Below are 115,685 nucleotides of genomic sequence, written 5' to 3'. Positions count from 1 at the left end.
CCATTCTGTCTATAACACACTTCTGACACACTGTAAAACAACTAGCTGAGTCAATCTAAGTCTGTCATGAAATTTTAGGTCATATTTCGCCCAAAATTCAAGGCTTTAAACTGACAAAGATAGTCCTAGTAAAAACAAATTGTTATTGAAATCTAGGCTAATAGCACTAGATAGGCATACAGAAAGGCTTTGTATGTGTGTGTGTGTGTGTATATATATATATATATATATATATATATATATATATATATATATATATGATATATATATATATATATAAAATAAATATTATATATACATATATATATATATATATATATATACACGCACACTCCAAAAATTAAATACTTGTAATTTGAATTAAAATACTCGTACTCAGACTACAATTAGGCACTTTTTTTATGTTGTATTCTTTATGAAGCCCAGTTTGAGAAACCTTGACATAATGTAATTTACTAATTACTAACTAAATAAATAGATGAATACACGGCCAAAAATAAAGAAAGAAATTAAGAAATTTGGCATAAGGAAAAATACGATTTTGAATAAGATTCAAAGGACTATTAATATTATTTTTCAATGAACATTAATCACTGTAATAAAAACTACTATTTAAATGCTATTTAAATATGTCTATCTAATCTATTTTTAAGAAACCTGTATAACATATTTATATCTATATCTAGACTGTTTTATTGAAACCTTTACCCCCAATATCTGAAGCGTGTAGATATTCCCTTACCAAGTTTGACTTGATGTGCATTTGAGGATTATTTTTTTATTATTATTATTTTATTTTTTTCTCTTTTTTCTCCATCAAGGATCTTTTTCCTTAATTTTTCAAATATGTCACATTCAGTGATGATTTGAATGTGCTAAGAGGAAGAAATCACCCACACTGAGTCCAGATCTGTACCTAATGGGCCTGCATGACTGGTCATCCTTTAAAGCTCAAGCAGTGCAGGAGTGTTCTGGGCTCCCACACAGAGAGACCCATCTGTTCAGTATCTGCTCAACACAAAACAAAACAAGCACAATCCCAACGAACCAGCAGCATCACTCTCATCTCACATTCACTTCCTTGATGCTCAGTCATACAAAAAATAAGAACTGGGAGGTGATGTAGGATCATTTTTGTATCTGTATGCAAATTAATGGAGGTGTGCATATATATATATATATATATATATATATATATAACATAAAAATTATGCACAGTGGGTCCAAGTATTTAGACACTTAAACATGTATTAATATCAACTTTAAAAGACAAAATAGCAAATCAAACCACATTTATTTCAATAGAAACAGTTCAACCCAAAACTGAAAATGTACTGAAAACAAATACAAGATGTAGATGAGTTTGTAGTGACGCTTTAGTATAGGGACGAATTCTCACTATTTACTATGCTTATTAGCACGCATTTTAATAGCATATTGGCTGTTTATTAGTACTTATAAAGCACATATTCTGCATGACCATATTCTACATCCCTAATCCTACCCAATACCTAAACTTAAAGGGATACTCCACCCTTTTGTCATTAATCACTTACCCCCATGTCGTTCCAAACCCGTAAAAGCTCCATTCGTCTTCGGAACACAATTTATTATATTTTGGATGAAAACCTGGAGGCCTGTGACTGTCCCATAGACTGCCAAGTAAATAACAGTGTCAAGATCCATAAAAGGTATTAGGGGTGTTGCGATATACCGGTATTGACGAAAACCGTGATATTCAAAGCAACAATTATCGATATCATGTTAATTTAGTATGTGATTATATACCGGTATTAGCGATAACCGCAATATTTAAAATGAACAGTTCTCTTATGATAACACCACATGTTAATACTCCAGTGCCAGTACCTGGTTGAGCTCCCAGGTGGCAGTATTGTGCCTTAACGCTGAGACCTGCCACACAAGAAGACGCAGCTCTGGCAGCTACTCCGAGGAGAGCAGTGTTCATCAAAGTTGCCATTATTTTACTAGTCATAGAATGGGAAACGTTATATTAACCTGTTAACAGGGGTTTTCTGTGTTCATATATTTAAGTAAAGGGTGATTATTTTAATAAGTACCGCGTTTTCTTTACTCGTCTAATTTTTGTATTTTCAATCATTACGGCCTGTGCATAGTAACACTTTATTTCTTTGTTCAAATCTATTAACAGTTACACGATTAAAAATGATCTTGAAAACTGAGTGACAACATTGCTACATTAAACTCTGTAAAATGTTAAGTTGGTCGCAGTGCCATGCACTTAATGTCTCATCTGCGGTCATTAGTTAACATATATAAATAACATAAATATTAATGAACAATATTTCCACAGCATTTATTAATCTTAGTTCATGTTAATTTCAGCATTTACTAATGCATTATTAAAATCACAACTTGTTTGTGTAAACATTAATGCACAGTGAACTAACATGAACAATGAATAACTATTTTTATTAACATTAACAAAGATTAATAAATTGTGTAATAAATGTATTGTTCATTGTTCATTCATGTTAGTTAATACATTAATGTTAACAAATGACATCTTATTGTGAAGTGTTACCATTAATATTTATTCATTATTCTGTTGAACTTGACAGGATTTTCTCTCGTTATTACATAGGAGCTTCAAAGAAGATGGAGAAAGGCAGAGTCTTGTGCTCTGTGTTTATCAGTATCCTTATGTTTGTTGGGTGAAAAAGAAAATCTCAATAAACAAAGTAAAACATAATTTGACTCCTCTGTCTCTCTACATATCACCGTATGCTCTTCTGTATCATCCGCGGCAAAAGGATGCGCTCTTTTCTTTCAAATCGAAGCTAAATACACGTAGAAACAGCGCATCCTTGTGGCGCGGATGATACAGAAGAGCATACGCAGGATACGCTGTTATGGAGAGACACAGAGGAGACTGTTGACAAAGGAGTTGTTGAATAAAGTCGTTTTTTTTTTTTTTTTTTTCTGACGACGACTTTGATACCTTTTTATGGACCTTGACACTGTTATTTACTTGGCAGTCTATGGGACAGTCACAGGCCTCCCGGTTTTCATCCAAAATATCTTAAATTGTGTTCCAAAGACAGAACAGAGCTTTTACGGGTTTGGAATGACATGGGCGTAAGTAATTTTCATTTTGGGGTGGAGTATCCCTTTAACTACCTTACTAACCATTAATAATCAGCAAATTAGGAGTTTGAGGCAAAAGTCGTAGGTAATGGTTTGTTAATAGCAAGAACTGAACCTTAAAATAAAGGGACTGAGACTGTTTCTTCTTCGGAATAGATTTAGAGAATTATGCTTTTTGTTTTTTTTTTTTACCATTTCTTCCAGCTAAAAAACAAGTCCTCTATCCATAATATTGCTTTCTCCAGTGAAAAGCTTGTCTCATCTAAATCAGGAGATACATATGCACAGATCAAGCACCATTTACAAGTGAAAAGTCCAAAACTGTTCTAAAAAATGGCGGTGGATTTTGATGTGAGAGGACAACAGAGGATGAAAATTTGCACTGAAGAAGCACTATTATGGCCATAAGTGATGGTTTTAAGTTAAAATGTTTTAATGATAGATTTGATTCTTACAAACATGCAGCTTTTCACTTCACAAGTCTTATAGATTACTTGTGGATTATTTTGATGTTTTAATCAGTTGTTTGAACACTCGGCACCCATTTTGACGGCACCCATTCACTGCAGAAGATCCAAAGGTGAGCAAGTGATGTAATGCTAAATAACTACTATTCTTTTAGGTCTTGGTTTAATATTTTGTCACTCATTCAGTGCCCATCATGTAACATATTTGACTGACATTATCTCGTTACTCAAACTATAGGAAGAAAAAAAAAAATCACAGATTTGGTATAAATTTTTATTAACAAAATAAGGCAAGAACAATTATCTGATACAAATATTCAACAACTTGGCGAAAGGTGCTTCACAGTAGTGCACTCTTGATATAAGACAACAGACAAATGTTCTGATTTAAGAGCGTCTGCATGGACATCCATGTCTCCTCCAGGTGTGCAGACACACTTTCCGCTTCCTCCATCAGTTCGGGCTGGTCTGCGATGAACCGAAGATGGAGCTGGAACAGCAACATGACATTGTTGAGAGTTAAAAATTCAAAAGACCTCCATCTTTTCACTCAAACACCACAAATTGTTCTGTTACTAGATGTTATTTAGATATAATTACATGACTGTATATAAAGTAAATACTTTTAGTAGTATTTACAGTGCAGAAAAAAAAGGAGACAGTCCTGAAAGGTGCTGAACTATAAACCATAAAGAGAAATGTGTTCATATATATTTGCTGCCATCTGCTGTTTAAAAACCAAACAAACCCAGTTTGTCCTATCCAGCAAAATTACAACTTTCATGAACAATTTATGGACCTAATCATATGTATGTTGTAGCCCTTTTATAAGTGTAAAAAAAAAAAAAAAAAAAAAATCCTATTATAACATTATGGCATTAATGTTATAATAGGAATTTTTTTTTTTATTATACTTCATATTGTATGAAAAAACCATACAAAAATTAAAGAACATATTTTAGATATTTTTAACAGCATGTTTATTATATAGAACAATAACATTTCCACTGACACTTAAGGTTAAGGATAGGTACGATTTTTAAATATTTTTGAAAGAAGTCTATTATGATCACCAAGACTTTGAATTTATTATTCCAGCCTTCAGTGTCACATGATCCTTCAGAAATCATTCTAATATGCTGATTTGGTGCTTCTGCTTAATTAATAATGGTTCTTCTTACTATTATTAATGTAAAAAAAATGTTTTTTTTTTTTTTTTTTTTCTTAATATTTGTGTGGAAAAATTTTTTCAGGATACTTTAATGAATCAATGAAATTGATTAAACAGGATTTTTTTTTAAATAAAATATTTTTGTAATATTATAAGTGCCTTTACTGTCACTTTTGATCAATTTAAAACATTTTTGCTGTATAAAACAATTAATTTAATTGGTAGTGTATCAGGATTTGCATAAAAATATTAAGCAGCAAAAACGGTTTTCAACATAAAAATAAGAAATGTTTTTTTAGAGCACAAAATCAGCATACATTACAATGATTTCTAAAGGATCATGTGACTGACATTTTTAAACATTAAAATAGAAGTAGTTATTTCTATTCACTGTTTCTGATTAAATAAATGCAGCCTTGCTTTCAACAATTTTTAAATTTTCACAATTTAAGCGCTTCATTATTTATTGTAAATTTTCATTTATTGTAGAACTTAATTATCAAATATGTTAAAATGTTTATCATAAATATTACATTAATCTTATAGGTAAATAAATATTTTCAAGGTCCAATAAAAAAAAAAAAAGCTGCATTTCACAGGATTTTTAGATCAAAGATGTTTGATGGTAAACAGGGGCTTCCCAGCACGTTGAGAAAGAAACAGAAATCAAGCAACTGCCAGTTTTGTCATGGCTGGTTAGGCCAGAAACTAGCAGCTCTGACAAAAAAGTCTTACAGCTTTGTAATGGAACTAAAAGTCAAAGCTATTGTACTAAGATGATATAAAATGGTAAGTGCAATTGCATGGAAATGTAAATAAATAAACATCAGCAGACTGCTCATATCGTACCTTTAGGAACAATGCTAGGTAGGCCTGAGCCAGGTCGAAATCTCTCTTGGACTGAAGAATGCTGCTGATCATCTTGAGGAAGCTCTGCATAACTCTGACCTCTCCGCCCATATCTGGTGACAGGGCCCGAAGTTCTGTTTCAATGGCAGAGGGGCCCAACTCTCTCAACAGCTTCACTGGCTCCTCATCTGTCATGATGATTAACACAGTGATCATTCACATCACAGCTATTGCAAATTCAATAGTACAGCATCAAGTATAAAGGGCTTACATGAGTTGTTGTCTAAAGCGTTTTCAAGTTGATGGTGGTGGGTGTAGTTGTTTGACTTATGTTCCCGAGTTGACAATTTTAGACTAAAAAGGTTTGAGTGTGTTTTAAAATGTCATATATACATACACTATAGAAACTATAGTCCTTGCTTAATATATTTACTTATTTATTTTTTAATGGTGGGTTAGGTAAAAAAAAATTTCCATTCAATATTTTAGGCAAATTTAATAACAAAATACTTTATTTAATATATTCATTATATATATATATATAGTTATATATATATATATATATACACACACACACACACACACACAATAATAAATTCCCAACAACAAATACTCGGCAGGGTCACTATCAAGAGCGTTTACCTGGTCTTCTGAGGGTGTGCTGGGTAGTGCAAACTGGGGCACCAGGCCTGGAATGGTGGGAATGAAGAAGGGTGCAGCTTTTGGCAATTTTGGGGGCTCTTTGGGTTTGTTCTTTTTCTGTAGGTGAAGATTTTTCACAGGGTTTATAATGTCCGTTTTTAAATACATATATCACAGTTAAGCATAGACCACATTTTTCCCTATTTTTACATGCACATACTTTGATGATGTCCAGATGCAGCAGGTTCTTCCAGCGTGAGTCAGGAAGAAGAGAGAGTGTGATCAGATGTTCATCCAGCTGTGCTGGTGATATGTACTCATGCATCTCAGAGCTGTCAGCATATAAAACTTCTTCCTCTTCTGTATCTGTTGACAAGCACACAATCAACGGGACTTAGTCTCAAGTGAAATGATTTTCAAATGATTCTCGATATGATAATGTGGTCACACCTTTGCTTGGGCAGGTGCCTGGCAGCATGATCACAGTCGGCTCATAGTCTGCAGGTAGAGGGCGCAATGACACCATACTGCACAGTGTGTTATTTGACCTAGAAAAGAACCAAAACTACAGCATGATTATGCATACATATCTTTTCAGAAAAATCAGTGCTCAAGCGTTCAACTTGACATTTAACTAACAAAAAAAAGCTATTATGTCTACTTCATAAAAATCAAAAGATATCATTTTTACAATTAAACATCGATCAGACAACAGAAGGCATGTAGTACACTGTCTTTTTTTTTTAGCAAAGCTAAATCATTTGATAATTTAGAGCCTTTAGAATCAAATATGATATAGTAGGATTTAGATAGTTTATATTGTAGAGGTTAACCCTATGTACAACACACATAGCGTGCATTAAATACCTACTTGGCCTACAATGACAAAGAGCACAGCGCACAAGGCGCAAACAAGGCCAGATTAGACTTTGCCAAAAACATCTAAAAAAAAAAATAAAAAAGCCAGACCACTTCTGGAAACATTCTTAGGACGGCTGAAATTATGATCAACCAGTACCAGAATGACAGGAAGAAAAAGTATGGAGAAGGCTTGGAACATAGTTATGTGTATAAAAATGGTTGTAATGGTTCAACCCCTTGAATTAAAGCTTCAAGTCTGCACTTCAATTTCATCTTGATTGTTTAATTTTATTTATTCTATTCTGGTGGCAAACAGAGCCAAAATTATTAAAATTATGTCAGTGTAGAAATATATATGGACCTAACTGTACATACATAAAAATAAGACATATATTCACATTTTGCAGATAGTGCTTTGTTTTCGTTTTCATAATTTTTCTAACTTGACAGCCCCTGGTCACTCCATGAAAAAGAGCAGCCTGAACATTTCTCAAAGCATCTGATTTTGTGTTGTATGGAGAAAAAAATCATGGTTTGAAAACAACATTAGCATGAGTAAATAAACTTAAACTTTTCCTAAAATAAGCCATTCATACATTCATCAGCAGATTAAAGTTGCAACCTCAAGAACTCAACCCACAATTATGATGAGTAAGACAGTTGTGCTAATGGGTTTCCAAAATGTTACTGTTCTAATCTTCATCTTAAGTGTGTGAAATAACTAATTGTAAAGTAAAAACAAGAGCTGACAGACACACGGTATCTGCAAGGAAATCTCTTACCATAAGTAAATACCTAGACCATCAACGTGCGAAGAGGCCAGGAAGTTCCCGGTAGGGGACATACTGAGACTGACGGCTGCTGCGTCTACCAGGAAACAGTCGACCAAACTATGAAAGACAACAAGAGAATGTGGAAGGGTATGAAAGTGTGAATGGAAATCATTCAGTCAATCACTTAGTTGGGCCAGAGGGGACTTTATCTTCTAGAGGAATCCCCGTTAGAAAAAAATTGGTTTTACTGGTTACTTTGAAAACGATTGGTGACTGAGTTAACAGAAAAGGTCATCACAAATATCTAACCAGTAAATAATATAGAAAGTGGAAAAGGTGTCACTGGACTGGGCTGGTCTTTCCCTCCTTCAAAAGGCTTTTGTGGGTTGCAGTAGAACAATGATATTCTAAGCATTACCTGTGACATACATGGCCATTTCAGGGCCATATTGTCCAAATAAAAAGAAAGAAAGAAAGAAAGAAAGAAAGAGAGAGAGAGAACAGAGAGAACAGAGAGAGAGAGAGAGAGAGAGAGAGAGAGAGAGAGAGAGAGAGAGAGAGAGAGAGAGAGAGAGAGAGACCTTTTACTAGAGCTTAGCACTTTAAGCAACAAGTTAACATGATAAAAAATCATCAGCTAAACACCCCTATTTATTAATTTTTAGAAGCATTCAATTGAAGATATTTAATCAATAAAATTCTTAAAAAAATTTAAACAGAATAAAATAAAACATTTGCTAACATAAATACTCCAAATGCATACTTTAGCTCCCCTCGCTCCACAACAAATCCTTTAAATTGAATGATATTCAGAGAACCGGAATAAAAAAAATAAAGGTATAAAACGAGCATAAATTATAGTGGCATTCATTGTAAACAACAGACTAAACAAATTTATGGAAAAAATTGAAACTGAAACAACTGACTGCACTATACAAATTAACATAGGCTCATGAACCTCTCTCATCCAGCACAAATTTACATTAGTAGCATTATATAATCTGCAAGTCACAGCATGTTTCAAATCATACAAAAACAGATGTATATTCTAGAAAATACTGTATACAATATTTATTATTTGTTTAAAGGGATATTTCACCCAATAAAAAAAATTCTGTAATTACTCCCCCTCATGTCGTTCCAAACCCATAAGACCTTTTTCATCTTCAGAACACAAATTAAGATATTTTTGATTAAATCCGAGAGCTCTCTGATCCTCCATAGACAGCAAGGTTACTACCACGATCAAGGTCCAGAAACGTAGCAAACACATCGTTAAAATAGTCCATGTGAAATCAGCGGTTCAACTGTAAATGTACAAAGCTACAATGATACTTTATGTGCACAAAGAAAACAAAAATAACGACTTTATTCAACAATTCTTCTCCTCTTTGCTTTAGGTTCATGTAAACCACACATGCGTGTTTTACGTAAGAAGGAGGAGAAGAATTGTTGAATAAAGTCATTATTATTGTGCACAAAAAGTATTCTCGTAGCTTTGTAAATTTACGGCTGAACCGTTGATGTCACATGGACTATTTTACTGATGTTCTTGCAACGTATCTGGACCTTGAACACGGTAATATCTTTACTGTCTATGGAGGGTCTGAGAGCTCTCGGATTTTGTAGAAGATGAACGAAAGTCTTACAGGTCTAGAACGGCATGAGGGTGAGTAACTAATGACAGAATTTTCATTTTTGGTTGAACTAACTCTTTAATATTGTTTAAAATATGTTTTTATTTTACCCTTTATTGCTTTATATTTATGTTTTGAAGCAATTTTTAGTTAAATTCTTAAGATGGGACAGATTTTTTTTACAGATTTAATTTATTATCAAGTTGTAATTATTTTAAGTACTTATAATTATGCAAAAAAAAAAAAAATTACCATTAATTAATAAGAAAAAATACAAATCAAGAATCATTTTAGAATCTGACTGAAATGTACTTAGACTCCCATCCTTACTAATGTCTTTGAATTCTCTTCACTTGGGTGTTTTTCCTTAGTAAATATTAATATATATGGAATACAGAATGCATCAGACACCAAAGTCATTTCATTCATTAATCGAAGGACCCAGTTGTGACATCCCAGTTGAACAGCCTTGGTTTATGCTCTAGCCTTTATACCTGCCAGATGGAAGATCCCATGTTCTGATGGCGCAGTCCATAGACGCTGTAATCAGCCAACGTCCATCTGGACTAAATGTCTGGACAAAAAGCATAAAGCTCATTTCATAAACACTCATTATACATTTACTTAATTTCCTCATGCAAAACACATTTGACTTTCTTTCTTACATGAAACATAATAAGGAAAAACATATTTTTGTCCACATTACAAAACACAATGGTAACCAGGACATGTCAAGCATTGTGTAGTAATGCACATTCCATAAACATTCCATGAGCATGAAAATTTTAATGAACATGCTTTTATGTTTCACAGACGTTAAGTCAAACCATTTGGGTGAGTAATTATAAAAACAATTTTAGGTCAAAGTATTCCTTCCATACACGCAGAGTTCATGAGAATTCATGGGAATTCTCAACTTAATCTTAAAGATGTCAAAAAAAAAAATGCATGAATTTCAGATGGAATTGGTAAACTTTGTCCCTTAAACTCACCATGTCATTGATCTGCCCACGATGTCCAGAGAATCTGCGGACAGCTCTCCTGGTCTCCATGTCCAGAATTTGAATGGTAAAATCATCCAGAGCGATGGCGAGCATCCCACTGTTTGGAGAGATCAAGCATAAATCGACATCATTCAAACACTGTCTGGAAAATGATTTTCTTTCTCATACACCCATTGTAGCCAGGTAGATCCTAAATGGTTTAAATTTCAATAAAAATCTAGTTAAAATGAACTAAAACTCAATAAAAATCTAGTTGAAAACAAGCACTGCATGTTTTGTCATTAAATGAACACTACAAAAGAAAAATACAGACATTTACAAACGAACAATTTACTAAATCCTTTTAAACTGCACTACAGAAGAGGTAAAAAAAAAATAAAAAATTCATTCAGCGAGAAGCTTACAAGTTTTAACAAGTTTTTGTTAATAACCATGAGGACAATGATATGCCTCAAATCAACATATTAATTTATGCTTAAGAGCTAAGCAAAAGCCCAAATCGCATAAACAATGTTCCTCCCTAAGCAACTTGCATTTTTAAAGCTTCATGCAAGTGATGTAGCAAAATTATTATTATTATTTTTTTTTTTACAAAAAACAAAATCTAAGTTTTCATTTAGCCAAAAACCATATGATGCGATAATTAAAGGGGTCATATGATGCTGCTAAAAAGAACATTATTTTGTGTACTTTGTGTAATGAAATGTGTTTATGCAGTTTAAGGCAAAAAAAAAAACACATTATTTTCCACATACTGTACATTATTGTTTCTCCTCTCTGCCCCGCCTTCTGAAACGTGTCAATTTTCACAAGGCTCATCACTCTGAAAAGCGAGGTGTGCTGTGATTGGCCAGCTATCCAGCACGTTGTGATTTGCCGAATGCCTCAAGCGTGTGACGGAAATGTTACGCCTCTTAACATATTGTGATGACTTGTCCGGCCGGAGCAATGAGACATAAACATAAAACCCATTATAAACGTGATATAAACATGATTTCTAGTCGTGTCTTCTTTTGGAAGGCAAAATGAGCAGAGGCGGGCGGCTTAAGAACGGAGCGGCAGGCGGATTCTACGAACGAGCGTGCCTTGGTCTTGCAGCAACCACATGTGACGACCCCGGGCTGGACACCGCTTCATCCACGGCGAAAGCGATTCGGCGATACACAGCGCGAAGTTGATGTATTTCCTCAGCGACCAGCACGGATCAGCCCCAGGCATGACGAAGCAGATATCGTCCTCTTTTGGAAGGCCAAACAAAGTAGTTTCGCTTTCAAAGTGAAACACACAGCGTCTATACGACATGGCGGCGCCAATAACAATACTACAACGAGAATAAAAGGTATGCCTTCTTTCTTTGTGTGAACATCTGGACGACGTTATGCAAATATTCCCACATACTGATGTAGAGATGTGGGGGCGTGTTAGAATGAGCCGTTTCGGGGGGCGTGGACAAGTGTTAACTTTGATAAAGAATATCTCTTTGGATTTGAAACTTTAGTCTTTGCAACTTCACAGATCTTCTTTATTCACCAAGAGCTTGTAACACTCCAAAGAGAAAGGAAAACTTGAAATCGCATCATATGACCCCTTTAAATATCCCTAAAAACCCTCCAAAACAGCTTCAGATGAAAGTGAGAATTCACTTTTGGTCACTAATTCACACTGCATTTAAAATGAAAATGTGGGCAAAAATGCATTCATGTCTCTAATACCTGTCCCTGTGAAGCAGAGATGATGCCGGGGCAGCTGGCAGGCTGTGTGTATGCAACAGCTCCTTGGATTTGAACCTCCATATTTTCAGAAGGCGGTCTGCTCCCACACTAATTGTCAACTGGTTCAGAGCATCCACAGAGACCCCGCGAACAGGCCCTGCATGTGCTGCACACACACAAAAAACGCCACTGAAATCAGACTTAGAATCGCATGCATTTCACCCCTGATTTTCAGTATATTAACTTACCCTTGTCCTTTCCATAATGCCCTCGATGAAAACCAGACTGCATGTTGTAAACATCAATGTGTCCCGAAGACAGTGCAATCACTGCAAAGTTCCCGCAGGATGTGATATCAACAGCCTGGACAACATATGACCAAACTGGATTTGAAATCATCTGTTATAAGGCTTAATGATCATGTGAACACATACATATTATCTATAAACTTACAGTTGCATGGACATTGAGGCTACGGTTCTTGTTGAAGCGTTCAGGTTCCAGCTTGTGGGCACCAATCGAACCTTTCTGGTAGTTCCATGTTGTAGTTACAAGGAAACCACGGTGGCATGCAATAATGCCATCCCAGTCACTCTGACGAGCAGTTTCTATACAAAAAATGAGATTAAATTTAGTCTTACGAGGTTTTTGTTTTCAGTATTAAGTATGAAGGTTTATTGAAATTTAAAGGTTTTGTTTTTCTTAAATTCATTTTTGGAACACAATCCAGATATTTTTTATGAAGTTCAATATTTTTAGGAAACCTAACTGTGCATACTTGAACTAATGAGGATTGTTCATGCACACACACGACTGCACTTCCGTTTATTACACTTGATGTGCTCTTTTATGTTTATATGTGAAAGGCCAAATTTAAAACCCTTCATATATCCTGAAACTTAGATTAAATTGCTTAATTCGTATGAATTAGTTTTACAATGTCTTTACGTGCTTTTTGAAGATTTTGATTGTTTGTTGTTTGAATGTTTGGTGGATGGACTGATTTGATGATATTATATAAAAAAATTTTGTATGCTTTTTGAAGAACAAAAGTTAGTTAAACAATTTTCACTCTTGGGTGAACCAATGATTTTATCTATCTATCTATCTATCTATCTATCTATCTATATATATATATATATATATATATATATATATATATACACACACACACACACACACACACACACACACACACACACACACACACACACACAATATTACATAAAAAAAAATAAAAAATAATCACACCTGAGGCAAAAGTTGTGATGGCTGGAAGTTTTGCTGTGTCATGAGTCACACCTTTCTTTTTAGCTCTTGTTTTGTTGAGAGTGCCTGTTGGTAAAAATGACCATTGAAGCCTTACACAACACAAACATTACACAAGGCAAAAAGAAATGACATTAATCTCCATAATGTGAAAATGCTCATAATTAAAAGTGAAGTGTGCAATGTTACACTATTAAAAAACTCTCTAATAATGTGAAAAGACAAGTAACTTTTAGTAGACCGTCTCAGTGAAGAGTGCTGTTTGTTTGAGTGACAGATATAGCAGCTCTGACAAACCTATGACGTGAGTTTGGGGGCGGAATTACCTGTATATACTTTAGCAAATAATTGACTGGGTAGATTAAGTGATGGAAACCTGGGGCCCCTTCTTCGTATGTCGCTAACTCAGTTAGCTGGATTTGATTGTTGATGATTTTGCATGATCTTGGATTGTTCGGTTCTTGAAGCTCATCCCAGAGTTGCTGTCATAGCAACAGGTCCGTAAACTTAAACCTGCTCTGGAGCAGCCTTATTTCATGTAAACAGGATTAGATCGCATCTTTTTATTCAGAATTGATACTTAAAATCTGTCCCAACCACTGCTACTTTATTACAAGAGTAACCTACTGATTCAGGGACAATAATATTAAATAATAATAATTAAAAAAATCAATTTAAAAATAATATAACAATGTTGTATTGTCTGTAGGCTAATAGACACAGCCAGGTTTACTTACTGAAAGATTTATTTGTAAAAATAATTACTTTATAATTGTATTGTAGTCTTACATAAATGCTATACAGATAATGTAGAATCGTGCAATAATTTAAGTGCTGACAGCTATTATGGGAGCGGCTTGATGGAGCGCAGCAGATGCAGATAACTTGACCCTTAAGAAACTTTAATTAATGCTGTCACGTAAGACGTAACAAATCTTTTTCAAAGAAAAAAATTAAATCAATTGCTAATTACTACATTGAAATAAAAATGTAATGACTGTGCAAAATTGAATATACTAAATAATTGTGAATCATGTAAAAAAATTTAAAACAGTGCACATTTCATTGATCTATTATAACATTTATGTAGTGTTGTTCACTTGGCCGTTTACTTATAAAGGTCCAGAAATTTGACACGTTTTTTTGCCAGGTGTGTTTTTTACTTATATGATGTCATCACATTGCGGTCTTGCCACCAGCCAATCACTGCATTGCTGATTGTGGTTTCGAGTATCGATACATAGATCCTTTTAAACCAACCAATGAACGTGCAATTATCTCAGATAGATAACTCAATCCAGCCATACTAATCATCAACAACAGGTGCGTTCGAAAAACCAAATTAGACAGATCATGATTAGCGCAATGATATCATCATGGATGTCCCATGTGTTCTCGGATGTAATAAGCAATGTACAAAGAATGGGCCCCAGGAGCTGAATGGGTTAAGGGAAAAATCATTTGGAGCATGGCAAGCATTGCTATTACTATAAATCTGAATTTACTCAAAAGTATTATACTGGAAAAAAATAAGTACTTAAAAAATAAGAACACCCTAGCAAAATATTAACCATCTAAATCCTACAGTAACATATTCAGGCCTCAAGATTATCAACATGATCAAAATTTTCCTGAAAAAACTTGTTGTATTACATGCATTATGTCATTTGATTGATAACTTATACTTTTTAACAAGGAAAAGGCATTTAGTATATTTTAAAAATGGTCAATTTGTGGTATATGTCTTTTGTGAAATTCTTAATGATTTTAATAAAGTAAACATAAGAAAAACTCTTATATTGTTAGTAATACTTCAAGATGAACACTTACTGGACTGAAGCAGCCTAAATGTGCTTGATTATAATTTTTTTTAAAGAAAAATTATGTTAAAATATGATAATATGATACATCAGGCTTGCGAGGAATGTTTATTTATCTCTCAATCATGACTGCATTGCATTATGTGTTTTGTTTTTCCTCCACAAGTCTGTGGTCCATATCATTCTATATCACACTATATGAGCCATAATGTAAAAAAAAAAAAGCCTGATTTATCAAATATGATACTCAACAAAACGTCTGCGGTTACTGTTGTAACCTTGGTACCCTTAGAACGGGTGCTATCACTATGGGGAATACCTTCCCTTCTAACCTTTCCTGAAGTCTTATTGGCTCATGCCAATCCAGTTGACTGGCCAATTGATGCGAAGCATGCATCGTATGCAAATACCGAAGAGCTTACGAGGCAGTATAAAACGCAATGTTCGCACCAATTGCATCAGAATCTGACATTGAACACTGCTTACTGCTCGGGCAGCGAGCACGGTGACGATCGCGGTGTCTCGTTCCTGCTCTCAGGGAACCAAGGTTACAACAGTAACCCGAGACGTTCCCTCTCGAGCTGTCTCAAGACACCGTGGTGCTACTGCTTTGGGAAAGGTATCCAATCCGCCGTGAGAGAGGCTATGAGCAGCTTGTACAAGTTACACACTCAGCAAAGTTAAAACACACTGATAGGTGGAGAGAAGCCAATGAGTGTCTAAAACCCAGGTATACTAAATTTGCAAAGCTGGTCAGTAATAACATAGGCTGCACTGAGGACAGGGCAGAAGCAACAACAACAGTATAGAGAGGGGGCTGCACAGAGATAACTGTGTAAAACAGTATCACACAACATGATGATGCTAACGAATCGAATTAGACATTGAATAACAGGAGCTGCACTGAGTACAGGGCAGACAACAAAAACAGTAGCATATAGGGATTTGCAGAGTAATTACTGTGCGAGGCAGCAAACACACATGAAAAGAGGTAGAGAACTGAATGTCCAGCTTGTAAAACCTGGCGAAGGTATTCTGAGAAGACCAGCCAGCTGCAAAGCATCATGAATAGACATACCTCTTGACCATGCCCAGTAGGAGGCGATAGCCCTTGTTGAGTGGGCCCTAATGTGCAAAGGGCCTTCCAAACCTTGGTATAAGCAACCGTGATAGTGTCCACAATCCAGTGGGAAAACCTCTGTTTTCCCTTCAGACAACCACCGTAGCACATGAAAAGCTGGTCAGATTGCCGAAAGCTGGCTGAACGTTCAATGTAAATCAAAGCATCCACATTGCACAAGGTTGATGACTCAGAAGACAGGGCAGACAGCAAAACAGTCTGCGCTCTGAAGGGGGTAGATAGCTATTTAGGCACGTAGCACGGTTTTGGCCAGAGAGTGATGCTGCAGTCACCGGGTCCGAAGCGAATACAATCGCTGTCCACAGAAAATGCATGTAAATCCCCTATGCACTTAGCTGAAGTGAGGGCAAGAAGAAGTGCAGTTTTGAGAGATAGCTCCTTCATAACAATGGATGCTAAAGGCGCAAATGGTGGCTGTGAAAGAGCTCTTAACACCACCTCTAGGTCCCAGGGCAGAACTGAAGGTGGATGCGGGGATCGCAATCTCCTCGCCTCCTTAAGAAATCTCACCACAAGCACGTGCCTACTGGTCGATTTCTCATCAACATCGAGTCATCCCCCTCCTCCCGGCCAAAGGACACAAACTCCGTGATATTGGAAAGAGGGCGGAAGCAGTCCCCGGGGAAGGAGACCGGTGAACGGGTCGACCGTTGGGGTTTGCGGGGCAGGAAGACGACACTCCCATCACCGGAAGGGGGAGGGCCCACCAGCAACACGTTGGCAGCAGTGGGCCTCACCCTGAATAGGCCGCGAGCCACATCACGGCTGGTGCGGAGCACACAGGCCGGCAGATCCGTGCAAAACCAGCAGTTGGACTCGGCCAGCGCCCGCCTCGGTGTAGGCAAGGCACAGGCAGGCGAAGCAGTGGTCGTGTTGATCTGGTGGCTCTATTAGTCCAGCACAGATCTTGCAGAATGTGGCCATGATGAATTCAGCAAGTAAAGAAGAAGATTCTGAAGCAATTGGCGCTAACATTGCCTTTAATACTGCCTCGTGAGCTCTTCAGTATTTGCATACGATGCACGGTTAGTGTCAATTGGCCAGTCAGCTGGACTGGGGTGAGCCAATAAGAATTCAGGAAAGGTCAGAAGGGAAGGTATTCCCCATAGCAGTAGCGCCGCGGTGTCTCAAGATAGCTCGAGAGGGAACACATATGCAGATTTAGGGAAAAAAACTGACCAAATTCTGACCATTACATCATATGTTAGGCAATACAGGATTAAAATCCATTTCAGACAATGTAAAAATGTCATTCTTTTTGAAACAATCATTAAAACAATGATTGATAAGAAGCATTACACACATCAGCTTTACATGCACTAACAAGAACATGTCAAGTAGTTAGTTATTACCGTGGCCCAAACTCTTGTTGAATCTTTCATGAACAGTTGAAAATGACTGCAAAGTACCATCTTGACCTATTATGAGAAGAAGACAAATTAGCATCATTATGCTTGAATACATTCATCTACAATGATTTCTCTTGTCTTCAATCCTTGATTTATGACAGTACCTGCGCTAAGAATGTTTAAGCTGCTCTGGTCGTTGTGCTTAATTTTTGTTGGTGGGGCGCTGTGACCAGTTCGGTGTCTTAGCAGACGTCCGTCCCCTCCGGCTACATCAAAAATCCACACCTGAATCACACAAGCCATTGTTTACTGCCATAATACACATTGGAATTCCATTTAGGGCTGGGAGATAAGTGATATCGTATCGAGATTTTGTAGATAATGATGAGAAGCACTTTTACTCGTATGGATTACTCTAACAGCCTATCACACAGCAGAGATAAACATGACAACAGTCAGTTAATGCATGGCACTAATAAGTCTGCATGTTCTGCATGTCTCTGACAATCCATCAAAATAAATGTTCCGTTTAACTTGAAGAAATTATGGCAGAAATATTCATATATTTTACAATCTGTTGTATAATAAAATGTAATTCTAAAAGCAATAATAATAATATTTTCAAGGAATATCTTACAACAAAGTTATAGTTTCATTTTTTTATATAGTTTTGTTGTGCAACATCTTATTTGGCAAAAAATAAAAGTGCACATAAAATAATTTTGTTATAAATTAACCGCTTTCTTTTTTTTATTTGAAAAGACTGATTGAATTGCTGAAGTTGTATTAATCTATTTTATTAGACACCATTTTTTATGATAAATGTGTACTGAATCATAAAACTCCAGAGCAAAAATAAAAATAACTAAATTTAGGGGGAAATAAAATAGATTTCATGGGTTCCTAAATTAAAACAAATCTTACTGTGTGGAGTTTAATAGTGAAAAAACTAATTATGTTTACATTCATTTTCAGGGTCTAACAAACATGGGGAAAGCATTTCCTTCCCAATTAATTGTAAATAAATATTGTGATAAATATCAATCTCTTATGATATGGAAAAAATATTGTGATAATATATGTGGCCATATCACTCCAACCTTAAATACATCTGAATAATTCACATCACGAAATACAAGCCTCAGCAAACAATATTTTGGCGTTTTGGATTGTCTGTTATTTTATTGGTATGGTGGGGTTCGTTTTGAAGAAATGTGAGGCCAGCAATGGCTGTTGTATGAGCATCCCGCATCTGACTGACTAGTTTCTTCTCCTCTAAATCCCACAGTCCTATGTGTCCGATAGGACTGCCAGATGCCATTATTGGATGTCCGTCTGTCCAAGGACAAGGACAAAGTAAGTGCAATAAAATGGGCCAAAAAATATATTACACACTTTGTGAAGCCTGGGTAATAACATTACCTGTCCTGAAGGATAAAGCTGTGACCGGACCCCAGTCCTGCTGGAACTTCATCAGCGTTTCATTACATCTGATATTATGAATGATGATCTGTCCAGATGCTAAACCCACACCCACAACATCTACAGCTGGAGTCTAAAGAGAATAATTTTGACAGAACACATTGCACACCCATTACCAATGATCTATTAAAGTAGTGACGGTTTATGGGTTATCCACTAACTGACTAGTTGGTTTAAATCTTAATATTTTCAGAAGCAATGCTGGAAAACAGATCAGGACATTCCTGTAAATAAGATGCAAGATGTTGGAAAGAATTTTACCAAATTTTATAAATACACAGAGCTTTCATTTGCTGAATATCTGTTATTACACTTTGAATAAGACAATAATGAATATGTGCATTTTTAAAAAATTGTACACAGGGTTATGAATAAAGCAGAACAAATAAAGAAAGAAATGAGACCAACCTGTTGAAGAACAGTAACAGCAGACGCCCATCCAGGAAATGTAAACAGGAGTTTGCTGGCGTAAGAAAAGCAGAATTCTGTGTCAATTTTTTATTATCAAATAACATTTACTGTACTGCATTACTCCATAATTAACACAAAAAGGTTAAATCTCAAAATGTCTATCAAGAAATGTCCAGGGCTTCATTTCCCAAAAGCATCGTAAGCTTAAGTACATCGTAGACCCATTGAAACCAATTGAGCTACGATCAACTTAGGCTTACGATGCTTTAGGGAAACGCAGCCCAGGTCATTTTTCACCCAATCAAAAGATAAAATATCAGTAATATTTCTCAACATCAATGATTGATATATTGGCTAAAAGAAAATATTATGTGATTTTCATGATGATTAAGATGATTAACATTCTCATTATTATCATGTGGAAAAATATAAATTGTGTCAAACTTACATTTACATTTATTTACATAAAAACAGTACAACATTACAATTTAAAATAAATGTTTTCTATTTTAATAAAATTTTAAAAGCCATTTTTAAAAATATAGAACTATTTATTTGGTTACACTTTATTTTAAGGTGTCTTTGTTACAGTGTAATTATAAATTTAAGTAAGGAGTAATGTTAATTAACTACATGTCCTTACTATATGGTTAGGGTTAGGTTTACTTGCATGTAATTATGTATAAATTATTGTTATAATAGTAAGTACATGTAACATCACGTATGTAAAAAAGGACACCTTAAAATAAAGTGTTACCTACTATTCTTGTAATCGTATTAATGGTATTAATGAAAACTATAATTGAGAATATTGAGATTAAAAAAGCAAAACAAACAAAAGAGAACAAACAAAAAAAGCTGAAAAGGTAGAGCAATTTTTAATTAAAAAATGGGAAGTGAACAAAAATGTTCAAAATGTAAATTTTTGAATGGAATGTAAGTTGGATGGCATGTTTTGGTGAGATTATGCCCTCAAATCTTCATACCGTTATTCAGTGATTTAACTGTATATACACAAACTTTCAATGTTATGGTAGTCGCAGTACATTCAGAATCCATTAGAAGTGCATACTTTGATTTGATGTTCCATAATTGAAGACTCCCTTGACTGCTTCCAAACAGGATTTTGTTCAGGTAGGTGCTCGGATGCATCAGAGCAGAGACTTCAAATGATGCTTTGTCATAGGAAATCTGCAGGTATGTGTCTGTAGTGAGATTTACAGAACATATTACATACACTGTGAAGATATCCTTGATTCTGCTGCAAGAAATAAACGTAAACCTAGCAAAAACAATAAAAAACCAACCCTCAGACTCCACATCCCAAATAATGACAACATTGTCCTTGTCAACAGAAATCAGATGATCTCCGAAAGGCAACAGTAAGTGCACATCACCTTGATGGCCTGTGTATGTGTGAACAACCTGGATAAAAGAGGCAAAAACATATATTATTACATCTGACTAATTCTTATTTAATCTAACTCTTTTTAGTGTTATGCATCTTTAAAAGTACAGTATCTAACTGTGGACACTTTACCTCTTTGTTTTTTGCAAAAGCAGAGATATGTTTTCCATATGCGGCATAGACAAGCATACGATCTGCTGCCATGGATGAAATGTCTTCGGGGAGGGCATTACCTGTATGAGTGGTTATTACAACTGTTTTAATCAAATGCATAAGGAAACTACAATTGTTTGATTGTGGATTTGCGGAAAGTGCACTGTTTCTGAATCCTACTTACTGACTGCAACAATTCCAAGTTTCTTTACCTGCCGGGAAAAAGAGGGATTCATTTTATACTGCACTCAAAGAATTAAGAATTACAGCTACTAAGCACATAATCAAATTTTTTAGGGTTCCTACAGATTTTTGTTTACCTTTATAAAAGCCAATTTTTTTAACTTATTAAATGTATGCATCACCTTTCAATAAATTCTAAAGGGCATTTACCAGTCAGATGAAATAATTTACACTGCAATAAATAATGTTATTAGATTAATGTTTTAAATACATTTATGAATATACAAATAAGAAATGTTTTCAACATTCTATACCACCAGTAGGTGGCGGTATGTCACTTAATGAGTGAGTCATTGAGTCATTCATTCAACCGCATCATTTAAAACGCTGAACCATTCAGTAACAAAACATTGGAACAGAACAAAACAGTAAATATTGTGCCTAAAATGTAAGTCACTTAATAACTATACTTAACTACTTGTTAATTGAACTAAAATCAACGTAACATTTGCATTTGTGCGAATATTCAGCAAAATAGTTCCATGGTATGTTACTGAACTATATCATATTATGAATAAACTACACATTTTGAATTTATACCTTGGTGTGTTTCTTCTGAGTTTCTTTATGTGTGCTGTTTTGTTTTAAAGTCTCTCACAAAGAGATAGACGGCGCGACCTTGATCCCAGAAATACACTATATAGGCCTGTCATGATAACAACTTTTTTGTTGTGCGATATATTGCCCCAGAAATAATTGCGATAAACAATATTATTGTCATTTTAAGACCATTTTATGCTACTGAATATGTAATCATTAAGGATGTGACGAGATCCCGACGGGTCTCACGAGAACGGGACGATATCCTTGCAAAACATTTTACAGTGTTTACATTAGAGCTGCACAATTAATCCTGGGTATTTGAATCTTAATTCAAACACCCACTCGATCTTATTCCCGAATGACAAGGATTCAGCTATATCTATTATGACTGTTTCACAAGTGTAAGTGGAGCGTGAGAAGCACGTTTTGTTGCTGTCCATGTTAATGAATAATTCATGCTGCTGCTGATCCAAAAAGGGCAACACAAACAAGTCTTTTCAACCACACATCATTATTTCTGTTTTACAGACATTTAGATAACAGAAAAACTGATATCAAAGTTTATAGTTTGGGTATAAACACTTATTCTCTCTACAGTTGTAATCCAAACGAAAGTATCTAAACGTGTATGTATTGTAACGCTTATCCGCTTCCGCTGACAAGGTGGCGACAACTGCCCGTTTAAAAAAAATATTTGTCATTGAATCGTTGAAAAAGATTCAAAAGATTCTAATTGAGAAACAGGTCTTTAAGAATCGAGACACTGACTCCATTTATTTTTTATTTTTTTCAAATTAATATATTTTTTAAAAAGACTTAAGCAATGAACATTTTGTCAGAACCACTAAATTATGTTTTGTTTAGTTTTCTAGTCTTTTTTTTCTTTAGAATAATGATCTCCAATTTATATATATAAAAAACATGATTCTCAGTTTATCCAGAATCGTGCAGCTCTAGTTTACATGTTGTTTATTGCTGCATATAATTCATTAAAATAGATTTTTTATTTCATAAAGTACAAGTTAATTTCAAAATGCACCTACATTTTTTGCATTTTGTGTTTTTCAGTTTGAATAAAAGACTATTTTTCCCTATATATTTCATCATTGAGGATTTCTTCAAAAAAGTCTAAAAATCTCGTCTCGTTCTCATGAACCCAGTCTCCTGTCTCGTCTTATCCCGTGGAATAAGTGTCTTGTCACACCCCTAGTAATCATAATATAAAAGCATAATGCAAGAAGGCCAACACACTTTCAAATGACTTTTAATTCTTAAGAATATTTAGATCATGGAAATTAAGTATCAAAATATTAGATACCTTAAAAAACTTGAATAAATAGTAAATAAACATTTTATTTTATGTAAAAATAATGGGCAATATATGCAAAAATGATTGAGGTCAAGTACATATATTGTGTGTTAAGTTTATATATCCATTATTACGACAGGCCTAACACTATCCATTATCAATCACTATTTATGCTGAATGTATTAAAATCAGAAGAATCATTATTTCGTTCGATGCTTCGCTGCTTATTTTTTGACACATAAGTTTTAATCAGGCTGTTTGTCCGGTCGGACAAGTAAAAAAACAAAAACATTTTAAACTAGCTAGAAATCTGGTGGTCAGCTAGCTGTAGCTTGACCTATAATTATTATTATTGAGAACATTATATACACAAAGACGATCGACCTGTATTCTGCTAACGTTACTGCGATTTTGTCTGATGACGCAGTAAGGAGGAAAAAAATCTTCAGTCTGTCCAATGATTGTAAACAGGTCCTTGAGACTGAAGATATTTTAACAGTAATGTGGCCAAAAATATTTAAGACCCATCAAATCTGGATTTAAGACATTTTAAAACTTTTTAAGGCCTTTTATTAGGAAAATGTTATTTAAGAAATTAATATTTTTTAAGGACCCACAGACACCCTGAATTTTAACACCTCATTAATTACTAACCCTCATGTCGTTCCAAACCTGTAAGACCTCCATTCATCCACGTAACACAAATTAAGATATAATAAAATCTGAGAGATCTTAAACCCTCCATAGACAGCAAGGTCACTACCACAATCAAGATCCAGAAACGTAGCAAGGTCATCAGTAAAACAGTCCATGTAACATCAGGGGTTCAACCGTAATTTTACAAAGCTACAAAAATATTTTTGTGAGCACAGAAAACAAAAATAACAACTTTATTCAACAATTCTCCTCCTCATCTCTTAAGATGCGGCACTGCCACTGTGCAGAGAGTATCGTGACGCATGCACTTACTTTGTGTTTTCTTTGAGCAAAGTATTCTCATAGCTTCGTAAAATTATGTTTGAACCCCTGATGTCACACTGACTATTTTACAAATGTTCTTGCTACATTTCTGGACCTTGATCGTGGTATTAACCTTGCTGTCTATGGGAGGGACAGAGAGCTCTCAGATTTAATCAAAAATATATTAATTTGTGTTCTGAAGATGAACCAAGGTCTTACAGATTTTAAATGACATGAGTGCGAGTAATTAATGACAGAATTTTATTTTTTGGGTGAACTATCCTTTTAATTACTGCACCCCCCTCCCATTTTATTTTAAGGGTCCTGCCTGTTACAGCGTAATTAAAGAGTAATATTTAATAACAACATGTACTTACTACAGGGTTGAGACTGGTTTAGCTGACTAATAATTTACTGTTACTATAGTATAATACACTATAGTAAGTTATTGTAATGCATAAAATTGCGCAAAATAAACTGTTAAAGTATGAAAGAAATTAATTTGTCACTCTGAAAACATATATAACCGGTTTAATTAGTGTTCTTTACTACCAAAAAGTACTATGGTACTTAGAAGAAACTTGGATTTGTGGCTACTGTGTGGTGGTACAGTGATGGTATCACAAGGCAATACTATGTTACCACCAAAAGTTTGTTGATAAGCATGGTACTTCCGGGTACTTCCAAGAAAATCACGTTAACGTTACAGGTCCAAGGTATTACCTTGTTTTTGGACGTGGTATCACTACTGTCGTATTATTGAACATTTACATTGTGGTACCATGGTATTCTTGGTCTCCAGACCATCACTGTACGATGGTACCGCCACAGAACTTTTTAAAAATGACACTTTGATATATACACAGATATTTACGTAACATATTTACAGTGTATTACATGGTACGTTCAAGACGTTCAATTGCACGTCCAAAAAAAAAAAAAAACCCACATGGTATGCTACTAACGTTTTCAAATGGTTCTCTCAAGTTCTTCTCCGTTCATTTATTCTGCACTTACATTATAGGTGTGGAAGCACTGTCCGACTGCAGTGAGCACATAGAACTCTCTGTGTTTCTTATGGAAGCGAAGCACGTGCGCCAGATGATTAGAGTAAAGTCCCAGCGCCCTGAATCCAGAGAAGATCGCGCTTCCTTTCTTTCCCCGAAGAAATTGTGCTAGATTATTTTCACCCGCGATCCCGCAGACTTATCTGTCTTTTTATTTAATTCTTGTAGATGTCTAATACCGTTTCCTCCACATTTCTGTATCACTAGCCGCTGTTGTCAGTGTTACACTAAACACGGTTCGTGTGGAAACTCTCTACAGTACCTTAGGTTCCTACAAACTTATACTTTTTTAGGTTGACAAACCATCTTATATGTGCTTTACCGAGGTTCATACTTACAGCATTAATCATCCCATTGTCAAGTGTTTTTTTCCCTTTTCTTTGTTGAAAGGAGCCGTTTTTTATTTAATTTAAATCAAACTAATTAATCTTGTCAAACTTTGTATTACAATGCACACAGAGTGAGTCTATTAATATAAAATGTAAAAATATGAAAAAAATAAACAGTGACACAGTGCATTTACCCAAAGACAAAATATTTTAAATATTTAATTGTTTAACAAATATTTGAATATAAAACATTCATGTTGAATATTTTATTGTTTGAATTTTTTTTGTAAAAGATTTATTTATGTTTGTGAGTGGCTTTTCTTATAAAGTCCTTAAGTCCTTTGAAATAAATCCACACCAGCATATCATGAAGGATTTCCTAGAGCATTTCGTTTTTTGTAGGGGAGGTTTATGGTTTATAGGTTTTTTTAATATGAAAATTGAATTGATTTAATTTATTTTCTTTTTAATTACTACATTGTATTGTAATAATTGTTGTTTTATATAAATGTGCATAAATTAAATGATTTTATTCTGAATGTTAATATTAGTAATTGTAATGCGACATTTGTTCTTACACTGCTTTCTCTTATCATCTGTTGTATTTCCTGCAACTCCCAACAGTTTCCAGTTAGAGTCCAGCTAAAGATGCATGTAACATCTCTTCTTGTATGCCTCTGGAAAACAAAAGGTAAATGCAATATAAGCAATATTATAATTTCTATTGTTTTTTTCCACAATATTTAAAAACTGGGAAATATATATATATATATATATATATATATACATATACATATATATATATATATATATATATATATATATATAATAATAATAATAATAATAATAATAATAATAATTATTTTTATTATATATATATATATATATATATATATACATATATATACATATATATATATATATACATACATATATATATATATATATACATACATATATATATATATATATATATATATATATTATATATATATATATATATATATACATATATATATATACATATATATATATATATATATATATATATATATATATACATATATATATATATATATGCGCAATATTACAATTTCTGTTCTCTCTTTCCATTTGTATTTATTTATTATTATGAAAAAAAAAGTGAACTGGTAAATAACTTACTATTTTCGCACAAGATTCATATTTCTGGCAGGAAAAAAGCATATTAGGTTTAAACAGGTCAATAAACAAGAATAAAAAATAAATAAATAAAAAAAAAAAAACATTAAAATTGTTTGCATTACAAATTAAAATGACCAGCATAACAACATACCTCCACCTGAGGTTTTATTAGGTAATGGGAATCATTTTGAATAGTCCGAAGGCATTCTATCTCTTGATTTGACCTGACTAAGTGTAATGTGAGAACTACAAGCAACAACTCTGTCGAAAAAAAAAAAAATGTCAAAGAGATGAGAAAAACAAAAATGACAACACAGAATAATGCAAGGGAAATAGATCTTACCATAAAGCTTTCTGCTGTCCATCTTCAAACATTATTGCAAATCACAAAAGACACCTCTTTTTATATCCCAAACTGACTAAGTTTTTCCTCAAGTAAGATTATGTGTGACAGATAAATGCTTACATGACTTATTTTACACGATGACTCAAATCACATCGCTTGTTTTCTCCCCACTCATTTTTGTAGCAATTCCACAGATGTGACAGAATCATGCAGAAACTAAGCAGTGCAAATCGAATTCTAAGAATTTCCACAAGAATAAATATTGCAATGCAAAATTTATCTGATGTATTTGATGTGGTTTTAAATCAGGTTTGATAAAGATCACTATTGCTGTCCCACAAAACGATCTTAAAATCAAAACATATCAGATTTTGAAATGTGTGTTAAATTGCAACTCAGTTGGGAAACTCCATGGCCCTAACCAGGCTTTGGAAATTATTGAGGTCTGGGGGGTGGGGGTGGGGGATTAATACAACTCATCATATACACACTAGAAACACTTTAAAAGAAACAGACATGTAGATTTTTGTCAAAGATGTTTTCTCCGTTTTGGAGGGATAATAATTTTTAAATCATACCCCATTTATTGCATCAAAATTTGTTAATACTTTACTATAGTCAGGTGTGGATAATTTTATCAGTTGTTTATTATTCATGCAACAATACATATATTCTTGCAAAATTTTATTTACCATTGTGTTATAGTTTTTATTATTGTGTATTGCTATTATGTTTTTTTTTAGATTTATTTGTGAAAATGTAACTACTATACTCAGGCGCGGATTAACGCATTGGCCAGACTTTTCTTTTAAATTTACTTTAGCGCAAACAACAAGACACTCTCATTGGCCCATGAAACATTAGAGGAGTGTTTGCGGAGCGTCTGAAAACATGTCTTGTATTGTAGAATGCACGCTCAGCACCACCGAAAGTTGTCTAGTCTAACAGCGCAAGTTAGACTACATAACGTATGGCTCTTAGTGCTTGGTATGTAGGCTATTATAGGTTGTGTAGTTGTATAGCTCTGTATCATGCTTGAGAAATTTGGTCTCCATTTGCACTTTGAATATTGAGAGTATAGCCTACTTTGATTATGGCTGCACTTAATACAACTAAGAACAAACTGTTTTTTTTTTCTTTATACAGATTTATTTCCATGTTCAATTTGTGAAAAGAAGTTCAGTTAGAAGGTCAAACGTTCTTGAAGCTCGTAACTCATTGTGGCAGGGAGAGATCAGGAGTTTGAGAGAGTTACCAAGAAAAAGAGAAATCCTAGTTAACTACACAACCTGGAACACACCGGGACATAGCAGTCCTAAGCAAAAGGGACACAGGTTCATGCCAAAGGCAGGGTGAGCAAAGAGAGAAACAGAAGACAAATCACTTTATTAACATACAATTTATAAGACACAGATACAACACGTCACACGTCTATGTCAGTAACTTACAACACAAGATAATAATTAAAGAGGGAGGTGGCCACTGGCCAGCAAAGACCCTCAGATTTCTACCACACACACACGATAAACCAAGTATTAAACAGCACTCCATGTGGACACGCAGTACAAGGTACCATGGCCAACCCCTCCCACCTAAATCCACACAACAATATAACAGACTTAAATGATTCCCAGACAAAGAGCAGAACAGAAGTGCAGTCAGTTACTTTGTTCATTAGGCTTCAGTTAAGATCATTGGAAACCCCTGGACATGCAGTCAAACCAGTTAAAAAAAAAAAAAATTATTTGTTAACTAAATTAAAAACTCCCCATACCTATCAAGGAAATAGTACAATGCTGCAATACACATTGTCACTCATCACACAAGATTACAGTTACTTGCAGGCCCATATCTTAAAACAAACAAGTTAATAAGCCTCTATTTAACAGGCAAAAGGGGACTTTTAAAACAGAAACCAACCTCAAAAAACTGGCCAACAACCAGCACATGACAGACAGAAGAATAACCCAGCAGCTACCAAAAACAATGCATCCCAAGAAGCCAAACACTTCCCCCTTTTATATGCACAACACGGCACTAATTTGCTCATGAAACTTACCCAACTGACCAATCATGATCAAGCACGAACACTGATAGGTTCACCTGTTTGGGTAATGCCAGCCAATCATACTGGGTCTATACCTCACTCTGCTACATCATGAACAGTTCTAAGGTCTGAAGAGACACATGAAATCATACAGGAGAGAAGCCAGTCAGCTGAGTTTGTGGCAAAACCTTTTACAGTGCTTGAGTTTTGTTGTCTTATATAAATCATACTCAGTAAGTAAAACTAAAATGGCATTTATTACCAGATGATTAGTTAAAACAATTAAAAATGCACCTGCAGACAATTTTTCCAGTCATGTATTCGTCACTGAGAATTTTTAAAAAATGTGTAAAAATCTCGCTTCGTCTCGTTCTCGTGAACCCAATCTCGTGTCTCGTCACTTGAGTTGTGTCAGCATAATGATAATCAAACAACAAAAAACGAGGAAAAAATCACTCCCTGCTCTTGACAGAACAGCATTCGTAACTTTTATGAGAATTTATATAGTGAAAATTGTGCTCTACCATTACATTCACATGCAACCAATAAATAAAACTACTACTAGAGCACAAAATTGTTTACAAGAGAACATATTTCTTCATTGATCTAATCACTTGATTCTGCTCTCAAAATGCACCAGATTTATGCATTTTAATTTAAAACAAACAAAATTTTCTTATGGGGGTCATATCCCTGGAACCCCTTAGAGGAACCAATTATCACCCACCACAGTCTGATGATAATCGCTCTCGGGCTCGGTTCAAAGCAACCGTGCCTAGTGTGAGTACAGTCATGGCTAAAATTTTTGGCAGTGACATAAATTTTGTGTTTTGCAAAGTTTGCTGCTTAAGCTGTTGTGGTGTTCATTCACATTGTTTCGAGATTGTGTAGAGTAATCATTTTAAATAATTGCTAATTGGCCAAAATTGATCCTTTTTTTGATCCTGACACAAAATGAACAGCTAACATTAATTGACTAATCATAGCACATGTGAAAGTGTGAATGAGTAGTCCGGTGAAATCACTGTCGTATTTAGATTGTAAGAGCAGACTGATTGTTATAAGGATGGAAGAAGACTGGTGACATTTTTTTTTCTGATGAAGCTCCCTTCCAACTGTTTGGGACATCTGGAAAATCGATTGTTCGGAGAAGAAAAGGTGAATGCTACCATGAGTCCTGTGACGTGCCAACAGTGAAGCATTCTGATAAAATCCATGTGTGGGGTTGCTTATCAACCAAGGGAGTGGGCTCTCTCATAATTCTGCCCAAAAACACTGCCATGAATAAAGGTGTCTCATTATCATTGTTTTTCAGTATACCATGGAAACATGTAGAAAAATAATCTACAAATACTGAAGCAGCAAACTTTGCTAAACACAAAATTTATATCACTGCCAAAACTTTTGGCCATGACTGTGTTAAATTAAGTGGAAAGTGTTAAATTAAGTGGAAAAGACAAGTATAAAAACGCTTATAATAGCTGGATCTGCGCCCGCGCCCTCATTCATAGCTCTCTTAGGATTCATTCACTCCACCAGCATCTTACAGCGATCATTGTCATACCACGGACGCTAAACATTCTTGCAAACTGTCCAAACTGAATTATGCATGTCATGCAGACATTCATATGAAGAATTTAACAGCAAATTAGACATTCAGAGAACAAATTTAATTTTTGAACATGAACAATTTACCGGTGGCCTTAGGCATGTGCACACACAGACATCAAAGGGAGCTTGAGCACCTGCCCTTTTTCTTCCTCAAGAGAACGTGCCCTTTTTTCTATTTTTTTATAAATGAATGTATGTATATATGTATTATTATAGTCCAGTTTTAAGTGCATAGTCTGCAATATTTAGCCTTTTATGTTTTTTTTATTTTTTTTAACACGTAACATGCTACGGGAATGCATGACAAAGGAAGTTTATAATAATAAAGATTTTAGATATTTATTTTATGATAATAACACTAATAAATTACAACTTAATCATTTACTCACCCAGGAACCAGATTAGATCTACACATGCATTTTTGTGTACATAATGGCTTACAATTCAAAGAACTGAATTTTTAATCTCTTATATCATGTTAAGCCTGACAAATAGAAACATTTTTCACTGTTTGAAACACTGGCACAAGTTTCACTAAGGTGCAAATAATAATTTAACGACAATTTCTTTAAGAACTTGGCACAATGTAGCCTAATAAACATCACATTCACACACTACATTATGAAACTTAGTGGCCATTGATGAAATGGAGAAAACAGTACAGGAATAAAATTACAAAGGCCATGTTTTGGCGCTGATGGCTAGTTGGGGGTCACCATAATAATAATTGAAATCCAGTGCTAATGTGAAAGCATATTGACCATTTTGCATAAATGTGTCATGCAATCAACAAGACAACCAGTGCGCTTTATGAAACAAGTAGACTGACAAATCACAGGAAGAGGTAAAGAGAACCTCAAATGTCTGCAATAATCAATTCATATTAGGACACATTTTTGGAATGTATTAATATTAGGAAAAAGGATTTTATTGAATTAGGAGGAGATGTGTGTTTTCTGAATCATTTTATTTAAGTGTTTCGCAGCAGCGTTGAGTAGATCATCTTGGTGAACTGCAGAACTGCGGCGTGAAGTGAGTACTGCACCACGATGGAGCCGAAGCCCTTGTAGAAGCCCATGGTGCCCTCCTCACGCCGAATAGCATTAATACAGTCTCTCATTCCTTCATATTGAGTGTTAATGGGCAAAACTTCGAAACCCAGGTCAGTGTTGTCGATGATAGTGCGTGTTCCCTGGATATGCAGCCTGTGCAACACCGTTTCCAAAGGAAACAGCAGCACATCTGCGCACAGGCTGGCAGCAAAGCTGGCCATGAGCTCAGGGAAGTATGCATCCAGCATAGACTGGACCGCGTCCGTTTGCGAGTCAGGGGACGAGTGCTTTGGTGAGCCGGTGTTCCGTCGCCGCAGCAGGTAAAGAACCAGCCGCTGCACGCTGGAACTGATAACATAGTGTAGGAGGCCGTGGAGGACGGTGGGGAACAGCAGGTTCCAGAGTGGAAGGAGACGCTTGCTGTGGGGCACTCCCATTCCTATTACACGCCCAATACCCTCTTTCACACAGTCCAGGATGCCAGGGTTGTCTCGGATTATTTCACTCTGGTGAGAGAACATGAAGACAAAGCAGAAAAGTTGGGCTAGGCGATATAACAACAACAATAAAAAAACATCTCAGTATTTTACAGTCATGGCCAAAAGTTTTGGCAGTGACATAAATTTTGTGTTTTGCAAAGTTTGCTGTTCATTTACATTGTTTCTAGATTATTGTGTAGAGTGATCAGATGCATTTTAAATAATTGCTTAAAGCTTCATTGACCAAAAAATGAACTTTTCACAAAAAAGTGTCCCTGTTTTTTGATCCTGACACAAAATGACCAGTATACATTAATTGACCAATCATATCAGCAGCACATGTGAAAGTGTGAATGAGTACTAGTCAGGTTAATCACTATCATACTAATTAGATTGTAAGAGCAGACTGATTGCTATAAAAGGAGAGAAGCAGCACTTCCAATCATTGTGTTCTTGTTAGCAATGGTTACCTCCAAAGGAACATGTGCAGCCATCATCGCTTTGCATCAAAATTGCCTCACATGCAAGGAAATTGCTATGAAGAATATTGCACCTGAAAGAACCATTTACTGGATCATCAAGAACTTCAAGTAAAGAGGTTTGACTGCAGTGAAGAAGTCTTCAGGACATCCCAGAGTGTCCAGCAAGCACCAGGACCGTCTCCTCCTGAGGAGTCAGCTGGAATCGTGTCTCCACCAGAGCAGAGCTTGCTCAGGAATGTCAGCAGGTTGGTGTGAGAGCATCTGCACGCACAGTGAGGACAAGACTTTTGGACAATGGCCTGGTGTCAAGAAGGGCAACAAAGAAGCCACTTCTTTCCAAGAAGAACGTCAAGGACAGACTGAAATTCTGCAGGAAGTACAAGGATTAGACAGCAGAAGACTGGTGCAAAGTTATTTTCTTTGATGAAGCCCGCTTCCGACTGTTTGGGACATCTGGAAAATCAATTGTTTGGAGAAGAAAAGGTGAACACTACCATGAGTCCTGGGACGTGCCAACAGTGAAGCATCCTGAGACCATCCATGTGTGGGGGTGCTTTTCAACCAAAGGAGTGTACTCTCTCATAATTCTGCCCAAAAACACTACCATGAATAAAGAATGGTATCAAAACGTCCTGCAAGAGTGACTTCTTCAAACGATCCATGAGCAATTTGGTGATGATCTCTGCATTTTCCAGCATGATGGAGCACCATGTCACAAAGCAAGAGTGATAAAGAAGTGGCTCGAAGATCATTACATTGCAATTTTGGATCTGTGGCCATGCAACTCCCCGGATCTCAATAATGAAATGTGTTTATGAGGTTTAATGTTAAAAAAACATTATTTTCCACATACTGTACATTATTGTTTCTCCTCTATGCCCCACCTTCTGAAAATGTCGATTTTTACAAGGCTCATCTCTCTAAAAATGAGGTGTGCTGTGATTGGCCAGCTGTCCAGTGCGTTGTGGTTGGCCGAATGCCTCAAGCGTGTGACGGAAATGTTACGCCTCTTAACATATTGTGATGCCTTGTCCGGCCGGAGTGAGCGGAGGCTGGAGGCCTAGAGTGAGCCGCGGTCTAGAGTGAGCCACGGTTGGCTTGAGTGAGCAGAGGCAGACGGCTTGAGAACGGAGCGGCAGGCGGATTCTACGAAGGAGCGTACCCTTTACTTACGGCAACCACATGTGACAACCCCAGGCTGGACTCCACTTCATCCACGGTGAAAGCCAATTTGGCGATCCACAGTGCAAAGTTGATGTATTTCCTCAGCAACCAGCACGGATCAGCTACAGGCATGACGAAGCGGATATCTTTCTCTTTTGGAAGGCCAAACAAATAGTTTCGCTTTCACAGTGAAACACACAGCGTGTATACGACATGGCAGCGGCGGCAAAAACAGTACTACAACGAGAATAAAAGGTACGCCTTCTTTCTTTGCGTGAACATATGGGCGGTGTTATGCAAATCTTCCCACATGGTGACGAGATGTGGGGGCGTGTTAGAATGAGCCGTTTCAGGGGAGTGTGGACGAGTCTCAACTTTTATAAAGAATATCTCTTTGGATTTGAGGCTTTAGTATTTGCAACTTTACAGATCTTCTTTATTCACCATGAACTTGTAACACTCCAAAGAGAAAGGAAAATTTGAAATCACATCATATGACCCCTTTAAAACTTATGATAAGCGTATCATTAAAAACATAAAAACATAAAAAGTTGAATCTAAGAAAACGAAACACAGTTTTAAGTAAATTATTAATTATGTAACTATTTACACTTCTGTTCAAATGGTTTAGGGTCAGTAGGATTTTTATTTTTAAAAGAAACAAATATTAAGCAAGAATGCATTATATTTTTTTATATCAAAATTATGTATTTCTATTTCAAATAAACACTTTTTTTCTGCTGTACTCTCTGTATTAATTCAACTTTCTATTAAACAATATTGAAAAAATGTCACTGTTTCTACAAAAATATTAAGCAGCACAAGGATCATGTGACATTGAAAACTGGAGTAAAGGCTTCTGATAATTCAGCTCTGCCATAACAGGAATACATTACATTATTATTAGGTTGTAATAATATTTCACAACATTTCTGTATTTACTGTATTTAACAAATAAATGCATTCTTTGTTTTTAAAAAATCTTATTGACCCCATACTTTGGAATGGTGTTGATTTTACTAAATTATCTACACAATCCAATGATTGCCGGCCCTAAAATCATGCTTGTCTTGTACAAATATATCACAAGATCTCCTTGACTAAAAATACATCAGTATTTATAGACAACTACCAAAATTAACTTGATTTTAAATTTTACAGTCTCCTCTTCTTATACTTTCATATAAATGGTTTGTAATGTTCACAATAGTACAATTCCTACAGCAAATCCCAAACAGCTAAAGTCAAAACGAAGGCAAAATCAATATCATTATCAGACTTTCCAACTGCAAGCAAATGTAAGTCCTCAGATTTTCCAATAATCATCAAATGTAAAGCTACAAATTGGAGAGTTAGTTTTTAAAGCTACAAATTGGAGAGTTCGTTACCCAAAACTGAATTGTTCATTTACCACAAGATCTAATCAAACTGCATTTCCTAAAGCATTGAGTCTAATCATCGTGCCTGACTAAGATGTTGTGTCATAGTAAAGTCTTTATTCATTGTTGGAAAAATATTTGGAATGTTTAATTTTTTAAATGTATTATTTAAATGGTTATTAATTGCTAAAAATCATGTTTATAATCAAATTGTTTTCCAGTAAAATATTTAAACATCCTTAAAACAAGACATATAACTGTGAGAAGCAAAACTGCAAAACATATTTCCACAGAATATATCTTGAATATAAGTGTATTTTGTCTTGTTCTACTAGCAGATATTTTCACTTGTTTTAAGCATAAAATTCACTGAATGTATTCTTTTATTCCTCATTTTTATTTCTGTACACAAAGGCCAAGAATGTGAAAAAGATTCTGTAATGTTTAAGGGGGAAAAAACACAATACAAGCCAAAACTATTGTTTAAAAAAAAAAAAAAAAAAGGAGTATAAAAATCCCTTACAAAGGCAGTGTATATGATGATTGGTGTTTTTTTGGGAATTGCGAAAAAATATGTGAAAGTGGGAGTGTATAAAATTATTTCACAAGATCACACGACTGCACAAAAAGAGATAAGGAGAAGATAGATAATTTAAATGTCAAGCCTATGGAATTCCCTCTCCGTATTCTTTGTGGGACTTTGCTGTATTAACAACGACCTGTATATTAAGCTTAGTCAGAAGCTTATTCAAACAGATCCCAGATATGGAAGAGCAAGGTAAAATTATGACTCATAAAAGAATCAAGAGATAAACAACTTGCAGCTTATAGCATTTTCTAAACATTACCAAAAATTTAAGTCAATTTATGGTACTTCTCTACAAGAAAAACACTGTTAACTAAATTAGGCAAATGTCTTAACTTACCCTTTGAGTACTAAGTGTCCCACAACTTGTTTAGGGTTCCACTTGTGTGATAACTCCCTGTGAATATTCATGACAATGTTAGACAGACATAATTTACTTCAATAATGGCAAATAATGCAAACTGCATGCTGCCATCATTTATTAAAATTATAGATATAAATATAGAAGTAATTCCTCCTCTGTGTATTATAAGGCTGTAAATCAAAGTGATTCATCTTCAAAGAAGGCCTTTTTAAAGAACACTTATCGAAGATTGCTTACATTACATTTTTTTTTTTTTACCTTGGTAAAGGTGTACATTCGCTAATGATGCCCTCTGTTCCCAGCGTGACCCCCTGTACCACAAAAGTGCTGCCCATTCCTTTCCATAAAGCCTTTGGACCCTGTTTGTGTGTGTGTGTGTGTGTGTGTGTGTGTGTGTGAGAGAGAGAGAGAGAGAGAGCGAGAGAGGGAGAGAGGAAGAGAGAGAGATGCTTTAATGGACAAGTGACAAGCAAATATCAAATACAGTACATGTATTAAACTAATTATGTTTTTGAACTAGGGTGGATTAGGGTGATTTGAATGGGACTTTGATTCTATATTCAATATATTTTAGTCAATCAGATCACAAGTGGTCAGGTGAGACATGTCCATTTACATCTGGGTAACATGAATTTCAATAGCATCTCCAACGATCTGTGAACAAATTTTGAGAAGAGGGTCCGCATACAGTCTCAAAATCAATAATACATCTCTGATTTTATTTGTATTTTTTTCACTTAATTATACAGGTTAGGGCACACATTCAAATAACTGCATGTTTGAAAAAGTGAAAAAACTCAACTCAAGTTAACTCATAATTATGTTACATAATATTCTTAGTCCTTCCTTCCTGTGATAGGGAGGCCCAAAGAGAAGCCACAAGATTTCTTGAATTAATTGTTAGATACAGTCAACCAGAAAGCCAATATTATTCAGAATGATGTTATGCATAAAACAAAACTTTTAATTATATACAAGTCCAATTTTTATTTTGAAATGTCCATGTTGTATTACATCCAGCTGTTCAAAAAACATGATAGCTAAAATATGCACTCTTACAACCATCTTTAACATATTACAATATAAACACCAAAACCAAAGTAAACACATAGTCAATTTATCAACAGTAGATCAGCGAATCTGTAGAATGTACAAAAGCACTGCATTTTGATTTTGAATGTACAGTGTTTACGTTAAATCAAATTATAGTTTTTTAAAGTTTAATAATTACATTAGGCTGTATCAAGATACCTGTTCTTAACTGTTCTAACTTGATCATCTTTGGAACAAGTTAAACTAACCATTTAAACTGAAATGGACAAGTGTAGAGGTCCTAGCACTGACCCTTAAGGTACCCCATGGCCCTGCATTTGAACTGTTTTTTTAAAAGATGTAACTTCTGAGCAGCAGCAAAGCAAAAATGTCTGACATGTAATACCTGAGTTTTGGTGACATTGTACATCACGCTGATAGCAGTCAGTGGGGACAAGTGATAACACCTGGCATGGTAATTCACCTGAAACACACAGTTAATTTTAAATTATCCATCATTTTTCAACACTATGCAATGCAAAAGTAGTATGTTTCAGCAGCACATAAGTATTTATGATATGCAGTGGTGTAAAAAATTGTTGGCCCCCTTCCTGATTTCTTATTTTTTTGCATGTTTGTCACACTTTAATGTTTCAGACCATCAAACACATGTAAATTATTAGTAAAAGATAACACAAGTGAACACAACATGCAGTTTTTAAATGAAGGTTTTTATTATTAAGGGAAAACGAAATCCAAAACTACATGGACCTCTGTGAAAAAGTGTTTGCCCCCTAAACCTAATAACTGGTTGGGCCACCCTTAGCAGCAACAACTGCAATCAAGCGTTTGCGATAACTGGCAATGAGTCTGTTACAGTGCTGTGGAGGAATTTTGGTCCACTCATCTATGCAGAATTGTTGTAATTCAGCCACATTGGAGGGTAGGGGTGCACCGATCAAGATCGGCCGATCGTTAATGCGCATCTCGTCACTAAAGCCGGTTATCTTATCAGCGGTTAATTCCATCAGGTGCGTGATTTCACATAGAGCAGCTGATACTACACAGAGCCGTTGTTAACTGACAAGCTGCGCAAATAAATGCTGTTAATGAACGTGGATTTGCGCAGCTTGTCAGTTAAAAACGGCTCCGTGTAGTAACAGCTGCTCTATGTGAAATCACGCACCTGATGGAATTAACCGCTGATTAGATAACCTGCTTTACTGATGAGATGCACATTAACAATCGGCCGATCTTGATCGGTGCACCCCTACTGGAGGGTTTTCGAGCATGAACCTTTTTAAGGTCATGCCACAGCATCTCAATAGGATTCAGGTCAGGACTTTGACTAGGCGACTCCAAAGTCTTCATTTAGTTTTTCTTCAGCCATTCAGAGGTGGACTTGCTAGTGTGTTTTGGATCATTGTCCTGCTGCAGAACCCAAGTTCGCTTCAGCTTGAGGTCACGAACAGATGGCCGGACATTCTCCTTCACGATTTTTTGGTAAACAGCAGAATTTATGGTTCCATTTATCACAGCAAGTCTTCCAGGTCCTGAAGCAGCAAAACAGCCCCAGACCATCACACTTCCACCACCATATTTTACTGTTGGTATGATGTTCTTTTTCTGAAATGCGGTGTTAGTTTTTTGCCCGACGTAATGGGACACAAACCTTCCAAAAAGTTTAACTTATCTCGTCAGTCCACAGAGTATTTTCCCAAAAGTCTTGGGGATCATCAAGATGTTTTCTGGCAAAACTGAGACGAGCCTTTGTTCTTTTTGCTCCGTAGCGGTTTTAGTCTTGGAATTTCTGCCCAGTCTCTTTCTTATGGTGGAGATATGAACACTGACCTTAACTGAGGCAAGTGAGGCCTGCTGTTCTTTGGATGTTGTTGTGGGGTCTTTTGTGACCTCTTGGATGAGTAGTTGCTGTGCTTTTGGGGTAATTTTGGTCAGCCGGCCACTCCTGGAAAGGTTCTCCACTGTTCCATGTTTTTGCCATTTGTGAATAATAGCTCTCACTGTGGTTTGCTGGAGTCCTAAAGCTTTAGAAATGGCTTTATAACCTTTTCCAGACTGATAGATCTCAATTACTTTCTTTCTCATTTGTTTCTGAATTACTTTGGATCTCAGCATGATGTCTAGCTTTTGAGGATCTTTTAGTCTACTTCACTTTGTCAGGCAGGTCCTATTTAAGAGATTTCTTGATTGTGAACAGGTGTGTCAGTAATCAGACCTGGGTGTGGCTAGAGAAATTGAACTCAGGTGTGATAAACCACAGTTTTAACGGGGGGCAAACACTTCTTCGCACAGGGCCATGTAGTTTTGGATTTTGTTTTCCCTTAATAATAAAAACATTCATTTAAAAAATGCATGTTGTGTTTACTTGTGTTATCTTTGACTAATATTTAAATTTGTTTGATGATCTGAAACATTAAAGTGTGACAAACATGCAAAAAAAATAAGAAATTAGGAAGGGGGGCAACACTTTTTCACACCACTGTAAGCATCTAAAAGTTTATGACAGACATGGAGCTTGTAGGATTTATGTACTCAGTGGTGTTCTACCTACCTGACACTGACGTCGAAACACAATGCAGGGATGTGCCAGGACATTTTCTGTGAAGAGGCTAATTCAAACCATACAAAAATGATTGAGTTTACCAACATTATTTTGCACTTTAATACAATTGTACTTTCAATAGAACTTTACTTTAAGCAGTAATTACTGGGGTTTTATTACCTTGCGAGACCTATCCCAAACCCAGCAAATCTGTTCAGCTGTTCTGAAAGACAGAATCAAGGGGAGTCATTTGTTGTGGTGTTGTGTATGTAAGTTTTATTTTGAGGTTGGCTGTATTTTTTTTGTATTTACTTTCAGTTTTGAATATAGAAATATTTAATAACTGAAATGATATGTTAAAATAAAACTTAAACCGCCAGCAGGTGGCGGCAAGTCACTGATTTTATCATTGAATCATTCATTCCATTGATTCGTTTGAGTGGCTGATTCATTCAGGAATGAAGCAAGTGACAGTCCCTGCATCCCAATGTGCACACTATCCACCCTATCTGTCCTAAACAGTATTGAAAATTACTTATATCACATAGAATTTAGGATGGATAGTATACACATTGGGACGCAGGCAGTCTTTATGAATGGGTATTCATGAATCACTGACTCACTAGATTAGTTTAAAAACGCACTTTTATTAATTTATGAAACACCACTGTCTTTGAATTTAGATGCACAGCAGCTCAGCTATGACTTTGTTTGAAACTATTTTCATTGATGAAATGGAGCAAAATCAGGCAGTAGTGTTATAGCCAGACAACGTCACTTAATATTAACTTCTTGTTTACTGACCTGTTGTATTAAATTAACATCACATTTGCACACTCCCATAATAATTATTAAAAGCTGTCACTCTCCTTAGTTTATCGTGATCTGTGGGAGCACAGAAAATGTTCTATAAGAGAGCGTGCGAGTGAGTTCGCTTTCACTTTAAATAAGCAAGACTCAAGCACGTGCAAATGATACATTCCATTATCTGGCATCGCGTTATGAGCGTGGAATTTACCTGCGGGAATGAGTATGTGTATATATATTAGAGCCCAACCGATATATCGGCCGGCCGATATTATCGGCCGATATGAGCTAATTGCATTTAAATCGGCATCGGCGTTTATAACGGCCGATGAAACATGAGAAACAGAGTCTCATGCTTCACTCATGTTATGAGTGTTGCATAGTTTGCCCACCAGAGGGAGCTCTGCAACTCCCCAGTTGACAGCGCCAGAAATCCACTACAGAAGAAAGCTATCAGCCGAGCCACGGAGATGTACTCTTTTGACGGTGAGTCTGGCGTTCGTCATGTGAAATGATTGTAGATTTAGTTCATACACTGTATATAAAAACAGTGTGGTAGTTCTAGCTAACGGTCCTATCGTTATCACTACTAAATATTCTGTAACATCACTTACAGCTGCTAATGCATTGCTATATTAGATTAGCCACAAAGCTAATACCATGTTTATCAGTGGAAGAGCGCGAACGTTAATAAGAGGTCAAACTATAACGTTAGCGTTTAACTTATTTTAAATATATCTGCAGTGTTTCCCACATAATGACCGCGTAACTGTGGCAGGGGGGCGCGTGTAGTCAATGACTAGAAGTTATGTACAGCGTGCCTCGAAAAAACAACTGTTACGTTATTCTAACGCTAACATAGCTTCCTGTTTAGCAGGCCCCTTAAATGCTTGCTATTAACTTGTTTGAAGGTGGTTCTTCTAAAAATTGACAGCGGTGTGTTCATGACACTAACGTTAACCATTCAACTTCGAATTGATTCTGTAATCTTCCGGTAACAGTAGGCTAACTTTACGTTCGCCGGCGCATGACGATGTTTTGATTCAGACTGCACAAAGAGAAGAGGAGAAGATATACGGGTCCGTTGTGAATGTGTCTGTGAGAGCAAATATAGTGTAGTTACAGTAACTACAGTAGGTGCGTCAGAAATGATTAAACCAGAGGGGACATGTAAATAAATGTGAGCTGAACAAGCGCTTTTTTTCTTCTTTTTTACAGATTGTTTCAAAGCAGCTTTACAGACATAACAGGAAAATGTTGTAATAATATAGTTAAATATAAGTAGGTAATAGGTAATACCTATTGCTTGACAAATAAAAAAAAAAAAAATATATATATATACTGTATATATTTATATATATATATATATATATATATATATATATATATATATATTTCTCTATATTTCTAATTTTTGCCTATGTAGGAGATCCCTGTTTATTATTATTATAATTCTAATGATGACATGAGTAATGATACATGGTGATATTATTAATACACATGCTTATTCTTTCTCTGTCTCTCTTTCTGCCCTACAGATGGCTGAAAAAGGTGAACGCTGTAGCAGCAAAGTGTGGGACTACTTCTGCAAAGATTCCTCTAATGCAGTGTTCTTTTGATCATTAAAAAATATATACTTTTGATGTGCAATTGTTTAGTCATTGAGACTGTAATCTAAGGCTTTTTTTAAACATAATCCCTTCTGGAAAATGGTTTATACAGCCCACATACATAGAACAGGCAGATATTTTGCTATTGAATGTTGTGTAAGTGCAGTTTATAGGAAATGGGTCTAATATCCAGTTTATTTTCAAAATCAAAATATCGGCTTATAAATCGGCTATTTTCGAGTTAATATCGGCATCGGCCCCCAAAAATCCATATCGGTCGGGCTCTTATATATATATATATATATATATGGGAGCGGGGGAGTGCCGCCACAAATAGTAAGGTTGTCGGTCACGTGACACGCGAGAGTAAAGAGGTGTTCGACTGGACTTGAAGATCGATCGGTATATGACAAAGAACGGTGAGACCACTATGACCACTAGATGGCCACAGCTTTAACCGTTTTAAAAAGCTTCGAGTAATGAACCTTTTTCTGATACAATTGTGTTGAAAGCTTCACTGGTTCAGAACGCTTCACTTCGCCATCATTATACCCAGGGGCGTGTCTACGTGGTGGCCAGGGGTGGCACCGGCCCCCCCTGAAATTTGGCTGGCCACCCCAGGTGCCAGCCTTCTTTAGTTATTTATTTTATTAATAGCCTACTTATTTTAGTTAGGTGCTTAACTTATAAATATGCATTTATTCAATTGTTTTATTAAGTGCATTTGTATTTAGTTGTTTTGTATATAGTTTTGCAATAAAAGCGTATTAACCAGGTTCCAGAAATAATCACTGAGGGTGCTTCTAAAATTAGTGAGGGTGCTCTAGTCTTAATGCCCATTTTCACATCCCGTCTATTGCTTTGGTCATCATTGTGTCAATCACTGCTATTTCGAGAGTGAATCCCACATAAATATGCAGATGTCATTCACGAAACTTTGCAACGTGTGTGTGGCTGAAAAACAAAGTTCTACATTTTAAATGGATTATAGAATAGAAAGATTGCAAAAGTGCTCTTTACCACTAAAAAAGCTGTCACTCTTTGTTTAGTGAGTGTATACACGATGTATTTTAACATACATCGTGCCGCAAACCATAACCCCCTTCCCATTTGACCAATGACATTCGAGGCTCCATACGTCACGATGAAACACCTGAAGCGAGGTGACTGATTTGAATCTTTGGCGCTGCTTCGTTCATTATGTGGAGACGCAAAATTCTTGGTGTTCCCTTTCTGCTTCATAGTAACACGTTCAAGTGTGGACAGTGATTCTCAGAATGAAGACACAGCTGCTATGAGTGTTGCTTTTGTGTTGAAACTGGAATCAACAAGATGTGTGAATAATTTGAAAGTGGCTGCTATAACTGCAGCTGACCACTAGATGTCACTGGTAGGGTCTGTCTTTGAGGCTTTGAAGCTTTATTGGTACAATTAGGAAAAAGCCTCAAAAGCTTCACAAGGCTTCATCTGCCCATCTCTAGTGAAGTGCCAAACTAAACAATAATACCAATATCAGGTATGATAAATATAAAATACCAACCGTTATACTGTACATAAAGTCGTTGGTAATGCCTTGGTGTTTTAGTTGGATGTCATGCTACTTGTCTTTAAAATCTGACAAATTTCCATGGAAAACATGTTGTTATAGTTCATGATTCCAATAAATCGACCACATTTTACTCCCAAAATTTACAAACGTTTTACGAACCAGTTCAACTGAATCGCTAAAATGATTCACAAGAGAGATTCTTTATTCGATTATTTTATAGAATATCATCATCAGCAGAAGAAGGGCAAAGGAGCGTTTGTGACAACACACTCTTTTAGCTCATATTTACTGTAAGCAAGACTGTAGGGGCGGGTCATGTCCAATATAAAGCTCGTGACAGGAAATATCAGCGTGACATACTGCTGCTTGTGGTTATTCGTGTAATGCTCCCTTCATTATTAACATCTCAATTCATGCATACTTATCATAAACTGTACTCATTGTTACCGGACGGTGGAGCCGCTGATTGGGCTTCTTCTGCTGTTTCAGGTGGGGCAGGTGCCGTCTCGAATTGGGGTGTGCGATCGCCAAAATGCAGGTTTCTGCTGCCAGGTATATCTGGAGGCGTGGTGACCCAGTGCTGAAGGTCAGATCCGGATGAATTATTGAATGACCTGCCCGAATAGCCCCCGCTGAATGACGGATCCTCTCTGCCCCTGTAACCCAAACCATCGAAGCTGTCAGGCCGACGAGAAGTCATGCTGGGAATCGCTTGGGAAACTACACTGAAATGACAAATTATCTCAGTCTGACTTCCTACGATTTATGACCTACGTGATGTGATACGATTTCATTGAAAACTTCAACAATCGAAAAATGCGAGAATTAATTTCTCAGACCGAGGCTGCTAGCAAGGAGGATAGTGCTTTAGCAAAACAACCCAGCACCGCCTGAGTGACTTTTGTCGGGTGACAGTTTACTTCCGGTTTGAATGAGGCCTTATGGGTTATGTAGTTTATTACATTTACGAACGAATAGCAAACAGTGCAACTTCCTGAATTCACAGGAAACAGTTTACTTTGGGGCCTATATGTGACCCTGGACCACAAAACCAGTCTTAAGTATCACGGATATATTTGTAGCAAAAGCCAAAAATACATTGTATGGGCCAAAATTACCGATTTTTCTTTTATACCAAAAATCATTAGGATTTTAAGTAAAGCTTATGTTCCATGATGATATTTTGTAAATTTCCCACCGTAAATATATCAAAACTTAAATTTTGATTAGTAATATGCATGGCTAAGAACTTCATTTTGACAACTTTGATTTTGTCAATAATAATATTATTTATTTATTTATTTATTTATTTGCACCCTCAGATTCCAGATATTCAAATAATTGTATCTCAGCCAAATATTGTCCTATCCTAACATACCATACATCAATGGAAAGCTTACTCCACCTTTCAGATGTCGTATAAATCTCAGTTTAAAAAAATTCACCCTTATTACTGGTTTTGTGGTCCAGGATCACACATCGTGTTCACCATGTGTTCTACCATGGTGATGTAAAAGATAAGCCAGAAAAAGTGTATTTTGTATAAAATGACATTCGATATAACAATATACAACGTCTAGGATAAAGATAAATATATAATATCAATATTATTTACAGTACAGTAACAGATAAATACAAATTATAACCTATTTAATAACTAAGAATTACAAAATCCTACAAGTGCTACTGCTACCCTGATAGTACAATGCATTTATGGCCTCTGAGTATGATAAAATAATATAAAGTAATGACCGAATGACAATTACGAGCCTCTAAATTTATTTATGTATTTCTTTGTTTACTGAAATAAATAAACTTCGGACCAAGAGGACATTGTTTTGTAAACTATAGTTAAGAACAAAATGCACAATGTATTTCTTAAAACTCTATAGAAACACCATAATCCATGCAGAAGCAAAGGGAGGTGAGGGCGCCCTCCTCTGTTGATGAATGTGTTTACACCGGTTTGAGATGCACTGCAGCAGAAGCAGCATCCGCTCAGGAGCCGCGGGGCCTGCGGTAAGATAACGCCTTTACATATCAAAACACAATATCTCAATAATGACACGTCAATGTACGGTAATTCAAATGCCGTAGTTAAAACGATGTTGAGTATGTATGTTGATTATTTAGTTTGTTAGGTTATTTTTTAAGTATTAAAAAGTTGTTTACTTGCAGTAGCGTCTGCTGGATAGCTTGCAAGCTACACGATGTTGAGTTTTATGTTTAAAAACAATACCTTTCATTATTATTTATTGTCACTTTGGTGTAATCATTAAGTATCCTGTAGTTACAATTGTAAACATCCGTGTGGTCTTTAAGTGTGTTTGCTGTGACATTGAGGCTGATCTGGGCTAAAGGGGACATTATTATTATTACTACGTGCGGCTGGCAGGTTGTTGATCTGATTTTGTGCTTCATATGACCTTTCATGTCTCCGATTACAAATCTGTCAGCCATCAAGACTGGATCATAATATTGAGTTCAATAGAAATCAGTGTAACTTAAATAAGTACTCACCTCACAACGTAGGGATCATATGATTACATTCTATACCTTTAATATGAGTCAAAAGCACTCATTCATTTATGCCTTTATCCTGTACACACTCAAAGCAAAAGTTTATATGAGATTTACATCGTACGTGTGTACTTGAAGTGAGTTAAGTCCTTTTTTACTAAAATATTTTGTTGATGGCAGTCTTCAGCTTACTACTTCAATGAAATCATGTGAATGACATATTTTCAAGACTAAATAGTAACACAAAATATGATATGTTGGGTGTCATCACTGTTGCATGTTTGTAATTTAACAAATCAAGAGTGTCTCAGTTGTCCCTAACTGTATTTCAGTAATACTGTATCCTTGTGTCTTCGTATCTGAGTAAACATCTATGAACGATGTCTCTGTATTTCCACTAGATATTATTGGTTGCGGGGAATCAGCGAGTCTCCAGATGTAGTCGAAGGAGCATCACCACGTCTCCCCCACTGGTCCACACCCCCCTCCACTGCATGGCTTCGCTTGCTGGTGTCTCACACTGTCTCCATAGCCCCAGTCCTGCACACCCTCATGCTGGGCTCTCAGGCCTCTCACAGACTGAGCAATGACTGCCTGGATTGTTCTGCCTGTCAGCCTGTCCGCTTTCTCCATCACAGGGATATGGATTGTGTAAGTGTTAATGTTAAAAGGATAGTTCAAGCCAGACGTTTTACATTAAATTGAACATAGCCAGTCTCTACTGTTTTTCTTTTACTACAGTATATACAGTCAAGTCATGTACTTTTTAACAAATAACCATAAAATATTTTGTTCACTAGTTACGCCATGGCAGTTATGAACCACCATGTTTGTCCTGTTGAGAACTGGTAAGTTAACCCTATAAAGCCTACTGCATCATATTTGATACACAAATTTCTAGCCTTTAACTTATCAATATAATTGAAACTTGGCTGAGAAATGTGTTGTACACAATCCACTTCATGTCTTCTGTCATCTGATATTTTGTACCATTTTTTAGCAAGTAAATAGCATTTTAAAGTAATTCTAAATATATTCCCTTTTCAGGTAAGGGGACACATGTCTGTTTGCTCTAAAATCTTTACTGATTATTAAATAAAGTACTTAAGAGTAACTTTTACATTGTTAGTAGTATTTCAAGATTAACATTTATTTGACTGAAGCATCTAAGGTTTACTTAATTATCCATATGTTTATTTTTAGAAGAATCATTTTAAAATGTGCATATTAAATATGATACATTAGGGTGTTGAGGATTTGTACACCTCTCAGTCATCAACTGTTTTGCATTGCATTATAAGTTTTACCCTCACAGTAAAAACAACAGGGCTTTGATCATAAAAAATAAGTAGTTAAATATCATTGATTTTACTAAGACATATTATTGGAATTTATTGGGTGACAACTGATATTTAAGTGCATTTTATGTTATGTTTTTTATTTGCAAGCTATCAGAATTTACTTTTTGGCCAGATAAATATCAGCACCTGCACCAAAAAAAAACACTATTATTTTACAAGTCATTCTTTACAGAGTTAAATCCCAAATCCAAAAACCTACATGCTGTTAAGACTGTTCTTTCATGCTTGATTCTTTGTAATGTAGGTCATACAATTTGACATGTACAGAGGAAACGGCTAAGAGGGGATTCCCAAAAACCTGCTGTACTCTTCAAGATATCCCCCTCATCAGGTGAGACTTACTTTGAATTTATCTGGAATATCACAAAATGACCACATTTTGAAGATGTCTCCTTTTAGTATTACTGTTTTGCACCTTCTTGTGAAAAGGTTGCCCAATATCTGATTTTCTGATCTTTTTACAGTAAATGTGGTTGCTATCCACCAGAGAGCTGTCTCTTCAGTTTGATTGGCAATGTTGGGGCTTTTATGGGTAAGAATTACAGTTTAAAATTGAATAAATAACCAAATAAGTTTATATTCAAAATGAACTCCACAAAGAAGTTGTGTGATTTATGTCAATATTAAAATACTTCTTTGTGCGTGTGTGTGTGATGTATTCCTGCAGTGGTTATGGTGTGCATGCTGCGTTATGCTCAAGTGATTGAACACAGCCATCATTGCTGGACCAACACAAGTGCTTTGGTGTCCGGCTGCATTAATGCCCTGGGTTTGGTCATGGTTGGCAACTTTCAGGTGAGAAGGCGAGAATGGACTTTTGTCTTCAGCCCATTATGTAAATCTAAACTAACTTCTATTCCTCTCTCCCCCTCACCCATTTTTTTAGGTCGATCATGCCAAGACGCTTCATTATGTGGGAGCGGGTGTAGCTTTCCCTGCCGGCTTGCTGTTTGTGTGTCTGCAGTGCGTCCTGACGTACCGTATAGCAGAGACAGCGCTGGACTACTGGATGGCTCATGTGCGCGTGGCTCTCTCAGCCGGAGCTCTGGTTTCGCTTTTCCTCAGTATCCTTACTATGAGTGTTACTACACTTTATGTTTGACCTGAAGGAAGACATTGGAAATCAGTCATGATATGATACATGAAAATCAAATTTAGATGGACACATTTGAACATGGCGTGGAAATCTTAAAAACACTTACGCACAGCATTGATTGACTTTTTGCTTTTCAGCAACAGTAGATGATAAAAGATGCAATGTCCAGTAAATAAGCTTAATTACTAGGGTTTTCACAGTACATATATTTCAGTAGTCTGTACCAATGCCAGTGAAATTTCACGAGTCGCAGTACCAGTTTTAATACTACTGTACAGCAAAACTAATGTGAAATTACGCACATTGTATTCTTTAATGTTAATGTAAACAAATCCAATTAAAATAATGGCGTGTGGCCTTTAATTACAGTGTTTTATTTAATTATTCAAGAGATTTTAAAGTGTATATTTTAGTCTATATAAATGGAATAAAATGAACTAAATATGAATTATAAGCAGCAAGTCAAATGACAGTAAATAAACAGTGCTAGAAGTATTTTAGTGTTAGAAGTAATTTTCAAACAGTCCATAAACAATAAAGAAACAAAATAAAACCAATACAACAAAGAAAACATTAAACAGCGTTTGAAGGTTTTTTTATTATTTATTTCAGCAAAACAGTCCACAATTAACAACATATAAACAAAATAAAACCAATACAACAAAGAAAACATTAAACAACGTTTGAAGTTTTTTTTATTATTATTTATTTTAGCAAAACAGTCCACAATTAACAACATATAAACAAAATAAAAACAATACAACAAAGAAAATAAAAAAATTGACAGTGCTTGAAGTTTTTTTTTTTTTTTTAAGTAAAAAGTCTACAAAAAAGAAACAAATAGAACCATTTAAAACAAGAGAACAAAGAAAAGCATTGATTGGCAAGTTTCAAGTATCTAATAGCAGTAGACATTGAGTAAAGTGAGAGAAACGTAAACAGAATACAGAAGTTGCTAAATGTAAAAAAAAAAAAAAAAAAAAAACACAAAAATTATTGGTAACCCACACTCAGAATTTGTGCTCTACATTTATGTCATTCAAGTGCACCTACACAGCAGTGAGTAGTGAACACACACATTCAGTTGTGGGTAATGATGAAGGTGGAAGGAAGTGCTGGTCATTCACTCCCCCGACCTACATTTTCTGCCGGTACTGAGACTCAAACCTGCAACCTTCGGGTTACAAGTCTGACTCTTTAACCACAGCCACAACTGTCCCAATACTACATTAACAGTGCAAATAGATCAATTAATACACTAGATTAATACACTAGATAAATTACAGCAAAAAAGAAAACATTTATAGTACATCACAGTTAACAAAGATCACGGTAAACAATGTTATTCATGCTTAAAGGGATAGTTCACCCAAAAATGAAAATTTGATGTTTATCTGCTTACCCCCAGGGCATCCAAGATGTAGGTGACTTTATTTCTTCAGTAGAACACAATTATGATTTTTAGCTTCAGGCGTTGCAGTCTCTCAGCAGTACAGTGCTTGGCAATGGTCACAGAATCTGTGAGAGAGAAAAAAACATGTACAGAAAAATCCAAATGAAACCCTGCAGCTCGTGACGATACATTGATGTGTAAAGTCACAAAACGATTGGTCAATGCAAGAAACTGAACCGTATTTATATAGTTTTTTACCTCTGATTCATGCAATGTCCTAACTGTTAGAACTCTTGTGAATGCGCTTCACAGCAGCCTGCATCATCTTCTTCTTGTGGCTTTATGGCGGATCGCAGACTTATAAGGGCATTAACGCCACCTATCTCTCGAGTGGACCATTGACACTACTGATTGATATTGTAGATAGAGTGTTAATGGTCTATTTGAGAGATAGGTGGCGGTAATGCACTTATAAAGCCACAAGAAGAAGATGATGCAGGCTGCTGTGATGCGCGTTCACAAGAGTTCTAACAGTTCGGACATTGCGTGAAACAGAGGTAAAACAAAAACGATATAAATACTGTTCAGTTTCTTGCACAGACCGATCGTTTTGTGTCTTTACACATCAATGTATCATCACGAGCCGCAGGGTTTGATTTGGATTTTTCTGTGCATGTTTTTTTTTTCTCTCATAGAAACAAAGTCACCTTTGGATGCATCTTTGATGCCCTGGACAGATAAATGGTAAACAGATAAACATCAAATTTTCATTTTTGGGTGAACTATCGCTTTAAGTTCATTGTGCCAATTCCTTAACATCCTGTTCAGGTGGTATCTTCTTTGTCCATGAAAGTTATGTATTGCAGCATGCCGCAGCCATCTGTGAATGGGTCTTCACTGTCTTGGTCCTGGTGTACTACGGCACCTTCACCTATGAGTTTGGCACTGTCAACAGTGATACCATGATGGCGGCCTTAATGAAGCGCAGTCAACATCATCATCCAGGGTCAGCGGTCATCATGGGGGGTATTGGGAAGGGTGTTGCAATGGGATGCGGTGCCCGCAGTCTAAAGTCACCTGGAGGCAGCAGCACTTCCACACACCTCAACTGTACACCAGAAAGCATCGCCATGCTTTAGGGATTAACTGCTACGATATTCTCTCAGACCTCAGTGCATAGACTCTTCATCTGGCTCACGGATTTGTGAAAAACTGGTACAAGGAATACAGAATTACTTGTGAGGTTACAGTAAGTTTACAGACTTGCTGATTATAATCTAACAGTATTGACCAGTCAGTCATAACTAAGGTATTTTGCGTGATATTTTGCATTCAGGTGTAAGATAAGTCAAAATACAGCCCCAATAACCAGCACAGACAAGTCCTTCACATGATTCATGGGGCCTCTGACAGAAATGTTTTAATTTTACTATGTTAAAACTGCAATAACCCATCTCTAAAGGCACATTCGCACTGACAGAGAGTAAATTGTTTAGTGGATTGTTGGTTGCTAGAAGGATTTCTACATCAGGAGTGCTGCAGGGATGATGTATTATGTAGGCCTGGAAACTCAGAGTTAGCATTTAAACTTCCGGTTTCATCATCCCAAATCAGTGGGTTTTTGGTTAAATGCCTGAAATAAGATACGTGGTGAACACAAGCTCAAGATATTTAATGTTTTATGTTAGAACATAAAATACATCTGTAATATCCCCTTGTGGTGATTTTTTTAAAAAAGGGATAGGTCACACAAAAATGAAAATTCTGTCATTAATTACTCCCCCTCATGTCGTTCCAAACCCGCAAGACCTTCACTCATCTTCGGAACACACATGAAGACATTTTTAATGAAATCTGAGAGCTCTCTGACCCACGTTCTGGTCAATGCGTAAACAATGGTGATGCCAGGGTGATGCAGAGGAGACAAATAAAGTGGTTATTTTTTGTTTTCTTTGCACACAAAAAGTAATGTGGTAGCTTCGTAAAATTACGGTTGAACCACTGATGTCAAATGCATTATTTTAACAATGTCCTTACTATGTTTCTGGGCCTTGATTGTGGTAGTAACCTTGCTGTCTATGGGAGGGTCAGAAAACTCTCGGGATGCATCAAAAATATCTTAATTTGTGGTCTTACAGGTTTGGAACAACATGAGGCTGAGTATTAATGACAGAATTTTCATTTTTCAAGTTACTTGTTTTGAAAAAGGTTGCTAAAAAGTCGCTAAATGGGACTAAAAAGGTTGTCAGGAATGTTAAGCGTCATCCCGCCAAACAGGAAAACTCATCTGCTCACTAGTCCGCTTTTACAGCTTCATTGTGTTTATAATCATTCTCTTGAAAATTATTCTTACTCAAACTTTCAGGGATTTTTTTTTTTTAAATAAAACTGAAATTGATTTTTCTTCTGATTGCAGTAGGCTTAGAAAAGCCACTGAAAAAATCCTATTGGGTTTTTGTTGAGGAAACCAGGGTGGTGATTATTTTGTTGGTTTTTTATGAAGGTAATTAGTGTGTTCATTTCTCTATTTGTAGTCGGTGCATTGTATTTCCACTCAGTTACATATAGTTATAAAACAACAAATGTGATTTGTTGCAACACTCTGTCACTCATGTTTCCCTAAATCACCAACTCCCATTGAAAATCAGTGACTTTGCTCACTTTGTCAGTGTGAATCTCTTACAGAACTGCTAGCAATACCAAGACACTCGTCTAGTCAAGAAGATAATTGGCTAACCCATCCAACCTTTCGTAACCCGTTTAATCTGTAGAAACTGTGATTACACAACATGTCAAGAGCCATTACTGTAGCAATGAGGATGTTATGTCAGCTGCACCAGCCATTGCTGCCAATAGTTGGGTTGCAGTGAGGCTGAGGTTTAGTCACTTTATTTTAGTCAGATAGCGATACTTTTTATTCATACCTGAGTTGCAGCTGGTCCATATTTATGTATTCATTCCAGGTGCTCACAGCTTAGTTTGATCTGTGGCACTGTATTGGCATGACATCAGGTGCTGTGGACCTTCTGTCCTATAGCTTTACATACAATATGGTTGTATTAAATAAGATTCAAGAGCATCTCTGTGCAACCTTTTGAACATTGTGGTGCTTTGCCAAGTTTTTTCGTCACTTTTGTCAAAAACTGCCTGTATCAATCAGTTGCATCCCAGGTACCTTGCGAACAAACTCCTAATATTTTAGGATCACGAAACAAGATTTTTTGTCAGTTATTCTGTTTTGTTTTAAGCACATTCGTTTTTTTATTTATTTTTCACAGTTATAAATATAAGGTGATATTAATATGACTTTTTTTAAAGGAGATTAATCTTGCTCTTGATCCCTGTTGTAGAAACAGTTTTTTTTTCTTTGCTCGTATTGCATGAGCAGTGACAAGTGGGAAAAAATTAGTTCATATCTTTTGTGTTTACTTGCAAAAATTCTTGCTTTTCCCAAAGAAACTATAATATGAGAAGGGAAGGAAAATTATATTTCAAATCTTTTGCAAAACAAAGTATCTCTCAGGGGAACACAAAAGTTTTGCAAGTGAATATAATGTTCACACAAAAAAATTGCATTTGCTTGGAAAACATTTGCGTTGTCTCTTTTGTGTTTTCACTCGAGAAACTGGTGATGGTGAAAAAAAACTATTTTCTATGCTTTTGCAAAAAATGCAAAGTTTTGTGAGCGAACACAAAAACATTGAAATATATATATACAGGTCCTTCTCAAAAAATTAGCATATTGTGAAAAAGTTCATTATTTTCCATAATGTAATGATAAAAATTAAACTTTCATATATTTTAGATTCATTGCACACCAACTGAAATATTTCAGGTCTATTATTGTTTTAATACTGATGATTTTTTGGCATACAGCTCATGAAAACCCAAAATTCCTATCTCAAAAATTAGCATAATTTCATCCGACCAATAAAAGAAAAAGTGTTTTTAATACAAAAAAAAGTCAACCTTCAAATAATTATTTTCAGTTATGCACTCAATACTTGGTCGGGAATCCTTTTGCAGAAATGACTGCTTCAGTGCGGGCGTGGCATGGAGGCAATCAGCCTGTGGCACTGCTGAGGTGTTATGGAGGCCCAGGATGCTTCGATAGCGGCCTTAAGCTCATCCAGAGTGTTGGGTCTTGCGTCTCTCAACTTTCTCTTCACAATATCCCACAGATTCTCTATGGGGTTCAGGTCAGGAGAGTTGGCAGGCCAATTGAGCACAGTAATACCATGGTCAGTAAACCATTTACCAGTGGGTTTTGGCACTGCTGAGCAGGTGCCAGGTCGTGCTGAAAATCAAAATCTTCATCTCCATAAAGCTTTTCAGCAGATGGAAGCATGAAGTGCTCCAAAATCTCCTGATAGCTAGCTGCATTGACCCTGCCCTTGATAAAAACACAGTGGACCAACACCAGCAGCTGACATGGCACCCCAGAACATCACTGACTGTGGGTACTTGACACTGGACTTCAGGCATTTTGGCATTTCCTTCTCCCCAGTCTTCCTCCAGACTCTGGCACCTTGATTTCCGAATGACATGCAAAATTTGCTTTCATCCGAAAAAAGTACTTTGGACCAGTGAGCAACAGTCCAGTGCTGCTTCTCTGTAGCCCAGGTCAGGCGCTTCTGCCGCTGTTTCTGGTTCAAAAGCACACGCCTGTGCACGGTGGCTCTGGATGTTTCTACTCCAGACTCAGTCCACTGCTTCCGCAGGTCCCCCAAGGTCTGGAATCGGTCCTTCTCCACAATCTTCCTCAGGGTCCGGTCACCTCTTCACGTTGTGCAGCGTTTTTTGCCACACTTTTTCCTTCCCACAGACTTCCCACTGAGGTGCCTTGATACAGCACTCTGGGAACTGTATTTCCCAGGATTTCGTTCAGAAATTTCTTTCTGTGTCTTACCCTCTCGCTTGAGGGTGTCAGTGATGGCCTTCTGGACAGCAGTCAGGTCGGCTGTCTTACCCATGATTGCGGTTTTGAGTAATGAACCAGGCTGGGAGTTTTTAAAAGCCTCAGGAATCTTTTGCAGGTGTTTAGAGTTAATTAGTTGATTCAGATCATTAGGTTAATAGCTCGTTTAGAGAACCTTTTCATGATATGCTAATTTTTTGAGATAGGAATTTTAGGTTGTCATGAGCTGTATGCCAAAATCATCAGTATTAAAACAATAAAAGACCTGAAATATTTCAGTTGGTGTGCAATGAATCTAAAATATATGAAAGTTTAATTTTTATCATTACATTATGGAAAATAATGAACTTTTTCACAATATGCTAATTTTTTGAGAAGGACCTGTATATATATATATATATATATATTGGTTTAATTCTTTTGAGAGCAAGTGTAAAGTGTTACAGGGGAAACACAGTAATTTTGCAAGTGAATGCAAAAGATTTGTGAGCAAACACAAAATTTCTCAGGGGATCACAAAACTCGAGTGAGAATGCATTACATTCCCACAAAAAAAGTGTGTGTTCACCCAAGAAACTGCATTTAAGGGCTTTTACAAGCAAACTGTTTTTTGTTGTTTGTTTTGTTTTTTGGTGAGAATGCAAAAGTGTTTAGAAATTTTGCATGCAAAAACACTGAAATTACATTTTTCCTTGTATTTTTTACATCTCAGGTGTTGCATAGAAACCCTGCTCAAGTCCTGGACATGAGAAATATATCTGCACAATTCACAGAAAATGCTTTTTGCAGGCAACCATGTATGTATATATATATATATATGCATTTGACGTGAAAGATTAGACCAGCAAACAATTGGTAGTCAAACTAAATGACATTTTTCACTTTTTAGGTGGATTTGGAGACAGTTTTGTGTTTATTTTTCCAACATGCTTAGTTTCTGTCACTTCAGTATTAATTCAGTATTAAGAGAAAATCAGAGGTCTTATCAGTTTATTTTTTAGTGCATTATATAAAATATTTACTGTTTGTAAATGATATGCATTGTTACGCAGAGCTGCTTGTAAATGAATCCATAATATTGCATAGAGTATGAGTACTGCGATGAGACTAGGGTCTAGTCAATAATATCGAAGTGAAGAATGCTTCCTAATCATCCTCGCACCATTGTTATAACCTCAGTTCCTACACGTCATTTTGTAATATATAGAATACTCGAAAGAAATTTTCAGAATATATTAGAATTGATGTAGTGCACTAAAGGGGAAATTTGAGTATTTTTTATTTAGTGGACCCCAAATGTGAAATCCTCTATAATAAGCTGTATTTTGATTACACAGTATTTTAGTTTTTAGATTTTGCTCACTTGGAAGCAATTTTATATTGAGAATTATTATAGAAACCACTGAGAGTTGGTTATGTGTTGTATCTGTTTGTTTATAATTTATTCTTTGTAATGTCAGACAATGAAACCATGCAATATCCAACTTCTGCAAACAAGCATACCTCTATGAAAATCCTACTGTGGTGAGATGTTCAGAGTTTCCTAAAGGAGCTGCTAAGACGTATGTTACTCTAGATATTTATGTTGTTTGTGTTTTGTGTGAAAGGCCAAAATCAAACATCTGTAGATCTGTCCTTATTTATGATGTATCTTGGTGATATGTATGATATGTTATATGTTGATTTTTGTTATTCATATAATAGTGAGAGAATATTTGTAGATGTTTTAGAATAAGGCCCTGATCACCTTTTAAGCTAATTTAGTTACTTTTTGTTACTTGGAAAATTCATTAAGTGATATCTGTCAAAAGGGAAAGAATTTCTAAAAACAGTTTTGTTCAGTAGACAGATTTTCTGATAAACTTGTGAAATGGAAACTGAAATCCATTTATCGACTTCTTACAGTTCATACTGCAACTTTCTGTTGAATTATGAGCCATTCTGCACGTTTCATTATCTTTCACAAGGGTTTTGTTTTGTGAAATAAAATGTACCTTAAATTGAGAGACACTGTTCATTGAGAAGGTTGTTTGTTGCCGGTATCAAACTGTTTACAGCAGTTTTGTCATGTTTAATATAGAATTTAAGTGACAAAATTAAATTTCACACACCATGAAAGTCGTTTTCTGCAATACCTCCTTGAGTCATTCAGCTATTTAGGGTTTTAAATGTCAGGGTTGTGTATGTTTGATAGTATATGATCCTATAAACCAGGATATGGATGTGCACTATGGTCAGTTTTGTGTAAAATGGAATTTTTCTCCAGTTTGTGCGTGCCATACACAGCAATATAAACCCATTATATGAAATATCAAACAAATAATAAAAAAAGTAATATGAATCTAATGCCAGGTTTAATATTAAGCTCTAAACTATTCAATTACGGACAATGATTGTGAAATATAAATGTATTGTTGCTTTTGCCACATTACACAGATGCTGCACTTGATAGCAGGGCAAGGAAGGAACATCAACACTAAGAAAAAAAGCTGTATTTTTTCAAAAGGCACACTTTTGTACCTTTAGGTACCAAAATGGACCATTTAGATACGAAAGTGTACCTTTTTGTGCTTTTGTAACTTTTTTTTCTGAGAGTGAATGGAGAGTAGACTGCAATAAATAAATTGTTGCTGAAATTAAACAATGAATAAATCGAGGGGTATAAGAACCAGAATGGCGTAAGTGACATTTTGGGAGAAATGGAGATTTATATACATCAAATGAAAGCTCTTGATGAGCTCTTTCTACTGCCAAAAGAACACAAGTGAATTCTTAATAATTTTGGAGTTATTCTTTAGAAACCGAAAGACTTAACACTGAACGTACTAAGCCAGTTGGTGCCAAAAGGGCATAACTGCACTTACGCCCTTTTGACACTGAGAAATGTAGTGGATAGCACTTGAGTAAAAATGGCTGACACCACATGTAAGCCGGGTAGGTCAACCATGAGAAGAAAACTTTTTTTTTTTTTTTTACTGCTGAAGATGAATTATTAATCTTATTTTGTGACAAAGATGAGGGACGCATGATGAGGGAGAAAATGAGTGCATGAAAAAGATGCATGATGAGGGAGAAAATGAAATATCCAGAACTCATTGTCAGTGAAGTGTTGCTCACTTGCTGGTAACAAACAACTTTCATTGATTCTGATGGTATGTCCCTAGTGAAAAATAAATATACTAAAATGTATATGAAACACATTTGTTTCAGGCTAAGTATACTACAAATACATTTACATATTTATGTACTTAAAAAAATACCCTGCAAATACTAAACTGGTATACTTAAAGTCTGCTGAATTGGAACAATTTGAAATTTTGTGCTTAATGCACTTTAATTGTGCTGAAGTAGTGTTGAAGTCCAAATGAACATATACTATAGTATATTTGTGCTAAAGTGGAACTATTGCAAGTATACTTGAGTTACATTTTAAATTTCGCATTTAAAGACTTATGTTATGCAAAGATCATACGATCATCATAAATAGTGAAATTAAAACACATTTTAGGCTTAATATTAAAAAAATGTGCATAGTGTACAAGTAGTAGTCCAAATAAAGTTTAATTATAATTTTTTTATCGGTAAGTCTTGAGCAATGTGTCAGTAAATATATGAATAGAGTTGAACTATACTTGGTATGAAATAAATGTATTTTAAATATATTTATATATATATATATATATATATATATATATATATATATATATATGTATATATATATATATATATATATATATATATATATATATATATATATATATATATAATTATTTTTTACATATGGGTGCTATCATATTGGCACTCAGTTACTGCTTAGCCACAAGAAAAAGAATGCAGAGAAGGGATAGAGACATCGACAAAGGATATGACTGGGGAAAGGATACAAGAAATGCAGTGAATAAAACGTTAAGTATAGCGGTTTAGTGATATGTAAATAATATGTGAAAGTATTTGTAGTATAGCATGAACTAAATGTATTTTAAAGAAATTTGTGTATATTTATTTTTCACTAGAGAACGCATCTGTAAAGGCTTTTCAATCAAGGCTTTTCATTTGACCGAATCGTTAAGTGCCTGAGATTACTATTTCTGTAAAATTAATCAAAATCAATTAACTAATTTTCTTTACAGATTTTGAAACACAAACTTAAAATACGTTTACAGAGGAAATGGTGCCCTCTGCTGTTTGTTCTTGCTCTGTGCATGTGCTGTTTTCACAAAAAAAAAAAAAAAAAAAAAAAAAAACAGAAAAGAAAAAAAAATATGCAAATGAAAAGACATTTCAATAAAAACATTCAATAATATTTCAAACACCGTTTGGGATTTTACATCATTATGATGCCACTGAAACCTTTACTCATTTAATACAGCTCTCAAGTCTAAACTATGTTTTACATTTTATCCAACCATCCATTTTCCTTTATCCTCTGCAGGGTCACGGTGGGCTGCAGCCAGTCCACCGCGGGTCTCACACACAGACACACACCAAAATTACTATGGACAATTTTCACAGTGTCCTATTCACATGATGCTGCATGTCTTGGGGGAAACCAGAGCACCCAGTGGAAACCCTAGCAGACACATGGAGAACATGCAAACTACAATATCACAAACTACCCATTTTCATGTCAGTTGTCATCTTTATAAAAAAATTAAGTGCGGATGTAAAAAGAAAGTGTACTTTGTAGAGTGAAAAAGGGGCAGCTATCGATACTTCACTCATACTGCGTCTGTTTAAGACGCTTTGGGGAAAACTCATTTTTCTCCACTGACTGAAGCCTTTAAATAACGCAGTGTAACTGCACGGCCATTGGTTCGTGCAGTGAATAAAAATTTAACCAATGGCTCGGCAGTGGAGTGGATCAGAATGGGCGGGGTCATCTGGCTATATAAGCGGCACATCGCCATAGGATCCTCAGATTATTCTTCTTCAGCGACGACTACTGATCTTCGCTCTATGAGACTACAAAGCCATCGCCATGATCAAGCCTTGAATCGGATCGAGAGACCCCTTCCTGCTTGGCCATTCTTGCTGCTTCATGCGACCCTGCAGCAGCGATGGTCTCCGGTTCCCTGCTGCTATCCAGCGATATAAAAGGGCAAATTTCAAAAGAGCAAATTTTCTGCGTTAGTTCAAATGCCACGCCATTACTATCACTCCCCTGCACGCCGCTGATGGTCACGGCGAGTGTGTTTCATGCTTGGGTGCTGCCCACGCTGAAGCAGCACTCATTGAGGCGGAATATCCTCATTGCGAGGATATGAGTCTCACCTCTCTGTGCTCGTGGAAAGCTTTCTTTTCAGAGAGCGACTCCGCCCCTTGCGCCCTCCCGCTTTCTTCCTCCCAGGATCCTGTGTGGAAAAAGCAGCGGGGCAGAGGAACTTAGCAGTCGGTGACGAGTGAGCCCACGCCGGCTGAGCCCCCATGTGCCATTACTCTCTCCACTTAGAGAGGTTTCCCCAGTCCACTTCTCTCTCCCAGACCAGCGTCCCTCTGTGGCTGCGAGCGATCTGGACTCATTTGGAGGAAGTGAGTGTGACACCATGGATGACAGCATGATGTTGTAGGCTTCAGATGCGGAGGAATGTTATCTATGGCTTAACTTTATGGAGATCAAGGACGCGGCTAAGGACCCCTTCCTCGACTACCCGGTTTCCCCTACTGGCCTGTTTGGACCTGCACTTGACGGTTTCGCTGAACGTTTTACTGCTGCACAGAAGTCGTCCCAGGCAATGCGACACTTCCTGCCAAAACACTCCAGCTCAAAGGCTGCTTCTAGTCACTCCCCAAAAATGTGCTGACTCAGCATCCTGCAAAGCCCGCCGGTTGCTTCCACGGCTCCTAAGCCCGAACCTTGCCAGTGCTCCCACTCGGCCAGACTCTACCAATTTTTTACCTAAACGCCAGGGCCCCCGACCCAAGATAGTGTTGGACCCTATGCCTCAGGCGTCATCCTGATCGCGTCCACACAACAAACTGCTGTTATAGCGGGAAAAATAAAACACAAACCCCTGCGTTTCAGCGGCATGGTCTCCACCTTGGTTCGGAGTGAAGATTGAAGTGTCAAGTGATTATGGGTGATGGTTTTTGTGTCGTTTTGAGGTGTGGAGTTCCCCCAGCCAAGATCGAGTCAGGCTTCTACAGCTGTTACTTCCTCATCCCCAAGAAGGATGGCAGCCTAAGGCCCATCCTTGATCTCAGGCACCTGAATCGTGCCCTCATGAGACGGCCATTCAGGATGATTACATTGAAACAGATCCTCTCACAAGTATGCCCAGGGGACTGGTTCTTTTCGCTGGACCTGAAAGACGCTTACTTTCACATCCACTTAGAATGCCTGGGACTCAGGGTAAATTTTATCAAGAGCGCGCTGTTCCCCGGCCAATGGATATCGTTCCTGGGAACAGTTTTAGACTTAGCCCAAATGAGGGAGATAGCCATGCTAGAATGTGCGCTGGCCATTCAGCAGCTCATGGACTCATTCAGAGTTGGAGCCTCTCGCCCTCTCAAGGTGTTTCAGAGGATGCTGGTCCTCATGGCCTATGTGTCTCCGGTACCACAGTTGGGCCTGCTCCACATGCAGCCCCTTTAGTACTGGCTGAAACCACGAGTTCCTTCCAGCGCCTGGCGTCTCGGATGCCTTTGCATCAAGGTAGACCGGGCTTGTGTAACAGCCCTGGCCCCTTGGAAAGATCATCAGTGGATGGAACAGGGTGTGCCCCTGGGAATGGTCTGCTCGACAGACACCTCCAACATGGGTTGGGGAGCGCTGTGCGATGGCAAACCAGCTTTCGGCCACTGGTTGAAAGAGGAAGGCCGGCTTCACATCAGCTGCCTGGAAATGCTGCCAGACCTAAGGGGACACGGCGTCTTGGTCTCTTTGGACAGCATGACGGTAGTGTCCTATTTAAATCGCCAGGGTGGTCTCTCCTCGAAGCGCCTCTTCACACTAGTGGAGCGCCTCTTGGAATGGGCTCAACTTGCGCTTGCTGAGAGCATTGGAGGAGTGGATGCTCCACCCTCAAATGGTTCAGAAAATCTGGGAGATCTTCGGCAGGGCAGAGGTCGACCTCTTGCCTCAGAAGACAACTCTCATTGCCCAACTTACTTTTCGAAGGACAGGGACGCATCGGCCCATGACTGGCCCAACCTCCTCCTTTATACTTTCCCCCCGATCGATCTGACTCCACAGAATCAGAATCAGAAAGAGCTTTATTGCCAAGTATGCTTGCGCATTCAAGGAATTTGTTTTGGACATAAGCTTCCAGTACACAGAGACAACAACAACACAGACAAAAACAGCAACAACAACAACAAAAATACATATGTAAATATAAATAGACAAATATTAAAAAATAAATAAAAAAATAAATAAATTGTATGAACAGTTGTGCTATAGATGATAGAATGGAACAGAATAGAGTGAGATGCAGGGATGTACTAGAATGGAGGAGGTAACAAATAAATATAAGGTTATTGCACATTTTTATTGCATAAAGTGGGGAACATTTAACTGTTTATGAGGTAGATTGCCTGGGGGAATATATATATATATATATACACACACATACATATTTTTATACATAGTACAGGTCACAATATTAATAGACAAAGCACAATATTGAGGAAGATTTATGCAAATGTGCAGACGTGCAAAGTATGCAAGTTGGATTTCAGGTGTTTGTGGTTCAGGTATTTATAGTAGGGGTGTTTATGTGTGAGTGTAGTTGTCAGGTCAGTTCACATGGAGTTGAGGAGTCTGATGTCTCGAGGGAAGAAACTGTCCCGCAGTCTGACTGTGAGGGCCCGAATGCTTCTGTACCTTCTTCCGGATGGCAGGAGGGTGAAGAGCTGGTGTGAGGGGTGTGTGGGGTCGCTAGTAATCGTGATGGCTTTGTGAATGCAGCATGTGGTGTAAATGTCTGTGATAGAGGGGAGAGAGACTCCAATGATCTTATCAGCTGTCCTCACGATCTGCTGCAGGGTCTTGAGATCTGTGATGGTACAAATCCCAAACCAGGTAGTGATGCAGGTGCTCAGAATGCTCTCTACAGTCCCGCTGTAAAATGTGGTGAGGATGGGGGTGGGAGATGTGCTTTCTTCAGTCTGCATAAAAAGTAAAGACGCTGCTGAGCTTTCTTTGCTATGGAGCTGGTGTTGAGAGACCAGGTGAGGTTCTCTGTCAGATGAACACCAAGAAATTTGGTGCTCTTTACGATCTCCACAGAGGAGCCATCGATGTTCAGCAGAGAGTGGTTGGTATGTGATCTAAAGTCAACAACCAGCTCTTTAATTTTGTCCACGTTCAGGGACAGTTTGTTAACTTTACACCAGTCCACTAGCCGATTTACCTCCTCTTTGTACGCTGATTCATCACCTTTGCTTATAAGACCCACCATGGTCATGTCATCAGCAAACTTGATGATGTGGTTCAAGCTGTGCATTGCTGCACAGTCGTGGGTCAGCAATATGAACAGCAATGGACTAAGCACGCAGCCTAAGGGAGCTCCAGTACTCAGTGTGGTGGTGGAGAAGCTGTTTCCGATCCGGACTGTCTGAGGTCTCTCTGACAGGAAGTCCAGGATCCAGTTACAGAGGGAGTGGTTCAGTCCCAGTAGGCTCAGCTTTTCAATCAGGGTCTGAGGAATGACTGTATTAAATGCTGAGCTGAAGTCTATGAACAACATTCTGATATGTGTGTCTTTTTTATCCAGGTGAGTGAGAGCTAGATGTAGGGAGGTTGTGATGGCATCATCTGTTGAGCGTTTTGGGAGGTATGCAAACTGTAGTGGATCCAGTGTGGGGGGGAAGAAGGTTCTTGATGTGCTTCATGACAAGCCTTATAAAGCACTTCATGATGATGGGTGTGAGTGCAATGGGTCGGTAGTCGTTGAGGCTGGACATTGTGGACTTCATCAGCACAGGGGCTTTTCGTGGGTTAACTCTGCTCAGAGTCTTACTCACATCATCTCTGGAGAAACACAGTATCTGATCGTCGAGAGGGGGATGAACTTCCTCGCAATGGTATCATTCTGTGCCTCGAAATGTGTGTAGAAGTCATTCAGTGCATCTGGGAGGGAGGAATCACTGTTACAGGTAGGTGGTGTTGGCCTGTAGTTGGTGATGGTTTGGATTCCTTGCCACATACGCCGAGTGTCGTTGCTGTCCCTGAACTGGTTGTGGATTCTCTGGGAGTGTGCACGCTTTGCTTCTCTGATTGCCAGAGACAGTTTGGCCCTTGCTTCTCTTAGTGCTGCCTTATCACCTGTTCTGAAGGCAGAGTCATGGGACTTCAGCAGTGCACACACATTCGCAGTCATCCATGGCTTCTGGATGGAGTGTGTGGTGATTGTCTTGGAGTCTGTGATGTCATCAATGCATTTCCTGATGTAGCTGGTCACCGATGCCGTATATTCGGCATCAGTGATGATGAAGTTGCTAGTTGTTGCAGCCTCTCTGAATATGTGCCAGTCAGTCTGCTCAAAGCAGTCCTGGAGAGCAGAAATGGCTCCTGTCGGCCAGGTTCTAATCTGCTTCAGAACTGATCTGTATGCTGGAATCAGCATAACAGTGATATGGTCTGAGTAGCCGAGGTGGGGGCGGGGCTCCGAGCAGTACGCGCCGGGAATATTTGTGTAAACAAGATCCAGCGTGTTTGTCCCTCTTGTTGCAAAGTCCAGATACTGATGGAATTTAGGAAGTACTGTTTTGAGATTTGCATGATTGAAATCTCCCGCAACAATAAACAGTCCATCAGGGTGTGTGTTTTGTAGTTCACTGATAGCCCCATACAATTCACAGAGTGCCTCGTTATCTTTAGCATTAGCGCTAAGAGGAATGTACACTCCAACAACAAACACTATGGTGAATTCCCATGGTAAATAAAAAGGTCTGCATTTAACAGCCACAAACTCCACTAGCGATGAGCAGTATCTAGAGACCAGTACAGAGTTTGTGCACCATTTTGTGTTGATGCAAACACACAATCTGCTGCAGCGAGCCTTACCACACGGTCTTTGTCTCTGTCGGCACAAAACACAGCGAACCCATCTAGTTGAATGGCAGTGTCCGTAATTCTGTTACTGAGCCACGTCTCTGTGAAAACAAGGATGCAACAGTTTCTGAACTCCCTCCGTGTAGCTAGTTGAACTTGAATGTAGTCCAATTTATTGTCCAGGGAGCAGACATTGGAGAGCATTTCTAGGCTAATGTTTTTAGCCCAGCACAGACACCCACTCTCTTCCCACGCTTATGCTTCCTCTCATACTGCTTTCGTTGTCCCCTTCCCCGGTTCCTGGCATCAGGTGACGTCGGGGATTGGGAGCCTGGTCTCCGTAGTAAGCCAAGAGCTAGTAGGTCGTCTCGCAGTGTAGTTTCAGGATTATTTCTGTATTTGAGTAGGGCCTGTTGATGATATATATGAACATTGGTTGTACCGCTGTCCATAGAACGGTCTAAAAACACAGAAATAGCCCCTTTTGGATCTAGAGCGGCTGCTGTCGTGCCGCCATCTTAGTCATCATATTAGTGTAGGGGGGTTTCTCTAAAGTCCACTATCATCTCCACTGTTTTAGCCAGCTGCTCAACCTCTTGTCTGTAAGCAGACTCGTCGCCATCCTGGATGAGACCGATGACTGTAGTGTCGTCTGCAAACTTCAGGAGCTTGACAGAGGGGTCTTTAGAGGTGCAGTCGTTGGTGTACAGTGAGAAGAGCACTGGGGAGAGAATGCATCCCTGAGGGGCACCAGTGTTGGTGGAGCGGCTGTTTGACACACAAGCCGTTGCCTACCTGTCAGAAAGCTGGTGATCCAGTGACAGATAGAGCTAGGGACAGAGAGCTGGGTTAGTTTGATCTGGAGGAATGTTAGAATGATGGTGTTGAAAGCAAAACTAAAGTCCACAAACAGGATCCTTACATAAGTTCCTGTTTTGTCCAGATGTTGCAGGATGAAGTGCAGTCCCATGTTGACTGCATCATCCACAGACCTGTTTGCTCGGTAAGCAAACTGCAGGGGGTCCAGTAAGGGTCCAGTGATGTCTTTCAGATAAGCCAGAACCAGTTTTTCAAACGACTTCATGACGACAGACATTAGAGCAACAGGTCTGTAGTTGTTAAGTCCTGTTATCTTGGGTTTCTTTGGAATGGGAATGATGGAGGAGTGTTTGAAGCAGGAAGGGACTTCACACAACTCCAGAAATCTGTTGAAGATCTGTGAAAAGATGTGGGCCAGCTGGTCAGCACAGGTTTTCAGACAGGCTGGTGTAACACCATCTGGGCCTGATGTCTTTCTTCTTTTGTTCTTCCTGAAGACCTGGCGCATATTGTCCTCACTGATTTGAGGAACAGGAGGGGGGATTGCAGGAGGTGTTAATAGTTGTGTAAAGACATGGTCAGAACGGATGGGGGGGTCAAATCTACAATAAATTCAGGTCTTCAGCAAGTTGTTGATTCGCCTCAATGCAGGGGGATGGTGTCTTGTGGTTTGTGATGGCTTTCAGACCTTTCCACACTGAAGCTGAGTCATGGGAAGTGAACTGATCTTCCAACTTTTTAGCGTAGGTTGTTTTATGGGATGTGATCTGATTTTTCAGTTTTTTAGTGTCCTGATTGTACAAGACTCGGTCCCCATTTCTGTAGGCATCCTCTTTGGCCTTATGAAGATGTTTCAATTTTGCTGTAAACCATGGCTTATCATTTTTGAATGTTAAATAAGTCCTAGTAGGAATGCATATATCCTCACAGAAACTAATATAGGATGTTACAGTCTCTGTGAGTTCATCCAGATCGGTGGTAGCAGCTTCAAATCACTCTAATCAGTGAAGTCGAAACAGTCTTTTAAAGCCAACTCTGTTTCATTGGTCCATCTCATTACAGTCTTTGCTACAGGTTTAGCAGATTTAAGTTTTTGCCTGTAGTTTGGTATAAGATGAACCAGGCAGTGATCAGACAGTCCCAAAGCTGCCCATGGAACAGAGTGATATGCATCTTTTATTGCTGTGTAACAGTGATCTAGTATATTACTATCTCTGGTGGGACATGTAGCATGCTTAAATTAAAGTCCCCGAGAATGATTAAAACAGAGTCCGGGTGTGATCTGATCATTGAGTTTTTGAAAAGCCAGACTCACGTGCACTTGCGGAGGAATGTAAAAACTCACAAGAATGAACGAGTGAAAATCCCGCAGTGAATAGAATGGCTTACAGTTAATGAAGAGCGCTTCTAGTTCAGGACAGCACATCTTCTTTAACATAGTTACATCTGTACACCACCTTTCATTGATGTAAAAGCATGTCCCGCCGCCGCTCTATTTCTCTGTTGATTCTGAGTCGCAATCTGCTCTAAACAGCTGAAAGCCGGACAGATAGAGTGCGCTGTCAGGAATGGCGTCTGTGTCAAGTGGGGCGGGGCCGAGAGCCATGGGAATGGAGCGAGGCCGGTGGACTGATTGGGACATGAGCGACACCTGCTCCACTCACCGGTCTCGAGTCCCACCCCACTCGTCACAGCATCATTCAGCCAGGTTTCTGTGAAACACAGAGCAGCAGAGTGTGAGAAATCCTTATTTGTCCGGGAGAGCAGAAGAAATTCATCCGTTTTGTTGGGTAGAGAGCGGAGATTTGCCAGATGGACGCTAGGCAACAGCGTTAAAAATATGCACTTCCTGAGCTCGACGAGCGAGCCATCTCGCTTCCCCTGCCTGCGTGTCCTGAAGTGTGAGATTCAGACCCTTTACCAACTACAACAATCAGCCAAACATCTGAATAATCGAAAACCGGTAGGAGACTTTGTGGTGTGTTCTGCTGAATGTTCAGCAGTTCATCCCTGTTGAAACTGATTGAGTATGAAAAACAAAAACCAGGAAAAACTAACAAAAACCCTAAAACAACTGGAGCGCGAAGCACCATGGCTGCCATGTTGCGGGTGATCAGGCGAAGTGATCAGGCGAGGTGATCAGGAGAATCAGGGATCAGAGATGCAAGGTTCAGTTGGTGGCCCTGCTCTGGAAGGAACCAGCACTGGTTTGCAGAGCTGTGTCGGCTGCTCTCGGCAGCCCCCTGACCCATTCCCCTGAGACGGGACCTCCTCTCTCAGGCGAACGGAACAATATGGCACCCTCAGCCTGAGCTGTGGGCTTTGCACCTTTGGTCTCTTGATGGGAGCTTGCGAACCTCCCCAAGAACGTGCTAAACACAATCTCTCAGGCTAGAGCACTGTCTACAAGATGCCTCTACGCCTCAGCCTGGTGTACAGCCTGTGGTGCAGACCCAATCTCATGCGACATATCTCTGATATTATCCTTCCTGCAAGAGTTATTGGATAATGGCCGTTCCCCTTCCACGCTCAAGGTCTATGTAGCAGCCATAGCAGCCTCTCATGCTCCTATAGCTGGCCATTCGGTGGGTAGGAACAACTTGGTTGTTAATTTTCTGAAGGGATCTAGAAGGCTCAACCCGCCTCGCCCCATCACTGTCCCTACATGGGATCTGCCCATGGTGTTGAGGGCTCTAAAGAGCCCTATTTGAGCCGCTACAGTCCATTGACCTTTGTCCCTTGACGCTTAAGACTGCTCTGCTACTGGCATTAGCATCGGTAAAGTGCATGGGAGATTTGCAGGTACTATCAGTGAGCCCCACCTGCCTCAAATTTGGGCCCAACGTCTCTAAGGTCATCCTGAAACCAAGGCATGGTTATGTTCCTAAAACGCTCTCTTCACCATTTAGAGCACAGGTAATAACTCTATCAGCACTTCCTCCAAGAGTTGTGCTTGGCGTTTGCCTCCATGTACGCTCTTGGCCCTCAGTGAGTTCCGCGGCTGTACTGTACTATTTCGGGACGATTATACAAGGCTGGGCTGACCTCTCTGAGTTTAGCCCTACTGCCTTTTGAGGGGCTTCCCTGCAAAATACTTGGTCCCTCTGGGCCCCTTGGGTGCTTAAGGCAAGTTCAAGTATTATTAGTTCCTCTAGCATAGCACAGCGGATTTTGCTGGTTCCCCAAAGCGGCTTAAACGTACACAGTGCGAGTGAATTCTTGATAGGGAATATACTTGGTTACTAACGTAACCTCGGTTCCCTGAGATACGGAACAATATACGGAACGATATGTGCCGTTTATATAGCCAGAAGACCCCACCCATTTCTGTCGGGCTTTACCGTCAGTTACACTGAGTTATTGAAAGGCTTCAGTCATTGGAGAAAAAGGAGTTTTCCCCAAAGCGTCTTAAACAGACACAGTACTCGTTCCATATCTCAGGGAACTGAGGTTACGTTAGTAACTGAGTACGTTGTATTCTGTTACAATGACAGTAACACTCATTATAACAGATATACTGTAGCTTTAGGCACAGTCATTATAGTGCCTGTTTAATATTGCAGAAAAAAAAACACTGAAAAAGCTCTGCTTTGAATACAAAAAGGTGTTCTGGATGAGCAGCCCTTATTATTGTTCTTTTTTTTTATTGTTGAGAAAGTTTGTTAAAGTAGAGCTGTGTGTTTGAATTTGTTGTTTTTGTAAAGACAAATTGAATTTCAAGGAAGGACAATTCTGGACAATGTGAGTATTTTATTTAATTTTTTTGTATTGTTATTTTGGGAAATTTTTTTTATGTTTTTTTTATTGAATTTTTTGAATATGTGTTTTGACCACTTATATTAGTTTTTTTTTGATTATTTTTCATAAATATATAGGCTAATGTCATGAAAGTAAAATACACTCTAAGAAAAATTTATTTTCCGTACTGCTCTTTCACAGGTATTTCCCATATGCTGAAATGTGTTGTGTGTTAGTGTTGAAGCAAACGTCAGTAAACTTTAGGGAAAATGCATTTTCTGATATTATCCGTTTTCTACATTTTTTTTTTCTCCTTACAGTCTCCTAAAGAAATTCAGATAAATAATGAGAATAATATTCACATTCCTTCCTTAGGAAGTCAAGTAAAGTCTCCTTTATTTGTGTACTGCTTTTTACAATACATATTGTGTCAAATTAGCTTTACAGTGATTTACAGGAAAAATAGCAGAATCGGTTATGGAAACTCAATTATGGAGACATTCTGCAGTAAAGCAGCTCAAAAACAAAACAGTGCCATTGTTCATATCAAGTCAGTTTAGTCTTGGTTCAGTGTTATAACAGTGTGAATTAAATCAAATTTTGAGGCAAATACAGTTCAACTATAAGCAGTTCTGTTACTCAGCTTTAGCCAGTTCAGAATTGATCAGTTGAGTTCAGTCTGATGTTGAAAGATGTGATTTAGCTCTAGAGCAGCTCCACAGAAGACAATAGTTCAGTTTGATTCAATTCAAGTAAAGCGTCTTATGAAGCAACTAGACTGGGGTTGGGCTGCCTTTATCCCTTTTACCATCAGTTTGTTTAGGTATTTGAATGTGAACTGATTTGTCAACACTTTGCTGTTAAAAAAACTCAAGAGAACATGAAGCACTAAAGCTGATTCAATGATAACAGCAGATTATAATAGATATTTGCATTTATTTTTAAGTAATTTACATAGAATTTTTGAGCAAAACACAATGACAGCTTGAGGTGGTTTGTTTCCAACATACAAAATCTGTTTGTGAACAAGAAAGTGCTTTTTTATATAAAATCTTTAGCCTCAAACAAAAGGCATGTGTTTAAGATGACTACTAACCACATCAAAAACAAAAATTGCATTTGTGCTCCTTTTGTCACTTCGTAGAATAAAAGGAGATTGTGCACTTGACCTCAGAAAATGCCCTTGCTTTTAATCACATCTCAGTGTGTTTACATACCAAACTATCAGCACAGTTTTCATGGGGAATGTGTTTTTCTTGATAGCCTTTCCTGCCAAGTCATGTTTATATGACAAAGCGAAACTAATGAGCTTTAGTGAACACAACAGCAGATGTACAGTAACATTAAGTTAAGCATGCATTCCTAAAGGGAATCAAAGTTCACATAAAAAAATAATAAATCAATAATAATTAATAATAACTCACTCTCAAGCCATTCCAAACCTGACTTTCTTTGTTCTGTGGATCACAAAAGAAGATAGAAAAATTGTCAGTTGGGTCCAGTGTTGTTTTGGACCCCATTGGACTTTCACTGAATGGACAAAGATATTTATCATATAACATAAAAAAATCATACAGGTTTGGAACAACATGAGGGTGAGTAAACAATGCACATTTTCCTTTTTTGGCTGAACTATACTTTTAATTATGCTGGAAAATGTCATATTAGATCAGATGACACTTTATAACATAAAACAATCAATATCAGAAACTGTTTAAAATGAAAATACTTTTTAATAAAGAAAATAACAGTGCTGGTCAAACTGATTTATCCTTCTAGTTTGCTGCAGCTATTGCTATGGCATTTCTGTGACATTATGAATGTGCACAATGTGTTTTGTGTTGTGCGCTGAGTGACTGTGCCCATCTGTAGTGACAAGCATGGCAACCACAACAGCAAATATAAGAGCAGCTGAAATCAATACAGTGGCTACAAGTCCTTTATTAGCCCGCAGGTACTCCATCTTCTGGTTCACAGCAGATTCCTTACATTTTTTCCTCTGAAATTGAAATGAAAATGAAACATATTAAGATTATGAATCAGCTCTTTTAACACAAAGTTGAAAAGTGTATCAGTTTCTCCTTCCACAGTAAGGCTTTGTTGATCATTGCAATTAATAGAATACTGTGAGTAATAATGTTTATATGATCAATTGACATGACAAATGAGCAAATAACATGACTGTGTAATTATTGAACAATGTCAGGTTTATGTTGTTGAGGATTGCTTTGTTTAGCATTTTTTATATGTCTTGTTTTTTCTGAGTAAACTTAAACAAAAAGACATCCATATGAAATAATGACTATTAAATGATTTAATTAACTCTAGAAATTACAAGAATCATGTTATACATTATGGAATCACGGTACTTACGGTGCACTGAGGCTTTGCAGGTTTTTGACTGACATCTTTGAGTTCTTCTGCTTTATTTTCATTTTCCAGCATAGCAACTTTCACCTCCTCTATCTCACTCTTAGAATTCTGAATATTATCCTACAACAGAGTTATCGACAATTTAGGGGGACATGTTTCCTTAGTGTATACAACATGCTGCATATAAGTACTTTGCTTCTCTGATGCTTTAAATACATAAAAACCTATATATATATGACAAAATAAAATGGCATAATACAAAATAACTAGTTACAGGATTAATAGAGGCGTACAGGATAGATTTGGATTAGCAAAATAACCACTATATTAACTATATTAACATCATATTAACTAAAAACGTGATGAGCTAACATCTGACAACCATAAAGCATTGCTATAATTTTCATTAATAAAAATTATTATTATTATTATTTATTTTTTTGTTGTATAGTGTGCTTGTGCAGTCATTGTTTAAAAATAAATGACATCTGGTTTATTATTTTGCATCAAATGCAATGACATTCATATATTTTAAGTAAGGCTAAAATGTCATTTCAGGGCCACTGCTTATCTACAAATGGTATTTATATTTTGCTGTCTTAAGGTGCGACTGGTCTAATAATGCACTCAGTAATCTGTACTGTCAGCTGATAACTGTATGACTTTATTTCACTGATAAGATAGTGTTTGGCCTACATATGAACAAAAGTGAAAGCACATTGTCATTTCAAATAAAGTGCATAAGATTACCAAACAGTTTGGCCATAATACATTGCATAACATCACATAATGGTATTTCAAAATATTGCTCAGCTTACTAGAAACTGTATGCAAATGTCACTGAATGCATGCATAAACTCACCATACTGCAGCAGTATCGCGTTGGAGCTTGTATTTGTGCTTGATTCTGGCAATGAGGAAAGAGTGAATGAAAACAAAGGTGAAGTGAGAGCAAAGTCCGTAAATGGCACCTTAAGTTGGTATGCAGCTCCTCCTTCTCACTCCACTTTAACAGCGATTCCTCCTTTATTTGTTTTAGTGTTTCCACTTCTACTAATTACTGGGTGATTCATTGAAACAGACCATAAATAACATGCTCATTCTCAGAAAACAGTGACATACTATTTATCTATTAATCATTTCATTTGAAAGGGTTCCTGTTAGAATTTTTTTTTTTTTTTTAAGAAATCATATGTTCTCACCTCAGGCCAAGTTGTCACAATAAATACTTTCCCTTGTGACAAGTAATCCTAGTGTTCCCTACTTTTTAATAAACAATGTTTCTTTTTCAAACCTGCTGTGTGCCATGATTATTGTAACATCATATTCAAATTATTCTGAGGTTGAAAATCAGTGGAAATAATAATGGTCTTGACTTGAAAATATCATTGCACCTTAACATATTATACACAATGAATGTTTGTAGCCTATGTACTAAGAAAAAAAATATCACAGTGATTTTTCCTTCATAGCCAAAATATCTAGGCCATCAGTACATAAGTATAAGCATAACAAAACAGGCTACTGAAAAGACCGAGTGAGAGAAACTTACCTGTTTATACAATGTGGTCAAAGAGACTTGGATAAAATGGAAAATGTCACAGCATAGTTGAACAGAAAGCGAGGAACAAAAACACATTTTTTTTTTTTTTTCTGTGATATTTTTTCTCTCACAGAATGAGGCAATAATAATAGTCTATGTCATGGTGTCTTGGAGTGGCATTTTCTTCATACAGTACATAAGCTTATATAAAAACAAAATTAAATAAAAAAAAAAAAAAAATTTAAAGTAGGAGTCGAGTATTGGCCCCCTTGGTAAATATGATAAAAAGGCTGTGAAAATTCATCTGCATTGTTAATCCTTTTGGTCTTTTGTTTAAAAAATTCACAAAAATTCACAAAAATGTATCCTTTCACAATTATTGGCCCCCTATAAATTCTTATGAGTAAAATATCTCTGAAATATATTCCCATTCATATTCACAATTTTGAGCACTCCGGCATGATTATAAACATGAAATCATCCAGCTCTGGCTTCCTGTTTCACAGAAATATAAAGAGGAGGGAAAACAAAAGCCCAAATTCCCTTAATCATCCATCATAATGAGAAAAACCAAAGAATATATTTCTGACGTGCAGCAAAACATAATTGAGCTTCACAAATTGGTGAAGTGGCTTTAAGAAAAGAGCTAGAGCAGTGAAAATGCCCATTTCCACCATCAGGGCAATAATTAAGAATTTCCAACCAACAGAAAATGTTACAAAACTGCCTGGAAGAGGATGTGTGTCTATATCTTCCTAATGTGTGGTGAGAAGGAGAGTTTGAGTAGCTAAAGACTCTCCAAGGGTCACAGCTGGAGAATTGTAGAAAATGGTTGAGTCTCTGGTTCAGAAAACCTTTAAAAAAAATTGTCAAACACAACCTACATCAACACATGTTGTTTGGGAGGGTTACAAGAACAATTGTCCTAGCTCATTCAAAAACAAACTAAAGCATATTCAGTTATCAGCCATGACTGGAACTTTAAATGGGAATGGCTTCTATGATCAGATGAAACTAAAAATGAGCTTTATAGCAGCAAACACTCAAGATGGGTTTCGTGAACACAGAGAAAAAAATTACCCCATATGTACAATGAAATATACTGCTGTATTTTTGATGTTGTGGGCCTATATTTCTGCTGGAGGTCCTGGACATCTTGTTTAGATACATGCCATCATGGATTCTATCAAATACCAACAGATAAAAAATCAGTAAGTGACTGACTCTGTTAGAAATCTTATAGTGAGCCATGTTTGGATCTTCCAACCGTACAATAACCCAAACACAAACCTCAAAAACAACACAGAAATGGGTCACTGAGCTCAAAACCAAGCTTCTGCTATAGCCATTCCAGTCCTCTGACCTGAACCTGAATGATATTTCCCCTTATTTTAAATTCTTATTATCCAATGAAAGGATACATTTGTGTGAATTTTTTTAAATAAAAGACCAAAAGGATTAACAATGCAGATGAATTTTCACAGCCTTTTTTTGATCATATTTACCAATGGGGCCAATATTTTTGGCCTCGACTGTACCTCCTAAATAGCTTCAATCAATACAACCCTGTATTTTCACACACAAAAACAAAACAAAACAAAACAAAAAGTCCTGTTAAAGGGGACATTGAATGCTGCATGCACTTTTACAAGTTGTTTGAACTGAAATTTGTGTTGGCAGTGTGTACACAACCACCCCATAATGATAAAAAATTAGGGCTGGGTATCGATTCAGATGTCCCGATTCAATCTGATTTGATTCGCAAGCTCTCAATTTGATTCTTGGTTCAATTCTAGATTTTTTGATTACATTCAGTGAATATAGTTTTAATACAAATGCTATTGATATTTCTAAAAAATGAACAGTAAACATCAGTTTACAAATGGTGAATTAATAAAAAGAAATTAAGAGCCACAGGCCTGTATTTAAAACCTGTTCTTTTTATGTATACGGCCCCTTTTTAAACAATAATAGGGCCTAATAAACATTCTTCTCATTTTTTTTCTGGTAATCAGATGAAGGCATAAAACATTAATTTAATTTATCCTAATCAAATGAAAATTAAACCCTTTTATTTTTTGGCAAACAAAGTGCTGCACACTATTTACTGTTAAAATTAAAAACCAAATAAATGTGATTATTCATTTAAAAATAAATATTTATTCATATTTATCAGTAGTAGTAGCATTGTTGTTACAATAGCCGCGTTTCCACTGTCGGGCTTAAAGCGGGCGTGCTAGTGCGTGCCAGGGCCAGTCGCGTTTCCACTGTCACTTCTGGGGCTTGATCGTGCCTTGTCGGGGCTTCCTCGGGGCCAACGGCCAGGGTTTTTTGGCCCGACGAAAACCTTGGGCCAAAGCGGGCCAGCTGGGGCTAGAGGGGTGGTTATAAACAAAGGCAGAGTTTCTTCGCGTATGGAGAGCGTCAGCGCCGCTCATTTCAGAAAGATAACAGCTATAACATCAACATTAAAAACTTAAAAAAAAATAAATAAGCTGAGCTCAAAACTCACTTTCAGTCAGCAGCGAGTGTTTGAAATAACGCGATCCGATGTGGATTATAATCATCATAAAAGTCAGAAATATTTATAAGCGATGTAAAAGACTAAGCACGCTAAACATTAACGTTACCATAATAAACATGGTAAATGCAACCACTCGGAGAAATCAGACGTCAGCTTCTTATTCTCGATCACAATTGTGTATTTATTTAGTAACATATTTTATCTGTCATAAGTCTCGTCTCGAGAGTTTAGCTCCGCATAACATGTCATCAAAATATAATTATGATTTTTGTTCGGGAGCTTTTATAAAAATAGAGTTATTATCATTCATTCTAAATGTGACGTAGGCTACTGTGGCTACAGACTCGACTGAATAAGCAGGCTATTTTCATAAGCGTTAAAAATAAATAAAATAGAAATACATTTATTTCTGTGTGATTAATTTTGAGTCCTGATAAATTGATTCATTATGATCAATGTATCACTTATTCTATAGTAGGCTAAAACATCGATCTTTTTGAATTTGAATATTTAACAAAGCATGCAAACAAAAGGCCGCTGTTAGCGTGTTCGTTTTGTGATCGCGCATGTTCCAGTGACTTATTTCTTAGTTTTCTGATAACTTCTCTTTGCTAGTGAAACGAAGGGGTTGCATGACGTTGTTTCTGAGAGGGCGGGTTTTAGTGACGCGCAGCGGAGCTTCTGGCCCGACGGTGGAAACGCTGCGCTATTCTGGCCTCGTGCTACTGGCCCGAGGCTATTAGCCCCGCCCGGCCTGCTTTAAGCCCTGGCTCGCACTGGCCCGACAGTGGAAATGCGGCTAATGAGTCTTAAGACTGCTAAATAATATTTCTGATAAAGTTTCTTCACGTTAAAGGGATATTCCACCCAAAAATTAAAATTTTGTTATTAATCACTTACCCCCATGTCGTTTCAAACCCGTAAAAGCTTTGTTCGTCTTCGGAACACAATTTAAGAGATTTTGGATGAAAACCAGGAGGCTTGTGACTGTCCCATAGACTGCAAAGTAAATTACACCGTCAAGGTCCAGAAAAGTATGAAAAGCATCGTCATAATAGTCCACCTGCCATCAGTGGTTCAACAGTTACGTTATGAAGTGAAGAGAATACTTTTTGTACGCAAATAAACCAAAAATAAAAAATTTATTCAATATTGTTTGCGTTTGAAAAAAATCAGTGCGCATTTCACACATATTTAAAAATCTGTTTGAACGGGTTGGTGTCATTGGCTGCTGAAAACTTGGGTCAAGCCATTTCTATGAGTTTAAGGGGGTGTGCCATTCATAGACTAGGATACTACCAGTTAACATGCTATAGATCAGCTTATTCAGCCTTTTTATTTTCTCCTTTTTTTGTATAGCCTATTGAAATAATATATTTAAATTGCAGTTTTATGAAAAATTTGATATTATATTAGAAATAAAATTGCCTAATTTTTCTACATGCATGCCTTTTTTTAGTAAATAAACATATTAGTGGACATTATAGTTTTAACAGTGATCAAACTTAAGTTAGCATCAAAGCTTTAACATTTGTGTGGGGAAATCAGTTACAGTGGAGGTAAGCCATCAATTCAGACCATTGTAATTAAGACAGACCAATTGTAATTGTAATTAAGACAGAGCATTGTAATTAATATCTGTCTTTGGAAAACAATGTGAGCGTTTCTTGTGCTTACATTTAAAGCTATCGCCAGCAGGCGGAGCTTATTAAATTAATTATTAAATTAATTAAACATTAACGTTACCATAATAAACATGGTAAATGCAACCACTCGGAGAAATCAGACGTCAGCTTCTTATTCTCGATCACAATTGTGTATTTATTTAGTAACATATTTTATCTGTCATAAGTCTCGTCTCGAGAGTTTAGCTCCGCATAGCATGTCATCAAAATATAATTATGATTTTTGTTCGGGAGCTTATTATTTAATTAATTATTAAATTAATTTAAAGACATAAAGTATTTAAATATGGTGTATAAGAATTAATATAAGTATTTAAGACTTTAAGGTCAGGTATAAGAACTTGATTTGGCTTTCCTGACAGCAGAAGTATTCTATTGTACTGAAGTCCTAGGCCATCCTGAAAATTGGTATTAAAGCAATTTATCCGTGAAATGATATGATTTGTTAAAGCACTTCATAACATTTAAGTAACCAGTGCAAATCAGGCTTTGATGATGCCACAAAGCAGCTCATGAACTTTCTCTGTCAAACTTTGATCTTAAAGCTATATGAACTCTTGGCAGCAGATCGAGATACATTATAATTCAAAGTTGTAAGTATGCCATAGCCTTTATTGAGTCATTTTGGGGGAAGTCACCTGCATGTTCTATGTTACACTACTGTATACAGTGACCCAGCTAAGGTCATAGTTCATTGGCTAAGTGCTTGTTTTTGAGATATTCTTGCTATACAATATTGAACAAATTAAGGTGTTTACTGTTTAACTTAAAGGGATAGTTCACCCAAAAATGAAAATTTGATGTTTATCTGCTTACCCCCAGGACATCCAAGATGTAGGTGACTTTGTTTCTTCAGTAGAACACAAACCAAGATTTTTAACTCAAACCGTTGCAGTCAGTCTTATAATGTAAGTGGATGGGAATCATGGCTAAAACATACAATAAAACAAACAAAAAATTAGGGCCATTGACACTCATAACTGAGAGTGTAGATAGTGTCAATGGTCCATTTGAGAGATAATGGCGGTAATGCACTTATAAGTCTGCGATCTGCCATAAAGCAAGAAGAAGAAGAAGACGTGTCACTCGTCTGTTGCTGAAAACACACTCAGGAGAGTTCTAACAGTTCGGACATTGTAAAAAACATCAATGTATCGCCATGAGCCGCAGGGTTTAATTTGGTTTTATGTTTTTTTTTTTTTTTCGTTTTATTGTACGTTTTAGCCGTGATTCCCATCTACTTACATTATAAGACTGATAGACTGCAACAGTTTAAGTTTAAGATCTTGGTTTGTGTTCTACTGAAGAAACAAAGTCACCTACATCTTGGATGTTACCCTCATGTTGTTCCAAATTTTCTTGGTTTCTTTCTTGTGTGGAACATAAAAGACAATATTTTTAAGAATGTTAGTAACCAAACAGTTGTTGGTCACCATTGACTTCCATAGTATATATAAAAAAATACTATGGAAGTCAATGGGGACCAGCAACTATTTGGTTACTAACATTCTTCAAAATATCATCTTTTGTGTTCATCAGAAGAAAGAAGCTCATACATGTTTGAAACAATGTGAGGGTGAGTAAATGATGGCAGAATTGAAACATTTGGGTGAACTATCCCTTTCTGTAATTTGGTCCCTGTGAAGCATCTGGGAGGCATGCTTGCTGTAGCGATAAATTAAATCTAAAAAACAAGGTTAAGATTGTTTATCAAAAACAGATATTCTTTACAGTTGCACTATGCACTATGACTTAGTGCTGCAGTATGCCTTGTGCTGCTCATTCCAGACATGTTGATCATTTTATTTGGTACTCCTGAATCCTGACATTCCATTTGCACTACTGCATTGCTCACCTGCAGTGTGTAGCCTACCACTACTGCATATGTGTCAGTTAAAGATATTTACTTTTCTTATTTTGCTCTAAAGCTGCCATTAGAGATTTTAAACATTTGTGGTTAAAATAGTTATAAGCCAAGAATAGCTGCAGAAACTTTTTTTTTTTTGCATAAATTAACTTTATACATAAACTTCAAAGTTAGTTATAAGCATTAAAACATGTACAGCACTTTGCATGCACTGTCTAGTAATCAAAACAGGTGAGAAGGTATTGTTGAATGATTTTTATTTTCTTTTCTTTTTTTATGTAGAAAAATAGCAAATATAACAAGAATGGAAACGTAGCAAAATGCAAGTTGCATTGCATTGATCAAGAACCACGTGTACCCTTTTCCCCAATCAAATGAAAGTCTTAAATACTTATACACATTCTAAAATGCCATATTTAAATACTTTAAGTTTTTAAATTCATTTAAATGGATAATATCACCTGCATGTTTGTCTGATGAGTGCATAATAAGCGCTGCCTGCTGGCGATAGCTGTAAATGTAAGCACAAGAAAAGCTCACATTGTTTTCCAAAGACAAATGTTCGGTGTGTTCCAAACAGGATATATCGACCTCCGAAGGGCACTTCGGAGTGAAAACAATCAGTTACAGTGGAGGTAGGCAAAAAAAGGTTATACAGTTAAAATATAATTTTAGACCAGTTCCAACACACCTGATCCAGCTAATCAAGCTCTTCAGGACAGTGGCCCTCCAGGAACTGAGTTTGACACCCCTGCCCTATAAAGTCATAAGAACTACACATACATTGCAATCATTCACAGTCTAAAATAATATGAGGCTGGTTTTGTGAATAGAAAGTCTGTTGTTCTGTAGTTCTGTTGTACATGTGAGCTTTCAGAGACATTTAGAATATAAATGAATATGTTAACACACTGACCTACTGTACACTTAATCATGCAGATGATTTGTATGAATGTATGATCAAAAGCTTGGATGTCAACTGGCCTGGCTCAGTCAGAGTCTGTGTTCTGTCAGTGCTTGAGGGAGGTAAAGTAAGTGGGGAACTAAAAAAGAAAAATGCACATAAATTGTCTCATTTGAGTAAACTGCTGGTTAGATTTGAAACCCTCCACCCCCTCAACAAGGCCAACACTGAGTTGTTGCAGGGGTTTGAATTATATTTTCTCTTGATCTGCTGCTAATAACACTGAGTTGTTGCAGGGGTTTGGTTAATACCTTTAAGGTCAAAGCTGACAGAGAAAGTTCATGAGCTGCTTCATTGCATCAACAAAGCCTGATTGCATTGGTTTGGTTTTGTCAACTCAAAACTTTTCCTGTAACCCTGAATTTGTTCAGCTACCTTCATGGAATAGGTCCTTGAGTAGTTTGCAGTACAATAAGTCTTCTGTCCAAGCCTTTTAGTACTTTCATTAAGCCAATCAAATCTGTCACATGGCTAAACCAGCATATAAACTGTCACAAAAGCAGCCATACAATTAATTCTAGCTTTTAAAAAGTTTACAGTGGGCTTTTCTGTAAGAATCCACATTACTTGCAGATACTGCATAAACTATGTGTGTGGTTCTAAAAAAAACAAAACAAACAACAACAACAAAAAACAGAGCTACTTAGTATTGTTATGTTTATATGTTTACTTAAATGTTATGGAGTGCTTCAACAAATTACCTCATCATTTCACAGACAAAATTTCAGGGTGGCCTAGGACTTTATTATAGTAGAATACTTCTGCTGTCAGGAAAGCCAAATCAAGTTCTTATACCTGTCCTGACCTGAGTAAAAGCTTTCATCGTAATCCTGGAAGTCTTGAATACCAGTCTTAAATTTAATAATTTAAATAATTTAAGTCTTTAAATTCATTTAAATGGATAACATCACCTGTGTACCTAATTACTGTTTGTCAGATGAGTGCATAATCTCTGAGCAAAAAGAGGTATCAGTAAGCACCATCTGCTGGCAATAGCTGTAAATGTAAGCACAATAAAAGCTCACGTTGTTTTCAAAGACAGATATTTGTTACAATGGTCTGTATCTTAAACCTGCATTGATTGCTTATCTCCACTGTAACTGATTTCCCCACACAAATGTTAATGATGATTTATTTAGTTTGATCACTGTTAGATATAGTGTGTACTCTTTTTTTTTTTTTTCAAAAAGGGGTGTGAGTGTAGAAAAACAGTGAATATCTACTAATGAGCAGATGACCTGAATCAGGTGTGTTTGATTAAGGAGACATGCAAAATGTGCAATGATGGGGGTCCTCCAGGAATGTGGTTGAGAACCACTGGCCTAGTCAATGAATGGTACACCCTTCAAACTGATTTTTAACTCATATTTCAAGCGTATTTTACCCGCTGATTTTTCACACACAAACAACATGTATTTAACATGTGAAATACGTGTTAAATACACGTTAAATAGGCGTTAAATACACATGAAAATTTTTTAAGTGTTGTTGACGTGTTTTTTGACCCTTTTGGCCTATGGAAGGCCCAGAGGGTCTAAAACATGTGAATTTTAACGTGTAAACAACACGTTAAATACGCGTATTTCAAGCGTAAACAACACGTATTTAACGCATTAAATACGTGTCGTTTACGCGTGAAAAATCAGTCCGTTAAATACGTGTATTTAACATGTTAAATACGCGTGAAGTACCTGTTAAATACGCGTGAAGTATGCGTTAAAAATCAGTTTGAAAGGGTCAGTGTCATTGGCTGCTGAGGACTTGGGTCAAAGTACTTCTGTGAGCTTAGGGGGTGTACCATTCATAGACTAGGATACCACCATGCTATAGATCAGCTTATTCAGCCTAATTATTTTGTCCTTTTTTGTCTTTTTTGTATAGCCTATAGAAATAATATATTTTAAATTGCAGTTTTATGAAAAATTTGATATTATATTAGAAATAAATTTGCCTTGTTTTTCTCCACGTACACTTTTTTTTTTTTTAGTAAATAAACTTATTAGTGGACATTATAGTTTTAACAGTGATCAAACTTAAGTTAGCATCAAAACTTTTACATTTATGTGGGTAAATCAGTTTCAGTGAAGGGAAGCAATCAATGCGGGTTTAGGACAGGCCATTGTAATCAATATATGTCTTTGGAAAACAACGTGAGCTTTTCTTGTGCTTACATTTACAGCTATCACCAGCAGACGGCGCTTATTATGCATTATTTAAGACTTTCAGGTCAGGTATAAGAACTTGATTTGGCTTTCCTGAAGCAGAAGTTTTCTACCACTTCCACCATTTAAGATCCTCCTATTTACTTTTCTTTTCTTTTCTTTTTTTTATTTTGTATTTTTTTTTTTTTTTTTTTTTTGTTTAGTAGAAAGTATATATATTGATTTTTTTTTTATGAATAATTTTTTTTATATTGATTATAGGTTTGATTCTTTTTTGCACATTAGTAAACAAACCAGCGTGACCATAGCAACCCGGGATTAGCAGAGATTTATTAATTAATACTTTATTTTGAATTAAGAAATTATTATATTATTTATTATACAAAATATTTCATTATTAAAATATTATATTTACCATAGGCCTTGGCTACTGGACTGTATTACATGCCATTGTCAGCATTGATTCAAATTAAGTTTATCATGAATAAATGTTACATAAAGTGCATAATATAAAATAGGCCTACAAGAAAACATTTTTATCCATCCTACAGTCTTGTAAGTCCATTAACTGATCGTCATTTTCCTGTCATATTTGTATATTATTATTATTATATTATCCACTTATTATTGGTTATATATTTATATTCGTTTATATTAATCTTTTCTTTTCATTTCGATCTCTTTACTTAATGTTCTGAATACTTTTGTAAATAATAGCGTACTTTAAAGGCTTGACATCAAGCTTTGATTATGCTGACTGGAATTTTTGCTGGAATGCAGTTTAAATTTAATATATTTCATTTTATTTCGGCTAATTAATAGACCAGAATTATAGGCTACTATAGTGTTTCGTTAAAGAAATAATCATTCATGTAGTTTCATTTGTAAATGAAAACACAACAGCTCATTTATCATCACACATGGGCATAAATACAGTCATATAGTCAAAACTTTATTGCCATAATTGTTAGATAAATGATAAATGAGCTGTTGTGTTTTCATTTACAAATGAATCTATGTGAATAATTAATTCCTTAACGAAACAATATAGTATTTATCAAAAATTGTATAGTATTATCCCGTGTTTTTTCCCTTCTCCCAGAACAGCTTATAATAGGCTACTGTTTTAGCTATTAAAATAATTCAGTTTGGAGCATTTATTGTTCGTTAAAAATACGTTTTTGTTTTTTAAAGTCACGACTCAGATAACACTAGTTTATTGGTAAATAATTAAAATATCTCCTTAATATTTCCCCCTGACACATTCATGGTTATTACTATTGCTGGGGCTCTGCGGCAAGCTTGATCCTATTGCGTGCATTCGAGCCACTCTTGACAGTCGCAGTACCACGGTCTTGTGTTGTTTCCACCAGCGGTGCAATTTTTTTCATCACTAATTGATGGATGTCTAAAATATAAAAATAAGAAAAAGTTTAAAACAGGCCCGAGGCCCGGACCACGTCTGAACTATGATGTGAAAATATGCCCGAAGCCCGGCCCTACAGGTGTAAAAAAGTTGGGCCGGCCTGAAATGCAGGATTAACTATTACTTACTATTAGAAATGTAGTTAATATCTTTAACTGACACCTATGTAGTAGTGGTGGGCTACTACTATGTGTCATATGTGTACTATATATATTAGTGCAAATGGAATGTCAGGATTCAGGAGTACCAGATAAAATGATCAACATATCTGGAATGAGCATGTGGTATACTGCAGCACTAACACAGTCATAGTGCAATATTATCTGAGGCTGTGGAGTGCATGGAAGGTGCACTGTTAGTTCAATTCAACAATGTTAATATAATAGTTACTGTGGCTACTATCTGCAAGGACATCATCAATTTATAGTTTCTATGGTTGTACTACAAAAAATGGTTATACAGTTCAAATAAAATTTTTGATAATTTTAGAGATTTGTGGGCTTTCCCTTATACTTGCATGAAATACTTGCATTCTTTTAGGTGCCTTTACTGTACAGCAAATGGAATGTATAGTGTTGCAGTTTATTTATTTATTTTCAGTACATACTTGTGTTCGGTTCACAGACATACATTCACAGTTTCATACATTTATCTTGTCCATCAAAGAAGAATTTAATAACATAGCTAAGAAAGATGACAAGTGACACTGCATTGACTCCCCTTTTAAATTGCTAATTTAACAGTTTACACTTTTTTTATATAAGCAGGTTTCACTTAGAAAACTACTAATCCGGTCAACAATAAGTTTAAGCATTCCCTATAGCACAAGTTCACAGCACATTTCCTACAGGGCCACTGTCCTGCAGAGTTTCAATCCAACCAGCTCCAACACACTTGATCCAGCTAATCAACTCCAGCTAATCCTCCTCTTCACTCTGCTGACCCACGACTGCACACTGTCACACAACTCCAACCTCTTCATTAAGTTTGCGGATGACACGACTGTGGTGGGTCTCATTAGCAACAGAGATGAGACAAACTACAGGAGCGAGGTGAGCCGCCTGGCCAGATGGTGCAGTGACAACAAGCTCTCTCTGAACATGGAGAAGACAAAGGAGATTGTTGTTGACTTCAGGAGAGCGCACACTCAGCATGTTCCTCTGACCATCAATGGTGCGACTGTGGAGAGAGTGAGCAGCACCAAGTTCCTGGGTTGTGCACATCACAGAGGACCTCTCCTGGACCGACAACACTGCAGCACTGGCCAAGAAATCACAGCAGCATCTCTACTTCCTCCGCAAACTGAGGAGAGCCAGAGCCCCACCCCCCATCACGTACACCTTCTACAGAGGCACCATCGAGAGCATTCTGACTAGCTGCATCACTGTGTGGTATGGCGCCTGCAACGCATCCTGCCGGAAGACTCTGCAACGCATAGTGAGAGCAGCTGAGAAGATCATTGGTGTCTCTCTCCCTCCCTCCAGGACATTTATGGAACCCGTCTCACTCGCAAAGCCCTCTGCATTGCAGGTGATCCCACTCACCCGTCACACAGCTTCTTCAGTCTGCTGCCATCAGGGAGGAGACTGTGGAGTCTCCAGGCCAGGACCAGCAGACTGAAGGACAGCTTCATCCATCAGGCTGTCAGGAAGCTGAACTCGCTCCCGAACTTGCCCCCCCCCCCATACGATGACATGCACCAGTCACTTTGTGCAGCATTGGTCTGCTCACTACCTCATTCACCATGGAACTGACGTCATTCTACCACCTCATCAGTCAGTTTAAATAAAATAACTGCCCTTTCTCACTTTAATCAGACTTAATAAGCTTTTTTTTTTATGCACTAAAAATCTTTTTATCTGCACTGTTTGTTCACTGGTTTGCACTCTATCTGCCATGTGCCTTGCGCTGCTTTTATTTAACCTTATTTTTTTTTTCTTTTCCTATTATGTCTTTTTTTACATTCCCTTATTGTATAGTTTTATCTTATATTTTATATTTGATCTAGATTTTTAGGCTCTACTGTTAGTGTAATCTGTATGCACCGGGGGTCTGAGAGTAACGCAATTTCGATTCTCTGTATGTATGTACTGTACATGTGGAAGAATTGACAATAAAGCAGACTTGACTTGAAAAAAAAAAACTCTTCAGGACAGTGGCCCTCCAGGAACTGAGTTTGACACCCCTGCCCTATAGAGTCACAAGAACAATAGACTGCACATTCTGCAATCATTCACAGCTCTTAAACAACATGAGGCTGTTTTTGTGAATAGAAAGTCTATTCTGCCCTACAAAGCAAAAAGGCAGTAACTGCATTTTTGGTCAAAAATTAGTTATTGTAATTTTCACGACATTCAAGGCATCCTTTGTTATGTGACAAAACATCTTATAAAAATATAAAGTAACATAACAGCAACATGTCCAATAATCTACCTACAACTACTTAGGCTGGATGACAGGATAACTTTTAAGTCATTTTTCTCAGTTCTGCACTCTGCGTAGTTACTACCTTTTTGCTTTGTAGGGCAGTATTGTACTGTAGGTCTATTGTACATTTGAGCTTTCAATGACATTAGTTCTGATTTAAAATAGTAATGAATATGTTAACACATTGACCTACACTCTTAAAAATAAAGGTGCTTCACGATGCCATAGAAGAACCCTTTTGTCTAAATGGTTACATAAAGTAGCTTTAACATCGGAAGAACCATTCTGTTTCACAAAAGATTCTTTGTGGTGAAAGAAGGTTCTTCGGATTACAAAAATGTAAGAAAGAGATGGTTCTTTAAAGAACCTTTGACTGAATGGTTCTTTGTGGAACCAAAAATGGTTCTTCTATGGCATCGCTTCAAGAACCTTCTGAAGCACCTTTATTTTTAAGAGTGTACTGTACATTTCATCGTGCAGATGATTTGTATAAATGTATGATCACAAGATTTGATATCAACTGGTCTGGCTCAGTCAGAGTCTGTGTTCTGTCAGTGCTTGAGGAAGGTAAAGTAAATGGGGAACTGAAAAAAGAGCTTTTAATAGCACAGTCTCCATTTGAGAAAACTGCTGGTTAGGTTTGAAACCCACCACAGGGTGTTGCGGTAAGAGACTTGGTGAAAAGATGTTGGAAATTTGGGATTAACCTGTTTATCTGTCACCACAACAACTCAGTTATTAGTTATTAACACAGATTAAATATAATCCTTAGTTGTGGGGGTATTTAGTGTGTAGTTTTCTATAGAAACCGAAAATACAGAGTAAATATAAACACACAATAATAACATGAAATTCTAAACAGATATACACATGATGAATATAAAATATAAAACTGAACAGATAAACAGAAGAAAACAAATTTGCTATATCATATACATTAAGTTAAACAGTAAACAGCTTAATTTATTCTATATGGTAGCCTATCAAGAATATCTCAACACCAGCACTTAGCTTATGAACTATGCCCTTAGCAGGGTGACTGTATACAGTAGGGTAACAGAGTATGCTGGTGACTTCCCCCCAAATGAATCAAAAAAGGCTATGACTTATACTTACAACTTTGAATCATAATGTATCTCGTTCTGCTGCCAATAACACAGAGTTGTTGCATGGGTTTGGTTCGTTTTAGCTTTAAAGATCAAAGTTGACAGAGAAAGTTCATGATCTGCTTCACGGCATCAACAAAGCATTGGTTTGGTAAGTGTACATTAGGCATCTCATTAACAATCCAGATTACTTGCAGATACAATCTATTTGTTTGTGGTTCTGAAAAAAAAGAGCTACTTAGTATATTTATGTTTAAATGTTTACTTAAATGTTATGAAGTGCTTTAACAAATCACATCATTTCACTGATAAATTGCTTTAAATTGCTTCCCTTCACTGTAACTGATTAACCCACATTAATGTAAAAGCTTTGATGCTAAGTTTGATCACTGTTAAAACTATAATGTCCACTAATAAGTTTATTTACTAAAAAAAAGTGTATGTGGAGAAAAACAAGGCAATTTTATTTCTAATATAATATCAAATTTTTCATAAAACTGCAATTTAAATATATTATTTCTATAGGCTATACAAAAAAGACAAAAAGGACAAAATAATAAGGCTGAAAAGCTGATCTATAGCATGTTAAATGGTGGTATCCTACTCTATGAATGGTACACCCCCTAAGCTCACAGAATTAGTTTGACCAGCAGCCAATGACACTGACCCATTCAAACTGATTTTTAGCGCGTACTTCACGCGTATTTAACACGTACTTCACGCGTATTTAACGCGCTGATTTTTCACGCATAAACGACACGTATTTAACGCGTTAAATACGTGTTGTTTACGCGTGAAACACGCGTATTTAACGTGTTTGTTTACCGCGGTTAAATTCGCGTGTGTTTTCTCGAGAATATTACAATTCATAGCCCCAGCTGGACTACAGTAACTTAAATGAGCTGGTTAATCGAGTGGTGCATGATCAATTTGCAACAAAACGCGCCTGCAAGCAACTTGCTTCTCTTTAATATGTGTTCTAAATGAGATTTACATTAACATTAGTTCACCACAACGTCACTACAAGAAAATGCACATTCTAGAATTTATAATAATGTAAAACAAACAAGGTTAAAAGCTTTGTAACATCCACGTGTAATGTATTCGGTGGTGGTTACCACACTGGCTTGGTGGTGCCTGGATTTGACATTATATCAGAAGTGCATCCATAAAAATATATGGCAACACCATGGTACTACAAAAGCATTTCAGTATTTTCAGTGGTGTTTCCTCATCCCGCCGTTTCCCCTTACAACAAAAAAATATTGATGTTGTTGTACCATGGTCTGATCATGATATCAGATTGTATTTCTTTGGTGTTTTAATATATATTACAATACAGAACAATCACCATATTCACATGTCATGTGTTTATCTGCTACTCCATTATAGTTAAAAATGTGATAAAATGGTAAAAACATGGGGGTGTTACTGTTGTACCTCTTGGTGTTTATTTGGCAATGATTTTTCAGCTGAAATAGATTAGGTTTAGCATGAATTCATAATTTTTTTATATATATTTGTTATGTCTTAGACTCCATTCCATCGTCTGGCTTTGCAAATGCAAGACATATTAGGGGATGGAGGAATTCTCAAAGAGGTCGTCCATGCAGGGGAAGGTCCACCCGTACCCAAGCATGCTTCTGTATCAAGTAAATGACTCAATTTAATAGTTTTGTTGAGTTTTAGCTCTGTCTTATGATAGTCAAATATTGCATAAATAAATTATTCTTAGAACACACAAACACTCGTCTTATATGCTACCCATGACTTTGTTTATGTGATCAAAATGATAAATAAAGTAAAGTAGTATTGTTTTGTTTTGTTTTTTTTTTTTGATTTTATATGTTTTTTTTTTTTTTTTTATTTTTTTTTTTATTTTTTTTGTTTGATGATAAAGTGTAACACGATCCTTCAAAAATCAATCTAATGTGTGTATTTGGTGCTTATGAAAAAAAATCTTATTATAAATTCTGAAAACAGTTGTGGTGTTTAATATTTTTTTGAAAACTGATCCTTTTTTTTTAAGATTCTTTGATGAAGAGAAAGTTCCAAAGAATTAATTTAAATATACATATTTTGTAATATTATACATTTCGTAACTGTCACTTTTGATATATAAAATAATAATAATAAAAAACTTTTGATAAACAACTTTTGTTTTTGTATCTACTTTTGTCATACATTCTTTTTGGTTTATTAGCTTTTCATAAGCTCATTTCATCCACAGTTCATTTCTCTGGTTTCCTTGAGTACTCTGACACACCTTTTGAGACAACCAGCCACCTTAAATTTCCACGAATGATGAAGCTTGGTAGAGGTGGGATGGAAACTGAATTCTTCCATTAGAGTGATAATCAAGATTCTCCTGTATAATCTCTTCTTTGTCCTCTACCGAGACACTCTAACCTCTTTCCCCATAGATGTTACTTTGTATGGCCTAGAGCTCGGCCTTCTTACAATGAAGAAAGGTGAGTTCTCCCGTTTTCTCTTCAAGCCCAAATACGCCTATGGGGACCTTGGGTGCCCCCCGCACATACCTCCATTAGCCACGGTCCTCTATGAGGTGCAAGTCCTCGACTTCCTGGACTCTGCACAAGTGGATGAATTCTTGGATTTGAGTATGGTAAGATTGAATGCATTTAGCTTGCTTGTTTTGTTTGTTTGTGGAGTCTGAGATTGTCATTTCTACATTGTTCCTCAGGATGAGCAGAACAGTGTTTCTCTGTCCACATTTCTGAATGTTCTGGACACACAGCGGAGTTTTGGCAACCTCTGCTTCAATAAGAAGCGCTATGAAGATGCTCGAGAGAGATACAAGCAGGTTCTGTGCTTTTAACTGTCTTATTAGTTTCTCACATATGAGAGTATGTAAATGGATAGAAGGAAAATGTGTCTTGAAACCTAGTAATAGACTGTGATGTAACATTCGTGTAACACAACCCTTGGTCCATGGTGCAGGCCATGACACTTTTGCAAAATCGTGAGCTGGTGGATGATGAAGAGAAGCAGCGTCTTGAGGAAATGAAATTGCCTTTCCTGCTCAACCTCTCACTCACGTACCTCAAACTGGAGAAACCCCAGAAGGCCCTTTGCTACGGTCAGAAAGTGTTGGACATCAGCCCTCAGAACACTAAAGCGTCAGAAATCTATTGAATTTTGCCAGAAGATCATTTGCTTTTTTATCGAAAGAAGAACTGTGCAGTTATATTCTGGGATTCTCCCACTCACAAGTCTGTTGGGTCAGATTGCTTTCTTATCACAGCTCCAGAGTTCATTTTCAGTTGAACTGGATCTCAAACCGATTATTTTGGTGCTACTCTGAGTGCGATTGCTATGTTCATATATGGCGAAACTAATCAAACTATGGGAGAAAACGTGCCAGGATCCAAAAGAAACACTCCAAAGGAACCAGTTGTGAAAATGAGTAATTGCATACATAAGAACTCAATATACTGTTTTCTTTCCATTTTAATGAAAATAAAATTATAGCTTAATCACTGGCCTACAGCAATCCATTTTACAATCGATTAGACAGAGTGTGGTCACATCAGCAAAATTTGATGGGCAAAGGTCTATTGTCAATAGTGAAACGATGTATCATGCACTGCTTGCACAGTAGTCACTTTCAAAGTAAGCAGCTTTCTGTTGGAAAGCGTGACGATTTCAGATGACCAATCCGAAATTGAGTGAAATCTGAGTTGGGAGCTCACCCACACACAAAATTCCAGATTGCACAGATTCCTATTGGAATGACTGTCCAATCCAGTCATAAAAACGGAATTTACAGTTTAACACAGAATGTCATTGAATTTGTAAAATTTTGAATGAATTAATCAAAAGTAGGTCATTACACTTGAATCAAATTGCGATATGGACTAGTATCTGTAAATATTAAGCCGGAAAAGTCGATTCCGCTGTGCTCTGATTAGCTGATTTTGAGCACATGGTCATGCCTTTTGTTAATGGCATCTTGTTCATTTTTTACTGCATGTTCAGATGGAGCCAGATTGGACTTGCTAAAACAAAGGTAGTACAACAAGTTTGAATTGCTGTGCTAGTGGGAAAATTCTTTATGATTGAAAAACTCCTTACGATTGAATTTACTTCTGATTCCTGGAGCAAGAGTTCTATTTTATTGCATTACTTTTGCTTTTGTACTTATGTAATTATTTTCTTTAGAATCCTGAAGAAACTTCCAAATAGGTTTTTATTTGTGTGTTTTTTTTTACCATTGTAGCGGAAGAACGCTGATCTGATATTAAGAGTTTTACTTTTTTCTTTTAATTTCTTTCTTTATTTTTATTGAGGCCTGTTTGGAGATGAATGACTATGAGAAAGCACAAGATTACCTTACACTCGCTCAGGCGAAAAAGCCATTTGACCCTGACATCAACACCTTGCTGAAAAAGCTTGCTTTGTAAGTTTTCCTATTCTGATAGTTTTAAGTTTTCCTACTTATGTTAATGTGAAAGCTAAACAAATCTACTGATCTTTTACAGCTGCTACAAGGACTATTTGGACAAAGAGAGAGAGATGTGCTCCAAGATGTTCTCAGGTTTTAAGTGAACGGAAAAGTGAAGATTGCTGTGGCCATGGTGGTTGTCTTTACCATTTTTCAAATCCCCCAGATTGACCACAAGTGGGCAGTATAAACCCAACAAAATTGTAATTTTGGTTTGAGTGGCCCAACATTGCCTCAAATGTTGTCATACTTTTAATTGCTTATAGTTCACTTTTATTTTGCATTATTATGTTACTGTAAGATAAGCTTTATTATAGCAGACAGTCAAGATTTTGCAGTGTTGTGTTCAGTACTTTATATGGAGCATCAGGATGTCTCCCAAGCGTGTGGCTGGAGTTTCAGAAGTTATATAGACTTGTTAATTTATTGAATTTTTCTCATACACTTTTTTTTGGTATGCCATACAATGCACGTCTTGATTTTACTTATTTTGTGTGTTAAATTTCGAAGTTAACATCAAAACAATAAGTTGTTTTGCCTTACTCAGAGTTTTGAATTTTCTTTAGATTTATGTGGAAATTAATAATACTGTATAAGATTAAAAATACACATATATTTAGTTTACTCTTACAAAAAAGTAAAAAAAAATGTTAATATATACTGTATGTATAAAGTTTACTCTTATACGAATCTTGTCATCTTGTGTTGTCTTGGTACATTTTACTGCCTAGTCTTTCCTCCCTGTGCTAACACAGAAATACCAGTTTTTAATGGCTAGTATTTTGTATTTGTGCTTTTAAAGATATATTAAAAATTTCATTTCATTTTCACAAAATATTAAACCATGTTGTGTCTGCCAAAAATTCTAAACAAGTTTTCTCAGAACTATTGTTTTTGATGTATGAAGTTAGTTCTTCTCAAGTTCACACATGTGTCCAGCAGAGTAACCACAGGTGTAGCTCATCACATTTATTATGTTAAAGAAATTTACAAAAAAAATGGCATTCCACATTTGCTCTAGCTTGCTTGCCATCCTGGGTTTTACTAAATGTAGCATTGTTTATTGTAAGTTACTTTGAATAAAAGCATCTGCTAAATGTAAACGTAAACCACAAAATGTCACAATATGTTGGGGCCAGTTAACAAGAAGTTAGCAACATAGCTTTCAATGTTTGTGAAGGTTTGTGTTGGAACTTTCCATGTGGATTAACCGAGCTTACCTCAGTATGGAGTTGTAAGGATGCCCTCTTTCAAGAGAGCCAGGCTTTTGACCACACTGACCTGCAATATTTAAGAAAACTCCCACAAAGATTTGTAAAGTGACGTTCTGCTACTATTATATGTAACTGTTATGAATAGTCTTTTCTGTGGCTGAATGAGCAGTGTGCAAACACAGTTAATCTTTAAACAAACAACAGGTCTGTAAATCCTTGGACTACAGATAAATTGCTCAGTTTGGTTTCTGCGTCCTTGGTAACTTTAGTCCAGTGCAGTTTTAGTCTATCCTTTCTTGTTTTTGTTTCTTTTGAGTGTTGCTCTGCTGACATTTACCAGATGTGAAGATGTAATTCTGTGTGTATGAAGTGAAGTTTATTATTCTTGACCCAGACCTGTCCAGGTTCTTTGGGTTTTCTCCTGGACTAGGCTCTTGGTGACTGGCACGAAGTTAATTTCTCAAAACCATAGGTCTTTAAAACTGCTGTTTTTCCAAAGCAACATGTACAATATTTTCTAGATTTCTAGCATCCTTTCAATGTTTTTTGGGGAAGGTTCACCCAGGAATTCTGTTATCATTTAATCACTATTATGTTGTTCCAAACATTAAGAGTATAATACGGGGTCTAAAGAGGGGGTGGCAATGTCAGAACTGTGTGATTCAGTCCTGGTGCCTATATAACAGCTGCTTCTTTCAGAATGCATCCTGCCATGATCTCAAGTCACTGGAGACGAGTGTTATGAGGATTCTAAAGGGGGTGAAACAAGTCTTCTGAAGAGACACAATTGCTTTATATGATGAATAGATTTAATTTAGACTTATATTCACATACAAACTTAATCAACGCACATACATAGAGCACATCAAATGTAAGAAACAGAAGCTTCATTAGTTCTTGCATATAAAACAAGCATTTTTGAATAAAACAAAAGATTTGTGATCGTGTCTCTTCAGAAGACTTTGGTTAAACATAAAAAAGTCAGAATTGTGTGTTTGACTCAATTCTAAGAAAGAAAAAAATTCTGCAAACTTGCAATTACTAGAAAAAAAAAAAGTCAGAATTGTGAGAGAAAAAAGTTGCAATTACATTTTTTTTTTTTAGTGGCAGACACTGGCTTCAATATTAATATTTGATTTATATGAATTGCTTTGATTTTATGAACTTTTATGAACGTTTTGGGTTTTGAAGATGAAAGTTAATTTACTTCATACTTCAATACACTCACATCATTCCAAACTAATGTTGTTGTACATTGTTTTTTTTTTTGTCTTGTTACTGTTGATTGGTCACAGCACACTAAGTGAACAAAACTTAAATGTGAGAGTTGTAAGCAGACAGGAATATTTTCAGTTTTGGTCTTTTTCTCAAACAAAGTTGTTATATTACTTAAAATAAGTAATCAAGTTTGAAATAGTTTTCAATAGCTGTTTTTTTTTTTTTTTTTTTTTTTTTTTTTTTTTGTTAAAGCGAAATAAGAGGAGTGAACAGAGGCAGAGAGGTCTTCTCTGCGCGTTGTTCAGTTGGCACTAATGAAGTTGTTATAGGCACTGCACCCAGTACATGGCAGCAGGCTGCTGATGGGCTCTTTATATAGTGCCACAAAGTCTGTCATCTAAGGTTACTCATAATAACCCCACACATGCTCAACATCTCAAATAATACAATACAGATAAGTTTTAACGAAACAATGTAGGTGATCTTGAAATATTTGATTTGAATATTGAAATATTGAAATTATATTAATTAATAATAATATCTTAATAACAATAACTGATTAATTTGAATGCTTGAGTCATCCTGTGGCCCTGCTGGAAGTGTGCTGAGGCCTCCTATTGCCCCCCTGGCCTACTGGTGGTTGAGAACTGATTTTTTAGGGGGGGTGTGAGTGTTTTATATAGTTTTAGCAGACAACCAAACAGCTTTGAAACCATATAGCCTCATGTCAAAAACCCATGGAACATTCTGAATGCATAAGACCGTTCAGATAAAAAACATTCAGAGCACCCTACCAAGCACATTGCATAAAAGTGCGTCACATGGATTTTTTTTTAAATTTTTGGATTTCGACTGTGAAAATTCACTAAACAGTGGTAAATGTGACACTGGCAACTACTCACAGAACTTTTTGTGCACAAGTACTCAATTTTTCTTTCCAACTTCAATGTTGTGTCATTTATATATGACAGAATTCTCTATTTATGACAGGATTCTAAAAATTCAAAAGAAAGAATATCATTATAATAGCAAACAATATTGAGCAAAGCAGATGAGATGGAATTTCTGGTGGCTGGCATGGAGGCGACATGCCTGGCACAGCATGGCCTCATCCTGTCATCACAGGGACATCTATTAGCATATGACTCTGTCTCATTCAACCGTCCTGCTTCTGCTTTAGCTTGTCAGCCATGCCAGGCATCTTCATTAGAGAGGCCTGCTGCTCTGTCTGCTGATTACCAGCTGACCTCGAGTCCCATCTCTGTTCCTGCTCTCCAATGATCAGCCGCTGGAATTCAAGTTATGGCCATGCTCTGTCCATAGGGATGACCTGGTATCTCACACCACTGAAAGGGGAAGTCGCATGGAAGCATGAGATGCAGGGTACCACGAGTCCCTATGTTTTTTCCTTTAAAGGCAAGTGTGTAATTTCTGCAACGATAGCTAGAAAGAGAAATTATTTTTTTTTTTCTGTTTTTTAAAGAGAATTTGAGTGGTGCTTTTTGATGCAAAATTTGTCACCACAAAGTTAAGGCCCAGTCACACCAAGGATGCTATAATGGTAACTATGACTATAAAGTTTTAAAAACAGTTCTAATTCTATGAAAATACATCCAAAATCATTTTGTACAACCCATTTTTTTTTGTGCCTGATAGTAACTACAGATTTAGTAAAGGTGCACATGTAACACTATTAATGTTTTTTAGACGAGCAAATGCCTGTGTGGTTTGGCCTGTATAAGAAAAAACAAAACAGAGTTTTAAAACACAGACAGTTATGTGTGTATCAAAAGAATCCTATTGCTAATTATTTTAAACTCGTGAAACATAATTTGTTCTCTTTATGATATACTGCATGGTATTGAATGATTTGACACTTAGTGTCTTACATCTGTATAGTCCATTTCTATAGAGAGGCAATATATATCGTAAAAAGACAAAAAATTTATTTTGATTAGAAGTTTTTGGTATTTTATTATTTTGTACAATGTTTTTTGTCCTTTTTGCTTTATTATTTGTTGATTTATATTGTGGAATACAGTGTTGTCATGGTTTGATTGGTTATCAGAGATTTTGTGTCTTCATATATGTGGTAATTGCTATCTTGTTTGTTGCTCAGGTGTATGTATTTTAATATTTTGTAGTTTTTTGTTATTGTTGTTGTTGTTGTTTGCCTGACAAAGGCCGAAAAGGGCCAATTGTTGTTTTTCCATTACTACTACTACTACTATAAAGTTTGACTGTATTGTGGCAGTGTGCTTTCCTTTTGTTCTTTTTTAATAGGTAACTGCACACCACATCTAGCAGCAATGACACAATGGATTGATATTATTGAAAACACTTTCAGAACAATTTTTGTTGAGAAACTGAGAAAACATTGAGAGCTAATCAGAATCAACTTGACTTTAAAGAACTTCAGCATTTATACCAGCAGATTATATTAAACAGTGCACACTTATAATATACAAAACATCTTTGTGCATGCAATATAGTTATTGTTATAGCTATTGAGCCTGGTGGGAACAGGCCTTTAAGACCTGCTGTGTGGGGTGTTGCAAGGGTTTTAATTATTACTTACATAAAATTACTTTCATAAAATTACCCACCCTCAAGTCTTTATGATATTCCAGTCTCTAAATTTGGTTTGGGTCCCTCTTTTAATATAAATCGCTGGAAATTTTTTATCCATTTTATCACGTGCCTGGCATAAATTGTAAATCTGATCACTTAGAAAACTATTTGCATACTTTGCATACCTCAACGGGCTGTGTGATTTGATGTACTGTATCATTCATGCCTGTACCGAAATGGAACAAGTTCCGCACACAGTTTAATATGCAAAGTTAGGGGGTTATTTGGTGTTCTGTATTATTTATGTGAGTAGGTAAATGGTTGTTGTTTGTAGCGAGAATTGATGGTCCCACCCCAAACTCACACACTGGCAGACAATATTCAGTCTAAGCACATCTATATTAGACTATTATTGCTGGAAACATTTACTATGGTGGGAAAGAGCGTCCAAAGAACTCTAGTAAAGTATTTACATTCACACTTGTAACATAACAAACTGCTGATGAAAACTCATGCTGGTGGGTGGTGTTTATGAAAGTTTTTGCTTGTGGGTTTGTGTGTTGTTGTTCTGCTGAGGTGTAGTGTTGTGTGTGAGTGAGGGGGGTGGGGTAGCTCTGAAGGGTGAAAGTAGAGCTCACAGCTGTGAGCAACTGTTCTGCTCTTTATTTTTACACACTGACTCTGGAGCCCAGCCGGTCCATTACAGCTGGGACATTTCTCCAGGGAACAAGGACAACACAAAGGCATCCCAAATCAGTCTGTGCTCTGTTTTGCTGTGGTAATTCTGAAATTTCTGGGGTGTTTAATTACTGTTTATTGTGTTTTGAATTGATACTTCGTTTTTTTTTTTTTAGCTTTTGATGCATGGTATATTATTGTAAACTTGATACCTTTACAACCTGTTTCCATTGAACATGAATATAGTTAGTACCAGTAACCAGTGTTATTATTGTTAACGAAAACAAACTACTAAAAACATTTCTGTTCATTAAAAAAAATAAACGAAATTGTTATTGAAATGTTGTTCAATAACATAATATTAATGAATATATATATATATATATATATATATATATATATCTATATATATATATATATATATATATATATATATATATATATATATATATATATATAAACCTCTTAGGCATACTTTCATTAAATATTTTCAGTTAGTTGCCAGGTAATTTTCACTTTTAGTTTTAATTTAGTTTAAGTTGAAATACTAAATTGCTTAAACTAAAATGTAAAATAACAAAACAAAAAACAATACATTTTAACAAGACATATTAAAAAACAGCAATAGCAATAATAACAACAAACCAAATTATTAAAACTTCCCAATAATAATAATAATAATGATAATAATGTAAATAATAGCTATATAAGAATATTAATAGATATTATTAAATTGTATTATTTATACTAAAATAACACTGGCAGTAAGTAACATTAGGCTGTGTTGGGAATTTGAAAAAAAAGGAAAGAAAAAAAACATAAAGATAAAGTTAAAAATAACAAAAATGTACCTAAAAGAAAAATACAAATTGAAAATAAAATGGAAATATCAACTAAATAATAATAATAATGAAAAAAAAAACTGATTGTAGCATTATAAATAAAAGTAGGACATGAGCTCTCTGGATACTGATTGTTGGATAATAAAATAGTTTAAAAATAGTTTAATGGTTAGAATGTTTTAATGATTTTATTGAGTTGATGCATTTACTGTTGAAACAGGAAGTGTGGGTGGGACATATCGAAGGAAATTTATTCATTTCGAAATCAATAAATCTCTATCTTTGCAATCAATTGCAAGGTGCAGGGCATGAGAAAATGTGTGAGGGAATGTGTGGGAAGAAAGTGGCAGTCAGTGTTAATGATTCATTCCCTCATTTTAGTCAAATCATTACTGCGAGTGAATTAATTAAACATGACCATGAATTAATACATGTGGAAACAAATTCTTCCGTTGTGGCAACAATATTTTTTTGCATGTCACATGCTTCGCTCCATAAACAACTGATGGTTGGGTAAAGGATAAGTGCAATGAAAGACATACTAAAGCACAATATTTTTTAATTATCATTATTATAATTTTTGATGTCTGGGTGAGGGGTTTGAAAGGAGAAAGGAAAGTTTGGGTATGATTTTTTTGTTTTATTTGTTTGGATTCAGGATTGGTCCATTATAACCATTAGTTCTTGTGTTCTAAGAGCTGATTTTTTGGTTTCTGCTCCAAGGCTGTGATATCTGTGATTTTAATGCTGTAACAGTGGGCAGCTTTTCTTTTTTCCCAGCGTCCTGCAACTTCACACGCCGTCTCGCTCCAGCTATCAAAAAGGGGATAATCAAAAAGCAAATATTGATGTCTGCAAGGAATGCATTCCTGTTTCCACAATCAGCTTTGCAAATAAACGTCTCTGGGTCAGTTACAGGGATCCATTAAGGAAAGTAAATACATGGATGAAACTGTGTTTTTGTGGCTGCATAGTTCAGATTAAACCTACTTTCAGTTACAGTACATCTGGTTCAGGCAAAGTTTGAGACAAACAGCTTCTGTATGTAGAGGGGATGTAGAGATCCATTCGGATTCAGATTTGACTTGAGGCACGGAAACCCACAGTAGAGTTTTCCAGAGGCGCTGGAGTTTGGTTGAGTTAAAGGGTTTTGCAGAGATTGTGACTTATAAAAGTCAAGAACTCTCAACTGAATTCATACCACAGAAAGTACAATTCCCAGACTCTTAAGAAAATTATTATTAATAATGGTAGTAGGCTTTTATTACCATTATTAGTATTGGAATTAAAGTGATAGCATTGGTATTAAAGTGGAATTTATAATAAATACAATTAGTTACAATTAGTTAAATGAGTGGTTTAGAGGTCTACGTAGGGCCTAAGTACATCTTTATATGTAATCTATGTTGTCTTTGAAATGTTCAAAATATACTGCAGAATGTACTAACAAGCATTTATATTAACTAATATTTCATGTAACTTCTGTTGAAGTTATATGTTAAATGTGCTGTATGTAAGTTTTTGACTGTACTAAAGCATAAAAACACCATAATATGTTTGCAGATATTTAAGAAACATGATAAGTTAACATACTTGTTTATCTGAAAAACAATGCTACAGTCACTTATTCTCCTTTGAAAATGTGCGTTTGGGGCTGGAATGTCTGTCTCTGTTTTGGTTTGTGAAACCCACCCACTGCCAGTTTACCCAATTGTATTTCGGCACCCCGGGTTGACAATTGGCGGAAAACACAGTGTATTTCATTTTATTCATCTTCAAGTGTGCTTGTTCCTGTTGTTGTCGTCAATCTGGCAACCTGCGTGTGCGACAAGTCTGAAGAGGAGGGGCCGGGTGAAAATAACCCCATCCAATATTTTAAATTTGGACTGCAATACCAAGTTCAACCACTCGGTGTCAATCCTACATACAGCACCTTTAACATATGTCATGTATTAAAATATGTGTAATTACACATTTGTAATGATGACATTACATTTTAATACATACATTAATTTCATTAATATGATTGTAAAGATAGTACAGACTCATGGAGGTAAGTGAACCACAGCAGTTTATTGACTACACTGAAAAAAACATGTGTAATGCAGATTTGGTTAAAATTCAATGAAGAAGAAACTTCTAACTCGAGTCCTTGTAAGTGCAGATGGTGACTGGAGAGGATAACAGAAGTAGTGGAGGCCATACAGGGAACACAGGTAAGTATTAGACAAGGATATTCACAAAGAAGAAGATTGTTGGAGAGTCATAGGAGAAGACGCTGGAGATCCTTTCGTAGGAGAAGAGACTAGAGATAACAGGAGATCACTGGAGAATTGAATGAAAAGACTAGGATTCGGGCAAATGAGCCTGCATTCCAAATGAGCCCAGACACTGAATGAAAGGTGAGTGTGATCTCTATAGTGGAGTGAACTGGTGCACTGATGAGTGACAGGCAGTTGCAGTGGAGCCTGGCATGCACATGACAATGAAAAGCGGGCATTGCACTCAAAAATGGATGAACATGAGCTTGCAGGAGCGAGGCTTAGCAGGCTAAATGATTGGAGAAATCCTCCATTTGTCAAAAAGAAGTCAGTTGTTTTCATATTTTGACATATTTTGAGATGTCAGAGAGAGAGAAAGAGACAGAGAGAAATGAAACATATACATGTTGTGTGAACTGTTTACAAGATGACATGCATTGTCTATGACATGCATTTAGAAAACAAATAGGGTGAATTTTCCATCCATGCTGACTTTACATTTCATACTAGGCTTTAAAAGATTGAAATACACCACACAAGTCCCACAAACTTCTTTTGGGACATTGAAAGTCTTGTTCACCATCCACTTACATTATATGTAAAAGAGCAGCTTGGATATTCTGTCAAATAACTTGGAAGAAAAGATTAAACGAGGGGGAGTAAATGATGACAAAATTTTTATTGTTGGATAAACTATTCCTTTAATGTTATTATTATAATTAGTCGGTCCTCTTGGGCAAAACTCTAAGGCATTGCAGCATGCCTCTTATTTTCCAAGCCTCAAAAGGTATCTTTAATCCCTGCCTAGCAAGCAAGAAATTATTCACTTTGAATGGCATATGACCCTCTGGGTGACTTAATCCTATTTTTGTCAATGTACGCTTACATATGGTGGCTTGTCACACAATACCAGAGGGTCATGTCTTACTCTCAGTTGTCAGGCGGTGAGAGAGAGTGTGTTTGTATGTCTGGCAATGTGTTGTCAAAGAGAGGATTAAAACACTGTGTAGGCCGCCTGCCAAGTAAAGATCCTGTTTCCTTTGTGCCTTTATATGCAACAATGGCGGAAAGCTTTGGTCAAGCTCTTGTGACTTCTGTTTTGTGTAGCTGTCTGCTTTGTTGTCATTTTTCACAACATTTATGTGAGATCTACAACTGCAATAAAATTACAGCATTTTGAAAGCGTCTCGGCTATGTATATAACCTTCATTCCCTAAAGGAGGCAACAGAGACATTACATGGATACATGACGTTATGGGGTGTCACTTGGGAGCCCAATCACCTCTGAGAAGTATGAAAAATGGCCAATGAGAATTGGCAAGTTGAATTTGAATAGCAATCCATTCCCCAAACATACAGGTATTTAAGATGGCAGCATGCATCCAATCATTTATATTTGTGCTTGAGGAGCCAAGAATGGGTCCCAGCCAGTCAGCGGTAGTTCAAGGTTGTGGCACGAGGGACATAATTTCTCTGTTCCCTCCTCTAGTCATGCACCACACATCAAGTCATGCCCCCTCCCCCCCTCCCTGGAACCCATTCCAGTTTGCATATCGGTCCCTTCAAAGAAGAAAGAAAGCCCTAGGCTCTGCCACAGAACAGGGCTGCGTTTCCCAAAAGTTTTACTTTGTATCATACGTCAGAATGCTGTTCATAGACTTCAGTTCAGCATTCAACACAATCCCTCAACAGCTCATTCACAAACTGGTCGAGCTGGGGCTCAACACTTCGCTGTGCAACTGGCTGTTGGACTTTCATGACTGGAAGACCTCAGGCAGTACGTGTCGGCAGCAACACATCCAGCACCCATCACACTGAACACTGGGGCCCCCCAAGGATGTGTGTCCTGAGCCCCCTCCTCTTCACTCTGCTGACCCACGACTGCACACCGTCACACAACTCCAACCTCTTCATTAAGTTTGCGGATGACACGACTGTGGTGGGTCTCATTAGCAACAGAGATGAGACAAACTACAGGAGCGAGGTGAGCCGCCTGGCCGGGTGGTGCAGTGACAACAATCTCTCTCTGAACGTGGAGAAGAACGAGGAGATTGTTGTGGACTTCAGGAGAGCGCACACTCAGCATGTTCCTCTGACCATTAAACGGTGCTGCGACTGTGGAGAGAGTGAGCAGCACCAAGTTCCTGGGGTGTGGCACATCACAGAGGACCTCTCCTGGACCGACAACACTTGCAGCAGCACTGGCCAAGAAATCACAGCAGCGTCTCTACTTCCTCCGCAAACTGAGGAGAGCCAGAGCCCCACCCCCCATCATGTACACCTTCTACAGAGGCACCATCGAGAGCATTCTGACCAGCTGCATCACTGTGTGGTATGGCGCCTGCAACGCGTCCTGCCGGAAGACTCTGCAACGCATAGTGAGAGCAGCTGAGAAGATCATTGGTGTCTCTCTCCCCTCCCTCCAGGACATTTATGGAACCCGTCTCACTCGAAAAGCCCTCTGCATTGCAGGTGATCCCCCACTCACCCGTCACACAGCTTCTTCAGTCTGCTGCCATCAGGGAGGAGACTGCGAGGTCTCCAGGCCAGGACCAGCAGACTGAAGGACAGCTTCATCCATCAGGCTGTCAGGAAGCTGAACTCGCTCCCGACCTTCCCCCCCCGTCCCTCTTCTGCCTCAGGCACCACTGAACTATGAACCCCCCCCTCCCTCTAACATACGAATGTCATGCAACAGTCACTTGTGCAGCAGTGGTCTGCTACACTACCTCCCATTCCCCATGGATCTGACATCATTCTACATCCTCTCAGTCAGTTTAATAAAATAACTGCTCTGAGCCCTTTGTCCACTTTGTCACTTTTAATCAGACTGAATAAGCTATTTTTTTATGCACTATACGTAAAATCTTTTTATCTGCACGTGTTTTGTTCCTGGTTTTGCACTCTATCTGCCATGTGCCTTGCGCTGCTTTTTATTTAACCTTATTTTTATTTTTTTTTTTTCTATTATGTCTTTTTTACGTTCCCTTATTGTATAGTTTTTTATCTTATATTTTATATTTGATCTAGATTTTTAGGCTCTACTGTTAGTTTTATCTGTATGCACCGGGGGTCTGAGAGTAACGCAATTTCGATTCTCTGTATGTATGTACTGTACATGTGGAAGAATTGACAATAAAGCAGACTTGACTTGACTTGACTTGACTCTAGGGAAAGAGGGTTACATACGTACATTCCCTTTCAGTCAGTCACGTTCAATGTTACGTCAACACTGACATTATTGGGTCCCTATGGAAAGCAGGTTCCCGAGAAAGGGGAAACCAACTGTGTAAAAATTAATTACCCAAGCTAAAGTTCCATGCGCTTCCACATAAACGAGTGACAAAGCAATGCAAGGGCTGGGCCTGCCTCCTCCAAGGGCAGTGCTTGCAAGTTTACCACCTGATCCTGAAAAGAAGTGGTGGGAATTTTGGGCACATATCCCGATCGGGGTCTCAGGATTACGAGAGAATCAGCTATCCCGAACTCAAGACACGTTTTGTTGACCAAAAATTCCTGCAGGTCCCCCACCCTCTTGATGGAAGTGAGCGCAGTCAGGAGTGCTGTCTTAAGGTACAGGATATTAAGCTGACTCAAAGGGCTCAAAGGGAGCTCTCTGTAGTTCAGCAAGGACCACAGAGAGATCCCAAGAGGGGATATGGTGATGAGGGACAGCCTCCGCTCCAACATCTCTTGCAGGAGGAAATCACGACACCAATCAAGCGTTGTTTCAGAAATTGTTTCAGTGGGACCACTGTTGTCCCCCCGAATGAATTCAGGCAGGCCAGCACTGACTGGGCATGATCGTTCATAACTCGTCCATCATATTGGCTGAGTCCAATGGCCCGGAGGGGAGGACGTTGTACTCATGCGCTCAACCCTTGAAAGCAAACCGAACAAATGGTTGATGTCGAGGCAAAATCAAGACATGAAAGTATGCGTCCATCAGGTCTATTGCTGCAAACCAATCATGGGCTTGAATGCATGAAAGAATACATTTCTGCATCAGCATCTTGAATTGGAGCTTGTGCAAGGTCCTATTCAAGACACACAGATCGAAACGGTGGGTTATGACTGATTTTATGTGTATGGGCTGTAAAACCCAGACTTCATCTTGACTGGAGAACCAGGCTCCATTGCATCCTTCACCAGGAGGACTGCAGTTTCTGCACACAGGACAGGGGCTGATCCTGGGGGGACAGCTGGCGAATTGAACCATATAACTGAGTTGAATCTTCCAAATAAGCCAGCAAGACAGGTTGGGAAGCATTAGACAGGCTCCCAATCTCTGAACAAGTGACACCATAGGGATGACACTTAACACACCAGCAGTGGGGCAGCAAGGGGAAATGAGGCTGTGGAACTCAGGAAGTGATGCCAGCCTTGGAAATGGGAGTGTCAAGAAAATGAACTTTGTCAGCATCCTGCATCTCAACCAGGTTCAGCCAGAGATGGTGTTCCTGGACTACCATTGTAGACATCACCTGACCAAGGGCCCACACAGTGACCTTTGTTACTCTGAGAGCAAAGTCGTCACTGTACGTAGTTCCTGTACCACCCCCAAGTCAGAACAACCCTTGCGCTGTTTTTTAGTGCCTTGGCCTGATGTACCTGCAGGATGTCCATGGCATGCAGGGCAGAGGTGGCCTGGACCGCAGCACTGTAAACCTTGGAAGCTGGAGCTGAGCTTTACAGATTACAGGCTTTGGATGCAGATGTGGACGATTCCTCCAAGTGGTGGCGTTTTGCGGGGAAAGATGCACCTATACAGCTAGGTTGTTTTCAGAGTTTCACTCTGAAAGAGTACCGAATCTTTGGATCAAACACAGGTGAAGAAGAAGCAGAAACAAGCAACAGCCAACATGTTCTCACTCCCAACTCTTCACATATTGACGCTTGGTCAGGACCAAGCCAGGACCATTTGGTGTCACTTTTTGATGCAGAGGGTAACCCTTTAGCATAATTTTTCATTGTGCAGGGTCCTCCGTTGCTTTAAATAAGAAACCCTTGGTGTCAATATGCCTATGCGAAAGGCACATGGAATTTTATTGTCATGATTAAGTTATATGATTTGATTATATGGTGTGATTTTTAATGTAAACAGTTACAACAGTTTTATTTACAATACACTATTTACACATTTATGAGCACATAACCCACCATTTGTCTACCTATTTGTCAGTAAAACACAGGATATAACAGGCAGATACAACTACAGTTACAATTTGTTTAAAAAGTATTAATATTCCAAGTCTTCTGAGGTAAAGCGATTGATTTGTGAGCAGAATAGATGCGATCGCTGTCTCTGTCCGCTGTAAAGCTCATCCTGTGTGCTGCAGTCTATGCGCAAATTTAAAAAATGCCGCTAGAAGTAGCTTTACATTAACCTTGATTGTGAAATGCTATTGGCGCTTGTGTGTCTCGTGACCAATTGTGTCATGCTACAGGACAGGAGTATCTATTTTAATGAGATGTGAGCGTGTTAATGGAGCAGGATCATTTTCAGCAATTAAAACCTTATGTTTTACTCTCTTCTTTGCATAAAGACAACATATGGCTTCAGAAGACTTGGAATGCAGCACGACTTGTTTATATTGCATTTATACTGCTTGTTTAAGGCCCGGGTATACACTTTCCGCGTTCCATTCCATCTCGCGCACAGCCGCGTCCGCACAGATTTCAAAGTATACTCAACCATGGATGAGTGTGGAACGACGAGCTCGACACAATGCGCAGTACCACCTACTTGACTTGCGCTTTGTCTGAACATTCACCTCACGCATGCGCTGTTGTACGCGCAATGTCCACACGGTCCACACGGATATTTGCCTGTTACGTGTTTTAAATTGTTCAGAAGTGGGTAGGTTTAGGGTAGGGGTGGGGTTAGGTGCTCCAATGAAAGTATAAATTTATATACAATTATTTATATTTTGACAAATGCATGCAACCATTAAATTAAGACAAACAACTGAAAACAATGGAGGACACCTGCATGTCGAAAAGTGACACTAAAGGGGTACTTCGAGCTTCAAAAAGTGACGCCAAGGGGTCCTGAAAAAGCGTCAATATGTAGCGAGTTGGGAGTGAGAATGTGTTGCAACAGCATATGAAAGCAGATGCTTATATATAAAATAAAGTGATCATCAAACATTAAACAGCATACAAAAAAAAAATTACATTACCAAGTGAAATGATGACCGAAGTGGTATAAGACTGTGCAAGCTTGAGGGGTGTTGATGGAAGTCAACTATTCCATCTGTTTTGATCATCATTTTGAATCCAATCCAGACATAGTTATTGACAAAAAAAAAAAAAAATTAAAAAGTTTTTTGTTCAAATTTTTTTTTTGTTTTGTTGTGTTTTTTTTCATGAAGCTTACCCACATTCAAGAGTTTATAAAAAAGAATGCATGAAGCTAAAATAAAATGTTGTTGTTGTTTGTTTGTTTGTTTGTTTAAAAGCAGCTGGTGGCAAAAGAGTTAATACTTAAAATACTTAAAACACAATTTTCTATTGTGTTGGCTGATACCACGCAATATTTATGTTAGTGTTTGGTAGAGTGATTATGTTAGTTTCCGGTCCCATGGTTTTTTTTATGAATGTAGTAGCGATATTTCTGAAGCAATGGTGTGCAAACTTGTTCCTAGAGAGTACTGTCCTGAGTTTAGAGCTAACCCTAATTAAACACACCTGGTCCAGCTAATCAAGGTCTTTAAGCTCACTATAAACTTTCAGGCAGATGCGTTGAAACTAAACTTTGCAGGACATTGGCCCTCTAGTAACAGATTTGAATATCCCTGTTCTGGAGTAATGGTGGTCAGCAAGGCAGTGTAATCTCCCTCAATAAAGCTTCTGTGATATCATTATTATGAGACACAAAGATCTCAATCTCACCATGAAATTGAATGAATTTTTCAGCTGGTAAAGAATTCTAAAATGTTGAGCACTTCCAAGATATTTCCTCTTGTCCAGTGCTTAGAAGTCTCCAGACAGCAGATGACACAAGTATTTTTATACACTGATTCCAAGAAGATCAACCCAACACTGCTGGTTATAACTTACAGTATTAGTCTGGGGACACTCACTATGAACACTCACTGTCCTACACATTCTGCTTCTTATGACATATGCATAAATGAAAACAATACAACGTCTTTTCTCTCTCGCATGAACACTGGCTACCAAGTCTTGAACACAAAATTTGTGAAGCTAGAGTTGTACAATTTTGGGATAGGGTTAGTAATTTCCCTTGATATTGTAATTTTGATTATTAAAGATTATTCATATAATTTATATTAAAATACTTTTTTTGTCTTGGGAAGTTGCATGTCATTTTTGTCAGTAATAGCCTATTACTTTGGTCAAAAATAGCTAAGGTAAACTGCTGCGTCCATAATTTTTGCTCACAGGCTCAAAATATTGCTGTGGTTATCACTCAATGTCAATAATTATCATTCTTTCTGTGACTAATCACTCACATAACAATATTTTTACAGGAACTGTGCAATGTTTATGTGGCCATTGGTTCACTTAACAATATATGAAAAGCAAAAAGTTTTATTTAAAATGCCACAAGTGAATATAAATGTGATATGTATCATAAGTGAAATAAATATAATACTTTTCAAGATTAAAGGGATACTCCATCCCAAAATGAAAATTTTGTCATTATTCACTTACCCCCATGTTGTTCCAAACCCGTAAAAGCTTTGTTCGTCTTCGGAACACAATTTAAGATATTTTGGATGAAAACCGGTAGGCTTGAGACCATCCCATAGACTGCCAAATAAATAACAGTGTCAAGGTCCAGGAAAGTATGAAAAGCATCGTCAGAATAGTCCATCTGCCATCAGTGATTCAACCGTAATGTTTAAGAGGCTGCTGGTATTTTTTTTGTACAAGAATAATTTTTGTAATTGAGAATTTATTAAAAATTTCGTCTTTTTTGTGTATTTCCTAATAATGGTGGTGGTTTGTTGACAAATCTGAACAGTACGCAGGTGGCGTACGCTCTTCTGTATCAGCCGTGCCACAAGGATATGTTTTTTACTTGTATTTAGATGTCGAGGATATTTGTTTTTCTCCTTTACTCCTTTATATCTGCTAATCTATAGATTTATCATTTTAATATCAAAATGTTTTCTGTAGTTTTTTATGTAGTTTTGTTTTAATTGATTGTTTTGATGAAATGATTGTTTAATGTGGGTATTTTATGTGTTTGATGTTATTGTTGGTTATTATAAATGTTGTTTATTTTTAATGTTTGTTTACTTTCTTCTAGTATTATATAATGCCTGAGGGAGTACTGCACATCCAGACAGGGCGATATGAAACATCTGAATGCATGTAGAAATCTGGTGAACCATTTTTCACATGCATTAATTCAGTGGTTTTCTCCCCGAGCACAGGTCCCTGAGCTCAGCCAGCTGGCCAGAGAGATTCCTGAGAATACCCATGAGTCTACTGGAATGTGCCGCTGAGGTCGAGTTGTGTCTGTTCTGGCTTACTCAGCACACTGCCATTCCATCAGAACTCTGTGTGTGTCTTTAAAAATCTCTTATATCCCCTTGTAAGCGCTTGTTTTTTCCAGCCAAAATAAAACAATCAAGCTCGTTTTATTCACATATTGGGTTTCAGTTTTTAAAATGACTGCAGAAAATGTGTCCTCACCCTGTAAATAGGATTAGCAAAGCGAACTGAAGACCTAAAACATTAGCCCACAGGGGTTTTTTGAGCACCTCATCTTGAATAGTGTCAACCAACCAGCTAACCTCCAATTTTCTACTCAATGTTCTACAATCAAGTTTATTTTCTCAAGTTTATTCTGTAAATTTTTTTCTATAACAATCAAGTTTAAGTGATGATTTGACATAAAGTCAGTTTAAGTGATTTATTAGTGCTTTAAAAGTCCCCTTCCTGTTATAACTTTAATTTTATCATCTACAGTATAGTCCTTCTAAATATAAACACTGGTACATTTGGCACATAACATTTTCAGTAAAAAAAATGGCCCCAGTCCTTCATACAACATATGATGGATTAGGTACATCTTAGAGCTACTGTACATTGAAAATATCGTAAAAGGTGTCTGGATGGAGTACAACACCTGGTGGATCTGTCTACATGCTTGCTTTTTTGGCTGAATATTTACTGCAGCCCTTTCTGCTACAATACAAGTTCTATGTCTGTCATCATAGGATACAGTTTTATGGTGTGGCAACATGTCCCAATACTGCTTTACTTCATATTTATTACAACTATGTATTTTACCAGTGAATGTGGTATGTACTTTTCATGCCCACTGGAAATATACAAATTAGGGTGAAGCCACATTGTCGCCCATTCCTGCCAAGAACTTCCACTTAGACAGACACAGGCTGTCTTAAAAAAAAAAAAAAAAACTGACCAGATCATTTTTATGTAATGAAAAAAAAGGTTGAGTAAATCTGAAATCATTGCCATTGCATGCAGTGTTATACAACATGCAAGTGGTAACTTATTTAGTGGTGCAGAAATATCCGAGTCTAAGGACAGAATTGTCTTCCATCAAGAAAAAGTCTTCCCATCAGAGCTATAGCCTTGATATGTTGCGAGGTATTGCTTAAGCTTAAATCTTTGCTCAAGGTCCTTTCCTGGTCTTGTTCCCCTTCTCTTATCCTGATTATTTATCCAATAAAGGCAAAAATATAACTTAATAAGAAAAAAACATAAACTGCAACATGCAGCAAGCTGCAAACTTTTCCTGGTGGAATTATATCTGTTTACCCCATCTTCCAGAAGCTGCACAGTGACCAGCCAATCAGATTGGAAATAACAGATTTCATTGTGTATTGTAGGTGTGTGTGAGTCTAAAGGGCATTACACACTGAATACAGAATGTGGACAACATCCATCCATTCTCCAAATCGCTTGTTTTGTAGAGTCGTTTTTTTAAAAAGGATTTAGGTGTCTTTTCCAACATTTCAGTTGGAAGGCAGGGAAACACCCGGTTTGTATGGCTAGTCCATTACATGACTAACATGCATATTCACATCTATGGTCAATTTACTGTTGATAGTTCACCTCTTGCACATCTCTGGATTGTGGGGGAAACATCCAAAGTCCATTCATGCAAGCTTATAAATGATATGAACAAGGGACCTTCAATGCTTCCCACTGAGCCACCATGGGGCAACGAGCATTTCTGGAACTTCTCACTGTACAACCCCCTTAGGAGTACTTCTCCAGTTGTACAAAAGAACATGACCATTGCCTACTTTTCCAATGACTTAAAACTCAAAATTGGCCCCATTTGGACTTTAGTCAGTGGTAGACGAAGTATACAAACCCTTGCCAAACTCTGCAGGAAAGTGGACCTTGAGGGCCAGAGTTGAGAACCTCTGTATTAAGTCCTTTTTTTTTTACTTTACTAAAGTAAAAGTACAATACTAGAAAAAGAGCCCTTGCCCTTTTAATCAGCAATGCCATTTTACTTCTGTGTAGGTGCCCCCAGAATGCCCCCGCAATTTCTACCAAGGGGGATACCAACTGCCCTATGTTAACATTTTAATACTATGTTTCATACATTTTGTTTCAAGCATTTCCTATACTGGGTTAAAACAGTTTACCCTTTTACAGCAGATTTAGTTCACAAACAACTAACAGTTATGACATAAATATGATTTTCATTTATTATAATCAATCCTAAAGTTCAGAATTAATAACTTACTTTTCATGCCATCATTCCCATGCACTCTCAAGCTTCAAGGATATCCCACTCTTGTCTCATTTTGATTTACACTTGTGAATTCACTGAACTATTAACTGGAGACTTTCTCTGACTGGATCATTTGAATGAGTGAATTGTTGACTAGAGAACAGTGGCAATACCGTCCAATTTATGAATGAATCATTCAGTTTGGTTTGCGAACCGATTTAACAGGTTCATTGAAAAGAAAAAAGCTCGTTCATGAATCGGACACCGCTATCAGGCCTCAGAGCAGGTAACGATTTCTCCAGTTCAAAATATGAGGAACACTTCATTAAGAAATAAAGTGGAATTAAAAGTATGAAATTATGTTTTGGAATTTAGTGAAGTAAGTTTCAAAATAAAAATACTCTGATAAAGTTTACAGAAAAGTATTTAAATACTTGATTACTGTCCACCACTGACTTTAGTTCCAGGTTCTCAGCAAGACCAAGAGTAGTGACAAACTGCTAGTAGACTGTAGGTTTTTGTCTGTCTTGACATAAAGTCTGCAGTAAAGTGTACCAAAACGTCTTCTACTGTTACTGCACAAAAAGAACATCCACAAAAACGAGTCATTCCAGAACAGAATAGTTTTCCTGCTAAAACAAACAAATCAAGATATCCAGATTTTGAGGGGCAAAGATACAGTGCTGTTGAGAGCCTATAGCATCTTTTGTCATAGCTGAGCATTAGTGGTAAGAACAGTAACAGCTGAGAGAATAGAGGGTATGACATGGAAACAAACAAGACATGGCCCACTGTCCTCTTAATCTGGCCTTGGTTTCCTGCTGACAGATGCGTTAAAGGGAAATTGCAGGCCCAGAGTCTGGCGCCAAACTGTTTTATGGCCCGCTGGGTGAGATCAGAACTTTCCTCAGGGTGGATGAAGGAGTTACAGGAGCACGGTTACCAGACGGAACCACTTGACCAGTCAAGTGAGGAGGGTGTTTAAGAGGACTCCTGTGGGACGTTGGCACATGTTGCCATTCCCATAAACACTCAAGCAGATGGAGTCTGCATCACCACTGCGCAGTTGATGCTCTTGGAATTGTTATAGCAATTATGTAAAGTCATGCTGTGTGCGTGCGAATATACTCAAGTGTGTAGATACTTTCAGAAGCATTGTTTACATTGGTATAATAGAGGCAGACGACATTCCAGAGTTCATATTAAGATGAGTGTGTCCTTGCTTGTTGGTATCTGACCTTAAACGTACATATTTGGTACCGTTTCAACTTTCAGCCACATGATACCACTCTATTTCAGCTCTGGTTTCAACGTCCTTTCATGCAACATAGCAACACCTTTACAAACATTCATACGGTGACATTTTACATCATCAGCTGCATCCGTGAAGGACAATAATCACCATGGGAGGAGAACAAGATCACTGTATCTGATGAGGGAGGAGACTATTGTTGGCCAAAGCTGGCACACAGTGGTCCTGGTTGCTTTCCAGTAAAGCAAGGTGACTCATTTAGCAAGAATATGAGGACGCTATCTCATCTTTTATCAACAAATAGTATTCCTGTTCTAAACGCTTGCCATTTGATGAGACAGAAATAGACATGTTGGTATTCTAAAATGATTGGAGGTGTGTGATGAAGGTGTTGAATAGTTGGCGTTTATTCAGAACAGAGAGAGCTATTTATTTTATGATATATTAAAATGCATGCCATTATATATATATATATATATATATATATATATAGATAGATAGATAGATACATTATATATATATTTTTTTATAGGTAGTTTGTTAGAATATATATATATATATATATATATATTAAATATACTATTTTTAAATGAATTTATATATATATATATATATATATATATATATATATATATATATATATATATAACTACAGGGGTTTTCTTCATCATGAAAAATGCAAACAGCTTCCAAGTGGGTCAGGTTTGCAGAAGCATGTTATTTCTAGCGGATTTGTAAATTGATGCCACTGCTGTCAGTACTTGTGACCTTTTATATATGTTGCTGTGCTTTTAGTCTAGTTCACACCCATGTTGTTAGCCAACACAGTCAAAACTAATATAATGAACACTAGTTCTGTGTCATGTTTTCTTGATGTGTGGAATATTTTCTACAGGTATAGACCCTATATATCTAGATTTAGATGATATGTGCAAACTGTCATTTCAAGTATAACAGAAATGTCCAATTCTGCTCTTGGACAGCCACTGTCCTGTCGGTTTAGCTGCAGTCCTGATTAAACACACCTGAACCAGCTAATCTCTGTATCTTTAAGATTACCAGGATGCATTTCCTCTTGCTATAAATCATTTATTATCTTCTCCAAGTATGTTCCACTTTATCAAGTGGATGATGGAACTTTATGTGGACAGATATTTGACCCCTCGATTTTGGCAGAAGGAGCAAGTCTAAAATAAGGAATAAAGCTATATTTAAATAAAGTCATAAGGAAAAAAGTTGTAAATAATTAATCAAGTTCATAGTGAATTTCAAATGAGCAAAGGGCTTAGACCGTTCCAAGTTGTGGACACTCGTGCAACATAAGCAATAACATACATCCAAGTCCAAAAATGGAGGAGTTAGCGAGGGAAGGGCATTAAAATTTGAAGTGGAACACAGTCCTAGTAACATTCAGGTAAGTGTGTTGGGGCAGTTGGAGTTAAACACTGCACTTGAATTTAGCTCGATGTGTCTTCTGCTAGGGTTCATTGTTGTTCAAGCAGCCTACCTTTTGAATAAGAACCACCATAAGTTGACCAAAACCACTAATCAGATCAGAAGTGATAGGCATATACCAGAGGAAGGTCAGTGTAATAGAGTAGATTGTCCCTATGTGAAATGCTGATGCAGAGGGGTTAGATTATGGCCACATGTGCTTAATTTAGCTTAGCCAAACACAAATACTGCTGGCCTCGTCAATCAGGCTTCTGCTTTTCCCAGTTACTCAGCACTGAGGCAGGGTGTGGTGGTACAGATGAAACCACATCCTTTTGGACTTCATTGTACCGGAGTCGGCACCTGTGAGAATGCTATTGGCATCGTCATCTTCCTCCCACTTCCACTCCCACTCTCTGTCCTACCAGTGACCTGAAAGTGAATTGACTGAGGAGGGTTGGTATATGAGCTCATGTGAGGAGGAACTCACAAAGTTTGCCAGGTGATTTTTAATGAGTTCTGCATTACTCTTTTATTGTAATATAATATATTTTAGATTTACACACACATAAAAACAAAACAATCTGTGGTTAATCACTTTACTTGAATTATATTTTCAAATCAGACAGCAACATCAACTGAAGTCTATTAGCTAATCTAAAAAAAGGACAAGCATTGATATGATCCGTCCCAGCTTCCTGTTTAATCACTGGAAAGAAAATTCAAACTTTAAATCAAACTTTAAATGGCTTTAAGATGGCTTACTTTCATCACAACAAGTATGTAAGGCCTTGAAGCAAGAATGGCATGTCAGTAAGGAGAATGACCGAATGCAATGTTCATCCTCAGTTTCAGTGATGTGTGAGTCATGAGCTGTTGTGAGAATGAGGTCATGGCCATATTTCTTCATAATCAGCAGCAGTGTGAGCTCCAGCATACTCCACTGATCTGCGGGGGCAGACAGGCACGCGAGGGAGATCACGATGCAAACAATGGTTGCTTTTTGCAAGTGGGAGTGTTCCAGATGGTGGTAAAGAAGGTGAAAATATATGTATATGTAGCATTGTAATTTAACGGTGTAGTCTACTTCAAATCTTTTGTACTTGCAGGTAATATAATATTAATGAAATAAAAGACCTTAAAGAGAGAATACTTTTCTTGTTTCGTATCAAAC

General features: G+C 37.0%; 4 protein-coding genes and 1 long non-coding RNA gene across 5 annotated transcripts; 2 read left to right on the top strand and 3 right to left on the bottom strand.

Annotated features, from left to right (window-relative positions):
• Window positions 1–3,856: 3,856 nt before the first annotated feature.
• wdr36 (WD repeat domain 36) lies at window positions 3,857–25,732 on the bottom strand. Its single transcript, XM_042723407.1, is given in 25 exon segments — window positions 3,857–4,086; window positions 5,617–5,804; window positions 5,888–5,949; window positions 5,951–5,970; window positions 6,259–6,375; window positions 6,479–6,624; window positions 6,709–6,806; window positions 7,902–8,009; window positions 10,024–10,103; window positions 10,522–10,630; window positions 12,246–12,411; window positions 12,494–12,608; window positions 12,699–12,853; window positions 13,497–13,580; window positions 17,828–17,893; window positions 17,989–18,109; window positions 18,975–19,159; window positions 19,247–19,379; window positions 19,715–19,769; window positions 20,790–20,922; window positions 21,025–21,142; window positions 21,258–21,358; window positions 21,463–21,490; window positions 25,351–25,508; window positions 25,723–25,732. Coding segments are annotated over 25 exon segments (2,706 nt in total). The 3' UTR covers window positions 3,857–3,936.
• A 571-nt stretch (window positions 25,733–26,303) lies between these two features.
• Window positions 26,304–27,902, bottom strand: LOC122137505. Its single transcript, XR_006154903.1, has 3 exons — window positions 27,045–27,902; window positions 26,894–26,917; window positions 26,304–26,406 (listed from the first exon to the last, which is right to left on the bottom strand). It is a non-coding gene; the product is annotated as an uncharacterized LOC122137505 (long non-coding RNA).
• Window positions 27,903–31,847: 3,945 nt separating this feature from the next.
• On the bottom strand, window positions 31,848–44,880 carry slc25a46 (solute carrier family 25 member 46). The gene is made up of 8 exons (XM_042724995.1): window positions 44,412–44,880; window positions 40,179–40,221; window positions 40,008–40,065; window positions 37,842–37,919; window positions 36,662–36,762; window positions 36,380–36,436; window positions 35,327–35,352; window positions 31,848–32,487 (listed from the first exon to the last, which is right to left on the bottom strand). The coding sequence occupies exons 1-8, from the start codon at window positions 44,662–44,664 to the stop codon at window positions 31,868–31,870; spliced, it is 1,236 nt and encodes a 411-aa protein (XP_042580929.1). The 5' UTR covers window positions 44,665–44,880; the 3' UTR covers window positions 31,848–31,867.
• A 952-nt stretch (window positions 44,881–45,832) lies between these two features.
• On the top strand, window positions 45,833–52,044 carry tmem150ab (transmembrane protein 150Ab). Its single transcript, XM_019110130.2, has 8 exons — window positions 45,833–45,983; window positions 46,886–47,135; window positions 47,285–47,332; window positions 48,090–48,176; window positions 48,310–48,377; window positions 48,513–48,640; window positions 48,732–48,909; window positions 51,163–52,044. The coding sequence occupies exons 2-8, from the start codon at window positions 47,071–47,073 to the stop codon at window positions 51,471–51,473; spliced, it is 885 nt and encodes a 294-aa protein (XP_018965675.2). The 5' UTR covers window positions 45,833–45,983; window positions 46,886–47,070; the 3' UTR covers window positions 51,474–52,044.
• Window positions 52,045–89,299: 37,255 nt separating this feature from the next.
• Window positions 89,300–92,461, top strand: fkbp6 (FKBP prolyl isomerase 6). Its single transcript, XM_042723406.1, is given in 9 exon segments — window positions 89,300–89,326; window positions 89,415–89,532; window positions 90,111–90,200; window positions 90,304–90,506; window positions 90,585–90,704; window positions 90,842–91,020; window positions 91,789–91,805; window positions 92,189–92,300; window positions 92,383–92,461. Coding segments are annotated over 9 exon segments (945 nt in total).
• Window positions 92,462–115,685: the final 23,224 nt, after the last annotated feature.

The sequence above is a fragment of the Cyprinus carpio genome, chromosome B5, assembly GCF_018340385.1.
Source record: "Cyprinus carpio isolate SPL01 chromosome B5, ASM1834038v1, whole genome shotgun sequence".
NCBI classification, from domain to species: Eukaryota; Metazoa; Chordata; class Actinopteri; order Cypriniformes; family Cyprinidae; genus Cyprinus; species Cyprinus carpio.
This window is presented reverse-complemented; position numbering and strand designations above follow the sequence as displayed.

Bases quoted from the DNA above. Each gene is read 5' to 3' on its own strand.
- slc25a46 (XM_042724995.1), bottom strand. From the start codon at position 44,664: ATGACTTCTCGTCGGCCTGACAGCTTCGATGGTTTGGGTTACAGGGGC. The intron at 37,920-40,007 runs GTAGGTAGAACA...TGTGTGTTTCAG, and splicing joins TGTTTCGACGTCAGTGTCAG to GTGAATTACCATGCCAGGTG. The intron at 35,353-36,379 runs GTAAGTTAAGAC...GCAGTTGGAAAG, and splicing joins GGACACTTAGTACTCAAAGG to TCTGATAATGATATTGATTT.
- tmem150ab (XM_019110130.2), top strand. From the start codon at position 47,071: ATGACTGCCTGGATTGTTCTGCCTGTCAGCCTGTCCGCTTTCTCCATC. The intron at 47,333-48,089 runs GTAAGTTAACCC...TTTGTAATGTAG, and splicing joins GTTTGTCCTGTTGAGAACTG to GTCATACAATTTGACATGTA. The intron at 48,177-48,309 runs GTGAGACTTACT...ATCTTTTTACAG, and splicing joins CAAGATATCCCCCTCATCAG to TAAATGTGGTTGCTATCCAC.